Raw genomic sequence first — 144,179 nt, forward strand, 5'->3', positions numbered from 1 at the left:
CAAGATTTTAGCCAAACTTTTGGCCTCTCGTTTAGAGGGGGTTCTCCCTAGCATTATTTCAGAGGAGCAAACCGGGTTTATAAAAGTACGGCATTCCTTTTCTAATATTCGTACTCTACTTAGCATTTTGTATTCAAAACAAAACAGCGCCTCATCTGAAGTGGTCATCTCTTTGGATGCAGAAAAGGCATTTGATAGGATCGAATGGGAATATCTTTTTACGGTGATAAGGAGGTTCGGCTTTGGGGATGGACTGATATCATGGATCCGTTTATTATATGTGGAACCGCAGGCTTCCATATATACCAACGATGCTAAGTCTGACTATTTTACTCTGTCACGGGGTACGCGCCAGGGATGTCCTCTGTCTCCCTTACTTTTTGCCATAGCAATTGAGCCTCTCTCGATGGCGCTTAGAACTCTTCCTGTATTTCAGGGTATAATTCGCAAAGGAATTGAACATAAACTAGCCCTATATGCTGACGACTTACTACTTTAAGTTACAGATCCGATTGCATCTAGTCCTGAGATAATACGCATATTAAATGACTTTGGGAAATTTTCCGGGTATAAACTGAACCTACAGAAGAGTGAATGCTTACCCATAAACCAATCTGGCCAAAAAATAAAACAGACTGAAATACCTTTTCATTTGGAGGACTCTAAATTCAAATATCTCGGAGTTAATGTCACTCGTTCTTATTCTGCGTTAATGGCGGCGAATTTTACACCCTTAATTTCATACATGAAGTCGGCCTTCCAAAGATGGGCAGCTCTACCATTATCCCCTCTTGGTAGAATAAACACAGTGAAAATGAACATTCTTCCAAAATTCCTCTACCTTTTCCAGTCCATCCCTTTGTTTTTACCCAAATCTTTCTTCAAGAATATAGACCAATTAATCTCCTCTTTTGTATGGGCAGGGAAAACTCCCAGGGTTTCCAAATTTTCACTTCAGAGGAGTCGACTAAGTGGTGGCCTCTCCTTACCCAATTTCATATATTATTATTGGGCGGCTAATATTCAGAAACTGGTGCTCTGGGTGCAGGCCCCCTCTCTTCCATGGTGCCACTTAGAAGCAAAGTCTTGTACTTCAACCTCCCTCCCTGCTATGGTGTTCTCCTCCCTTCCTATAGCCCTTTCACAATACACGGATAATCCAATAGTATGTACCTCTCTAAAAATTTTCTATCAGTTTCACCGTCATTTTAAATCCATCTCGGCCTCAACCATGGCACTTATATGTAATAGCCACCTCTTTCCCCCTTCCTTTATGGATTCCACGTTCTCTTTGTGGGAAAAGAAGGGTCTGAAACGCTTTGAGGATCTTTTCATTAATAATGTGTTTGCAAACTTTTCTGAATTATCCTCGTCATTCAGCCTGCCTCCGTCTCACCTATTCCGCTTCTTTCAAGTTAGGCATTGTGTCTCCTCCCTATTCGCTGGTTTTCCCTCCTTACCTACAAAGTCTGCATGGGAAGAGATGTTCAAGCTGAATCCTAATAAGGGTGGCATTATTTCATGGATATATGCAACGATCTGAAAATCTAAAATATATCCCAATGTTCCTGACATGTGTGAAAAATGCAAACTTTCGCCCTGTAACCTCAGTCATATGTTTGCACTTTGTCCCAAATTGCAGAACTTTTGGAACTCTTTCTTCGAAACTATGTCCGACGTTCTTAAGATCAAATTAGATGTCTGTGCTTTAATTGTCATCTTTGGTGTTCCATCTCAGCGTCAACCTCTGAACCATAAACAAGCTAGTGTTGTGGCCTTTGCATCGTTACTTGCTCGGCGCAGAATACTGTTGCCTTGGACCTCTCCACAACCCCCCTCTATATCAGTCTGGCTTAAAGATTTAATCTTCTTTTTAAAACTTGAAAAAATCAAGTACAACATCAGAGGCAGGGGTGACTCATTTTTGGGAAAATGGGCACAATTTATTACCTACTTCAATGATGTACGCACCCTGGTGGTGGATTGAGGAGAGGTGGACTGTAATTCCTGATCATCTTACCCCTTTTTTTTGTTGTTGTTGTTTTGGGTTTTTATGTTTGTTTGGTTTTTTTTGTTTGTTTGTTTTTTTTGTGTTTTGTTTTTTCTTTGGTTGTTTGTTTATTGTTTTTTTGTTTCCCCCTTTCTTTTGGTTTTGGCTGTGGTTGTTTGTTGGGGTTGTTGGGTGGGGTGTTATGTAAAATGTAAATTTTCAATAAAAATTCTATGATCAAAAAAAAATGAGGCCTTGGCGGCATCCAAAACACCTCAAATGACAACACAAAAAAAAAAACAATTAAGTTAAAGAAAAGTCTTTCTGACAAACTAAATTCTATCTCCATTATGAATAATGATTCAACTTTAGGGCTGCACTAATGATTATTTTGGTAGTCGACTAATCTGTTGATTAAGTTAGATAAGTGGAAGATAAAGTTGCTATGAATGAAAGCATAGAATTTGTTTGAGTTGGTGCATAGACATTTACATTTATTCATTTAGCAGATGCTTTTATCCAATGTGTGACAAAGAATATAAAACAATCATGACAGCATGTTAGCTAGTCTGGGTGCAGTGTACGAGAGCTGCACCACTCAGCTGAACAAGTCCTCAATCAGGACTGAAATTTTATATTTAACTCTAACTTGAATCCACATCTAATCATTTTACCCCCCAAAAACATACCACTACTACTACTACTACTAATACTAGGGATGTCACGAAAACTGATACTTCAGTACCAACATTCATAAAATGTGACGGTAGGGCTGCACAATTATGGTCAAAATGATAATCCCAATTATTTTGATCAATATTGAGATCTCAATTATTTATCATGATTATTAATTGATTTTAGTGGCAACATATTTTTATTGCACTTTCACATTTATTAAGTTTTCTCCTGCCACAATATAACACACAATTAGGCATGAGAAAACTTGAGTTGGTCAATTATGACAGAATTTAGGAACATAGTGTGAGCCATGACAAATTAATTTACCGTCCGATAAACTAAATGCAATATTTTCAGTTAATTTACAGACTGTATGCAAAAAACAACCGTTAACCTGTTCCACCTTGTAAACAAATACAATAAACATCAATGTTCAGTGTTTGAAGTTTGCTCTTCTTAAATATATTTAAAGCTACACTATTAGACATTTTCCGCTGTCATGGTTCTGGGCTGGAGTCAGTTCTCGAACCGCTCTGTGTATATTGTGTATATATCTGAATAATCTCATATAGGATGTGATTGGGTGAGTTCATTTACCCGTCAGATGGAAAGCGCTTTAGTTTAATGGTGTTCATTAGGGATGCACCGATCAGGATTTTTACAGCCGATACCGATCCAGATACCAATCTTTTTTTGTTTAAACTTTAATCAGGAGGTCTGTCAAAAACAGTTAAATGTATGCTCTCTGCTCATGGTCACTGTTAATTGAGTTAAAATAATAGCAATGAGAAATACTGTTGGTTAATTGATAAATAAACAAGCATAAAATATTTATTTTAAAATATCTTAAAAACAATAAAGAGTCCTAATTAAAAGTAGACTAACACAAAAATGCTCCATATTAGGAAAAAGGCTAATAGCTTTCTAAGAAAATAGTGAACTAAGCTTAATGTCAAATTGATATTAAATGCAACCCATAGTAATTAAACATTATTTCATTTCTCATTTTATTTATATTTTATGAAGTTATTATCTTTTTTTATATTAAATGATTTCTTTATAACTAAGCACATTTTCTGTCTTTACATTTTAGTAGTTTTATTTTTGTTTGTTTATCAGTTTTAGATTGGTTCCCCCAGTACAGTGTTGCCATGTCTGCTGATAATATTGTGTTTTGGGGAGATTAAATCAAAACATGGAAACTGGAGTTGACTTTTCTAGTGATATCTGGAAACCGTGAGTTTAAATGAAGTGAATTAGAATTAGTGAAGGAGAGCTGCAGCATACTGTATGTTTACAGACTGAACAGGTGCTACTCTTGCTTATGATTGGTGAGGAATTTTTTAATAAAGAAGTTTGAATTAAACCCACCTTGTAGCGTTAGCATTATTATTAATTTACTCCGCACGAAGCCGCTGTGTCTACATGAGCAGGTCATTTTGCGGGATCAATAAAAGATGGCGGTTTGTGAGATCAGGAAGTTGAAGCAGATGATGTACAGAGTTACTTGTCATCATAATGGCTTCTTTGCAGTATTTCCACACTTGTTCGGTTGACTGAGGTGATGAAAAGCAGTGTGAAAGTAACTGTTGCTCAGTGTAGATGTATTTTGGACTTCCTGTAAAAATTTTTGGACTTCCCTTTTTATTCTGATTGTATTATACAACTCCGAACAGGTCACTCGCACCGGTGCAAATAAATATTTACTCACAGTCGCACAAAATACTTTTCAGTCAAAAATGCGAGTGAAATGGCCGCACTGTAGAGCCCTGACTTTATCTGCAAAGTTTTTTCCCGTTCAGCATGATGATGTTTAATGTCCCCGACAACCTCTGTAATGCTATTTAGCATCATGTTAATGTCATGATTTCCCCTCGCACAAAGCGCTGGAGCTCGAAGCGAAGCTGGCAGCTCAAGGGTTAAAATGCTAACTCCATTTAGTGGTTTTGGAACTACAAAATGACGTCATACCTGCACCACTCTATGGTGATTGGCTGTAAGTGTAGGAAGCGCTTGATTTGATCTGCAGCAGAGTTTTCTATTAGTGGAGGACGAACTTTAAACGTCAATATCGCAGTCGATCATGTTCATTTAATCTTAGGCAGTCAAAATCATAATCGCAATCGATATTCGAATAATTGTGCAGCCCTACGTGACGGTACTTGTTTTTTTGCAGTAGCGTAGATGCTGTTGGTAATAAAGGTACCGAGGTTGCAGTTCTTCCGGAACTGATGGGGGCAGCAAATATGCGTAAGTGTTTTAGTCGGTCCACAAGTGGTAAAGAAGAAGAAGAACGCCTACAAGCACACAGGAAAAACTACAGAAGATGGCGACAAGTTTAGCTCCGCTCCGACTCGTTGAGAGGAAAGGTGGTAAGAGTCAAATATGGAAATACTTTGCATTCGAGGCGGATGACAACAAACATATAATTGATGCTCTGAAGCCGGTGTACAATCGATGCTATCATTCATTTCAAACAAAGCGAGGAAACACCTGGAATTTGGCGAAACACCTGAAAGACGGTCCTAAATCATGTTTGTTTGAGGCAGCAGGCATTGTTGCCGTGAAACCAGCTTATGTTATGCTCCATGTAATGTTTGCGATAGCCAGTTATTTGTTAACGACGCTAACACATTGCAATGTTATAAACTACCTCCTAATGGGCCTCCATGCATCACCATTCAGCCCGTGTCCTGTCAGCAAAATGTAGCCTAATGTCACTAATAATTATTCAAATGTTAATGCTTTTAATAAATCTTTTTGGCCTGCCACATATCAGTGAATTTAAACTAATGCTTGCATTGAGAGTATAAGGGGTGTGTGTGTGCGTGTGTGTGTGTGTGTGTGTGTGTGTGTGTGTGTGCGCACACACATTCATGCGTTTAGGAGTGCACCTTGTTGCACTTGTTATTAACACTTAGCACTGTTTTATTAGTCATTGTCAGACAGTGTTTGATAACTAAAATACCCCCCCTCCTCTCTATTTGCCAGTTTTAGCCAGAGGAGGATGTCCTCCAGGAGTTTAAAATTTATTATTTTTTTAAATTATATATATAAAAAAATTTAAACCACACCGTGATATCGACTTGATATTGAGTATTATGTACTTTTGTTGGTATCGGTACCGACTACTAGATTTTTGGTATTGTGACATCCCTAGTGCATACACAATAACCCCTGGTGGGACAATCTTACGGGTAGGATGAAATGTCAGGACACCGGAACTATCTGTTGTATAAATTTTCCATTTTTAAAGTTGTAAAATATGCAATTTCCCTGAATAGTTCTTTAAGGGATAAAACATGTACAGATATGCTGTTATAAGTAAATTTTCAACAATTTGGTAGTGTGAACTCAAAGCAGACGTTCCTGTTAGCACCCTGCAGTTTATTTAAAACATCCTGAAGTGTTTTATTCCTCTTATACCACAGCATTTTCCCAACGATTACAACAATTACAATGATTAACTGTTTATAGTTACATTTCATGTTATGGTACATCCTTGAGATGTCATCAGCATTGAATGTATTTGTGATGTCAAACTCCACAGTAGTGGTTATATGAAAGTAGACACTCTGGGCTTCAAGAATTTGTAGGTTTTTTTTTAAATAATAATTAATTCTTTTTTAACCTAGCCTACTAGGTTTAAATGTTATCATTTAATTGTGGCAGTTGTATGCAGTGTTTTACTATCAAAAAAGGCTTTGGTTATGCTGTCCATTTTATTTCTGTACCAATGTTATTGTTTGCCCAGCAGTGGTCTCACACCCCTCCCCTTTCCCATCGCCCAGCTCACCAATAGCTAAACACAGAGTCACGATACTCTACACACAGAAACCCAACAGTGTCCTGACTCCTCTTATAACAGAACTGCAGCGATAAAATAATTAATTACTGATTGAAAATGTCTTATATGTCAAACTCCAGTGTACTGTGAGAAAGGATTCATATAAATCCATCATTTGAATTACAGCTGGAATTACTGTCGGAGGCACGCTGTTACAGGAAACTAATCAACACCTTCTGATCAATCAGCTTCAAGAATTTAACAACATTGTGGTATAACTTTCACTGCAGAATGTCAGTTTTGCAGAACACACAATCACACCAGTTATAAAGAAAATATACTGATCTGCATTCCCTGTTGTTCAGAGAAATACAGGTGCATCTCATGAATATCGGGGAACAGTTCATTTTTTCCCATAATTTAATTCACAAAGTGGAACTTTCGTATATTATAGATTCCTTACACATAAAGTGAAATATTTCAAGCCTTTTTTTGTTTTAATCTCAATGATTACGGCTTACAGCTCATGGAAATCAAAAATCCAGAATCCCAAAATGTTATAATAATGAATTTATATTACAGAAATGTCGACTGAGAAGAACTCTAATCAGCTAATTAACTCAAAACATCTGCAAAGGTTTCCTGAGCATTTAATCTCTCAGTCTGGTTCAGTACACTCAACCACAATCATGGGGAAGATGTAAGTTAATTTTGTATTTCATTTGGAAATCAAGGTCCCAGAGTCTGGAGGAAGAGTGGAGAGGCACAGAATCCAAGCTGCTTGAAGTCCCGTGTGAAGTTTCCACAGTCAGTGATGATTGGGGATGCCATGTCATCTGCTGGTGTTGGTCCACTGTGTTTTCTCAAGTCAAGAGTCAATGCAGCATCTACCAGGAGATTTTAGAGCATTTCATGATTCCATCTGCTGACAAGCATTATGGAGATGCTGATTTCCTTTTCCAGCAGGACCTGGCACCTGTCCACAGTGCCAAAACTACTAGTAACTGGGTTGCTGACCATGGTATTACTGTGTTTAATTGGCCAGCCAACTCACCTAACCTGAACCCCATAGAGAATCCATGAGAGACACCAGACCCAACAATACAGATGAGCTGAAGGCCGCTATCAAAGAAACCTGGGCTTCCAGAACACCTCAGCAGTGCCACAGGCTGATTGCCTGCATGCCACGCCGCATTGATGCAGTAATTCATACAAAAGGAACCCCAACCAAGTATTGTGTGCATAAATTAATATACTTTTCAGAAGGTCAACATTTCTGTCTTATAAATTCTTTATTCTAATATTTTGAGATATTGGATTTTTCATCAAGATAAAAAAATGCTTGAAATATTTCACTTTATGTGTAACGTATCTACAATATATGTAAGTTCCACTTTTTAAATTAAATTACAGGGGGAAAAAACACACTTTTCCACGATATTCTCATTTTTTGAGATGCGCCTGTATTATAAACAGTCATTTCTATGTTAAATGTTTGTCTAGATCAGGAGAACACTCCTGGAAATAAAGGCTAAAAGCAACTGTTGGTAAAGATTCCTTGTCAGTTGTCATATACAGTAATAAGAGTTCTCAGAATGTTTAGGAGACAAAGCTGACTTTGTGAACCAAAACACAACATTCCCACAATGTTATAGTTCCCAAACCATGACCAATAAGGGAATCCAATGCTGCTGGGACAATTTCATTCACCAGGGTCCAATCCACTCGACACAAATATCATTTCAGAATGCTGAACTTCATGAAGAAGCATATTCACCTGTATATTCACTTACTATAGGACTCTTTTCCCCATGAGTTGTTGCAGTATACACAACGATATCCAGATTTCACACCTTTAATCTCCACAATCGAGTGCATGCTCCAGGAAGCAATACTGTTATTATATCTTTATATATATATATATATATATATATATATATATATATATATATATATATATATTGTATCTTTTATATAGTGTATAGCCTTATTACAGACTACATATTATTTAGCTCGAACCTCACTTCTTCCGCATCCGGACATATTCAATATGAAACAGAGGAACTCTAGAGAAAGCTTCAGGATGCATGGAGTGATTTAACGTTTGTAAACAAAGCTTGACATTATGGTAAATACAGTTGATTGGACTTCATGCACATAAAATAGCTTCACTAAAGTGTATATAATATAGGCTCACTAAAACATCAGACTGAAAAAAAAAAGATCCCGACAATGTTGTGCCTATATTTCAGGCATCATGCGATAGCTTGAAAATGGTCATGTGACTAAACTGGCTGACGCGGCCCGTCTTATGTAGATATAGGAACATGAATCGGTTCAGCTCGCCAAGAAGAGTCGGCTCTTTGAACTCCCAAACGACTCAATGCCAGGTCTTTGATTCATTCCAGGATTTTTTTTTTTTTTTTTTTTGCTCTGCCTTCTTATTAAGAAAGCAACGTGATAACCAACGTAAAACCATGAGTTCCTTTTTCCATCCCATACCAAGAAAGGTTGGTATCCCGACGTAAATACGTCTGAAAGTCGTCGTGTATGTCAACAGAAAGGGTTAAATATTTTTTCTCTCCAGTAAACAAGTATAAACGAGCACATAAACAATGAGTGCAGCTGCAACCTTGCAGATGAAGCCTCTGATTGGGCAGAAGACCTTGGTTGAGTGAGTGAGTGAGTTTGAACAGAGAAGAAGATAAGAGAGAAAGGATTTTGAAGGGAAAAAAAGGAAAAAAAAAACAATTAAATGTTCATCAATGTTTCTTTTAACATCAGGCTTGTTTATTAAATAAATTACAATCTTTCTGCTGTATTCCCATATTTATATGAACATAGTCATAGAGTTGCAATATCAGGAATTCTCATGTTATGACTTTAGAATGTGAATGTGACAAAACTCACTCCTAGGTCAGGTTGAATGGTTTTTCCAAGTCAAAATGTATTTATTCCCATATAATGACATTGCAACAAAATGGCTGGACTTTTACTGTGTAAGTGCAGCCTACTTCTGCCCAATCTTCAGGAATGCAGGGGCTTTCTCTCCATCCTGGGGCTTCCCATCAATTGTCTTTGGGCTTCATATGACATTACATCTATAATACTGATTGCCCAGAATACTTCAGACTTCTTACACACAGTTATTACCTAAACATTGTTTTTGCTATTAAGCTGTCATCAGTATTCACCCTGCACCTCACTGTCTGTAGCTCCTTTCCAAACATGTTAGTGTTATAATTAAGTGTATAACGATTTACTATATTCTTATTTACAAATATAGGGTGTGTTTTAATCAGGTCTTGCCAAACTGGGGCTTTATTAGTAAGCATTTGGCCACTAGATATCGCTGTGGTACAATGTTTCAAAGAAACTAATTCTTAATGTACTGTATAAATATTATATATTATATATATAATATATTATATTCCTCACACAAGACACAAGAAGACTTGTGGATTATTGATTGATTGATTGACTGATTGATTATCTAACAATTAGACAATCTGTCTATATGCCTCTCTGTCCGATATAACCACATTAAAGCTACTTTAGTTTGTTGTGGTTATGCTGCAGGATGAGGGCTGGGAATCACTGTGCTTATGGTTTGTATTCTATTATTATTAAAGCCTTTATCTTGAATTTTTTTTTAAATAAACGCTAAAATTGATGTGTTCAAAATAAATTAGAAATTACGATTTAACATTTTAAATGAAAGTAATACAAACGGTTTTGTAAAAGATATTCCAGACCAAACAAAGTTATTAAAGATGAACTGGGTTATTAATAATTTATTTCAGTGAAGCATTATTAGTTTAAAATCTAATTAAATCATATATATGTATATATATATATATATATATATATATATATATATATATATATATATATATATATAGTATCTCACAAAAGTGAGTACACCCCTCACATTTTTGTAAATATTTGATTATATCTTTTAATGTGTCAACACTGAAGAAATGACACTTTGCTACAATGTAAAGTAGTGAGTGTACATCTTGTGTAACAGTATAAATTTGCTGTCCCCTCAAAATAACTCAACACACACCCATTAATGTCTAAACCGCTGGCAACAAAAGTGAGTACACCCCTAAGTGAAAATGTCCAAATTGGGCCCAATTAGCCATTTTCCCTCCCCGGTGTCATGTGACTTGTTAGTGTTACAAGGTCTCAGTTGTGAATGAGGTGTGTTAAATTTGGTGTCATCGCTCTCACACTCCCTCATACTGGTCACTGGAAGTTCAACATGGCACCTCATGGCAAAGAACTCTCTGAGGATCTGAAAAAAGAATTGTTGCTCTACATAATGATGGCCTAGGCTATAAGAAGATTGCCAAGACCCTGACTCTGAGCTGCAGCACGGTGGCCAAGACCATACAGCGGTTTAACAGGAGAGGTTCCACTCTGAACAGGCCTCGCCATGGTTGACCAAAGAAGTTGACTGCATGTGCTCAGCGTCATATCCAGAGGTTGTGTTTGGGAAATAGACGTATGAGTGCTGCCAGCATTGCTGCAGAGGTTGAAGGGGTGTGGGGTCAGCCTGTCAGTGCTCAGACCATACACCGCACACTGCATCAAATTGGTCTGCATGGCAGTCCTCCCAGAAGGAAGCCTCTTCTAAAGATGATGCACAAGAAAGTCCGCAAACAGTTTGCTGAAGACAAGCAGACTAAGGACATGGATTACTGGAACCATGTCATGTGGTCTGATGAGACCAAGAAAAACTTATTTGGTTCAGATGGTGTCAAGCGTGTGTGGTGGCAACCAGGTGAGGAGTACAAAGACAAGTGTGTCTTGCCTACAGTCAAGCATGATGGTGGGAGTGTCATGGTCTGGGGCTGCATGAGTGCTGCCGGCACTGGGGAGCTACAGTTCAGAGGGAACCATGAATGCCAACATGTACTGTGACATACTGAAGCAGAGCATGATCAGTATGCAATATTCCAGCATGATAACGACCCCAAACACACCTCCAAGACGACCACTGCCTTGCTAAAGAAGCTGAGGGTGAAGGTGATGGACTGGCCAAGCATGTCTCCAGACCTAAACCCTATTGAGCATCTGTGGGACATCCTCAAACGGAAGGTGGAGGAGCACAAGGTCTCTAACATCCACCAGCTCCGTGATGTCGTCATGGAGGAGTGGAAGAGGACTCCAGTGGCAACCTGTGAAGCTCTGGTGAACTCCATGCCCAAGAGGGTTAAGGCAGTGCTGGAAAATAATGGTGGCCACACAAAATATTGACACTTTGGGCCCAATTTGGACATTTTCACTTAGGGGTGTACTCACTTTTGTTGCCAGCGGTTTAGACATTAATGGCTGTGTGTAGAGTTATTTTGAGGGGACAGCACATTTACACTGTTACACAAACTGTACACTCACTACTTTACATTGTAGCAAAGTGTCATTTCTTCAGTGTTGTCACATTAAAAGATATAATCAAATATTTACAAAAATGTGAGGGGTGTACTCACTTTTGTGAGATACTGTATATATATATATATATATATATATATATATATATATATATATATATATATATATATATATATATGAATGTAATTGGCATAAATGTTGACTGTTTCTATATATGACCGCCAGGGGGCGCTGTAGGCTAGATGTGAGCTCGACGCCCCGCTGTTTCACTGCACTACAGCTGAGCTCATATCTCCTGACAGGCTTCAGTGTTGCCACAAACGCCGAATCCACGCAGAGTTCATGCACTGTACTGATAATTAGTTAGTGTTGAAATCCCAGCACCAACACACTGTCACCGTTGGGCCTTTGAGCAAGACCTGTAACCCTCTCTGTTCAGTTGCCTCAGTTGTCTCCTTCTGATTGGTCAGAACGTGTTGGTTAATTTTCTATAACAGTGCTTGCAGTCGTTTTGGCCATAATTCAAGTCATAGTTTTATATTAATGTTCCCTTTCTAAAGTGTTATTGCTTCTATATTTACAGATCATTCTTTACATAATCGAAGCCCAATATTAAACAGATTTTAACAACATGGCATTTAACAAAGATGTATAATCATTGATGTGATGAAGCGTCCTGTAAGGAAATGTTTATTTTACATGTACATGTAGGCTCTGGTGTCAGCACTTCGTAACACCAAGTTTTCTACTACGTGAGAGTCTTTCCGGTGGACTTTCTGGGGTTTTTTTGTATCTTGACAAGCTCCTGGGTTTTTCTTTCTTTCTTTCTTTCTTTGTTAACTTCAAGAAAGAGAATAAAAAAGAGAGGCTGGTGAGGGAACGACTGTTTATAGCCGTTACAATGTAAGGGATAATAGAAACTAAATTATTTCATGGTTATCTCACAACATTAGATATAATTACACTATAATAGCCAAAAGTTTGCAGACACCCGACACCCATATGTGCTCTTTGAACATCCCTTTCCAGATATATTCCCCCTTTACTGTTATAATAAGCCCCAATGTTCTGTGAAGGCTTTCCACTAGATTTTGGAACGTGGCTGTGAAGAGTTGTGTTCATTCAGCTACAAGAGCCTTAGTGAGGTCAGGCATTGATGTTGGGTGAGGGGGTCTGGGGTGCAGTCAGCGTTCCAGTTCATCCCAAAGTTCATCATGGGCTTCTTCCAAACTAATCTTGGCAAACCATGGAGCTCACTGTGTGCGCAGGGGCATTGTTATGCTGGAACACGTTTGGGCCTCTTAGTTCCAGTGAAGGAAGTTGTAACACTACGGCATACAAAGGCATTCTAGACAATTGTGTGCTTCCAACATTGTGGCAATGGTTTTCAGAAGGCCTACATATGGGTGTGATGGTCATGTGTCCAAAAACGTTTGGTCATGTAGTGTACAAATGTCATCGAAGTCATTAGTAAATTAAAATATTGAATCATTAACAAATTACTGTGGTATAAGAGTAATAAAACACTTCAGACGTCAGTAACAGTCACTCTGCTTTGTGTCGATTTACCCTGTTGCTGATTATTTTCCTATAACAGCATGCTCCACGAGTGTTTTATTCCTTATATACTTTACTTTGGTTTAAGAATGATTTGGGGAAACTGCATATTTGACTACTTTATTGAGTGTATTATAATATATTCTTATATTAACAGTCATGATACTGCAGGTTAAAAATAGTAGTGTTTGTCTTGAGGAGGTTTTGAGTCCTGTTTTTTTGTTGTTGTTGTTTTGTGGAGTTTTTGCCTCAGATCTGGCAACCCTCACTACCGCCCCATTCAGGCTTTCAGCTAACCAGCCAGCCCGACGCAACTTTTATCACAGCCGGTGTATTTATTTATTTATTTATTTATTTTATTATACTTTTTATTCTGCCTTTATTTTAGTATCGGTTTGGGACTCGTTGGAAATGGATCATATCGCGTGTTCTTTAGGTTTGTGGCGGTTTTGAGCGTTTTTGTTCCAGAAGACATTAGCACAGGACGTCCTGGGAATCAATCCCTCAGCGCCTCGCGCTTCATTCTCAGCCTGAGAAGAGATTTAGCATCGCTGCTAACGCCGTGCCTGCTTTCAACACTCCACTGAGGTGAGTTAGCTGCATGGCTAGCATTCTTTTATTCAGAAAGATAACACTTTATTATAGCCTGGCACTGAGAAGAAAGTGGAGTGTAACAATGGATAATGTTGAAAACAACAACAACAACAACGCCAGCCGTTGTTGCTGTATTGTATTTGTATTTACTGAGTGAAAGCCTGTTGTCTGGATAGAGGACTAGCTGCTTAGCAAGCATTCACTCGTTTAGATAATTACCAATGTGTGTCTAAGTTTGGAGACGGGATTTGTGCAGAGACGTGAAAACTGATGAATAAAAATGTTTGGAAGAAGCAGACGGTCAGTTACAGGGTCACTGAGGACGTGTTTTCACATGACATCGAAAATCCACAGCGATATAAAACACTTCATCTTTCTGAGCTTTCTCTTTCCTTTCTGTGATGACAGACGCGAGTTTCCATCCCACAAACATCCATCCATCCATCCCGCATTGTGGCTTTTATTATAGTCATGACAAATGAAGTTATGATGGAGATGGTGATGATGATGATGGTGATGGAGATGATGATGATGATCATCTGCCTGAACTGACTTTAAAGTCCACATGAAATTAAAACCGACTTTCTGTGGCTTTTAGTGTGAACATCAGCCTAAAGTCCTCTATTAACTACATTTAACTACATGTTCTCCAAAACACTGGCAAACTCACATTTAGATGATGTATGCATTCAAAATGTTCTCTCTCTTTCTCTCTTTCTCTCTCCCTCTCTCTCCCTCTCTCTCTTTCTCTCTCTTTCTTTCCCTCTCTTTCTTTCTCTCTCCCTTTCTCTTTCTTTCTCTCTCTTTCTTTCCCTCTCTTTCTTTCTCTCTCCCTTTCTCTTTCTTTCTCACTCTCTTTCTCTCGCTCTTTCTCTCTCTTTTTCTCTCGCTCGCTCTCTTTCTCTCTCTCTCTCTCTCTCTCGGTCTCACTCTCTCTTTCTCTCTCTCTTTCTTTCTCTGAATGATTTGTTCATCTATTGGTCAGGAATAATGAGTTGTCTCAGAGAGTGATACGCCCCCTAAACATTATGCAAATCACCTTGCCGAAGTTGCCGTTGTTGAGCGAGAGAAATCGTATTGGCAAGCACGGGTCGCGAAAGTGTCTTTGCCTGTTTGAACGCGTGTGTTTTATATTCCGTTTTCTAACTGTTAGTTGCTTAAGAACGAAATGACTTGAATTCGTTGATGTTATTGCTCGGGCTCGAGTCCGTGGTAAGCCACTTTTCCACCGCACGGTACGACTCGGCTCGCTTTATATTCTGAGCTTGCTTTTCCACTGCAGTTTAGTGCTGCCTTGACGCAGGCGCCATCTTCCACTCGCCTTCACGCAAGAATAATGTTGTATTATCGAAGCTCTGTACTGATACACGGTCAGGCCGTATCCCAAATGCCTTTCCTGTTCACTGAACACGGACCCTATAAAGCATGTAAAATAACGGCGGTTTAGACCGATAATCATAATCGATATGACTTCGGTTAGATTCAGCCGCGACAGGGGCGATTTCGATAAACTCCTGTTTGGAAATCAGTGACAAGCGAGATGTAAAATTCTAAGACAGAAACTTTTGTTGTAATTTTATCTGTAACCAGATAAATGATGCATAATTTTCAATGAATAGAATATTTCCATACACAAAGTCTGTATTAAATGACACGTTTATTCAGGCAGAATACACAACTACTCGTTAAGGAGAATTCTCTACTCCCACAGCCTGTGGCTCACATTTAGTATCAGCTCGGCTCGCTCAGAATCACGACCGAGGTGGCTCTAGAAAAAAAGTACCAGCTACCAGGTACTATCCACAGTGGAAAGCCCCCAAAAAGGGAGCAGAGCACAGTCGAGCCATACTGTGCAGTTGGAAAGTGCCAGTCAAGTATGGCTTAGCCGGGGGTGTGAGGAAAGTTAGATGCTATTGGCTATTTAAAAAGGGGGAGGAGCTACTCAATTTGTCCCACCCTGACTTCCTGCTTAAGTGGAAATTACGTCAACGCATCGAATAACGCTGCATGTTTCAGGGCACATTACGGGGACTTCAATGCTTCTGTAAAGTTAAAAGTCAAGTAATCCATTGGATCGGATCTCCCTGATCCAGATACACACCTTTCATGCTACTAGCTACGTAAAGAACAACAGGTTAGTGTTTTTCTTTGCAGAGACAGAAAACAGCACAATAAAACAATACAAACATCCCCTTCCTACAAACAAACAAATATACATTATTCACAAATAGTGATGCACCAAAACTCAGCATTTTCGGTTTTTGGCTGAAAATATGAGCAGAAAATACATCCCGCCACGCTCCGCCATTCAAAGCTCAGCCCTCAGATTTCACTCTCGATCTAGCCGACGGTTATCACAGTCCTACCCAGCAAAGGGCGATCGTGTCAGCAGTTTGGAAATACTTCAAAGTTTCTGATAAGGACATAAAATTTGCAATCTGCAGTGTTTGTTCAGCAGAAATTTCAAAAGGGGGTACGGTGCCGAAGCACTTCTTCACAACAGGTCTGATACACCACCTGAAAACACAACATCCACGATGTTCAATATGCAGAGTACAGCAAAACAACAACACTTAAAAAAAAAAAAAAAAAAAGGTCCCCTACTAGCACACAAACATCATCGGTTGCCACAGTCTTTGAAAAAGCAAAGAAATTAGCAAATGATTGCTAATGGCATTACAGAGAAAACAGTGGAATTTATTGCCTCAGATGATCAACCATTCTTTGTTGGGGAGGACTTTGGATTTCGTAGGCTCATAGACCATATTGAGCTGCGTTACACACCGCCAAGCAGACGCTATTTTGCAGGAACCTGTCTACCTGAAATGTTGCAGACACTTTCGTGAGCTCATGACCGCAGACATCCCATCTCAAAGTTTTACCACAGATAGCAGGAACTCAGACGTAAGTCCAACTAGCATGCTTAGCTTATCAGTGCAGTAGATAGATGCTGATTTTATTACATTCAGTAATAAAAAATCCTCCCTGAATTCCCCGTTCTGCTGGGGTCAGGATAATCCTGAGTTTTTTGGATCACAGGTATCCCAATACAGCTAAAAAGTTTTGAACAACACATCCTGAAGATTTGATCCAGATCAAAAGCAAGATTGGATTACATGATCTAATCTGATTTGTTTTCTTTTCAACAACCCATTTTTCAAGATTAGATCCAATCCGATAGCCAAAATCCAATCAGGTTACTTTAGAACAACTGGGCCCTAGAGTTACATGGTAGATTAGTGTGCTGTTCTGTCTTGTAACAGTGTGGGTTAAAAAAAAATTCTCTCAGTAGTGGAAATCACAACCTGACTTTATAAAAGTTTGACTGATTATTTGACTAATCACTTATCGACACCTCACACCACACTCCTCGCACCTCCGGGGTTGTGGATAGGCAGTTCAAATCCTGCTTCCACCGTGTGTGCCAGGGGTTTGTATGTTCTCCCCGTGCTTCGGGGGTTTCCTCCGGGTACTCCGGTTTCCTCGCCCAGTCCAAAAACATGCTCTCTAGGCTGATTGGCATCTCTAAATTGTCCGTAGTGTGTGAATGTGAGTGTGATTGTGCCCTGTGATGGGGTTGGCACCCCGTGCCTTGCGCCCGAGTTCTCTGGGGTAGGCTCCAGGCTCCCCCACGACCCCGTGTAGGATAAGTGGTATGGAAAATGGATCGATGAAAGGATAGATGGAAATTGATAGATGGACCCTAGTGTGTTTTTCAGTTGAAAGTTCAAAAGCAGGGGCAGCTTCTCCATAGGGGCAGCTGGTGCAGAGCGGTTCAACAATTGTTAATCTTCATAAAGACCTCATTTACAAACTCCATACTTTTTCAATTCCATTAAGTGGCCATTTTTAAACCATGGCATGGTACTCTCACTGCCCCCTTAGCTTCCGTGGAGTTATTTTACTCAGTGCTTGAAAATGAGAACTGCAGCAAGCACTAATATTGGTCTGTTGGGGCAGGAATCATGCTGCCCTATACTCATGAATTTTTGGATATCCTTTGAGGCATATAGGTTTCCGCTCATAAACTTCATGCTCTGTATGCTTCTACCTTTACTGCTGCCTTCTAGTGTTTAAGAAGAGCTAGAGCTCATGATGAATATTAAACAGAAAGCTCGCTAATGCAAGATAATCGTCTCAGTAGTGTTTTGTATCGTGATATTTGAGCTGGTGAAATTCTGATCAGATCTGAGTTGACATTATTGATACTGCTACTTGATATTGAGTTATTTTCCCTACAATAGAAAGGCTTAAGCTTAAGTGTTTATGCAGAGCACCTTAAGTCAAACGACCGTAAAAAGCCATTTGGACGACGTATCGGATTGACTGTAAAAACAACGGTGAGAGTATTCTGCGTGCTGAAAATAAATAAATAACCAGAGAGGTGACTCGATCTCAAACGGAAAGGAAAGCTGGCAACAGGAATGACCGGCCTATCAAAAATCAGTGTTGGGACGAACATTAGCGTGATTGTTGAGGGACAGATGCTCATCGCCAAGATAATCAAACAGCTGATTAGATATTTCTCTGTACCGTTACCTTGGGACGGTAGTTACAGCCATCGACTCTGATAAGCAAGTTGCAAGTCATTGATAAGGTAAAAGAATAAATGAAGTATAAACTTTTTTGTTCAGGAGTAATTCTTGTGGATGTTAACAATAGCTGAAGCAGATAGAGGAAAGATATAACTAATGCAGCCTGCTGTACTAAAGAAACGGCTAACATAGCTACGTTACATAAAGATACCTTGACCAAACTATCGTCAGTATCCAATAGTATAAATAGTATCTAGTCTTTTTCTGATGAAAACCGCAGTTGAGAGCATCCCAAAATTCAATTCAATTTCAATTCGATTTTATTTGTATAGCGCTTTTTACAACGGTCATTGTCTCAAAGCAGCTTTACAGAAATATATAAACACAGGATACAGATTTTAAGTGTGTGGATTTATCCCTATTGAGCAAGCCGGTGGCGAGGGAAAACTCCCTAAGATGATATGAGGAAGAAACTTTGAGAGGAACCAGACTCAGAAGGGAACCCATCCTCATCTGGGTAACAACAGATAGTGTGAAAGTAAAAGAAAGTTCATTATGGTTTTATACGAAGTCTGTTTGTTGAACTAGTCCACTGTTCAAAGGAGACCCGAGTGCAAAACTGCATGTGGTAATTTCAGTCCCAGGGCCAAGAAGCCCAGGGTGTGTTTGAATTACGGTCTACTCCATAGGATTATTATGTAAAACAGGTGCTTAAAAAAATCACTCCATATTTCATTCAAATGATTTCAAACCACCACAACTTCCCGGAGCCCAGAGAGCACCTAAGCCGTCGGAAAACCTAGCGAAAACCCTGGATTAAACACGTGCGTTTCACGTGACCGGTCAAACAGGTGCATGGGTATATTACCCTGAATTCGGACTCCACTTTGAGTCCCTCTGGCCTCATAGGATATTTCAGGACATTCACTAAGAGGACATTGAGTCTGTATTTTTCCTATACATGATCATTTAAAAAAAAAAAAAAAAAAAACTCCGTTGCATAACAGCGTTGGCAGATATGCAACAAATGAGACATCCTACTTTGCCATTTCTTATAAGCCTATTTGGTTTTTGAAGACTGAAACTCGTATATCGAGTTGCGTCCCGTGTGTTAAAGCGAGGTGCAGCTCTGCACTGCAGCCCCGAGGCAAACCTGGCATGATTAGATTTTGTCAGAGCACAGCTTTCAGCTTCTGCTTTACTTCAGCCGGTTCCTGCATATCGCTTAATCACTCATGCATATGGTTACAGCACAGTTTTGTTCAATAGGAAAGATGAGGCTTAATTAGTAAAACAGAATGTCAGCAATTAATTGAGTACACCGAATTTTGGAAAATGCGGTCGCACCGGTGAAAATGCAACAGGAAGCTGTTTTATACAAAAAGGTACGCAGTGAGCTTCTGGTGAAATAAATACATGTATGAACAAGAGTCAACTATCAGTCTCTCCAGGTTAATGCAGTCATAGAAATGGAATGGAATGGAATATCAAGGAGATGCAGAGGAGCTCGCCATTTTTCAGAATTACCGCAGATTTTTCCATAGATTTGGGCCAAGACACGTCATGTGACCTCATCAGTCAAAGCCCTCTTCAATTCACGTGCGTCGAACATGAGTACAGCTAAAACGTCTCCTTTACCAACAAACATCACTGTGAAAGACCGTGCAAAACAAATGACAAAAAAGTACAAGAATCACATTTTGGGGGGAAAAAAAATTCTATCCGCAACAATCACAAAAAAAACCCTCCACGAAATCCTGTACAGAGTGTACTATTGACTGAATGATGCTGAAGATGATTCATTTAAGCAGAGGTGTTACAAGTGAAAACCTGTATAAGAATCACACAGAAGTGCTGAATCCTGAGAGGCGTTCCATGAAACCCCATTAGGGATTTTTATTTATTCTTTTTTTTTTTTTCTTTCCAGTTTTGAACGTTCAAAATGTAATATTTTGGAAATTCATTTTAGAAATGTCTTAATTCTACATATCTCTAATGATTTATATTACAGTCTATATTAGTTTAGCTCAGTTAAATTCATTAAAGTTGTATGTCCTTGTACAAAATAGTGATCTGATAACACTCTGAGGTCGAGCTATGAATAATACGCCCTGAAGTGGCTCGTATAAAACTCGTGTAGTAAAGGCTCGTCAGGGCGATGGCTCATGCGCTGCTTATTCTCTCCATCAATTTTAACCTTTACGCTGTCATATAACAGGGTGCAGGTCCAGCTGAACGGCCGTTTCTGAAATGAGCTCCTGTTGCACTTGTGATGCAGGAGAGCTGCCCGAGACGAGTGAAGATAGTATCGGGAATCGCAGATAGATGGAGCGACTATCAAACTACAGTTTACATTTCATTTATAAGCCTTAGTTACTAATAACTCGGTAGGTTTATTTACACTCCAGCGTTCCTGACTTTGTTAATAAGTAAGCTGCGGTTGTCTTGTAATCATCTTCATTGTTTGTTTGTTTTGTGTAATGAGGTTAGCTCGGGGAACAGACACAGTCTCTATAGTATGTACTACAGGTGTTGAACTATTAATTGAACATTTCTTATGATTAATGTTCTTATTGTAGGAAGATGTACTTACCGTAGGCAGTCACTTGGTGTGTAGTGTCTTGGAGATGTTGTCTGACAGCAGTTCCGCTCCGAGGCTGCTGGGGTGCAGGCCATCAGGACGGAACAACCTAGGACGCTCCCAGAACAGATTCCAGTTATTAACAAACAGCAGATTCTGTTCATTACACCAAGAAACTAACCAGTCATTTAAAGCAAGAAGTCTACTGAACTTTTCAGCTCCACGTCTGTATGTGGGAAGAGGTCCAGAGACGATGATCTTCGCGCTGGATGATCTGCCTTGTACCGTCTCGATCAGGCTGCCGAATTCCCTCTTCAGAACCTCCGTCTGTCGCAGCCTGATGTCGTTTGCCCCCGCGTGCAGCACAACCGCTCCAAGGCGCTCGTCCTTCTTCAGGATCCCGGATACCTGCGCAGCAACATCAAGGACACCAGCACCAGAAAAACAATGTGTGTGCACCTTACCCTTTGTTGAAGCGACGCGGACATTTTGCACAATGGAGTCCCCGACGATCACAGCGTTTGGTCTGGTCTGACGGAGAGGGGCGAAGCGGTTCCTGGTTGGGATCTCGAACACCGGAGGTGGAGACCTCGGAGCGACGGAGACCTCGGCTGGAAAAGTCTTGGGTGCACGGTCCCTGCACAAAGAGAAACACACGGCGTAGAGGGGCTGGGAGTGGTAATACCATGCTGCGTGCTTACCTTGGATGTGTAGGCAGAAGCACAAGATGTTTCCAGTAATCTAATGACTTTTTATGATAACAGTAATGTAATGCATTACATTTTAAATGTATGTAATTTGATTAGTTACTGATGTCAATAAAATTGTTACTTGCATTACAAATTTATTGTTAAGAAAACAATATTAAGTGAAATGTATTTTTAAAATAAATCACTTTTATCCCTGAATAATTATCCACTTGGAGCGGTTTGTCGCTACGTAACTGAACGGTGTTGTAATATTATATCTTCAGTGAATGGAGGCGAGACCAATCAGAAAGGGTTTACAGGAAAATATGTGGAAATACTTGTGTCTTATTGGCTGACAGTTCTCAATTCTGCCAAACGCTAGCTCACAGTCAGTGTGGTCAGTGAAAAATTGATATACGCAAATTTTTTTAAACTAGTAAATGGGTTGAAACTGAAACAGTAACATCCTCTGATGCTGAGCATGAAAACAAGGTGTGTAAATGTCTACATGAGTTCCAGTTTACATGAACATGATATGGAAAGATAATGTACTTTGCATGGCACTGTAGCAGCTAAACCCAGACAATGATAGCTTAGCTGTGCCTCGCCTTGGCTAGTGACACCAAACCAGTCTAGTTAGAAAAGTTTTATATTTTATCAGTCTGGTAGTCCTACAAACAGTGACAACGCCCGAGACAACTTTTTCTGTGCATGTGCAATAAAATTAATGAAAGAACGATGAGTTTCATTTTGTAGTGTATTTTTTGTAAGTTTTTGGTTTTGAAAGTAATGTGAATGTAAAGTAATTGATAATCTGATTACTATTTACATGCAGTAATCAGTAACGTATTCAGATTACAATTTTAAAGTAGTAATTAGTAATCTGTAGTGTATTACATTTTTGAGTAATTTACCCAACATTGCGTGATACCGAGATACTACTTGGAATCGTGACACTTCAGCTGGTATAGTATCGTAAGACATGTTTATGGTATTGGGACAACCCTACTTGGTAGAGGAAATGGCAGTGCTACCAAAGTTTTCATAAAAATGATTCATCTGTTTACGTCTGATTAGGGCTGGGCAATATGGACCAAAAATCATATCTTGGTATATTTAGGCTGAATTGCGATTAAGCGATATATATATCTCGGTATTTTCTGTAAGCTGGGCGAAATGTTCAGTTGTAGGTTAAAGTCGCATGTGAGATGTCACGAGTGCTTTTATTAAAACTGACTGGGATCAAAGAAAAATGCAGAGTGTCCTTCCTTGTTTGAAAATACACAGCTGCGCAATATATCTGTGTATATGTAAATGCAAAAATTCTATAAAAGAAATAGCCTATATTAAATAGAAATAGGCCTATCTCTCTGTCTGAGAATGCTCCTTCAGTTGTTTACAACAATAAGTCCAGACTGATTAAAATAGACTATAATTTCAGATTTTCCTCTTCTGCAACAGGGAGCATATCTTTAGCGATGTGGGAGGCCACTGTCTTAGTTATATCATGCCACTTGGCACGTTTCTATTGATAACGCACAGCACAGGTAAATGAAGATTGCAACGTGGTTTGTTTGAGGGCAGAAGACTTCTCAGGCTGTGAAGGCTTCGTGTCCGGGGTTACAGCAGCAGCAGCAGCGCGGAGTTTAACACCCTCTTCGTACTGCAGTCTAAGCCCTAAATGCTTTAATAAGCCTCCCAGTGAAGCGTGTTAGTAGGAAGTTAATGTACTTCAGTAAACCAGGCGTGATGTGAACGCTGCTGCTGCAGGTTGCAGCGCTATGCTCCGCTGATCTGTGGAGGTTTTTAAACTAGCTGGATGAGGGAAGATCTAGCGCTAGAGCTGTGGTGAGGTTTTTGTGTTTCTGATCAGGCTGAAACTAGGACTTTTTGTAGCTTTTACTTATCATTATTAAATTGTAGTTAGTCATGTATCCTGTATATTTCTTATTTCTTGTAAAATGCTTATTTAACAACAGATTCTTAGTATTATTATTATTATTATTTATTTTTTTTTTAAACATTTTATATCGTATTACATATACGTAAGCCATGGATGGATGGAGTCATGTATGCTGTATATTTCTTATTTCTTGTAAAATGCTTTTTTAATAACAGATTCTTAGTATTATTTTTTTTATTTTATTTTTTTAAAAACATTTTATATCGTATTAGCAGGAGGCTCTAAAGCTTCATCTTAGATTTAGGACTTTTTATAGGTGATTGAACAGGCGCACGGTGGCTTAGTGGTTAGCACGTTCGCCTCACACCTCCGGGGTGTGAGCATTTGATATGAAATACCTTGAAGAAGATTGTAACCTGTAAACTTTACAAAGCGGAGCTTGTGTAGGACGGAAGCACGACAGTGATGCACGAGCACAAACTTCTGTTTATATCCAAAATGCTCCACTGTGTGCAAGGGGTTGAGGAGTTGCTTAAAAGCTACCGTAAGTTATATAATTTATTATAACATGAGTGAGATATTATTAACGAGGCCGTGTTGCTCCTCACTGACAGTATAGACGCGGTGATAAACAGTGGGAGCACAAGTAAAATCTGTAATGTCTAATAAAACCACTACGCTCAAAGTAAACATAAAGTAAAACAATAGGTGAGTAACAGAAACCATACGGTACAGTGAAAGTGAGATTTTATTATTAATTTAGGACTGTAGTTTAATTATCAGTGCTTCTTTTATGCATCCACAAAAAATAATGGTTAAATAGCTCATTTTCTATCTGATTAGTCAAAAAAGAATGATCTACATAATCGATTAAACGATTATGAACGTAATCTTTAGTTGTAGCCCTAATTATTATCGTTATTATTGTTATGACTATTATTATATCAAATGTATAAATTATGCAATTTGTTAATATACTATGTGATGAATAGTATAGTCTTATTTACTATCTGATTAGTTGAAACTAACCGAAGAAACTCCCAGACAAAAGCTAAATGAAACAGTTTGCTATAAAGGTGTTTACTGTGTATAAAGGTTTTTACTATGGCTGGTTCCTTATACCAGAGATAACGTTTGTTTTTTATGATCTAGGAACAAATCTAAAAGTCATTCTGTTTAGACTTATAAAAAGTAAAATATTTAAGATCATTAACTCCACTCTATAAGATACAGGAGACTTATCAAGTGGTGTAAGATTCAGTGTAACGTGATCACTCATTCTCGCAGCAGGCAGATTACTGAAGAGAACAAACTTCTTTAATTCCACGGTTTTCTTCCTTCTTTTTTTAAGGAACCGTAACAGATTTGAATCCGGAGGCAGCCGTCAACTTCATAAAGTTAACGTTACTGTAATAACAAAACGAATTTTATATAGAAAGTAACCGGAGCATGTTTGCACACTTTGTTCCAGATGATTCCTCCGTTTGGGAAGCAGAATACTTTTGCTTTTTATTTGTCTCAATGTTCAGATAAGAAGCAGACAAACGGCGAGCAACGTAATCAATATGAAAAGTAAAGTCCACGTAATGGGGATCAAAGAGCAGACCAGTTAACCAACCCCCGCCACACTCACACACTATCATCACCCATCAAACTGAAAGGAAAGAGCTGAAGCTAGAGCTTTAACCATGTAGAAATGTTTACGGTGAGTGCAGGGTTGTTGTCAGCCCCAATAGATACAGTTTTAAAAACAATCATAAAGAATTTGTTTCAGAAGTAATGAACTGGTTTCTTTGGCTTTCTGAAAAGAAACACCCACATTGGTTTTTACCAAAATGTATATCCAAGCTAAAGTATAAATGTTCACTTCTCTATTATTCACAGTGTTTACATAGGGATTTTCCCCTCTTTTTTTCAGTTAAAACATTTGCTTAATGAGCTCACGTTAAGCTTCCATGAATAAAAGCTACATACTTATTAAACACCATGATTCAGGGATTACTGTTACGCGTCGCTGTCTGATCGATCCGCTCTCGAGCTGTTAAGCTTAACGTGGACGTGGGACTAACAACAGAACTCAACATATTGCTTGTAAAGCTCAGTGAGGTCATGTTATTCTTCACGAGGTGATCTGTGTGGGTGTGAACTGTTTGAAGAAGCTCAGGAAGGGCGACATTTGAAAAGTATCACCGACGAGGAAGTGCAGAACACAGCTCCAAATGAAATAAGATTCCAACATCCTCAACACGCAAGAATGGATGGTTATCTAGTAGAGTAAATGCTTACTGTCGGCGTTGCTATCCAAGATCGCAGAGTCTGTTAGCTTTTGATACTCACCATATTCAGTTGCATGATTTATTCTTAAGTGTCGTGTCAGGCTAGCGGTGTTAAAATTCTTTGCATTGTATTTAGCATCTGCTTGGTCTGAGACAGATTGATAATTGCGTCATTGAGCGGTTTGCTGTATCAGCTAGGTAAAAACAACATTGCCGATCAGACCGAAAATCGACGGATCTCAATCTTTGACCGATTGATTCCTACACTAGTGGCCTTTTGTAAATCAGCTTGAATAAGCTAAAGCTGTTATTTATTGGTGTTTATTATATATAGTGGATGTGAGATAATGAGCAATGTCCCATCAGCACCACTGTTAGCATTGACTCATTGGTGAGTTTCACTGCTTATTTATGTTAAGCAATGAGTGATAGGATTGGGAAATGTTTACTTTTACCTGCTCTTGATTAACCTAAAAAAAAAAAAAAAATCACGATTAACCCTTTAATGAACCAGAAATGATGACAGCAAAATGAGCTTTTCCACCATTTCAGGTTTAAGGAGAGTAGGAAAGAGTGTAATATTATCACCAGCTATACAGTCGGGAACTGCTTGGTGGCAGCGGCAATCACGAGCGCTCAGCTGGACGATGGATTCGGCAGTAATCCACAGTAAACTGTTGAAAATGTCCATTTTCAAATCCTTTTATAAATCTACAGGTCTAATGTTCACATGGCCGACATTTACACGGGTTGAATTCGTGCCGACTGCTTAAAAATTAAACCACCATGTCTAATATTTTTCTCATTATCATCACCATTAATGTTATTTGTAAAGTGTAAGATTTGTCAATTCATTGTAGGTCTATTTAATCTTTTTTTTTTTTATGTAGTTATAATGTTAACTATGTCTAATGTATAATTCGAAAAGCTAATTCAAACATGAGGAACTTAAAACATTTTCCATTGGAATTTACCATTGAGGGGTAAAAAAACAAACAAACTAGTGGGCCCTGCGAGTCCAGCTCGAGAGTGTGTCAGATGGCGGGAAGGGGCGGGGCTTCCAGGTGGTGTCAGCTACTGTGCGTTCAAGTCCTCCTGGGTATTTGGGAAGTCCTAATTACAATGTCCAGTGCGTTCGAGTCACTTGGTCGGAGCAAGATGACGGTGCACCTTCTCTTAATTAACTACAGGACATACAGCAAGGTTTTTTAACTCTACTTCTAAAAAATGAAGAACAAAGTATGCGCATCAGGTGTGTTTAGCTTTTTTTAAATATTTTTAATCAAAATAGGAAGCCACTGTAAACTACATATTATATCATAATTGTACAATGCTATCATATTTTGTGCAGGAAATTAGCTTAATAATAATATTAAACGTGATTAACTGAAATCTGCTTCTGAGACGATTAAACATTCGATTTCAGCAAGTTTATCGACAACTATAGATGTCGTATCCGTCGATTCCACCATGTGTTCTTACTGTCACGCACCCAACTCGGAAACTCCGAGCTCAAAGGAAATCCAGAGTTTCCCACTTGTCGTTACGACTTTGTGGTGCCATTCATGTGCGTTCAACTCATAAATGCGATCTTATGCGACATGACTCGAACACACCAGTAATATCGGAGAGTTCAAACCACATGCACAGCCGTTAGTCCAGATTGATATGCCACTTAGCTTGTCGTATTTAACTGAGGAGACAAAGAATGTGCTCTTTCCGTTTGGTTCGTCAGCTGACTGGACTTCCCTAAGTTAGTGACTCCTATTTATTTTAGGTTCAGGATACGTCACTGTTTAGGATTTTCTACTGGAAGTCCCTTTTCAGCACTTCAATATGAATGAGGTCATGTGTGTTTCCTGAACGGTCTCGTTTTAGTTCAGATGGAGAGGAGACACCTGACATTCTGCTGTAAGAACTGCGATTCATTGTTCTCTCAATGTTTTAAAGTGTCCAAGGCCCTGAGGCGGCAAAGCAAGCTCCTACAACTATATTCTCGCTATAGTCTTCAGAGTAGGACAGGGTGTGGATGTTAGCCTGGCCTTTTTATTTTAACCATAAACAGCATGTACTGATACGTTTAACTTTTTCTTTTCAATTCACAAAGGTTGTGTAACATTGGTGCATCTGTTTGATTCAACCTTAGCAAACTTGTGACAGCAGGCAGTGCCTGTGTTGTTGTTGTTTTTGTGCTTTCTTTTTTTTTTCTTTTTTTGAAAGCGGTGATTTTCTCACTGTCAATATAAGTGCGATAATCCACGGTCAAGTGTGCGTTACACGATTTTAATGCACGGCATGGAGGCAAAGAACCACCCGACGTGAAGTCGCGTTAAAATCGTCTAACACGCACCTAGCCGTGGATTATCCCACTTTTTCCATGGTCACTTGCCAGCATTGATGAGTTAAAGCTGTCTTTGATGTTTGCAGTGCAAAATTTGACTGAAAGGATCAAAATAACAGTTAATTTTCATTACTTATTTTATATTTGGGTCATTAGATCTAGGATTCTGCCCGCTCTAAATCATACACTGACATAAAGTAGTGTGATTTATTTGAATGAATTATAATAAATAGTTATTAGACAGCGCGCGAGAGAGAGATTGCGCATGAGTGAATTACCTGTGTCTGTGCCGCGTCTCTACTAATAATGAAGCTGTGAGTTTAACTACAGTATGCAGCTGTAACTGTATGTTACGATGGTTACAGTTGTTTATAGGTAGTGCATTAATTTAGAATGGTGATTAAACTGACTGGAACGACCTGTGCATTGAACGGTTTGACCACACACCTTCCAGCCAATCAGAATTTGAGTATTCAGACAGACCCCGGTATAAATATTAATATACCCTGCAGATCCATTCTTCTATTTCAGCAGCTGATCGTCGTGTATGCCGTATAATCCCAGATAGATACGGCGCTCTGTCTTGGAGACGAGCAACATCATGATCACGTATTAAACTTTTTGCAGAATAACGCTTGCTCATTTTCGTGAGGGGTGCCAATAATTGTGGAGGACATTGGAACAGAGTGAATACTGAAACCTATACACAAATGTTTCGTTTTGCTTGTTAAATACTTTAGATACTTCACGATATGTTGGAAAACTCGACCTGAAACCTTATACACAACCTTTATACTGAAACTGTTCGGATATTGCCGTTTATTTACGGTATATCGCTAGAGTGAAGCCGGGTTCACACTGTGCGATTTTGGCCACGATTTGCTCGTCTGAGACAAATTTTCAGAATCCTAAAAGATCCCTATAATCCCAAAATCTGTAGTCTTTGATCACTAGTTTGACATGTTCCCCGACAGACAATTAATGGCCGTTGCAGTCAGATTTTTCCTCCAATTAAATTCTGGCACTGTCAGAAGATTTGAGGCACAGTCCTGTAGTGTAGCTTCTCTTACTCAGTACGCGTCTTCTTGCGTGCGTCCATTTTTTGCGTCTTGACTGTCGTACAACTGAGATCCTACAGTGTGACATTAATGACAACTGAGATCCTACAGTATAACATGGCTTACAGCGGGGATCATGTTCGTACAGTCCAACAAGCAGCAGTTGCAAAGGACTATTAAAAATCGCACAGTGTGCACCCGGCTTAAGTTAGTAAACTAACATGTTTGCCAGGCTGAACAAAATACACAGTTTAGACAATAAACATAGATCACGTAATAAAATACAAACACCCCAAGCGAACAGATGTGATCGTTTTGTTCTTTACATTATCAAATGTTCTTCCACTAGCTTCCTTGGCCAGAGATGGCAAAATCTCTCAAATTGTTATACGCAGTAGTGGCTTTAAGTCTTTGCTTAACTTGAGGCTTAAAGCTGTATCTGGACTGGATTAACTTTACACAAGGAGGTGGGGTAATACAGTTATCACTGGAGTAATTCTGGGATTTTAGTTACCTCCGAATCCGTCTCCTACTTATAGGATAGGTCATGTCTGTATAAACTAGGTTAAATAAATAATCTGAGGATTTGTCTGTGATAGATGTACGGATCTAGTTACATAAAAAGGTAAGCTTGGCGAGTAGATAGAAAGCTAGCCAAAAATGTATTCGTTTGTTAATGTGATGATGTTTAATAATATAAAGCTGTGTACAACACCTGTTGGAACAAATTATTTAATTCACGCATCAACCTGCCGGTCGATCTAGTTATGGTAACATTACCATTATCCTGGCAGATACACTAGGCTAGCTACACTTCACTGGCTAGTTTTAGCTCACAAGTAACGCCATTATAAACTTTTGTTTATGTTTATAAAGCTTGATAAAGTGATTCTGCTGTTGAATTATCTGACTGTACATGACCTAATGTTTTTTATCCTTTAATTGCCACTGCTTTGTTTTGCTCTCTGATGTAAATATCGGCGAATGTTGATTTCTTCTGTTTTTGTGTACATCTCGGACTAAATAGTTTCAGAAATTAAAACGAAGATAAAACAAGTATTAAAACCTGAGTAAACACAAAATATGGTTTTTGAAGGATAATGCTATTTATTGAAGCAAAAAAGTTATCCAATACTAACTGAGCCTGTGTGAAAATGTATTTGCCCTCATAGTTACTAATTACCCCAGTCTTTGAACCTGCATTCATAATGGGGTTCAGCTGGACTAGACGTAAACAGGCCTGATTCGAGGAACAATTTTGTTATTTAATATGCTGCCATTGCTTAAGTATATCCACTTCAAATTTACACACATAATGTTATCCACTTTGTGCTTATAAATATGAACAAAAACACTTGCTTTTAGCTTTTGGTCATAAGTTATGGTCAAACAGGTCGATAAAATGTCCCGTAGAGAGAGCCCCAGGGAATGCATATACTGTCCAGATTGACATACTTGTAAAGAGTCTATCGTGTTATGCGGGCAAAGAGGAATCAATCTTTTCTGTTGTCTCCTGTCGAAACCAAACCGAAACCCATATCTATTGTTTATAAAACAGAGAACAATAACATGTAGACCACATTTCATAAGATATTTTAGAGAAGTAATGTTTCCAGGGTTTTTGTTTTGTTTTGTTATTGAGTTGCTAGTACAGGTATAACCTGCATTCATATTATGGTCATGTGACCTGCTAATGATCCAGCACGACCTGTGCAGCCATAAACCCTCCTGCAACAAGCGGTAATAATAAAGGGCAAAACAATCAGATATGAGATGCAAGTATGATTTATCCAGAGATCACTTATCCTCTGAACAGAATTACTACAGACATCCTCCAGCAACAACACTCACACATGTCCGGAAAACGTTTCCCGTCTTAATGGTATGTCAGAGCTACTTGCAAATTCTCCAAAAGCATACTTGTGGGGGTTTTTTTCTTCTCTTTCTAAGCATTTTTAGGCCCATGCTAGTCTACTCTGAAGGTTGCTTGCAGTGAGCAGGCTTTATTGATCTGTTGATCAGAACTGGAGCAGAAGGTGGACAGCAGGTCATCAGTGGCACACTCCTGCTCTTGAAATGTCTAACCACTTCAAATTTACACGCATAATGTCATTTTTCTTTGCATGTATAAATATGAGCAGAAAAGTATATGAAAAAGAAATGTTACAGACAAACTCATTAGGGAAAAATGTATGCAGCCACCACAAATGATCAAGTTTAATACTTAGCTGTTGTGGACATGTACAGATTTGGGTCCGTACAGGATTTCACTGAGGTTTTATTTTTATTTATTTATTCGTTTTTTTTAAGATTGTTGCAGCCAAAAATGCTTCATGTAGCTGCAGCTTTCTAAAAAATTTCTGATTCAACTTTCTGAGGGTTTTTTTGGCCGAAAATCTACTTGAATTGGCGAAGTTTCAATTGCACAAAATTGTTTTGCAGGGTCTTTCTCTGTGATATTTGTTATATTTTGACTAAATGCTCGTTGTGATGACGTCACATGACACGTCTTCGCCCAAATTCACGGAAAATCTGCGGTAATTTTGAAAAATTGCAAGCTTCTGCGAAGATCGCCGCGTTTCCTTGATTTAGCGTTTATTTCTATGATTGCAAAATCACTAAATACTGGAGCGACTGTGTCTGCAGTAAGAAGTAATTAGTTTCTGCAGTGTTGTAGTTCAGTTTAGGCTCATTCCTCTTGCAGATCATCTTCAATGTCCCGAAATTGTGAGGATCTCTCTGATGGACTCAAATTCAAAACCATCCATAGTATTTAAATGGAATTCAAGTCAGGAGATTATTTAGGCCATGCAAGTCCTTCTTGAGTAATTTTGGATGTTTGTTTGGGGTCTTTTGTCTTGTTGAAGTGTTCATCTTCTCCCTAGATTCAGTTTCTTGACCCATGAGATTAAATTATCCTCTAATGTTTTCTAGTACATTGCTCCATTCATATTTCCTTCAATGACGTGTGATGCTCTAGTTTCAGTTATCATGATACTTCACTGTGGGTATGGTGTTTTAGGGATCATATATACAACTTTTCTTTCTTCAAACATTAAAAGCTGAATTCATGCCAGAGAGTTCTATTTTTCTACATTTTTTATCGGACCAGAGTATATTGTTCCCAGAGATGATTGTGGTGCAGTTTATTGATAATTGTTCACTGTGTAATTGTTGTTCCTGCTGCTTTCAAGTCGTCCTGCAACTCTTTTCCAGTGACTGCTGCTTTCTGTCTTCCCTTCCTTATCATTTAGTCTGAGCACACATTGTGAAATCTCGTGTGGCGTATCCGTCCGGGGCGATCAGTTGTGGTTCCTTGAACTTTCCACCTGCATGTAAATAAACCAGTTGTACTGATGGTGATGTTTAAGGTCTTTGCTACACTTTAGGGAGTGGTGTTGAAAATTCTACCAACATGATTGCTACTTGTTGCGTGAAATCTTCCCAACCAGTGTCTTTTATAATGACACCAGGTACAATTTGCATGGAAACATTTTCATCTAGAACTTGATTTATTTTTGATCTAATGATAGAGTCTTTATTGGTCACATATACATTACAGCACAGTGTGTTTCTTTTCTTCTCATACCCCAGCATGTTAGGAAGTTGGGGTCAGAGCGCAGGGTCAGCTATGATACAGCACCCCTGGAGCAGAGAGGGTTAAAAGTCTTGCTCAAAGGCCCAACAGTGGTAGCTTGGCAGTGCTGGGGCTTGAAACCCCGACCTTCAAATCAGTAACCCAGAGCCTTAACCACCAAGCCACCACTGCCCTTTACATATATACTTTCCCCATATCACGTTAGTTTTTCATGCTTATGAACACATTTTTATTTTTTCATAAGTACAAAGTCAAAAGATATTGTGTGTAAATTTGAAATGGATATGTTAACAGGAAGTATTTTAAATAACAAACCAAAAAGCGTCTGAATGCTTATTTCCCCTCACTGTGCAAGTGCACAGACGTCATTTATCAATTTGCATTAAGCAAGTTTAGCAAAAACAGTGAAATATGTGTGCAATAGATTTAAACTTGACACATTTTCAAATCCCCTTCTTCTCAGTTTCAACCGATTCCGATATAAAAACCTAAATTTTTGATATTTTCAGACATCACATTATCACACTGTAGCTGTTAACTAATAATATGGTTTGGAGACATGAAGAACAAAAATTAACTATGCAAAATTGTTTATTTATGGCAGTTGTGCTTAATTATTTAGTGTGAATAATTAGCTGTCAGCTGCTTGACTGGTGTCTAGGGCTGGCCGATATATCGATATAATCTTGATATCATGATAAATGATTACACGATACACTTTTCTCTGATATCATTGGTATGGCGATGTATTGTTTACGTTGTAATAATTGCAAATTAAATGGATGCAGTTGATTTCATATAATTTTTTTTCAAACTTAATTTTTGTCTTTCTTGGCATTAAAGAAAAGTTTGTTTAAAGTTGAATGTTTTTGTTTGTTTGTTTATTTTACTACTGTTTTCAGACAGTTTGTAAGCTAAATTATATATCATGATAAACATCATGTGTCGTAGAAATGTCCTGAAGTATCGTGATATGATATCTGTCATATCGCCCAGCCCTATGAAGTACATCACTTTATATTCTGCATGACAGACTCGCAGTACGAAAAAAAAAAAAAAAAATTAAATAGATGAAATACATTCTGTTTGAGTGCCTGTATTTGAATTATTGAAATTTTATTGATTTCATATGAAGTTTCTGAAAGTTTGCTGAAGTTTACAAAAGCCCTGTAAACCTGTTTCTGTCAGTTTACTTACTAACCACATGGAAAAAAGCTGACATTATTAGTTAACAGAAATTTTTTTTTGCTTCATAAAATCTTTATGGGTGCCATCATTTGTTACATTGTTCAGTATACTTTGTACATACTGTATCCTTCAACCAGTGTCAGCTCCATCCATTATTCATTATCTTCAAATAGCATTATATTAAAGCATCACTAATTCATGTGTACGCTGGTTCCTTGGAATTGGATCCAGTGAGTAACTTTATATCTTTCTAACAGCTCACCCTCTGGCCTACTGAAGACCAATAATGATATTTTAATCCTGTTTTTGTAGTATTTCTCAACAAGATTTACAAAAAATAATAATAATAAATGAAAATAAACATGTATTTCAATTACAGTGCCCTCCACTAATATTGGCACCCTTGGTAAATTTGAGCAAAGAAGGCTGTGAAAAATTGTCTTTATTGTTTAACCTTTTGATCTTTTGTTAACAAAAAGTACTCTGCTCTCATGAATATCAAACAATTGCAAACACAACACTGGTTTATTAAAAGTTTATCTTTGTTAAATATAGGTGTGCAACAGTTATTGGCACCCTTTTTTAGTCAATCTTTTGTGCTACCTCCCTTTGTCACGATAACAGCTCTGAGTCTTCTACTATAATGCCTGATGAGGTTGGAGAATACGTGGCAAGGGATCTGAGACCATTCCTCCATACAGAATCTCTCCAGATCCTTCACATTTCTTCTCTTCAGTTCATCCCACAGGATTTCTATGGGTTTCAAGTCAGGATTTCTAGGGGTTTCAACTCTGCTTTCTGGCAAAGGCAGTCAGGTTTTCATTTGCAATTGTTTGATAAAAAAGATTTTTGAGCCAAAGATCAAAAGGTTAAACAATAAATACAATTTCACACAGCCTTCTTTGCTCATATTTCCAAGGATGCCAATATTAGTGGAGGGCACTGTATTATCAAAAATGGGTCGCGCAAGTAAGTGGTGTAGTAAGGAGGTCGTTTCAGCGGGATGATATGAAATATACTAAATAAAAACAAAGGCACATGATCCGTACAGTAACATTGATAAGGGTGACACACTCGTGTGTTTTGGGTGGATGCCAGACAGTAGTACTGTGGGAATAGTGATGACACGAGTTTATTTAATCTTTTAAGGCAGGATCTACCATCAACCAATCTCACTATATTAATAACGTGACCATAAAACACCATTATGACAATTCCACTGAAAATTATTCAAATAAAATGCTAATAATTCAGGGGTTGGGGGTGTCTAGATTTTTTTTTTTTTTTTTAAATGCTTGATTCTGAGTGTTAATCCCAGCAGCTAGCTGCCTATAAAACATTTTTAAACAAGCTAACATTTGACCTTCAGGTTGGTTAAATATGGAATCATACTGATGACTCTGTTTATTGTTATCATTACACCGTAATTACTGTGCAGAACTTTCATTTTCCCTTATACCACCACCTGGTTAATTGCTCAAATCTGATTGGTTGAAAGATGTGCATTATTTTTTCTATAACATCACGGCTCAGACAGTAGTTCTGGCTGTAACGTGAACAATAGATTAATATTAATGCGCTCGTTCTAGTACGTTATTGTTTCTATAGTAACAGCTCATACACAGGGACTTGTACAGCGAGCACTCCACATAATCTGAATCATAATCACATAAGATGAATAATAAACAGATTTTTTTTTAACAAAGTAAAAGCAATAATCGTTGATATGGGCACGTTTTTAGGTGGTATTTTATTTAATGTTTATGGAAGGAGTCTCAGTTGTATGAGCTTTATAACAATCAAGGTTTCCCAGCACAGGAAATTCCTCAGGACAGAGGAGATTACGCTTTCTGGTTCCTCTGTAAAATGACGGGATGTGTTTTGTGTTGTTTTTGTTTTTTTACAGAGAGAGAGAGAGCGCGAGAAAGAGCGAGATCTGTCGTGTGTTATTCCTTACCTAACATTTTTGTGCAGTATCTGTGCTATAATGATGTTCATAATGGGTATAAACATAAACAGGATAATAAGCCCCCCCTCCCCCCCTTTCCAATTTCCACTTTATGGAAATCGTTGGCTTTTTTGACATATCTGGACAAGCAAACATTTGATCATCTTTGGAAAAAGTGCCTATACATGAAGAGCTGAGCTTTTACCCATAAAAGTCTAATTATACATCCCAACATTTTGTTTCTCTATATTTTAATTTTATGTATTTGTAATGGGTCTCCATGGCTGAGCAGCTGTACACAAGCTGTACCTAAGATCACTATGCTCAGAGCCAAGCATCGGCTGGAGTGGAGTAAAGTACGTCAACTCTGGAGCAGTGGAAACATGTTTTCTATCTCAGTCTGATGAATGAATCCGGGTTTGGCAGATGACAGGAGAACGCTACCTACTTTAATGTATAGTGCTAACAGTTAAATTGTTGGAGGGGGGATAATGGTCTGGGGCTGTCTTTCAGGGTTTGGGACCCTTAGTTCCAGTAAAGACTAATGCTAATGTTACAGCATACAAAGATATTTTAGTCAACTTTGTTTCTACAGTTTGTGGAAGGCCCTTTCCTGTTCCAGTATGATTGTGCCCCTGTGCACAAAGTGAAGTCCATGAAGAAATGTTTTGATGATTTTGGTGTGGATGAACTCGAGTGGCCTGCAAAGAGCCCTCACCTCAACCCCTCTGAACATCTTTGGGATGAATTGGAACATGGATTGTGAGCCAGGCCTTCTTGTCCAACATTACTGGACTTCAAAAATGATCTTTTGACAAAATGGGTGCAATAGACTCTCCAAAATCTTGTAGAAAGCTCAGTTGAGGCTGTTATAGCTACAAAGGCTGTGCAACTCGATATTAATGCGTTTGGTTTTTGAGGTGGATCTTCAACAATCTCATATATACGTGTGATGGTCAGGTGTCCACATACTTTTGGCCAACCTAACTGCATGTTTTTCAGAAGTGGAAGGAAAACTGAGAACTCGGAGGAAACCCACATAGACACAAGGGGAACATTTTATTATTATTTAATGTACTTGATGTAATGTTAGAGTTTCTGCAAGGTAGCGCTTATTAGTTCAATTATTGTTTGGATGTCTGTTTTTTTATTTATTTAATTTTAACATCACACTTTACACTCACCATCCATGCACATCTGGATAACTTATGTAGTTATCCAATCAGCCAATCATGTGGCAGCGTTGCAGTGCATAATATAATGCAGACACAGGTCAAGAGCTTAGATGGAACACCTTGTTGATGAGCGAGATCAGAGGAGAATGAGCAGACCAGTCTCAGCTGACTGGAAGGCTATAGTAAATCAAATAAGCACTCTTAACAAACATAGTGAGTTGAAAAGCATCTCAGAACACAAAACACATCAAACCTTGAGGTGGATGAGCTACAACAGCAGAAGACCACATCAGGTTCGTCTCCTTTCAGCCAAGAACAAAAATCAGAGGATATCATGGGAACGTTTTTCTTGTTCCTAATCTTCAACTGTCCATTTTTAATGAGCCTGTGACCATGAAATTCCCAGGAGATTTCTGAAATACTCAAACCAGGCCTTCCGGTACCGACTTCCATGCCACAGTTAAAGTCACTGAGATCACATTTCTTCTTCATTCTGATGTTTGATGTGAACATTAACTGAAGCTCTTGACCTTTATCTGAATGTTTGTTTGCTTGTTTGTTTGTTTATTTATTTGCAATGCAATAGTTCATTACACCGAAACCATTACCACACTTACTACAGGCTGTCAGTCTGCATGTCATGGTAGCATGCAACTCTCTATTCACCTGTGACTTCTTTGGGAACTATTTTCGTTGTTGGAGCTCTATATTAATTTCTTGTTTGTAGACCTGGTGTATAAAAGCAATATTACACATACACACATGATGTGCTATATATACCCATTCAGTACAACTGCGTGTGTGTTATTCGTAATGCACACCCTTCAAATGTTTATCAGAATTGATGTCTTGTATTGGTATGTTCTCTGTCACAACCAAACCAAAATACCCTGTTATGAGCTACAGGTTCCTGGGCCACTACCAAGAGCAGCACGAATGCGGGCGCAGTTGCTGCTACACAAAACATCATTTAAAAAAAAAAAAAAAAAAGACGTGTGTGCTTAAAGACATTCTTGGAGTGCACGAAGACTGATGATTCATACTAAGTGATGAACTCTTACCTACATTAGCACGAGGTACATACTGTAGGAGTCTGCTGCTCACAGAATGAGAACAGCTTTATTTTTCCTGTCACCGAATCATATTGTAACTGAGTGTTTACTCTTTAGATTATTCATACAGCTGCCCAAATTCCTGTTCTTAGGATTGTCAGTGATAAGATCTGCCTTATTAATTTATAAATGCGAATCCAGATGTATCAAACCCCTATTTGGATAAACGTGCAGGATAGAAAGTTTGTTGTTTCATGCATATACTGGTGGTGAGGGAAAGACGAACTGAACTGACTGACCTCCATTTGTCTATTGTTGAGCCTCCTTCTTGGCTGATGTCACACAGAGTGCTCAGTGTGTGTGTGAGTGAGAGAGAATAGTCTGAGCCTGTGAGGCTGTTCTTTACTGATCATACACATCTGCACATGTAAGAGAGAACAGTTCTCAGTTGCCAACTGCAGCCTTTGTTTTGTTTTTGTTGCCATTACGTAATCTCTGAGTCACACCTGAGACTCGCAGTGTCCCGACTCTGTGAAGGATGTTTGTTGGAATCTGTGAGTATGAGGGAGTGCTCCAGCAAGTGGCTGAGAGACTGAGACGTGCACGGAGAAATACTCATCCTCCCTTGGTGACTTGTAAGCTGTATTGAGTGGGTAGTCTGGTTAGGGTTTCTCTCATAACCCCCCACCACCACCCTTGGTTCTGCCCAGTTTCTGTTTTCTGATTATCTGTTTAGCTTAGCTGTTCTCTCGTTCCTCAGAATCGCTCGTGTTATCTCTAAACCTGTCTTTCCTGTCTTATGCATACCAAGGTGGTGCTATGTATTTTTCTGCTCTATTTATTTTGCCAATAGAGCTGTTTTTGTTTATATATATATATATATATATATATATATATATATATATATATATATATATATATTATGTATGTATGTATATATATGTATATGTATATGTATATATATATATATATATATATATATATATATATGTGTGTGTGTGTGTGTGTGTGTGTGTGTGTGTATATATATATATATATACATATATATATATATATATATATATATATATATATATATATATATATATGTGAAAAAATAAGTACACATATTTGGACAAGCAAACATTTGATCATCTTTGAAAACATGCCTATTAATGAAGGAAAAATAGCTTTTCCAATCATTTATTCAAAATAAATATCAATAGATAGGATATTCTTCTGTGGATAAAGTAAGTACACCCTTGGCCTCAGAAGATAATATTGCCCCCTTTAACAGGAATAACTTCTTGTAGGTGTTTTGTATGAATGTCCACCAGTTGCTGGATATTCTGACCACTCTTCCATGCAATATTCTTTCAGTTGCACGAAGTTTGAAGGTTTTCTTGCATGTAGTTCTTGTTTCAAATCAAATGTTTGCTTGTCCAAATATGTGTTAAAAAAAAAAAAAGCCAACAGGTTCCATGGGGTGTCCATCTTTATATATATGTATGTATGTATATGTAACTTTCTCTGTATATGTTATATACATTTGATATATTTTTTTATATTTATATTATATATTTTTTCTGTCTCTCTGCAGGTGGTGTGTGATCCAGAATGAAGCTGTGGTGAAGGTTCTACTTGTGCATGATGCTGGGGTTGTTCGTGCTGATGATGGCTGTGTTGGGGGAGAGTCTGGCCTGCTCAGGCTCGGGAAACTGCACACCGGGCAAAAATGACTCCAAGGAGTGGTGCTATAAGGCAAGGATTAGCAGCACCGTGCTGCAGGGACTTCCATTCGGAGGAGTTCCCACTGTCCTCGCCCTCGACTTCATGTTCTTCCTGGTATGTCATGGCTTTGACTTGCAATTGGTTAGAATGACTGAAAACACCTAGTATATCTACAGCTGAGGTTTACTTGTACTCTGCCGAAGTCTTAAAAATAAATCATTAAATAAGAGGGATCATAAAAATGGCATATCTGACCCCTTTCTAACAGTGGCTATATGATGCCACTGATCCATGTTTTCACCCTAAGGTCTACTTAACTTCAACTTAAATTCAAGAGCGAGAAGAGGGGAAGCTGAGGGAACTGGTGTTTATAACTGTAAACCAAAACTACAGTTAACAAAGAGACAATCATAGTACAGATAAAAACGGTAATAAATTATAGTCGTAACTCTAGACATACTGTCAACTTTCAGTAGAAACAGGCCACAACTCCTAGTGACACAAATGATTAAAAAACACTCTACGATACGGTTACATCCATTTACACACCTAGATCCTGATTGAATCGAAAAGGAAAACAGTTAAAGCAAATGAAATTGCAGTTGGAAATTGATGCACAAGACAAATGCACACTCCCCAGTGTGTGTGTGTGTAAGAGAGTAAATGAGAGAGAGAGAGACCCTGCAATGCACCACCAAGTCAAAAGTTAGCACACAAAAGCTTAGCAGGAAGTCTCGATTACAGAACCGTTATATGCTACACTGCTATAACATACACCTGCAAAACAAGTTCATTCCTTTATAACAGTTAGGGGTGTGTGTGTGTGTGTGTGTGTGTGTGTGTGTGTGTGTGTGTGTGTGTGTGTGTTCGTGTTCATCCAGGGGCTACTTTGTGTGTTCTCTTTCCTGAGGAAAGTAGCATGGGATTATGGGCGTCTGGCACTGGTCTCGGATGCAGACAGGTAAGAAAAATCAAGCTACAATGACCCATCTAATTCAGCATTAATTCTATTTCTCCAAGAAGGTCTGTCTGCTTCATATTGATGAGCAGCTGCCCTCTGCAGCTTCAGTTTTTTGTTTTTTTTACACACTCTGACAATCTGAGGTTACACACATATACCAACCCGCTTTATCACATTTATTGCAGTCTTTAACGTCAAAAGGTGCAGTTCCTATTTTGGTTCCAGCATGACCATACAACAAAACTTTCATCACCACCATATTTTTAGCTCATAGCTGCTTTTATTGAAAGATTTACACCGATCAGCCATAACATTAAACCACCTAGGTCCCCCATGTGCCTCCGAAACAGCTCTGAGCCACGGTCGTCCGTGACCCTGTCACCGGATCACTGGTTGTCCTTCATTGGACCACTTTTCCCACAGCACAGGGCCTGCCGTTTTGGAGACGCTCTGACCCAGTCATCACAGTTTGTCAAAGTCGCTCAGATCCTTACACTTGCCCATGTTTCCTACTTCCAACACATCAACTTTGAGAACTGAGTGTTCACTTGCTGCCAGTATATCCCGACCCTTGACAGGTGCCACTGTAACGAGATAATCGATGTTATTCACTTCACATGTCAGAGGTTTGAATGTTACGGCTGATCGGTGTATGTTTTATGTTGTTTACCTGCGTGGTTGTCATTGACATGTTCAGCACACGCTTCTCCAGTGAATTGCGCTGGACTTGAACAGTCAGTTTTAGTAGCAGGGTTCGTACAAGGTGCTTGAAGTGCTTTAATTTGGCTTTTTTAAAATGTAAGTACCGGAAACCCTTGAAAATAGTCATTTTTAAACCATTTTCTATATAGTTGTGCTTAAAAAGTGCTAAAATGATTAAAAAGTAAATAAATACAAAATCACTAAATAACTTTAAAGTGTTTATTTTCGATAGAACATGAATATAATCCTTTCACTCAAAATATAACACCCCGCTGGAGCCCCTCCCCCTCCTCCTCACGCTGTTCACTCACTCATTTTAACAGAAACAGCTTCGGGACACTTTTCAGACCCCTTTAGTGATTTTTTTTTCTCACTCAAAAAAGCAAAAATTTATCGACTTTTTGGGCAAACTAGAAGAGTTTCAGTAGAAGAGACTGTATAAGAAGAGTAGAGTAGAAGAGAATAGCCAGTACTGCCCCATGAGCGTGAGGTCCTGCTTTGTACCAGGTGCTGCAGGTACATCTCTCTCTCTCTCTCTCTCTCTCTCTCTCTCTCTCTACGTTTACATGGACAGCAGTAATCTAATTATTGACCTTACTCTGAATAAGACAATATTGTGATTAAGGTGTTTACATGAGTCGCTTTTAGAACACTCCTTTCATGTACCAGTTTTACATGTTATAAAACCTAGATCGATTAACGGCACACGTCATTACGTCACCGCGCCACGCCGTCCGACGCTCCCTCCAGAATTTCACGTATCAACATACAGTCTGTCTTCATTATGGTACCGTATACAGTTTTGGGTGTTTTTATTTAAAATTTTTACGTACGCTTCAAGTGCGGTTAATTATTTGTCATGCTGTATGTATAAATAGACGACTGATAATGCGACTAAAACAGGAATACTACACATGTCTGTTTACATGGTAGTTTCTTAATCAGAGTATTGTCTTAATCGGGTTAATGTTGGATTATTGTTGTCCATGTAAACGCACTGATTCTCTCTCTCTCTCTCTCTCTCTCTCTCTCACTCTCTATGTGTGTGGCTGCTCTATTCAGTGAGTGGCAGAGAGGAGCAGCACATTCATTCACTTCTACCTTTCTTTCTGAGTGATCGTTCCACATGTAAATATAGCCAAAATCACAGCTCAGCGGGTGTCTTAAACTTCTGTGTCTGCTGATTTTGTCAGACGACGTCACGGTTATAAATCAGGATTTTAGCAGTGCAGAGCAGCAGCTTGGAAGTGACTGCTGGTTAACATGTAGTCTCTTAATTGGTCCTCTTTTCAGTCACTATTTCATACTCGTTCCTTTGTCATCTGACATGACAATATCTTTTGTATAGTCCTTGAAACAAAACAAAAAATAGTGCTTGAAAGTCTTGGAATTTCATTATGAAGCATCTGTATGAACCCTGTAGTAACATTAATGATGATAAGAATCACCACTTTAAATGGCGGTGGTGTTGAACAAGTTTTCACTGACATGTGTTTCCTCAGTGGGTCTGTCATCACATGATCTCATCACAACCATTTCTTCTCTCTCTCTCTCTTTCTCTCTCTGTTTTTAACTTCAAGGCAGGATCAGCGATACCGGCGTCTGGACGAACTAGAATAGTATGTCATGGTTTTACGTTCATCACTTCCTAGGAGTTCCTGCTCTCTTTTTCCAAACATCGAATTAACCTTCTCTCTTTCCCTTTCTCGTTCCATGGTGTGAATACTTGGTGTGAAATGCGTGGTGTGGATTGCTTTAACATGGCTGTGGCAACACTTTTCTCTTACATAATTATATCATTTTCTAGTATTCCTGTACATTTTTCCCAGCGGTGGAGGGCTTTTTTTTTAAATCTACGGTAGTTATGGGCTAATCAGTGATGCATGTGTGTTTATTTGATGCTCAGCATGCATTTTGTGGATTTGGCTATTGCACCAATTGCCTCTCAGAAGCCGACTGCTTACAGGGAGAGGTAAAGCTTATTAGAGTTATTAGCTAAAAAAAAAAATTAAACTGTTTATAGGGTAGTTAGTTTATTATTTCTGTGACTGGTTTAGTTATTAGCAAGTGCAGAAAGCCATCCTAACTGAACTGTTGGGATTTGATTTCATATATTGGGTGCGTCTCAACCAGCTCCCTAGTTCAGTAGTGAGGGCACTGATCAAAGACTCGGCCATTTTAAGGGCTGTCTCAAAATCCTTCCCGTGGAGTGGTCACGCCCTAAAGCAAATCCCACAATGCAACGCAAAAAACCAAGGAGCATCGATGCTCACTATGTCTCCACTGGAAATGACGTCATATTTTCTGAAGCCTCTCAGCTCGAAAAATAAATAAAACCCGTATACAACTGTAAGTAGCTTGTTATCAGTGTTGTAGCTCACAAATTATTATTTACATTAGCAATTTTTAACTTTGTTTGACATTCTATATGTGTTTTTTTTTGTTGTTTGTTTTTAGTCTAACGACTTTTAAGTGTTTATGATTTTTAAAAAATACACTAGATCCTGCTTGAAGTACCGTGACATAAATGCATCTGATTAAGCTAACACATTATATGACATATAATGTCAGAAAGATATCGGTCCTGCCTGTTGTTGATAAATGCCAGTGGTGAGGTTTTACAACGAAGATACGCAGTCATGTCGCCGGAAATTGAGTCACCAGTGTCGCAGTGTGTAGTGAGCCAGAGTCCTTAGCAATGCCTGAACTCGTGTACACGATATACTGATTCACGACCTAGGGAGCTAGAGAGCTGCTTGAGATACACCTATTGTCCACCCAGTACCTCGTTCATATATGTGTGTGTGTATATGTGTGTGTGTGTGTGTGTGTGTGTTTATGCTGTTTAGCTCTGTCTCTCTCTTCCTCTCGTAGTAGCAGTGCACTCATGTCTTCAGGAACAGTGGTGATTTCTCTCCCTCTGTCTCTAACCATCACTAAATTGTCTTTCCTCTTTCATCTGCATGTCACCTTCTCTCTTGGCCTAGTGGAATCTTTGTCCTTTATCTTTGCCGCGTATCCTTAACTATGTGTACACTTAAGAAAAGTAAAATAATTCAAGTTTGAGTCTAGCATACTAGTTAAATGACATTTGACTGAAATAAAAATCTTCTCTTAAGACATAAAGTGGCCTTGTACAAATCTGGCCAGCCCGATTACTTACTTTTGTGTGAGCAGATTACAAATAGGTGCAACGTTAGCATGGGAAATAATAGTGCTGTGTGTTGTATAGACTACCGGTGTGAATTCCGCTGCCTCTTCATGCAGAGTACACTGAGTAAACCGGTTTGTGTTTGTTTGTGCACAGCGTGGCCTCCGCGTTGCAGACGCCAGTTGATTCCCGTTACGAGCGCTTGACTTCGGTTTCCAGTTCCATCGACTTCGACCAAAGAGACAGCGTAAGTGTTTTATTTAGAACAGCTTTGTCAAGTTTACCTAACGCTTTCCCAACACACACTGGCACACACCTCTCACCAAGTCACTCCCTGGGCAGGCCTTAAATACACATCCACATAAAAGTTTACTCGGCTCAGCCTGACAGCCGCTTGTTTGACTTTCCCTTTCCCGCTTTCCGCAGCGAGCAGGCCACAATGTGTAATCTGGTGTGTGCGCTAGCATACCATGACTAAGACAGAAACTCGTAAAGAATAATTTAATGACTCATATTCCTTATACACTAGGTTGGCAGGTTATCAGATACCCCCTCCTTGCACGTAGTCATTTACGTAGTCATCACAGCACTTCTATAATATATATATAATGCAGCACCACACACACACACACACACACACACACACACACTGCAAAGCTAATACTGTGTGAGTGTCACGTGTTTATGCTCGTGTGTACACATTGTATAAAAGTGTTGCGTGTCTTCCTTGCAGGGTTTCTGTTCCTGGCTAACAGCCATCTTCAGGATCAAGTGAGTCCTGTGTACTTTTATTAAGCCCTTGATTGAGTCATTGTGAGTGCCGGAAGGGTAAGATGAGTGGGCGAAAGCTTTTTGAAATATTGTTTGTGTGATAGTATATCTGTGCACTCGAAATATGGCTCTGCTTCTTTTTTTTTTTTTCTCTCACCTCCCTCAGAGATGATGAGATCAGGGAGAAATGTGGTGAGGACGCAGTGCACTACCTCTCATTCCAGCGCCACATCATCGGTCTGCTGGTGGTGGTAGGCGTGCTGTCCGTGGGCATTATCCTGCCAGTCAACTTCTCAGGAGACCTTCAGGGTGAGTCATCAGTGCACAGGACTATCCCAAAGAGATTCGCGTGGATAATTCTGATAATTGTCTTTTGTCCCACAAAAAAAAAAAAAAAACAACCACCAGTTTCTCCAGTTAGTCGGAGTCACATGTTGAATTGCAGTCATGTAGTTAAACAGATTTCTGTGCTCTGAAATAAGCATTCAGGAATTGCTCATTATTACTTTCCTTGTGCTTCACAGATCATAGTGCATATAGTTTTGGGAGAACAACAATAGCTAACTTGAACTCTGGGTAAAATCCTTTTTTTACATTTTTTTTGTATGAATATATGAATTATATATGTCTGTAATCATTGTCTTTAATTAAAATTGATGTACGAGTTCTGTCCCCTTTATATTAACCCAGGAATAACCTGCTATGGCTGCACACTATCTTTGCATTCCTTTACCTGCTACTGACCGTCTACAGCATGAGGCGACACACCTCCAAGATGCACTACAAGGAAGATGATTTGGTGAGTGGGGCTGCAGCACTACTGGAATATCGTGGTCTTTTCTACCAAGAGCACTCTCCAAATGAAGTACTTCATCATTCATAACTTATTTTGTTGTTCCTTTCACAGGTGAAACGCACTTTATTCGTTCATGGCATCAACAGATATGCAGAAGAGAGTCAGATAAAGCTGCACTTTGAGTAAGGCCATTAATGTTCATGACACTCAAACATGAACTGTTTCATCACGTACAATTGATATTATTTTAGCTGCACCTTAGTCGCTTTGATTCCTGCATATAGACACGATCACGGCCTTTTTTGTAATTGTCCGCAAAGGAACCAAGATTATCTGTTGCTCATTTGCCATCAAATGGTATCAAAGTTATAAATAGGTATATACAGTCACTACATATTAAATGAAGAGCAATTGGTATCTAGCATAACACTTTATAAAAGCATAGTACAAAATTTACGTTATAATTCAACAACACCACAGCCATCCGAAGTCAGGCGTTCTTGCTGTGGGAGGGATGATGTACTCTTGTTCCCCTGTCAATCACAGTGACACTAACCAATCACGGGTGTCTGTGAGCTCGGGAATGCGGAAGAAGGTAGATAGTGCTTTCCTCTGAGTGTGTTCAGCTGCCCTGTGATGCAGCACGAGCAGCATGGAGTAAGCTTAATGTGTCTCAGAGGAAGCACATGATATCCTTCACTGTCCCCAGTCCGTAGCTGTTGTATAATGCGGGGATCTGGCTGATGGATGGGAATTGGGAGATGAACAAATTAGGAAAATCCAAATACAGTATGATACACAATATATATATAAAGCTAGCTAGGCCTCCTAACTAGTTAGTTAGTTACTCAGGCATCATTACAAAATAATGTGTACTTCTGTAATAACAGATATAATAGATGACAAAAAACACCACATTCACAAAGACATTTGAAAGTAAATGAGGCCGCTCACAAGTAGGGATGTCACGATGCCACCAAAAGTACACAATACTCGATACCAAAGTCGATACCACAGTGTGGTATAAAAATAAAATAAATAAATAAAATTAAAAACTCTCCTGAAGGACGTCCTCCTCTGGCTGATACTGCCAAAAGGAGGGGCGGGGGGGTAGGAGGGGCGGGGGCGGGGGGGGGTAGGGGGTATTTTAGTTATCAAACACTGTCTGACAATGACTAATAAAACAGTGGAGGCTACAAGTGCTAAGGTGCACTCCTAAACACGCGCGCACACACACACACACCCTTATACTCTGAATGCAAGCATTAGTTTAAATACACTGATTTGGTGGCAGGCCTTTTAATTGATTATTAAAAGCATGAACATTTGAATAATTATTAGTGACATTAGGCTACATTTAGCTGACAGGACACGGGCTGAATGGTGATGCATGGTGGCCCATTAGGAGGTAGTTTAGAACACTGCAGTGTGATAGCGTCGTTAACAAATAACTGGCTATCTCGTGACATCCCTACTCACAAGCACTGTGGCAGTTCAGATGTCCATTTGCAGCAGATACTCATTAAAGACTTCATTATAGGTAGAAAGATTAACTGGTTATCTCAGATAGGTTTACATAATGCTGTTAGAAATGACTTAAGAACTCACGTTTTTGTTCGCTGTAATTATTTTTCTGAACTAGTTCACTTCTAAACAAGGTTCTTGTGTTGATTTTCCTGCAGGGATTCAGAAAATTAGTCACTAATCGAACTGTCTTTCCTTCTGTCTTCTTTTCTTTTGTCTTCTCTGTTCTCCTCGCCTCTTCTCTCTCCACACAGGCAAGCATATGAAAACTGCGTTGTGCTGGAAGCTCGCATTTGTTATGACGTGGCCAAACTCATGTCTCTGGACTCAGAAAGGTGAACTTTAATCGTGTGCAACTCATTACTTTTAAACAGCTAAAAGCATGCTTGTGTGCAAAAGTCTTAGCCACATGCAAAGAAATGATGTAGAGCAAAGATGCCTTCAAAAATAATGAAATTAAATGTTACTCAGTAGTAGTCAAGTAGGCTCAGGTACAATTACTGAAGTTATATAAGGAAGTGAGCTGTAGGTTTTATTGAGCATCTTGCAGAACCAGCCACGGTTCTTCTGAAGACTTTGACTGTCGCACTTGCTTCTTATTTTTGCAGCAAAATCCAGCAGCCTTCATTGTGTTTTGTGTCTGAAAAGTGTCTCTTACCACTTAATATGTTGCCTTCGTTAAATAACATACAAACATTTTTCTGTAACGTTTAATTTTGTGCTGGAAAACAAATCTTTTGTACTTGTTAATGTAGATAAAATCATAAAATAGATGTCTATAACAAAGTTTGTACTAAACTTACAAAAGACTGAGACTTTTGCACAGTACTGTATGACCAAGTGGTGATAAGGTCAATGCTGAGCTATTCTCCACAGGAGGAAGACGGAACGCAGCAAGAAGTTCTACACTGACCTGTACAACAAGGAACACGTGCATACTATGATCAACCCCAAACCATGTGGCCACCTGTGCTGCTGCGTCATAAAGGGCTGTGAGCAGGTGAGGCCTCTTTAGGGCCGCAGGTATTTATTGGATAAAATGCAGAACACAGAACCATGTTCTAACACAAGTTGTTTAGCAGAAATGGTTTACTTTTGGACTGCATACAGTATTCAACTGTATGTAATATACTGTTGTACATCATCCACTGTATGGGTCCTGTTACAAACCATGATCCGTAGGATTGCATCAGTTTTGTTTGCATGCTCTGTAAATGCACAGGCTGAGAAAACCAGTGAAAATGAGATGCTTCCTGTGCAGTGAGGGGAAATGAGTTTCAGGTTGTTTTTGTTATTTAACATGCTTCTCTATATATCCACTTCAGATGTACACACATTATACCTTTTGCCTTTGTACTTATAAATACTGTATGAAAAAAAGGTATGCATTGATAAGCAAAGATGTGTTGAAAAATAATTTGATAGGGAAAAAATTAATCAGACACTTAAAACTGTTTACATCAACATAAATAAAGTTCCAGATATAAACACTGCAAAATGTAACATTTTAGGCAAATTGCACCAGGTGTCAAAAAGCTGTTTCCGTTGGTCGGGAAGATTTATTTCATAGGTTGGAACGATGTACCAGGACACGTTAGAGCAGAATTGAGTTTTATCAGGCGATAAACTGAATCTGGGGAGAAAGTAGATCTAATTAACATCTAAGTAACTCGACTGGTTGACTAAAAAAGAAGATGGAAAAGAAGGCATGGCCTGCCTTTTTTAAAGGGGGGTGGGGTCAGTGGGTTTGGGGGGAGGGTTGGGGGGACTTGCTGGTTGATATTGTGAGTCCATCGGGGGATTCTCGTAACCTTAGGGAATTGAAGATGATTTGCCAAGAAGAACGGGCCAAAACTAAACCACAGTGCTGTAAATGGTGAATTACTACCCTAGACATCTCGAAGCTGTAATCGCCAACAAAGGCTTTGCCAAGCATTAATGTTAATTTGTATTGTTCAAATACTCCCCCCCCCCCCCATATCATTTAAACTTTCTTAATGTGTCTTTGTTGATGCTTGAGTACATACTTTTCTTTTCATATTTATAGGTACGAAGTCAAAAGACATTATAATATATGTTAATTTGATGTGGATATATGCACTGAAAGTATATTTAAGAAATGGCCTGAATATTTTTTTTCTCTTGATTGAAGCCTAATGAAAGTCTAATGAAAGCAAGCAATATATTAAAGACTTAACATGATATTGAAACTTAATTAACAGGCGGCAGCAGCAACATTGTTTGGTAAGAGTATATTGAAATAGAGTAATGCAGGAAAAACAGTCAAATCCTCTATACAAAATATTAACCCAGCTGTAATCATACAGATGTGCTGTGTGGCTGGTAAATAACTAAAGACGTGTGCCATTTTAGTCTTTGCATTATTTCTCACTTGCCTCATATTTTTCTGATTAGTTTTTGATTAGTCTGTTAAAAGCTGTTATTTCACTAGTGACCGTGTGTTTGGAATTATACCATGTGATGGCCTAGACACAATAGATTAGCTCATTAGCTAATCTGATTACTTGGGACTTCATTAGATCCTTACACCCCTCACTAACACTACACCACTTGGTCGTCTGTGGCATTCATATTTCATCATCTGTTACTGTTTGGAGTTTTTTTTCTGTGTGTACCATTTTCATAATAATTATTTCATAATAAACATATCGCATATAAACATATACACATTATGTAATAATGTGTACTTTCGAACGTATGTGACTGACGAATATACGCTGCTGTATTTGGGACAGGAATCTAGCTGATCATCTCCAAATGCTCGATCTGTAGGATTGTTTGCGCAGTCACTCCAGTGAACACCTACATATTTTCATATGTAACTTTGACCTTGTGTCAATGAAAGTGAAAACTGCTATGTCATGGTGTTGTGCAGGTGGAAGCAATGACCTACTACACTGATCTGGAGGCCAGGCTGAGAGAGGAATATAAGAAGGAGAGAGAGAAGGTCACCACTAAGCCTCTGGACATGGCTTTTGTCACCTTCCAGAGTGAAGCCATAACTGCAGTGTAGGTTTGAAAGGCTGTGTGTTTTGTATGTATTATAAATATGTGTTACTTGGAGTTCATCTGTAGCTTTTAGAATGTGTCTCGATAGTCAGTATTTCTTTATTTATTTAAACTCATCCAAATATAGTGATAACAATGCCCCTGTATTGTAGTTATACATTTTGTGTTTCAAGAATGTATCCAATAGACTGGAATTTCAATGTAATACCTAATGATTTTTTTGTTGCACGCTTTCTGACCATACATTGCCCTGAAGACGCGTGTTAATATCAGATATAAATGGTGCATTAGTATGGTGCTTTCTGCTGAACTGACTTTTTATGTCTCTTGTGGGAATGTTGACTGAAAACAAAACTTGTAGAATTCTCTTTACTCTTGTCACTTTTATAAAAAAAATTTCCATAGGCTATTAGACTTGATGTTTAACACATTTTTTAATTTCTCCTTCTTAGTATTCTTAAAGACTTTAACGCGTGCAAGTTTCATGGCTGTCACTGTCAGCGCGAGCCCAAATCCTCACCCTTCAGCAGCATCCTACATACACACAACTGGTCAGTCACCTACGCTCCTGACCCACAGAATGTCTACTGGTAAGAGACTCTGTTAGGACCAGTCCGACTCTCCCCCGTCGTAATCGCAGCACAGACAGTACAAACATATAGACAGCCCTTTTTTGGCAAATGAGGCAGTAGGTTAGGTTACAGGTTAGGTATTAATTTTGTCATTTCTCCTGCAGGGAGCACTTGTCAATAGGCGGCGCATCCTGGTGGCTCCGCTGCCTAGTTATCAACTGTTGCCTCTTCCTCCTGCTCTTCTTTCTCACCACTCCTGCCATCATCATATCTACCATGGACAAGTTTAACGTTACAAAACCTGTGGAGTACCTGAATGTAAGTAGGTGTTGCGCAGAGCATGAGTATGACTCTCCACATTCTTGCATGCTGTTTTACGCAGCTTCGACATGGCTGTTTGTGAAATAACCAGATTAAAACGAAATGCAGGACTAGTCATTGTTGGTGTTTTAGGACTCCTTTTAATGCAAAGTTAGATATTATATTATAAAGTAATAAACCGAATGCATTTTAATTTGTCACCCCTATCCCACATCCTTCCCCTTCACTGTGTTCTGCTTTGGTTTGGACTTCTTCCAGAATCCCATAATCACCCAGTTCTTCCCCACTCTGCTGTTGTGGAGCTTCTCGGCCCTGCTGCCCACCATCGTGTACTACTCTGCTTTTTTTGAGGCACACTGGACACGGTACACACTCGCATCCCTGCTTCATTTCTTTCACACACATTAGCTAGTTAAGAGCATGTAATGGAGGCACAGGAACGATTAAGAGTTCTGTGCATTTTGACACTCATAGTATAGAACAAGATTATTGTTCTGGCAGTTGTTTATTTTATATATTTTAGTTTATGTTAAAGCTGTAGTACTGAACTTTTGCCTCACTATCACCATCTCTGTTTGAAATATAAAACTGCAAGTTACTTGCGGAGTTATTTTTTCATGTGGGTTGTGCTTCGGCACTGCTCCTCTGCGTGGATGAATCTGATGGTTTGAAGTATACGTATGAGTTGCGTATTAGCTCCAGTAATTGACAACAGAGGTGGTGGCAGATAAGGTTTTTTTGGAGTAGAGGCGAGTTGATCTCTAAAAGCTAGCAGAAGATTAGTGCAATTTACCACACTGACCATAGCAAAAAAGAAAAAAACATGGGAAATTCGATACCCAGCTGAATCAAGCGAATAAGTGGACTAATGTTAGCTAGCTACCTATTGAGCCACTGAAATGTCTTAACTGTTCAGCAGAAAAAAACATCTCTGCGTCAGTCCTCAGTCCCTTCAGATTTCAGAGTTTTCTCAAAAGCCATGCCGATATTTATTCTCATTTTAGCACGGGCTTGTTCCTTTTTTAACTGCAGGCTCTCCACAGTTCGAGGTTTTGACAACAGCTGATTCCCCAGATGTCAACGATGATTGCGTTTAGAACGATCCAGATTAATCTAGATGACAAGTTTAAATTCTGAGCAACTGCTGTAAGAACAAGCTACAAACACGCCACCATCCCCAGCACCCACACACGCAATGTAGTAGCCGGCTCTTCTTTTTGTTTACGGACGTGACGTAACCACACAAGGACGAATGACGTCAAACTGACATTTCCCACAAAATCTGACCCTACAGCTGAAATTATAAATCATTATTATAAGCTTACCGCTGTAAATCAGGGTAAGGTAAAGAGACAGTTTTAAACACTGATTTATTTATTTATTATATTCATGTACTTGCTCAATAATTGATTTTTGTTTATTTTTAACCAAAAAAAATGTTCCGTACTGCAGCTATAATTTATATTTTATGTTCTTTTAAAAACAGAAAGCTGCTAATTATTAAGCAGAACAAGTGTCATTCCTACATGCATTGTTGGACACATGCTTAAAGCTATCTTCTTTCTCACTCTGGTGTTTTTGGACTTTTTCCTAACAGTTCTGGGGAGAACAGAACCACTATGCACAAGTGTTACACCTTCCTCATCTTTATGGTCCTGCTGCTGCCATCTCTGGGCCTCAGCAGGTTAGACTTGGAATACATTAGTTTCTTCAGTTGACTGGAGGAAAATGAAATGTGGAAACTTTTGCCTATCTTACACTTGTTTATATTACTGTATATAGATTAAATTCTCTATATTTTTCAATATTTTGAAGTGTTATTTGTATCAAAGATTTCTCTGGTCATATAAGTTCCTGTAAACCTTATGTGCAGATAAAGGCTGCACATTTTGAGTGAGTGCACTGTCACTTTAGTAATATTTTCATTATATGTTTTCATTCTTTTCCTAATGTAGTTTGGATGTGTTTTTTCGCTGGCTTTTTGACAAGATGTTCCTATCTAATGCTACAGTGAGATTCGAGTAAGTTGATGCATGAGCAGGCCATTCTGTACCTTAAGGGATTATTGGAATATTATACTATACAACTATCAGTTTAATTTTATTTTCCATTAGGCTTGGGCTACAGTGTTATATTAATGTCAGTAATGCCATTTGTCGTTTGAACACTGCTCATTAACAGCTCTAAATAGATATAATTTCTTGATGTGACTGTCCACAGATTTTTGCTGAAACATTTTTCTCTCCTTGCTTCAGATGTGTATTTCTTCCGGACAATGGGGCTTTTTTTGTTAACTATGTCATTGCCTCAGCCTTCATTGGTAATGCTATGGACCTATTGCGCATTCCGGGTCTGCTCATGTACATGATTCGTCTGTGCTTGGCTCGCTCTGCAGCCGAGAGACGCAATGTAAAGAAGGTATTGAATTTCCTCCATATTTGAATGCTCCATATTTCTATGCGGTTGCATTTTGGCAAATCATGTACATGTATAAATTATTAGGTGCCAATTAACAATAGAGAACCAGTTAATGCCATATTCACTTTTAACATTATATACACGATATAGCCAAAAGTATGTGGACACCTAATCATCACACCTACAGTTGCAATCAAAATTATTCAGTCCCCATTGCAAATCAGGTTTACTGTCAAAATGTACAGACTTTCAGCTGTTTGCAATGAACAAATCAAACAAAAGCGATTGAAATAGTTAACACAGCGAATGCTTCAAGTGGTTTCACCAAATTCAACTGAAAATGCAACTTATAATGACTTCTCCAGTCTCAAAATTATTCTTCTGCTTTAGCAGTGGTTTTCACCTGGCCACTCTTCCATGGATGCCATTTTTTGCTTTCTGATCGCGTAGTCATGAATAGTCACCTTTACTGATTGACCTTTGATATTGTCTTTGACTCTTTTGTGACTTCCTGGATGAGTAGTTGCTGCGCTCTTGGAGGAGTTTTTCAAGGTCTGCCATTTCTGGGAAGGTTCGCTACTGTGCCGAGTTTTTCCATTTGGAGATAATGACCCTAACTGTAGTCCTAGAGCCTTTGAAATAGCTTTGTAACCCTTCCCAGATTGATGTATTTTAATCCCCTTCTTCCTCATAATTTCTGGAATTTCTTTCAGTTTTGGCTGAACCCCATCATGAATGCAGTTTCATAGATTTGGGGAATTACTAACTAGGGGGCAAATACATTTTCACACAGGCCCAGTTGGTATTGGATAATGTTTTTGCTTCAATAAATAGCATTGTCCTTTAAAAACTGTATTTTGTGTTTACTCAGGTTGCCTTTGTTTTATCTTAGATTTAGTTTTAATTTCTGAAACAATTTAGTATGACATATACATAAAAACAGAAGAAATCCGTAAATAATTTTTCACAGCACTGTATAACACCATCCACTCTTCTGGGAATGCTGGCCACTTGAGCTCCTCCACACCAAACTCATCAAACCATGTTTATATGGACTTCACTTTGTGCACAGGGGCACAGTCATGCTGAAACTGGAAAGGGCCTTCCACAAAGTGCTGCCACACAAATGGAAGCCTACAGTTGACTAAAATATCTTTGTATGCTGTAACATTAGCATTACACTATTCTGGAACTAAGGGGCTCAAACCCTGAAAGACAGCCCCAGACCATTATCCCCCCTCCAACAATTTTACTGTTAGCACTATACCTTCCAGTAGGTAGCGTTCTCCTGGCATCTGCCAAACCCGGATTCATTCATCAGACTGCCAGACAGTGACGTGTGTTTAATCACTCCAGCGGACATGTTTCCATTGCTCCAGAGTCCAGTGGTGGTGTGCTCGTAGACACTTCCATTTCACAATAACATCACTTACAGCTGACTGGGGCAGATCTAGCAGGGCAGAAATTTCATGAACTGACTTGTGGCAAAGGTGGCATCCTATGAAAGTGCCACGTCACTAAGCTCTTCAGTACAAGATAACAAACATACATAGAGCACAAATTTAACTCAAAAATTAGGAGGGGTGTCCACATACTTTTGGCCATATAATGTACACTACTTCATAAACCCCTTCATGTGCGTACAGAAGGGAGCACAAACTTGATAAATGGAATGAACAGTGAATAAAATAGATTTTTGATTGCTATTTTTGAAAATATGCCTTTCTACATTGTTGGGTTTTTTTTGTTGTTCTTTTTTCGATTCTTCATACTTAAACATTTTAAATCAAAGCTCTTCCGTATGCATTCATTAGGATAATAAAAATGCAATGAATCACAAAGTTGAATTAATGTGAGATTTTCTACACAGCATCAAGCGTACGAGTTCCAGTTCGGGGCAGCGTATGCCTGGTTGATGAACGTCTTCACTGTAGTCATGACCTACAGCATCACCTGTCCGATCATTGTTCCTTTCGGTAAGCTTGTCAAACCCACCCCACCCTTAAAAATGGGAAGAAGAAAAAAAAAATGTACGACTTTACTGCGCACATGTCGTTAAAGACATGAAAATTTGCCTTTAAATATTATCAGCTTTAAAAATATATCTAAACATTATCTGTTGAGTTTTACTCCACAACACATCTTCAAGAAAAGCAGCAGCCTCTTTTGACTGTTGAAATTTCAACTAATGGAAGATCATTTTGTAATCCTACCCTGCACAGTCGAATGGCTGTAATGCCCACTACGTTCTCCGTCATAAAGCGTTCTTAATGACTTCTATTCTGAGGATGTACTTATCTGTTGGTATTGTCTTAGTGCCCTAAGCATTACAAAAGTGATATAGGGAGATAAGAAGAAAAAAAAAAGCTTTACATATCATAATGGTCAAAGCATTTCAGTCCATGTGTTGTCATGTGATATAGGGGAACGTAGCTATTGGTAGAAATAAATAAATAATATTTATTGTGAATGTAAAAAGTAGAGATGCGATGAGTGATGTCGGCCGATAACCGATACGATAGTATTGCCTTTTATACCTTCTTTTAAATGAATAATAATTAATTCTGCAATTCTGAAGCAAATGCAAATAAAAGCTTTATTCTCTCCATTTCAGCAAGTTGTTTCACAGTAACTGGTCTCATAAACAGAAAACACATTACTCTAATTAACATTAACACATGAACTAAATTCTGAAGATTAAAGTAAGATTTCTGAACATATTGAATGTTATTAATTCATATTAACATTGACTGAATTGTAAAAAAAAAAAAAACCTCCTGTTAGTCTCACATTCACTCACCACAAACACAAGCATTTCTACTTCATCACTGACATCAAACTGGTAATATATAATATCAACTTTTTTATATATTAACATTAACTGGATATGAAATACACTACCCTACAAATATATTTTTCTGTGCAATATATACACTTTTGTCAACTGATCTTCATTTAAATCTTTCATCAGTGTACTAGCGCTTTAATTCAGCGCGAGTAGCGCGGCAAAAAAATTAGACGCCGGATCTCCCGCTTCACTGCCGCAGCGCCGGTGTAAAATTTTAGCAGTGCAGAGCTTACAGCGCTTACAAACTGCAGTTTTGACATCATTCCACACAAGAGACATCATCTTTACACACAGCATGAAATCCATGTGTTTTCTCGCCCTTTTGATTGACAGGATATAATCGGCCCTGATCATCGGATGTTTTTAAACTGTCGGCCGATGGCCGCTAGCAGGGAAAAATAGCCTTTATCGGCCGATACCAATTATCGGCCGATACATCAGTGCATCTCTAGTAAAAAGCATTAGTAGTAGCCTAATGTTTAATATGAAAGTAGCTGTGAATTAGCACAACAGCCATGCCATCTCTGATGCCTTAAATTGTGGCTTGATGGCAGTTACACAGACATGATGCTTATGCCAGGAACTGATGTCATATGACGAACGAGTCCGAAAAAACGTGTAGCGAGTCTGATCTGACACCTCCAGCTTTGCATTGAGATAATATTTTACAGGGCAACTCACAGCAGGACAAGAAGATTAATGCTATGGTTAACAAAAGGGCACAACAGCAAAAACAATCACAAAGCAGACTTAATGAAAATTTAGCTGAACCTTTTAACCACTCCCTCTGTCCTCCATTTAGGCTTAATGTACATGTTGTTAAAGCACCTCGTGGACAGGTATAATATGTACTACGCCTACTTGCCGTCCAAACTGGATAAGAAGATCCACTCTGGAGCTGTGAACCAGGTGGTGGCTGCGCCCATCCTGTGCCTCTTCTGGTTGCTTTTCTTCTCCACTGTACGCATAGGTGAGCGGCCTTTTAGGAAACTGTCTTCGTCTTTTTACCTTCATTAAATGTTTTTGCTGCTACCATGCATAAATAATTACTGCACACAGCTAATGTAAAATTCCAATAGCTTAGGTATTGTGTATATTTTGCACTGCTTAGCACGCCCAGCCTTAAATGATAAAACCTTATCTGACATAGAGACTGTTCAGTGGATAAAATGTGTTGCCTATTATCTAGGTGCCATTTGTAAAAGATTCGCAATATTCAGTATTCATGTATTGGCTTAGAACGTTAATTCATTTGTTAATTTGAATAGAATTAATAAAGACATCCTTTATACACACACACACACACACACACACACACATATATATATATATATATATATATATATATAAATTAATGTATATATTAATGTGTTTGTGTTTTTCCTTAAACAAAATTTTCTGTTTTATCATCTGTTCTTTGTCGTCTTCGCTCTTTCTAGGGTTCCTCACTGCCACCTCAATGTTCACATTTGTGGTTCTGATAATCACCATCATAATTTGCGTCTCTCACGTTGTTTTCGGACATTTTAAGTACCTAAGCGCACACAATTACAAAGTAAGTCTGTGCCCATGAAAGCGGTTGTGTGTACTGTACTGTATTGTACGTCTCTGTGAACCTGTGCTTCATGTATTTTCTGTAGATTGACTCGCAGGAAGTGGATGGGGTAGAGAACGGACAGCCGCCTGGCACCTCCCCACCCACCAAATCTGCGGTGAGACTGAATGGCTACAAGTGTAGCGTGCTGTCTGTCATTCTCTCAACTCATCACACCATCACGTGCATTTACATAACTGCCATAAGTGCTATGCATTTTGGTATTCTCACATATAAAGAGTAAAGAAATGTGTGAAATAAATGACAGTGGAATTCTTACCATCCTTTTCAGTCTTTTTAAAAAAAATATTTTTTAGGGTTTTAATTAGGCTTGGGATTGATGCCTTTCATGTACCGATAATCTGGAAATTTTCAAACATAATTACCTGCTGCTGCAGTGTATGCTTAAACCCATAGCGTATAGGCCTACTTTTATCCTGCATCTGTGGTGCCTTGTGAGTGGTCATTTACAAGTTATGATAGTTCATATCCCACCAAGTGGGGAAAAAAACATGGACGCCTCCACAAACGCATGTCTTTTGTTTACTCTGTGAAAGCAGCTAAAACTCATAAACAGCTGCTTTAACCGCTCTTTTATTGTGTCTGTATATTAACTGATCAAAAGCCAATACTGCTGTAAACTCACTTAAAAGTACAGAAGGGGGACTTTACACTGTGCACAGTGTGAGCGTCCATGTTGATTTGAAGTCACTCAGTAAACCGGGAAGGGACTGTTGACCAGTTGAAATTGCAAGTTGAACGGGGTGTTTTAAGTGGCTTTTACCAGTTGTATTAAAAGCACACAAGCAGTGTCGTATCAGGAAGATCTAGTAGATGGAGCCAGATTACTTTTTCGTGAATGCATTAGCGAGATCAGGCCTATTTACAAGATCCGTTAGAACTCTTCCTTTTGGTCACCCAGAGCTACAAAATTACAAATGTCATTTTAAAATAAATAACAATCGATCATATATTGACGTTTTATGACCTGCACTTGTTTTGCCAGCAGTTGTTTTTCAATTTTTTATATTTATATATATATATATATATATATATATATATATATATATATATATATATATATCTCGTGTTACATATCATTGTATTATACAAAAGTATAGTGATGTCATATTGCCCAGCACTAACAGAGAGGCATACTCTAGTGATGGAGAAACACTAGAGCTTGTTTCTCAAGGTTGTCAAATCTGGATGTTGGGGATGTATTGGGATTATGTTGGTCCTTGCTCTAAAACACCAAAGAATAATAAATATATGCTAAAAAAAATATAGAACGCGTGTTTGCTAACCAACTCCAGTTGTTTTTACATCTGATTACATTTCCCCCTTTTCCTCCTGTCCCTCAACAGAGGTACATCGCACAGGTTCTACAGGAGCAGGGCCCAGAGGAGTCAGTCTCCGGGAGTGGTGAGGAATACGGCCAGGGTTCCCCGCAGGATGACGAGCTCATGGCACCGGGCTCAGTTGTCAATGAGGGGGATTTCCAGTCAGGAGAGGACAGTCTCATCGACAACGAGGTGCACCAGTGAGGCACACTACGTTCAGTAAATAGAGCTAGACAGACTATAATTAGATCAAAAGCAAACACACTGTACTGAGATCGGATAAAGCTGTGCTTCAGGACCCTTGTGTTGTCCGGACCAGGGGGATCACACTCTGGATACGTTTCTTCCTTTGGGCTTGGAGGGCAGCTAGCAAACACTAACAAGGCTCGACCATTTCCTTTCTTACTTGACATGGAAAAAAGCCACTTGTGCTACTACACACTAACTTAAATCTAATTGAGTTCACCGAGTCACTCATGCTGCTTCATGACTGCTTGTTCACATCATGTACGACTGGCTCTCTATCGCCTGCATCACCATTGGCTGGAGGAATCTGTTGTGATTGCAAATCCATTTTGCTTTGGGAGAAATCCTTTTGATCATGGTATTTGTGCATTATGCACCTATTTTGTGTTACTAGTCTGAAGTTTGTAATCAGTAGGTTCATGGGTTCAGAAACGTAAACTGTTCTCTGAAAGTGAGTATTTACCTGGACACACTCCAACTTGCTATCTATGGAAATGCAGGGTTATCGTTTTTCGTTCTCTGTTAAAAAAATAAATAAAACCTGTGTCAGTTTTGCAGTCTTGAGCCAAACTGTTAATGTTACGACTGTTCTTTGTGGCTTCAGCTGTGACTGAACACACTGGGGGGGGTACTTTGCTTCCATGCAGGGTTTTACAGCTGACCTAAACACAGCTGCTGTAATAGTCTCATTCATAATGGGATTTACTGACTACTTTATTAAACAGACTGGGGGGTTATAACTGTGATCTAGATGCCTTTACTACCTGATTGTAACGTGATCTCGTGAACTCTTGATTTTGGTGGATGTTCTCAAAGACAGACCGTATAGGGTCGTCACTTCCTTGCACGTTCTAGCATGAGTTGTGTATTCGACTTTTTTTTTTTTTCTCTTTCTTCTTTTTTTGGAGAGGATGGGATACTTTTGTTAAAAAGGATACTGAATGTATATGTAATTGTTTTGTTGCTACTGTAAGGACGCAGCATCATCAGATCCTATAATTCTGCCATAAATTCTAAACAACGTAGCAATCAACATAGTCGATCACTGAATGCATTTTTTATTTTTTTTTATGTCCCGCGACAAAAAATGGAACGAGCAAAACTTTAAATGCGGGGATAGTCTGTCGTTGACGTCTTTTTTTGTGGATTTCACCGTGTGTCCAACCTGCTTTCTTTATAGAAGCAGCTGAATGGGACATAAGAGCTGTTGTGGGACATAAGAGCGATAAAGAGAAAGTGAGTGCGAGTGTATCAGTGTAAAATCACATGCCATATCAACAGGCCCTGGTTGGTACTGAAAAAAATGACTACTGAATTAATCGTCCATGCATTTTAATTGTTTACATGAAATCACTGTCAAATGTTTGGCCTGCCATATTCTGTCATGAAACCATGGTGAGTAATTTGTGAGCCTATGACTACAGATTAGGAGGAGAAGCGATGCACATTTCTTTTTTGTTTTTCTGTACTTGAAAAATGATGTAAATCTTTTAATCTCACTAATTTATGAATGGCAGTGATGCTCCTACTCATGTTTCAATAGCAATGATGCTGCTCCTCGTGTTACTTTAAACATGAATCATGGTGATAAGAAAACGCTCATGATGATGCAGCATTTCCATTAATCCTTGACTTAAGGAAATCCTTGTGTGTATCTGATTAATTTGTAACTCTGGGGGTGTTTGATCCTGTAGATGATGATTTAAAATGATGAAATATGACCTGGAGGCTGCACTTTATGCACACAACTCTTGTCAATGTTTCTGCTTGTTTCTGAGATTTTATTTATTTCATTTGCTACAGTTTCTCATTGGAACAGGAGGATCTGACTAAAGTGGAGCTGTTGGAACGAGTGTGTGTGTGTGAGTGTGTGTGTGTGAGTGTGTGTGTGAGTGTGTGTGTGAGTGTGTGTGTGAGTGAGTGTGTGTGTGAGTGTGTGTGTGAGTGTGTGAGTGTGTGTGTGAGTGTGTGTGTGAGTGAGTGTGTGTGTGAGTGTGTGTGTGAGTGTGTGTGTGAGTGTGTGTGTGAGTGTGTATGTGAGTGTGTATGTGAGTGTGTATGTGAGTGTGTGTGTGAGTGTGTGTGTGAGTGTGTGTGTGAGTGTGTGTGTGAGTGTGTGTGTGAGTGTGTGTGTGTGTGTGTGTGTGTGGTTTGTCACTGCACTGCTCTCATGAACACTAAACTGTGGCATTTAAGAGCATGTATACAGCTCAAACATGTACTGTCAATCAAGACGTCGGTTTTTGGGTTGTTTTTTTTCCTCTCAAGAACACTAAGCATCCATTTTATTGTGACAGCTATGGAATGCAAACAGTCTCAAACTTTTCTATTGTAGCTTCCTCAGAAATCTTTTTTTATAATGTCCACCTCAGAGCCTTCCATGTCTTTAAACAATAAATTCAGCCTTTACTGCTAAAACTTGAGTCAACATTCCTTTAACAAATTTGTAAGCCTCCACTTGAATGGAGATACAGAAAGGTTTTTCGTTAAAGATGCACCGATACTAAATTTCTCAGCCGATACCAATGACCGATTATTCAGAGTGATATCGGCCGTTACCGATAGTTCTGCCTTTTATACCTTCTTTTAAATTAATGGTAATTCCACAATTCTGAAAAAAATGCAAATAAAAGCTTTATTCTCTCCATTTCAGCAAGTTGTTTCACAGTAACTGGTCTCATAAACAGAAAACACATTACTCTAATTAACATTAACACATGAACTAAATTCTGAAGATTAAAGTAAGATTTCTGAACATATTGAATGTTATTAATTCATATTAACATTGAATTGTAAAAAAAAAACTCCTGTTAGTCTCACATTCACTCACCACAAACACAAGCATTTCTACTTCATCACTGACATCAAACTGGTAATATATAATATCAACTTTTTTATATATTAACATTAACTGGATATGAAATACACTACCCTACAAATATATTTTTCTGTGCAATATATACACTTTTGTCAACTGATCTTCATTTAAATCTTTCATCAGTGTACTAGCGCTTTAATTCAGCGCGAGTAGCGCAGCAAAAAAATTTGACTCCGAAAAAACATAAATTAGGCGCTGAAACTCCCGCTTCACTGCTGCAGTGCCGGTGTAAAATTTTAGCAGTGCAGAGATTACAGAGATTACAAACTGCAGTTTTGACATCATTCCACACAAGAGACATCATCTTTACACAAAGAATGAAATCCATGGGTTTTCCCGCCCTCTTTTGATTGACAGGATATAATCGGCCCTGATCATCGGATGTTTTTAAACTATCTGCCAATGGCCACTAGCGGGAAAAATAGCCTTTATCGGCTGATACATTGGTGCATCTCTAGTTTTTGTTTTGTTTTATTTTAAGATTTTGAGATAATCGTGGCCTCATTAACAAATTATAACGTGAAAACCTGGGTGCAGTGAAGATGCTCGACTCCTGGACAGAACCTTGCCCCTGGAATCATACTACACATCCGATGATTATTTATTTGTAAAATATTCATCATTCACAAGACCGTCCATGGTTTTCATTCATTTGTCCCTCCTGAGGAATCATCTCCACTCTGCTGTGTGTGTTCCCATGCCTCTGGGAGACAGAAAACAACCCGACACCTCTAGAGCCAACTTGTCACTAGCATTAAAGCCGTGGACAGATTCCACTCTTTTATATCTTCTTCATTAATTCATTCACCTTTATCTCTGGGGTCGCAGTGAATCCAGAGCCAATCATGGTGGGAGAATTCACTTAGGATTGGGCACCATTCCAGCACGTGGCACACTTCACAAACACTTACACACTCCTTCGCACCCTAGTAGCAATGTGGAGGAAACCAAATGCGAACACCAGGGGGAACATGTGAAGGTACCTCAAGCTTAAGATTGAACCCAGAGTACAATGCTTGTGTTAATGTTTACAGTATATTATGTTGTCTTTATTGTTCTATTGTTTTGATTAGTTTTTGTTACACTATATAAGCAAAAGTTTTGGGACACCTGACCTCGTGCTACACCCATATAATACTTGTTAAAAATCCCATTCTAGATTTATTCCCTCTTTGCTGTAATACAGTAATAAAGTCCACTCTTCTGGGAAGGCTTTCCACTAGATTTCAGAGTGATGCTGTGGGGATGTCTGTGTTCAGCCAAATGAGCATCAGTCAGGTCAGGTACTGATGTTGGGCGAGGAGACCTGGCAAGCAGTCAGTGTTCCAGTTCATCCCAAAGGTCAGGGCTCTGTGCAGGACACTCCAGTTCTTCCACTCCAACGCTGTATCATGCTGGAGCAGGCTTGGGAAACTGTAATGCCTACGGCATTCAAAGACTGTACGATTGTGTGCTCCGAACTTTTGTGGCAACAGTTCATGGAAAGCCCATATATGGATATTATGGTCAGGTGTCCACAAACAATTGAAGATTGCGATTTTTATGCTTCTTTCTTTCTTTATGTATTGAACACACTTGTGGTTTTGAACGCAGTCTCGTGCTGCAGTCTTGTGATTTGCCTCCAGAAATCCTGCGTCATCGGTGTAGTTCCCGTACTTATCCACTAGAGGGTGTGTTTTCATTATTAATATACTGTATACAGTCGATTTGCCTTAGACTGCGACGTGGAAAGTTTGAAAGTGTTTGCTACGTGACAACATCACGAGGGCCTAATGTCCACATTATACATGCTACACGCTGTTCACTGGACCATGTGTGTGAAGAGTAAGACTTTTGAAGTGTATAATAAAGGTTAATGCACTGAAGTACAGGAGAAAGAAGAGGTGAACGCGATGGACGGAGCAGTGGCTGTTCTTTTAATCTCCCTCGCGATGTTTGTGGGATGTTTTCTCCTCGGACTCATTCCATTACTGGTCAACTTTTCCCAGGTAAGAACAAACATGTCAGTCAACATTTCTATCTAAAGCAGTAGTGTTTCTCAGAAGAAGGCGCTGCTGCCGCTGTGGTCTTGTCTATACTTTCATACTAATTTGACTTATTATTCAGTGTGCATTTCTGGACACGGTCTTAAGTTAAACTTCATCCTCACAAAATAGGACCAATTTTAATGCTTGGGTATTTCACAATAAGAGTGTACTCAAACTCTTGAGGTCTCTAGGCTCACAGGAATTAGGAATTTGGACTTTTGCCTTGGTTTTTTGTTGTTGTTGTTTTTAAATAAAGTTTGTGCATGATCTCTAATAATCTATGTAACGATTGGCGTATATCTCAGGAAAGAATACAAATTTATATGAATTGATTATAAATATAATGAACGTGCTTAACATTTAAAAAAATGTATCCACGCCCTAACAGGAGAAACAGCAGTTTATTACCGTGCTGGGGGCGGGGCTTTTGTGTGGCACCGCCCTCGCGATTATTATTCCGGAGGGGGTGGAGCTACTGGAGGGGTCATCCAGAGGTGAGGAAATTCTACTTGAACTCAACCGCTGATCCAGAATTAATCCAAACTTTTACACAGGTGCTACTTATTACTGAAAATCCACCTGTACTCGAAGAAAACTGAGAGAAGTCTATATTTTTGCTGCTGATAAATCAATGTTTTGATCAACATGTTAAAGTATCGCGTTGATTCATCAGTCATTTGTGCCTGTGTTTAAAACTATCTGATCCCACCTGCGAACTGCTACTCAGTATGGTCCTCTATGTGTTGTTCATTGTTATTTCTAGGGATGCATCTGAACTGATGCTGGTATTATTTGTATCAGTCCAATACTGTGCTAAATTACTCCTACTTTTAAAAAATGCCCCACTATCAACATCTGATACTACATGATACTGTGTGCATGAGCCTGGTTTACCTTGCAAACTCCATACTGTGGTCTACGATAGAGGTCGACCGATAGTGGGTTTTACCGATACCGAGAACTAAGTCGGGCGGTACCTGCCGAGAACCGATTAATCAACCGAAAGTTTTTCAAATTGATGCTGAATGATAACACTCAAAGTAAAATATTGCTGAATTTTATTGCAACTATAAAATTTGCACCATGGAAAGGTAATGTACATTTGTTTTTAAAAAATATATATACAAATATTAATATATATACATATACATACATACATACATACACACACACACACACACACACACACACATATATATATATATATATATATATATATATATATATATATATATATATATATATATATATATAAATTATTAATATATTAAAGTAAATAAAAGATATACACTCAAACTGAACCAAAAAGTAACACTCCAGATAACAAATAAAAATAGACACATCCAAAATGAATAAAAAACGCTTTGAATAACACAATAATATTCGTCAGTGATGGTTTTTATTTTGCCTCTAGAGGCCACTCTCGTACTGTATAATGACAGCGGATCTTCTCAGCCACAATGGACACCACTGGGAAAAACTATTGGTGTGGATTTTTGCCCATAACCGATAGTTACAGCAATCAGTTATCAGTGCAGATTAATCAGGAAAAACGATCAATCGGTTGACCTCTAATCTACAAAACTATAAAGAGGACCTACTCCAGCGTCTTCCTGCAATAGAAGAAACCTTATAAATCATCTTGTGGTGTTTAAACAGTATTTTGTAGAGAGCGTAAGGGAAACCGAGCACTCCGAGCTGTATGAGTGAGCGTGGTCATTTAAAAATGAACACAACATGACATGAATTGTGTGTACATAAAGTAGGGCTGCATAATTAATCGAATATCAATTGCGATTACAATTTTGACTGCCCACGACTAAATGAACATGATCGACTGCGATATTGACGTTTAAAGTTCGTCCTGTGCTAATAGAAAACTCTGCTGCAGATCAAATCAAGTGCTTCCTACACTTACAGCCAATTACCACAGAGCCGCGCAGGGATGACGTCATTTTGTAGTGCCAAAACCCCGAAATGGAGTCAGCATTTTAGCCCTTGAGCTGCCAGCTTCGCCTCGAGCTCCAGCACTTTGTGCGAGGGGAAATCATGACATTAACATGATGTTAAAATGGCACTACAGAGGTTGTCGGGGACATTAAACGTCATCACGCTGAACAGGAAAAAACTTTGCAGGTAAACTCAGGGCTCTACAGTGAGGCCATTTCACTCGCGTTTGCGACTGAAAAGTATTTTGTGCGACTGTGAATAAATATTTATTCGCACCAGTGCTAGTGACCTGTTCGGAGTTGTATAATACAATCGGAATAAAAACTACAGGAAGTCCAAAATGCATCTACACCGAGCAACAGTTACTTTCATACTGCTTTTCATCACCTCAGTCAACGAAACAAGTGTGGAAATACTACAAAGAAGCCATTATGATGACAAGTAACTCTGTACATCATCTGCTTCTCTCAACTTCCCGATCTCACAAACCGCCATCTTTTATTGAGCCTGCAAAATGACCTGAACTTGCACCTGCTCATGTAGACACAGCGGCTTCGCGCGGAGTAAATGAATAATAATGCTAATGCTACAAGGTGGGTTTAATTCAAACTCTTCATTAAAAAATTCCTCACCAATCATAAGCAAGAGTAGCAACTGTTCAGTCTGTAAACATACAGTATGCTGCAGCTCTCCTTCACTAATTCTAATTCACTTCATTTAAACTCACGGTTGCCAGATATCACTACAAAAGATTGGTATCTGGACCGGTATCGGCTGTAAAAATCCTGATCGGTGCGTCCCTAATGAACACCATTAAACTAAAGCGCTTTGCATCTGGCGGGTAAATGAACTCACCCAATCACATCCTATATGAGATTATTCAGATATATACACAATATACACAGAGCGGTTCGAGAACTGACTCCAGCCCAGAACCATGACAGTGGAAAATGTCTAATAGTGTAGCTTTAAATATATTTAAGAGGAGCAAACTTCAAACACTGAACATTGATGTTTATTGTATTTGTTTACAAGGTGGAACAGGTTAACGGTTGTTTTTTGCATACAGTCTATAAAATTAACTGAAAATATTAAATTTAGTTTATCAGAAGGTAAATTAATTTGTCATGGCTCACACTATGTTCCTAAATTCTGTCATAATTGACCAGCTCAAGTTTTCTCATGCCTACTTGTGTGTTATATTGTGGCAGGAGAAAACTTAATAAATGTGAAAGTGCAATAAAAATATGTTGTCACTAAAATCAATTAATAATCGTGATAAATAATTGAGATCTCAATATTGATCGAAATAATTGGGATTATCATTTTGACCATAATTGTGCAGCCCTAACACAAAGGTATTCACTAACATAGAGCAGTGAATTGAGCAGACAGAGAACCTGTTGCACGTGAGAGCATTTAACTTCTGCGAGCACTGAGCACCAAGACATGCGCTTCTTTCCCCATTCACTTTCCCATCATCTACTCTCAGGGTGCAGTTCATGGCATATTTCACACATTTGTGAAATGACCATGCTTGGATAAATCTCAGCATAAGTTCATTGCTAAATAAAATGTTCCATGATGCTTCTGATTGATTAATACTAAGCTATAATATGTCTGTACTGCATCTAGAGCCACCTGCTGCTCCAACTATGCATTATTAATAGTATATTCAATGTTTTTACGGTTTCACCCTCCAGATTCATTTTGCTCAGTTGTAACGGCTAAGCTGAATGCCTCCGATTTGAATTCTACTCTCAAGTCTTCCACAGAGAAAAGATTGCGTCCGCATGTCTTCATTGGAGCGTCACTGGTCCTGGGGTTCACGTTGATGTTTGTGGTTGATCAGATTGCTGACTACTACTCTACACACGGTAAACAGCATGAGTTACTACTAGTTTCCTACATGTCTGTCATTGAGATTTAATTTTTTTTTAAAGAAGCTTCTGCTACATATTTATCTTGCTATAATACAAGAGCGCTAAGTGATCATTAGGTCATTTTTAATAGGGATGCACCGAAATGAAAATTCTTGGCCGAAACCGAATATAATGAAAAACTTGGCCAAAGGCCAAACACGTTTTTTAGCGTTTTTTCCATTTATTTTACCATTTTTTTCACCATTGCATAAATTAAATATTCAGAATGTGCTTTTTACTATTTTGCCTTGCTTTTCAAAGAAAAAAAATCAATTACAAAAATTACAATTTCAAAATATTTATTTAACACTGAACATTTTTTTTCATTCCAGCAGCATAGGCTACCAACAAGGCGCAATATAACTTTAAATAAATAAATGAGTAAAATAAAAATATTTTGATGTGGTCATCTTTGAGCCCCCCTTGAATAGCCTATGTTAGGCCTATAACTGACTGCTGAAAGAATGTAACACTCTGTAGCCTACAACAAAAAAGTGCATTAAAAAGTGCATTGACAAGAGTGCAGAAAATGGTTCTATTCGGTTCTATACGGCTGATTATATTGGGGATATATACCGCTCGCGTCCCTGTACACCTCGCGGAGTATTATAGTAGATATAGGATTTGTCTGACTGCCCTTAAATAAATACGTCTTTACCTGCTTCCGTACTCTACTCCCTTACGTCTCGCGACGTGACAGAAACAAAACAAACGCACAGTAAACATCCGAAGAGCACATAGCTCGTGCATGCACGCGCCCCCTCATCGAAGTCGTGACATTTGTGCGTCTCACTCTGGTTGCTAGGCTATTTGGTCGCGTCATCAAACACGTCATTGTTCGGTCAAATTTATTCGGCCTTTTCACTTATTTTCGGCCGAATAATTTCGCTTGCCGAACATTCGGTGCATCCCTAATTTTTAAACTTGTAAGATCAAATGTATTTAAAATCCTCCTGAATTAGATTTGAGTGAAATGGTTGAACCATTACCTACAGCATCTAAAACATTGAGTCAATTTATTAACAGAACATTGTCAATATTTATGTTTTACTAAAAATCAGAGTTGGTTTCCTTAATGTCGTTTCAGTTTGTTTATTCTTGATCCAAATCGTTTGAGAAACCAACAGATAATACAGGCAGTACAAGTATAACAGTATTCCTTCTATGCCTCCCTTTCTAGTTGCCCGTGCAAGTGTATACAGTGGCAGTACCACAGCAACTCTGGGTCTCCTCATTCATGCAGCAGGTACTGTCAACAAATATTTCATTTTCTTTTAGACCTGACAAATAATAATAATGATAATAATAATAATAATAATAATAATAATAATACACTTCCTGATAATATAGCGATTTATATGGACGGTGGGTTGGGTTTCCAGCTTGCGTGTGTTTCTTTGTCCCAGACAGAAAGATCCAGGCCACAGGAGATAAGCAATCTTCAGAAATCTGACACTTTCTGGATACCAGGACTCGATCTGGCTGAAATATATTCCCTATTTTTGCTTTACATTTATTAACCATATTCTTATTGTGCTCTGATATATGAACCTAGGTTAGAGAGAAATACACCCCAAACAGTCTCGTACTTGTTAGAACATCATGGAAGAAATCCTCATCACTAAAAGTGATACTGATGGAAACGACTTTATTTTTTATATCTCCTTTGTCTTTAATCCGCTACGTACTGTAGAGGAGAAGAAAGCCCAATGAGCTCACCTCCTTTACCCACAGTATGCTACAAGCTATTAGTTACAGCATCTGCATAGGATATAGTTTGCCACAAACAATAAAAAAATTTTTTTAAAAAAAAGCAAAATTATGAACTCTTGATATATGTAAATCTTTGATATGTTTATATATTACTTTAATAGGAACACCTGTACACCTGCTCATTTGTGCAATGATCTGCCAATGTGCAGCAGCACAATGTATAAAATCATGCAGATACAGGTCAAGAGCTTCAGATGATCTTCACATCCGACATTAGAATGTGGAAAAACGTGACTTTGACCATGGCGTGAGTATTTCAGAAACCGATTTTCATGCACGACTGTCTCTAGACTTTATATTGAATGGTGAAAAAGGCGTCCAGTGAGCAGCGGTTCTGTGGACTTGTTGATGAGAGAGATCGGAGGACAATGGTCAGACTTGTTCGAGTTGACAGGAATTCTATGGTAACTCAAATAAGCACTCTTTACAACTGTAGTGAGCAGAAAAGCATCTCAAGAAGCACAACACGCTGAACCTTGAGGCAGATATGAAAACGACAGCAGAAGGTTCGACTCCTATCAGCGAAGAGTCACTGAAACTGGCCAGCTGAAGATTGGATAAGACCAAGCAACATTTTTCCAGTCTTCATATCAGATACTCAAACCATGCTACGGTTAAAGTCACTGAGATCACGTTTTTTTCCTTCATTCTGATGTTTGGTGTGAACATTACCTGAAGCTCTTGACTTGTATCTTGATGATTTTATGCATTGCACTGCATCAACATGATTGCCTGCAGGTGTTCCTATTAAAGTGGTCAGTGATTGTATATTTGTAATACGTTACGGACAGGCCAATTTCCAGTTTCAGTGGTTAATGAGGTGTATACCTGTCTGTCTGTCTCTCTGTAGCTGATGGTATATCTCTAGGTGCAGCTGTTGCATCGTCTCAAGTGTCAGTTCAGGTCATTGTCTTCTTTGCTGTGATTTTGCACAAGGTAAGACTACCTTAATCATTATGTTCTCCCAGGGGCAAAAAAAAAACTTACAATTTTAACTACACTTTTTCTTGCTTAATTTCTCTAAAGAACTCAAATACCTATTTTCTATAAACCATATTTACATTTATAAAATTATGCTTCGGTCATTTATGCAGAGACAAAAAGTAATTCATAAATATAGGATTTCCATAAATAAATGCTAGGAGATTATTTCTATAAAATGAGAGATGGTATGAGTCAGCGTGACCTGGAAATCAAGACATACTCATACTAGTCGCTAAGTAGTGAATAGAACACCAGAGTTTTGGTTTTGTCCATAGTCTAAGAATTTCACAAACCCATCTCTACCTTGCTAACAAAGCTTTTCTGTCTTATGAACCTATTCAGAGTTGAGCTAGTGCTCATAGTGAAACTTTAATACCGAAACTGTGCACATCACTATTCAGACTTCAGGTGTAACTTTAGAATTAAGTGCAATTCAGAGAGTTACGTACACTGCTTAGAGTTTCTGATGCGCTGGATCAGATCTGTCATACTGAAATTTGTTTTGGACTGTACATGCACTCAAAAACTGTGGAATGCCATTTGTGAGTCTATAGAAAATTAAACATTTCAACTTTGTACGACACTTATTCTTTCATTAATAGTGTTGTAAATCACACCGAGGAGACAGCATCTTATCTCAAGGATAAAGAAGTGAATTAACTTGAAATGTAGCAGATGAATGCTTGTTCAGGTTATCCTTCAAACCCTGGTCCCGTTTTCTTTACAGGAGAGTGTATCACATTAACCATTGACATGACTTTTACGTTTACATGCACGTCAATATTCCCATATTAATCGGAATATTAGCAGCATTCGAATTAGTATTGAGTCACGTAAATGCCGCAATCCGATTCAGATTAAGACAACATTAGGATTCCCACACCTGGGATATGTGTGTTTTAATCGGAAATTTTTTGCATGTGAACACCTTATTCAGAAAATCTACTGAAAGGAGATACAGTATCTCACAAAAGTGAGTACACCCCTCACATTTTTGTAAATATTTGATTATATCTTTTCATGTGACAACACTGAAGAAATGACACTTTGCTACAGTGTAGTGAGTGTACAGCTTGTGTAACAGTGTAAATTTGCCGTCCCCTCAAAATAACTCAATATATATGATATTATTGTATATGCGCACGCTCATTCCGCAAGGAATTGTGGGTGCTAACAGATGCTTAGCTGTAGGCTTGGTATTTAGGAATGGCAACGTAGGCATACTTATGACAACAGTGTATACAGGAATATTCCGATCCCCGTACGCATATAAACATCGTATTCGAAATGTGGCTGCAACTCGAATATAGACCTTAAACAGAATTTGATGTGCATGTAAATGTAGTCATTGACTCAAAATGGGAAATTAAAAGTGTGATTAAATATCCTGCGTGCACATTATACAATTTCACAACCTAAATTTGTATCTCACAGCTTCATTAAGTTGTGCACACAATTAACTGCCACCGCACATTATGCTTAAATAATAAGACGTGCTGGATCAAGTGCTATTTTAGAATCTACCCTGTCGTGACGGTGGACGTCGTAATTGTTAAACTAATCCAAATTTGCAGTGATTACTGTGAGAATGCAATGTTTATTTCAGTGCTTGCCAACTTCTTATTTATATATCATCTAATTAGTCACTATTAAACACTATTTCATCATCTCGTATTCGGTCCTCGTTTACTATCCCCGATAGAATGGTTTAAAGGCATGCGCTTTTGTTTAAATCTGGTCGTTTATGCACTAGTGAAAAACCCCATCTCAGACACCTCTACTCAAGAAAAATCTGGCAACCTCAGAAAGCGTGGATTACACGCAGTTTATTTGATGATCTGATTACCGCACCCAGAATGTTGACTTAAAGTGACTGCGTAACCTGGTGCTGAATACGAGTACCTTTCGGACTTGCACCAACTCGTTCTTCCCTCTCTCCAGGCTCCAGCTGCGTTCGGTCTCGTCTCGTTCCTCATGCACGCAGGTTTGGAGAGAAGCACAGTTCAGAAGCATTTGCTGGCGTTTTCATGTGCAGCTCCTCTGACTGCGATCAGCACTTACTTCATCCTGCTTGCGGTAAGACATCTAATGTGGCACTAATATGTTCTGGTGGGGTTTTTTCTACACTTGTGTAGTCTATGAAGGAGAGCTGGCTTCAGATAAGCAGGTCTTTTGTTATTAGACAGAAATTTAGTTTGTCTTCTTTTGCTATTTTGCGATATCTTTAGTCATGTTAGAAATAAATGTGTAATATAAGTAGTTTTTCCACATTTTTCCTTTATTCTTTTTATGTGTGGCTCTGCACATAACGCATCATTACCAGTCTAGCTCACGGTGGTGAATAATAATAATCTTTTTTTTTTTTAAACCTGTGTAAGTCGGGTGGATCGACAGAGCACCGTCTCAGTGCGACAGGAATCGGCATGCTGGTCTCTGCTGGGACTTTCCTTTACGTGGCTACGGTGCATGTGCTGCCTGAGATTAACAGCAGAGGACAGCAGCGGTCTAGTCACGCTCACCACCATGCAGGAACAGGAATTTACCATCACGCAGGACTCGGGTTAATGGAAAGCATCACTCTGGTCGCAGGAGCTGGACTTCCTGTGCTCTTAGCCCTCGGCCTACCTGATGAATGAAGAGTTGTTACGTTGCCAAATGTTATTTCTGGGATGGAATGTGTTTTAAATGCATTTTAGACTTGATAATGCTCAATGAGTATGAATATTTATGATTCTTGTCTTTGGGTTTTTTTCCCCACTTTGCCAATCCCTAAACCAGCATTACAGGAACATGGTACTGAGATTTTTTATTTATCAAGTGCACTAGACCTATTTATTTCCACTATCAAAATCATTTGCACTGTTGTCCAGGAATACAAAAACAATAAAACACATTATTCATATTTATTTGTATCCTGCATATTTTACAGGATTGGTCATCATTTACTGTGTAGTGATTCCTGAGTCTTCTTTTACTACTTTTTAAATTTCACATTAAATTTCCATAGCTGAACTCTGCTCCACAGTGCTATACAAAAGTACAATGAAAGTTTCCTGAAGAGTTAATGTACTGCATTTAATGAAATTAACCAAGAACGAAGAGGCACAGTATGCAGTAGAACACGTGAAAACATTTAGCTTGAACCCAAACAGTATAATTGTTTTGTAGATGTTGAACCTTGTTCTGTATAGTATTTCAGCAATATTCTGGACAATTTTGCACAGCTGGGACTGTGTTAATATAAATTATGTTTTAAAATCTAATGCAATGATACTACATTATGTTCTTTATGTTAAAAAAAAAAAAAAATTAATTCATCCATCCAACCATTTTCTGTACCACTTATCCTACAAAGGAACTCCTGGAGCTTATCCCAGGGCACTCAGGCCCCAAGGCAGGGGACACACTAGAGGGGGTGCCAACCCACTACAGGGCACAAGCACACATGTACTACTACAGACAATTTGGAAATGCCAGTCAGCCTACAACACGTCTTTAGACTGGGGAAGCACAGGGGAGAACATGCACACAGGCCAGACGTGGGATTTGAACCCCCAACCCCAGAGCTGTGAGTCAAACATGCGAACAATTCAGGCACCATACCCCTGTTTAATTCATTTGAATGCTTGAACATTCATTCATCTTCAGTAACTGCTTTTCCAGAACAAAATCTGGAAAAACTGGACATGAGGCAGGAGTACGTGCTGGATGGGAGATGTAGAAGAGGAAACCCACACGGGGGGAGAGGGCGTGGGGACACTGCTGTCTCTAATTCTTCCCCACGTGCAATTTTCATATCAGATAAGGGCTCTGTCCTGTCTGCTTTGATTTCGGACTAAACAGTTTGGCCACATAAATGGTTTTGATAGAAATAAGTCTAGATAACCAAAGCACCAGTTTGTATTAAATACATGACTCAAGTATATGGAATACAGAAGTGTTCAGAATACCGCACTCTTCAGTACACACCACGTAATACAAACAAATAGCTAACTTGGGACAACCCGAGATTTTCTTCCAATGCATTCCCATTCGTTGTTATTTTTTGTTGTTTTTTTTCCCCCCTAAGCTTCTCAAACACTGTTTACATTCTAGATAAGTGAGTAAATTTGTCCCACCCACTGGGAGAGCATACGAGATTTTCCTAAATTGTATGACCCAAATAGATGAAAGCTGTTTATTATTACAACTTGATTCATAAGTGTTTACGCTTGCACAGTTCCTCTCTGACATCAAGGCTTTCCTCTTCCATGCTTCCTGATTTAGATGCTGCTGGGGCCAAGAGATCAACAACGCATTTGGTGCTTGAATAGTTTCGTGAAACGCTTTCTATTTCCAGCCTGAACATGCACGCCTGTATAACAACTGCACTACAACCAGCTTTAATATTCACACGATTCATGCACCATGTGAGATTACATCAATAGCTTCAACAGAAAAATGACTGGACAAAAGGTGAGAAGGTTAGGACATTAATGCAAGGTCAGTTTCTTCAACTATATTCATAGTTACTGTACAAGCATAAAGATTTTAGCGCCCTTAAGCCAGGCAAAGTTGTTTTAGGTAATGGGTCATATTACACTTTATCCATCGTCAAGTAGGCTGCAACAAGGAGATTTTATGGATTGAACATACAGTCAGGTCTAAAAATATGTGTACACTGACAAAGGTAATGTTAAATTTAGCTGTCCACCACAGTATATTGGACTGAATGATCAAAACAAACCCATCAGAGAGATGAACACACTCGAGGCGGTAGATGCATCTGTGTCAAAGTCAACAATCAACAGAAGGCTTCACTGGAGGAAATGCAGAGGGTTTACCTCAAGCTGTAATCCACTGGTAAGCATCAAAATCAGAAAGAAAAAAAAAAGACTTGTACAACTTGTACCAGAATGACTGGAAGAGAAGAGTATGGACAAGGGGAGGTTCATGATCTGAAGCATAACGTTATGCATGAGCATGTATGTCTGTCAGTGGAACTGGTTCCCTTGTATTTATTGATGAGCCCAAGACTTATTTAAGGCAAATAAATTTAAGTGGAATGTTCTGCAGTGGCAAAGTCAGTCAACCTGACCTGAATACAACTGACCTGCATTTCAATTGCTGAAGGCAAAATGAGGCCAAGAACGAACCGGAACTGAAGACAGCTGCAGTAAAGACCTGGCAGCGCATCACCAAGGAAGTAACCCAGCATCTGGTGAGGTCTGTGGGTTCCAGACAGGGTTCAGGCAGTTATTGACTGCAAAGGATTTGCTACCAAGTATTAAAAATGGCGATTTAATACATCATTATGTTAGTCTGTTCAATTAGTTTTGCTACCTTAAAAAATGGGGAACACATACACACACCTATACATACATACATACATACATTTTTTATATATATATATATATATATATATATATATATATATATATATATATATATATATAGAGAGAGAGAGAGAGAGAGAGAGAGAGAGAGAGAGATACACAGTATCTCACAAAAGTGAGTACACCCCTCACATTTTTGTAAATATTTGATTATAACTTTTCATGTGACAACACTGAAGAAATGACACTTTGCTACAATGTAAAGTAGTGAGTGTACAACTTGTATAACAGTGTAAATTTGTTGTCCCCTCAAAATAACTCAACACACAGCCATTAACGTCTAAACCGCTGGCAACAAAAGTGCCAGCGGTTATATATAATATATATATAAAATAAAATGACCTCCCTCAGACAGAAAACCAAAGACCCTTTTAGGCTTCCTAATTGCCTGTGTACAATAAACATATCTTCATAATTAACACCTTGTAACTTTTATAGTAATACAAAGCTACATTCAGTTATATACAGATCATATCCACATGCCCGCGTGTGATTACATGGACAGTAAATGGATATTGAAAGCAGCCATCTGTCTCATCGTACCTTAAGCACGGAGTTTGTCTGCACTTTACTACTTCTCCCATTCTATCAAACCCCAGTCACAGCATGACCCCCCAGCTGTAAATCTCCAGATGTGGAAAGTTGCTCTGGAAAGGTTTTAATACATCAGCTCTGCTCTTGAAATCTGTTTAACTGCTTAGTTTGAAGGGTTCGAAAAAGATCATAGCTTTCATAACTACACACATCGACATTAATTTAGCAGACAATTCAGCTCAGTTTTTATTGAAGACACTCAGGCCAAGCGCCACCAAAGCAGCATGGCCATCCAGTGTGCTGAATCACTGGCAAGATTAAAATAAAAGTCATTATGACAAAAAAAAAGTGGAAGTTATTATATGATCATGCTGACCTTTTCACCCTAATCCTCACCCATCACCTCTATAGCGCATGTGTGCACACCACACACAGGAATAATAGAGAAGATCAGAAACTTTACTCATAATGGCACTTGTTAAACCACTTGTCTCATACATAACTGGAATTCAAACAGCAATCTTGGCACGCTAACAATAAAGGTCTGGCAGACATGAGACAGAAGGTCTTACCAAAATAATTTCAGGGAACAAAGTCATTCTGGTTGCTTGCATGCACTTTCCCAAAACTGAGACACTTTCATTTTAACTGTGGTATGCTGACGATGTTGGTAATGCAGAACCAAAAGTCCCAGCTCTTAAAATTTTATTTACTAATTACATAAATGTATTTACCCCAAACATTATGATGTAATTGGGGGGAAAAAAGAAAAAAGTTCCAGTACTCCATTAAAGCTTTATGCTCTTCATTACTAAACCAAACAAAAACACCTATACTAAACCAATATGTTATACACATAAAAAAAAAAAAATTTTAAAAAATACAATTTTAAATCCATTAAAAATAAATCTGTGGTTTCAACTGACCACATGTAGTTACAGGACAAATATACATGGTGCCTGTTTCTTCATCAGCACAAGCACGACTCCTGTTAAAGTAGTGTAAGAAACTACTGCTTTGCTTGTATTTCCTCATTTGTAAGTCGCTTTGGATAAAAGCGTCCGCTAAATGAATAAATATAAATGTACTGCCCTTGTTGTTGTTTTTTTTTTTTTTTTAAGCGAGGTTCTATATTAATACCATCACTTCTTAAAAATAACAATGTTAAATATAAAAGACTAAAATACAACGGAACACATTCTATAAACAAATGATTCCGTGATCCTTCTATTACTATTTCAAACTGAAGAAAAGTACTAAAACCAAAATCAATAACCAACCCCAGGAAGAACGAGTGGAAAAATACAAGCTAATAAATTGCTTTTTTGGCTTACACGATGGCTTTTTGATTGAACACTCTGTGGTGAATAGTTCTCTTTCCATCACCATGTCTGTCCCAGGTTTCCATGAACACATGGACGCCAAGAACATCTTCTTCTGAATAAGTGATATTTTTCTGCATAGGCAGAGCGGTAGTTCTGTTGAACTCCGAAGCTTGGTTAAAATCGAAATCTGCGCGTTTCCAAATGGCAGTTCAGCAGTCTGGTAATGTTTCTGTCCTTCCCCACAGAAAGTGCTATACCGAGTAAAAGGTTCTAGATCATTGCCCTGAAGCCAAAGGACAGCGCAGCTCCCAGCGCCAGACCCAAAGACAGGAAGAAGGCCATGATGGCTCCGGCTGTCTCTGCTTCATGCTGGGCCACTTTCCTGTGGGACAAATTCAAAACAGCAAAATAATTACTACACATTCCACTTCCTGTGTGTGTGTGTGTGTGTGTGTATGTATGTATCTCTGTGGTGGAAATGGTGTTCCAGGCAGGATGTATTCCCATGGCCTCACGCCTGGTGTTCCTAGGATGCACGTCTGTCTAGTGTGTAAAACGGCCATTCTGAATTTGAATTAGATGACAGTGTGTGATCTATAATTCTAGTATAGTAAAATAAGTAAAGGTGGTCTTTCTTATTGGCCTAACACTTTCTACCAGTACGTTCTTTCTGTCTTGCTGCAGTAACAGCGCCTTCTCTCGGCTGACTGTTCAGACGGCTGTTAAACCTACTTGCCACTATTATATATAAAAGTAATTCAATTATAATTCTAATATTCAGTAGCTGTGACGTGAAAACCAGAGCTTTACTGCATATAACAGTGACGGCAGAAAACAATTACATCCTCAGAATCTTTTACAGCAGTACAGGTCATTACTGCTTCCACAAACGGTTACGTGCAAAAGTCTGCACACCTTTAGGCTACAATAAAACCAAAAACTGTTAGGTTTCACAGGTATTTCATCATTATCCCAAGTAACAAACTAGCATCTTCTAGCATATCACTTTTCTCTTTCTGAATGCGTTCTCCAATAGAGTGTACACCTATTCTTTGCTTTTATAATTGTGTCTATATTTTATGTCCATTGAGCATTTTTTGGATCCTCTCAGAATGCGGCAAATCACTCCTGCAAACCGAGATGGTCAAAGCAAACCTTTTCATCCCGTCATCGTCGTCGTCATCGTTGTTGTGTTGCAGGATGCACTAGCACTTAATGTTAAAACTTTTTGGAATTTATTTCCCCGAAGATAAATTTGAGGATTTCCTTTTGGTAACGAACCACCATAGGTCTTTCAGGTGTTGCACACAGCTGAACTACCCTGTGCATAGTAAGTGCCTTGAGATGATGCCTTGAACACTCCTTGAATGTGTACAGACTTGCCTCTCAAGTATCGGTGCTCATGTGACTCGTTTTTATAAAACGAAAACAATATTTTTGTATAAATAATATAAATATAAATAATTGACTAATAATAGGCACAGTATACAAATTTGCCAACATGCAATGTAGCATATATTAACAGTAAATTAACAGTAAGTAAGTATGTTAACAGTAAGCTTTGGTTGCTAAGCAACATAACAGGAAAAGATTAGGGTAATATTATGGATAGATCGCTGACTATAGTGTAACCGGTTTTAAAGCCTGGAGCATTAATATAGTATTACCTTATTGTGATGCAGTCACAGGTGTGTGCATCTTGAAGATTTTACAACTGCTTTAAAAACGCAGTTCATCTGATCAGATTTTTGAAACGAAACTATCCGTTTTTGTAAAATAACATTTCTGACCATGAGAGTTCCCCGCAGTCTATAATTTGCTGTTTATGGGTTTTTTTTTTGTAAGACGCTGCACTGGATCATGTATACGAGATGGTGTGAACTCTGCATACTCACTTAGGTCCGAAGCACATGCACAGGCTGGCCAGATAGCCGTTGCTGAACGAGAAGAGGATCATGAAAACGATGTACCACGCGTCATGGGCGAACACAACGGGCAGGTTGTTCCTGGGTTGCACGTTACACAGAACGAAGAAGGGGACGAATACGACACGGAGGATCACCAGCACAGGCAGCAATTTGCTGTCTTTACCAGGCTGAGGAAACAGAGCACACAACCAATATTAAGACCACAGAGACACGGTGCTCTACAAAGTCATGCAAAGTCATCATTGATGCATACAGAATCTCTCGGCATAGAAGAAAATATGCTCAAATGTTTAACAGACTGGATGAAAGTTATGTTTAAAAAAAAATTATATATATAATTTATTTATTTATTTACAAATCTAGAATAGTACAGAATTATCAAACAATTTTTGGGAAACACAATTACCACCCATTCCGTTAAATATCTGAACATATAGTTTTCTCTGCAGTATTATTACAATCTCAACTAGCTTCCAATATTTAACTGAATGTATTCGTCTAACTGAACAAGATTCTACCACTCGAATTTCTTGGATTAAATTACTTTAAATGTCTGTGCAAACTCTACGGTCTGCTCCCCATACTATCCGTAACAGTTGCTTCTTGCCTGGCATTGGAGCCCTTGTTGTCCACAGCCCTTCGAGCCTTGACGCAGATACATGGCATTGTTTGGTGTGGAGAATAGGGTTTCCCTTTATGCAGAAGTGAGAGCGGAGTAAAAGCTTTCCTCTCAACACTGCATCCTTAGTCTGCTCAGCCAAGTATTCTCTTCAGTCCTGCTCCTGGAGGTTTTACGGACTTGGGAATCAATATTACTCGCACATTACTTTATGCCCATTTTGCCCTGTTAATGACCGAAATGATTACCGTTTCAGAGGCAGAATAGTCTTTAGTAAATAGAGCTGACCATTAAAAGTGAATATTCTTAAGTGTATCGCCATGTGTTGTCTTAAGTGTTAGTCGCATATGCAAAAGTAATACGTTTACCACCTTAACACACTCGGCTCCACTTTTATGCTTTGGAACAGACCTGGAATTTGCAGCCTTACATTTTTTTGTGAGACTGTGACGCTCTCTGTAACATTGTCTTGTAAATTCAAACTCCTTCACACTAATTTGCTTCAGTATTTTCAAACGTGTCGCTGTGTACAATTCTCATTTGCTTCATTTCTTATTCTTCCTTCTGATTCATCTTGTTTGTTTCCTAAAATTACCCTTTAACTTAAAACGGGTTATATTGGAAATCTAATATCAGGTTTTTTTTTTTGTTGTTGCCCTCCCACCAAAAGATTAAATTCCTCCCCCTCCTCCCGGACTCACCTCAACACAGTGCAAATGAAAATACTTGATAAAACTTGACTGTCCGATGCCAAATAGCAGATCTTATTCACAAGCTGGAAAGATTCTAGTTAATTACAGTGTGTGTGCTTGTGCCTTGTTTGCTATATTATTTGGGCCGCCTGATTGTCCTTCCACCTGCAAGTTCAGGAACAGCATGCTATTTTGCTCTCCTTTTGGCAAGGTGAAGCTTTTTATTGGTTGGATGTCTGCCACCACCCCACTTCATTCTTTCTCCTGAAAGGCTTGGCATGTTTTGTAAATTAAATGAGCTCATAGAGCCAATGCCAAACTAGCAAATCATTTTTCGAAATATTAGTCCTATTGTCCTCGTTGCAGTGCAAAACCAGTGGATCTTTTTCACAAGCTGGAAAGGTTCGATATTTTTAGCTTTTAATTGCAATGTGCACGCTTGTGCTATTATTAGGAACCACCAGCTAGTCATTCTACCTGCATGTCCGAGAAACAGGATGATATTTTTGAGCTCTGCTTTGGGCAAGGTGAGGGATCTTTATTGGTTGGACGCCTGCCACCACTCCATCTCATTTCCTCTGAAAAGCTTGGCATTTATTTCTGAATGAGAACATGTTATTTAGTTAGCGAGGGTCTGCTGACCTTTTTTTATATTAGTTACTAGCAGTCCTTTATTCATTTGTTTTTAAAAAAAATCTTCCAAGAAAATCTTTCAAAAAGATTGCACTTCCAAAAAACAGTTTGTGACCAAGACTGACCCCTGCTTCAGTGGATAATAACGTAACATGATTTGTAGGTTTGAACTCAAGAACTACTGCTGTAATCAAACACAGGACTCTTATTCACAATGTTTTTATACTAAGCATAATGTCAACGCATTTACACTATAAAATCAGTACTACAGTGTGGCAACGGGGGTGTGGTCGAGAGAGAGAGAGAACTGGCTACACACACCGTGAAGCGTGAACTTGAACTCTGAACACAAGTCAGTGACGGCCTCTTCTGTTGATTTGTGCTTTTTTTGTTGAGTTTTTTTAAGGTGTACTGAAAAGCACGGACTGAATAAACACGAGCCCAGAGGCCTGTTTCACAAAGCCAGTTTCGGTGGCTAGCCAGGTACGTTTGCGTTTAGTTTAAAGTCTCAGCATGCTGGATTGCTTTTTTGCTTCATCGCCATGGTAGCTTTCACATCACATAAGTCTGACGCATCAAAGTTACTCCTGTAGTGCCTGAAGTGGTGGCTTCACCGTTTGTGGAGAATCCTGTGGAGCGCAAAGGGCGGCATTTCGAAGGGAAAGAAGTTTAGGGACAGACACTTTTCCCGATGACCATCTGTACGAAAGATAGCAATTTTATGCACATGGTACAGTTCATCTCGGTTGGTTTCTTCAGCCGGACATTAAAAATCTGACACGCCAAAGCCACACTTTGTGTTGCTTTGTGGTTCGCATTTGCGTGCAGTGGCACGATATTTATTTTAGTAATATTTAATTAAAATTATTTACATTTATATTAAATGAAATTACTTGAACGATGTTGGGGTTCTAAGTTTTCAATAAAACTGCAGTTGAACTGAAATTTCAGAATTGACGGTCAAGTAGGAGTTGTTATTTTCTCTCGCTGTCCTTTCTTTATTATAGTGTGAGTAAAAAGGTGGACTTTTTCCTCCAGGGAACCCCATAATAAAGAAAGGACAGCGAGAGAAAGAAAATAAAAATAAAAACGGCCGACAGTCCTGAAATTTCAGTTCAACTGCAGTTTTATTTAGAGGGATTATAAATCATTACTCTTCTACAAAAGTATGTAGAGCCCCGGTGTGTGAGGGTGCAGAAGAGGGGCAGGTAGAAGTTTACCAGATGTGCGCTTTTTACTTACCCATGTGCACTTTGCAGTTAAGCTTCGTCCAGCCCAGTCCATTAAGTTAAAAAGCAAGAAGCAGAACACGGGAATGAAGTATTTCTCTAGGAATACCAGTGAAACAGGAAGACGATGACATGAGAGCACAATGAGCAGTGGAATTTTTAAGAGGCACACTTTCAGAAAATCACTCTTACCCCAAGCACCTCCTTTAGCCGCAGAGGACCTGACCTCCACAGTCACAGCAGGGAATATTCCAATAGTGATGGTAAAAACAAAACACACTGAAAGGGCCATCACCCAAATCTATAGGAGCAGGGGTACAAAAATCAATAGCATGAGTCATTTAGGACATCAGGAACGTCTAGTAAGAGGTTGTCTAGGTGATTGGACTTATCATTCATATTTAATCATTTAGACAGTTTGCCACTGTTGAAGTCCATTAAATAAGTAGCAAAACATTTAACATTATACAAGACCAGTCTGCATGACTTACTTTTACTACTACAACAGTGATCCTTATAGTATGGCTATCAAATACCTCAAAATGTCGAATACTATACTAGCGGGCTGTGCAGCAGAGCAGAATCCTCAAACAGGAGACACTTGGGAAACTTTTCCCAAAGGTACCTTTTTAAAGATGGCAAACACAGACACGGTATGTGTGGTCTCCTCTTCAGTCAGACTCCCAACTGTCTTCTCCCCAGGGATTTCTGTAACAGCAGCATCTACAACATCAATAACATCATGGCTTTGTTGCTTTCCAGCACAGCTCAATATGAAACATAACTTACAAGTGCAAATCAGGACAAAATGGAAAGAAACATGGAGAATACACAATGCAGGGTCTCAAGAGGCTCTGGCTCTAAACTAAAACCACTCAAACGCAGCACCAAGAAGAAAGCAGAACAGATATGCCAGATGGTTTGGAGTTTAGAGCAGGATTTAAGAAAGATTTCCTGGAAATTTCTGGGTTGGATTTGAAGCCCTCTGCTTTGAGAACTTTTCTTTTTAGTGGAGTTTTCAAAAGTAGCATGCGTCTGGTTACTAATTACTCTACCTTTGTTCAACAGGTCCATCTTGTTTTCCTCATCACTGGAAGGCTTGGGGCTACTGGTGTCTGCATAATACTTGAAGAATTCCTACAAAGCCATGAAACAAATGGGAAGAAAGGCCAAGTGGGTGTGTGATATTAGGCTGGACATCACTGGATGCATGTTGGCACAACTTCATTGAAGACAGTCTTAATTGTGCTCATCTCAGGGCTACACCAAGTTGAGAAATTCTAAGCAGTAAGGCATGAATCCTTGGTTAAGGAGTGAATATCAATAACAGAAAAACACTTTTTTAATTTACTGCATCAGACCTGGCAACCTTGACATGTTTTGTATAGGAGTGCCGCATTTTGACAACAAAGTACGCTGGAACATACTCCACGTACATTTTAATCAAGAAAGAATAAATAGGTCTACATGTAATACTTTACAAATAATGTTAATTGGGGGGGGGGGGGTGATGATAAAAGAGAGATTATAAACACTGTACACATTAATAACATGGGCTTTGGCATTCTTCTTCTTCAGGATTGTCAGTTCTGCTGTATTATGTGCTAGATCAGTGCTCTTCAACAGTGCTTGAAGTTTGGGGAAAAAAAAGTGCCAGTACTCCCCCCCCCCCATTTTAGAATAATAATATAATAATAAAGTTATCAAAACTCTGCAGTAACACAAATGGAACTATGGGAATTATGCTGTGATTAAAAAAAATCTAAAATAATTCTAAATAATTTAATATTTTAGTATCTTAAAAGTAGACACTCCATTTGCCTAGAATTTACAGAAATGTATTCTTGGCATTTTTCTCAACCGATTTCTTGAGGAATCACCCTGAGCTGCTTTTTAAACAGTAATAAAGGAGTTCCCACCTACGAGCACTGCTCTTCAATTTTATCCACAAAGAGCCGGTGTAAATGCAGGCTCATTCCAGCCAAATAGGAGGCATACTTGGTAGTTGATTCAAGATGAACTGATTAAACAAGCGGAATCAGGTGCGACTCCTGCTTGGTTAGAATCAAAGCCTGCAGCCACACTGAAACTTTCTAAAGCTATTTTATTCGATTTTATTTTATTATATAATCCAGTTAAAAAATAGGCAGTAAAAGCCCTGGGAAAATTAAGCAGCTAAACTGACAAGCTTGTTTTTGTTGAGTGGGAAGGGGGAACTGAGAAGTAGGCCTCAAGGGGAAAAACCATTGTATCTGTCTGGTCTAATACAAAAAGCATGTGATTCTACTGCTTCACACTGCAACTGCAATATATTAAAACAAACTGGGGCACCTATAGTCCCCTCTGAAAGTATTGGAACAGCAAGGCCAATTCTATAAAAAAATAAAATAAAAATTAAAAAAATCACCTAAACATCGGGTGGTGTGCCACCAAAATGTGCCATATTTTATGTTGTTGAACATATTTAGATGTAAAAATTAGGAAATGAAAGCTGAAATTCTGTTCCATCATTCATCTTTTTATCTCAAACCCAAATGTCTTCAACGTAAAGGAAAAACAATAGACTTGGCCTTGCTGTGCCAATATTTTTGGTGGGGGATGTATAATTAAAGAACTGGCCACCTGACTTTTGTACACAGTGATTATAATGGGACCTAGCCCCAGGAAATTAAAAACCATAATGCTTATGAACTTGGGTCATACCATTTTGGGCAGGGCAATGTAAGAAGCGATGGCCAGAAGAATTACAACACAGGCAGTGATGAAGTAGCCAAAAGCACTGTCCTTCAGTGATGAGCCACCTGGGAAAATAATAATCAGAACAACAAAAGGGTCATGACATGTAAAATCCATAGAATGTGCTGAAAAAAATAAGTCTCAAACAACTGCAGAAACAGAATAATGCGAACCAGCATGAACAGTCAGAGAATCAAGAATCTGCAAGCTAAATCAAATAGAAGAAATACACACTGGCGATTGCACAGATCATGGAAGTGGCTGCAAATGATCCAGCGAACCCCTGGCCACTCATGATAGGAGTGGTATAGGAAGCTGGGAGCAGTCCTGCCAGCCCAAAGAGACTCCCCTGCAAAATGGCACCAAAAGCTAGAGAAAGCAAAATAGCAGAGTGGTGAGAAAGGAAGATAAAAACTTCACACATGGTACAATGCATCCCCATGGGAATTTCAAAGATTAGTTCCCACAACATATTCTCTTTCTGTTGTCTTTTCCACAGCTAGACTTCCCAAACCAGTGTGTAATAATAACAACATCAAAGAAGGCTAGTCTGTCATGTTGACCCTAACTCTTTAATGAAAAAAAGTCACATCACTGCATGGTGGTGGATGGAACAACTTCTCTAAGAGGCGAACCAGAGATATCCAGCAGAGCTACTTACAGTTGATGCAGCAGATTTTGATCATGGTGACGGTGAAAAAGGGCACAGGTGCCATGTCCACCTTGACCAACGCTGCAGTGATCAGAAACACCACCAGGATCACAGAGAGGCTGCCGGAGATCCTCCATTTCTGAGGAATCCTGCGGTGGAGGAAGGATAGACAGAGAGAAATAGGGGACAAAGATCAACATTCCTTATACAGTCCTGAGATAATGTTTAGGTGATGAGATCCCAACAAAATTCTCTTGATAATTAAAACTAACATACCCTCTGGATACCTAAACATTAATAAAAAACCCAGACTATATGTTCATCTCACACAAACTCTGCACTTGGGCCATGTCTAAAACCATGCACATTTTACTAGATACATTTTGGCAGGCAACCATCTAGCTATTTCAACTGACCAAAATATAAACAAATAGCTGAGTGAGTGGAATTGGTCAGGATTCCTTCAGGAGCTGGTGGGGTTCAGAGAAAAAAAATAATCTATCGATGCAGAGCAACAGGAATACAGTGTTGTGAAATAGTATTTCTTCTTGATTTCTTCTGTTTTTGTGTATCTCTCATACTAAATTGTTTCAGAAATTAAAACAAAATCTAAGATAAAACAAAGGCAACCTGAGTAAAACACAAAATACAGTTTTTAAATGATGTTATTTTTGAAGCAAAAAAGTTATCCAATACCAAATGGGTCTGTGTGAAAATTTATTTGCCCCCGTAGTTACCAAGTCCTGCTACCTTCCAAAATTCCTCCAAAAGCATGCTTTGCTGCTTCAAAGCCTGGGGAACTTTCAGTAATTAAGGGAAACATGAATTTTGCTCTCTATCAGAAAATCCTAAAGGAGTATAAAGGCCCCCCCCCAGCCTCCCCTATCATGTGGCATCCCCCCCCCCAATATTCAAGGCGACCAGGTATAATGATTATCTATTGTATATAAAATCTCTCTATATATAACCTAGTCTATAATCTGTTTTAATAGATAGATAGGGAGGTAGATAGACAGATAGATAGATACAGATGGTCTTCAGTCCGCAAGCTGAAACGCCAACGCAACTGGATTAAGCAACAAGACAATGATCCAAAGCATAGGAGTAAATCCACCTCTGAATGGCTCAAAAAAAGCAAAATTAAAGTTTTGTAGTGGCCTAGTCAAAGTCCTGAATTGAACTCAATCGAGATGCTGTGGCAGGACCTTAAACGGGCAGATCGTGCTCGAAAACCCTACAGTGTGGCTGAACCAAAGCAGTTCTTCAAAGAAGAGTGGGCCAAAATTCGACCACAGCACTGTGAAAGACTGATCTTTTTAGTTTTTCACATGCGTGAAATGCTGCATAACTTTTTTTTCCTTCAATAAAAAAAATAAATACTGTATTGTGTGTTTACTCAGGTTGCCTTTGATTTATGTTGTATTTCATTTGAAGATCTAAAACTATTTAGTATGAGATATACATAAAAACAGAACAAATCAGGATACGGATTAATTATTATTATATGAAAGATGAAAATTGTTTTTCACAGCACTGTAGTTCAATCATACAGTATTGTAAAGCCTTTTAAGTAAATAACGAGTGATAGTGTTCATTGTTTCTGTGCAGTTTGGGCATGTTGGAAGTTGTTCTGAAGGAACAAAAAGACCAGGAAGAAGCCAACACACTGGAATTTGGAGGCCGAGTGAAAACCTTGAACGCTTTGTCATGTTCCTCCAACCATTCCTTAACATTTTTTGCAGTGTGACAGGGCGCATTATCCTGATTAAAAAGGCCACTGCCATTAGGAAATACCATTACCATGAAAGGGTGTACTTGGTCTGCAAATTCCCTAGATCTCAATCTGATCGAGCATCTGTGGATTGTGCTAGACAAACAAGTCGGATCCATGGAGGCCCCACCTCGCAACTTAGAGGACTTAAAGGATCTGCTGCTAAAGTCTTGGTGCCAGATACCACAGCACACCTTCAGAGGTGTTGCGGAGTCCATGCCTCGAGGGGTCACACAATATTTTTTTTCAATTTTATTTTATTTGTATAGCGCTTTTTACAATAGACATTGTCTCAAAGCAGCTTTACAGAAATATCAACATGGTATACAGATATTAAAGGTGCGAATTTATCCCACACAATAATACACAATTCACAATAATAATAATAATTCACAATAATTGAATTTATCAATACACAATATTAGTCGGGTGGTTTTAATGTTATGGCTAATCAGAGTATATGACTAAATGTATGGACTTTTTCGTCCCACACTGAATTTTGTGAAAGCCTCTTAACTGTAGACACCCTCCAACAAGGGTATAGTTTGATATTTGAAACCTGTGGGCCAAAGGACACTTAGCTTCGCCAACAGGACAAAATGCCTTACAGCGTGTTCAGACAACAGCTCGTCATGATAAATTATCTAGAGTACTTGATTTGAGAACACATGGAAGTAGTGATATGTACCAGAGGTGATAGCATTACTGTGTCTATTTTATTCATCACTCTTGCTGAAATTCAGCATTTTAGTTCATTTTATTGAAGCAAATATCCCATTGCAATATTGCACCTGTTTTCAGTGGATAGCGCAGCCTGCATGAAAATCTCCTTCGAAGCCCCAACTAGAATCCAGTGACACTGTGTCTCTGATGAATGGGAGTGAGCAGGTGTGACTTGCATAGAAAAAAATGTCTCTCAATGTTCATTGGACTGTGCATTCTTGTTCCAGATGATGCTGAGGAGATCTCTCAAAGGGGTCAAATCTTATGTCCAACCGCCAATCACTGAATTGCTAATGAACATAAGTGAAATCTAAAACTTCAGCACCAGTCAAACAGTGCTCGGATCTGCAGTAGTTGGTCAATAACCAAACTTTTACTTATTTGGGGGGGGGGGGGGGGGGGGGTAGTTATTACAGCCGAGTTCTCTTGTTCAAAGTAGTTATAGTGTTCAGAAACATTTTTCATCATTCATGTTCCATACCTGTCCGTTATATAGTTATATAAAAGTTATTTTTAAAAAATCATAAAAGTTATGAAAAGTAATAATAAAAAAAAAGTACAAAAGCAAAAAAAAAATCTGTCTATCTATTAAAACAGATTATAGACTAGGTTATATATAGATAGATTTTATATAGAATAGATAATCATACCTGGTCTCCTTGAATATTGTGGGGGGGATGCCACATGATAGGGGAAGCTTGGGGGTGGGGGAGGGGGGGGGGGCTTTAGTTAAAAAAGGTTGAGAACCTCTGCTGTAAATAAATTGTAAGTATAATTTTTTATTATTTGTGCTCGTTTTTGTTTGTTTATAGGTCTAGATATCCATCTTCTTCCACGAAATTGAGCTTGATGGTTAGCAGCTTAGTGGGCAGACACGACTGTTTGTCGACCTGCATTTGGAAGTAAGTCGGCACATGCTTTTAGTTATGAGAAGAGGTTTCAGAAATGATCATGAGAATTGAAACAGGAGGCCAGAACAGATGAAACATAGGACACAGCTATATACTTTAATATTAGAATTATAATAATAAACACCTGTGCTTCCCCCATTTTAAAAACCACCAGCCGCCACTGACACATACACAATTTATATAGGTTAACTGACCTAATGTATGTGATAGTGGCAAGCACTCTGCGACATGTGTGCATCATATTCACTTAATTTAACTTTGTTCATAGTAAACACTGCATATTTAAAACACTGACATTGCAAGATATAGTACATACTGAAAGAGACAGACACAGAGAGAGAGAGAGAGAGAGAGAGAGAGAGAGAGAGAGAGAGAGAGAGAGAAGGTTTAACAATATTGCTTGTGAAGATAAAATGAAATAACTAAAAGGATACAAGCTGCTGGGAAACTGTAATCCCATGAGCACATGACAAAGGTTATTTTTGAGACAGAAAATGAATCTAATGCTGAATAATTAGCAACAAATGTGGCATACCAAACTGCCTGCCTGATTTCTTATTGTTGTCACTACAAATAGAATGTTAAGGAATCTCGACTTTTTAAGAGGCAGTGAGGATGATGGTATGTCAGATGAGAAACTTCCTGAGTTTAGAGAACTGCAAAGTTCACCTCACCTCTGATGGATGAAGGAATTAAGGCAGGTGAAGAGGAGCAGCGGCACCATGGCACACAGGGTCATCATGTTGTTGAACTTCGATTCCAGGACGCTACGTGTGTCAACTTCTATCAATGTGCCATTGTGGGTATTGTTCAGGGCATCTGCATCTGGAGCAGGATCTCTGAGACGGCTGGTGAAGTACTGTGAAGAAATAATACGACAATCTTCTGACTTCTGAATATCTGCAGCACGGTTACAATTTACCATTTTAAGAAGAAAACTACAAATAGACTATGAGTCATACAGTATGTGATTTGTGCAATAGTTCTTAATCAAGGTTAGGGGGAAAAAAAAAGATTTATATTTGTACTGAACCACAGCACACACTCCTGCAAAAAAAAGTGCATTGTTACCATGGTGGCAGTCATGAAGAAGTTCCATGGCAGAAGCGTTCCCAGCCCCAGGATGAAAAAGATAATCCACACAGCATTATACCTGTCAAGACAAACACAACTGGACACACCTGCAAATTCTCAGCTTCAAGTATGAAGTTATAAAGAGATGTTACGCACTTGTCCGGTGGTGAATTAATGGCAGTCATTATTTCTTACTGGTGGAAAGTTTACAACTCAGGTGTAAAAGCCGGAAGACTGGAAGAGAATAGAACAATTAAATGCGTCATGTTCAAATGCACGTCGAAACTATTTGTGACAACTGGTCTGTTTAATTGCACGTTCATTAATACAAGCAAACTGCTTTAAAAAAAAAAAAAAAAAAACCTATTCAAAAGCGGTCAAAAATAACATTCACAGTGTTTTAAAAGGCAGACGTAGCAGGTGAATTAGTATTCCAATTGAACTTCGGTTGAAACCAGTGTAGTAACAATTTCATATTTATGAAGTTAGAAAAAACAACTGTCACAAAATCTTAACCTAATTTTTACCCCAAAAGAGATCAGCAGTGCTCAGTGGTATTACCAAAAAAACTCCACAGTAAGCCTTCACCTTGAAACCTCATAAGGCATTTATTAAAAAGTAGTAATACCCCCTTTGTTTTGATAGGCAGTGAAAAAGGAAGAAAGAAAATCATCACTAGATTCCTGAGTTTGTAAGCTTTTCATCAAACAATAATGCCACTAATTTCCCATCAGGGGGTTCTGGGATTTGGGACAGAAAAAGGCTACAAACTCAGGAATCTAGTGATTTTCTTTCTTTTTTTTTTTTAAATAAATAAATAAATAAATAAACAGTAAAAATTCCAACCATCAGAGCTAAATTTCAAAACTAACAAAAGAGTTGGCCATTCTAAACAGACAAAAGCTACAGCACCAACAAAACACTGAAAATTATTTATTTAACAATTGCTTTAAGCTTCAGAAGCTGTTTCTTAGTATGTTTGAATAATCTAATGATTCAAAACATATTAAATATCACAGTAAAATACATGAAGGATTTCTCCTTGCCCATCATCTGATCATCATTGGTAAATATACCGAGTTTGCAATATCAAGACCTAGCAGAAATCAGTCAGAAGACAAATGCTACAAGAGCAATGGTCAATCAATACCATCAACTATTTGAATGCAATGCAGAACATGCTGATGCCTTACTGTATTACACTGACCTAAACAACTGCAAACAAAGAGCAACAAATAACTTCCAATATGCAAAGAAAGACTGAATGTTTAAAAAAAAAAAAAAAAAAGATTTTAAGTCTTACAATGAGTCTCCTTCTGCGCTCCACCAACAGTGCGAACTACAGCGTCAGCTGCCGAACAGAGCTCATCTAATACGTTGAACGCAACAACACAGTGGAGTTCTCGGAAAGCAGTTCTCTGACGCCTCACAAATTCACTCCTCCCAAACACTAGAACTCTGGAATTCATTACATAGTTTAGAAAGCATGACTATATGCATTAGGCCTATACATTACTCTATATTTAATATAACTCTATATTTAATATAATGGCTATCTATCCGTCCATTTGTCAATCTCTCTCAAGTAATACTAGATAGATAGATAGATAGACACCAATGAGGAGACCGAGTTTTCGTGAGAACCCAAAGTGGCCCCACAAAGACAACAAACGAACAGATAAGGCACTCCAATATCATCCAAACAAAGTGGGACATTCCCAGGCTCAATAAAACAAGCAAAACACATTCGATGCATATACACAGAACACAAACACAAGCTACAGAGGTCCAAACAGCTGTCAGAAATCTAAGCAACTCCTCCATTAAAGAGATTTACTCGTGGCACTCAATAATTCAACTGTTTGAGAAAGAATAATGAAGGAAGCATAGTTCTCTAGTTCCTTCTCCTAGGGGCAGGTAACTGAATGACTACCAATGCATGAGCAGAATCAGGTGCTTGTGACTCAAATCAGACTTGTCAACATGGACTGCTACAATGCAATAATACAAATGTCGATATCCGATATAAAGCTCATTTACGTAAATATGTTCCGATATCAACATCCAATACGATGTGATATGATGGGGGCGTCTCAACCGGTTCCCTAGTTCAGTAGTCAGCAATTTTAAGGACTGTCTCAATCGCAAAATCCTTCCAGTGCACTGGAACGTTCGCTCCCTAAAAACATCCCACAATGCGCCTCAAAAACCAGGGAGCATCGATGCTCACTATGTTCCCTTCCTGGAAATGATGACATGTTTTCTGAAGCCTCTCAGCTCAAAAAAAAAAAATAAATAACGAACAAATAACGTGGACGAACTCTTAGCCAACTTTGTCTACAAGTGTAAGTAGCTTGTTAGTGCTGTTGTAACTCTCAAATGATTACTTATGTTAGCAATTTTAAAATTTATTTAACGTTCTATATACGGTTTGTCTGAGTCTAATGACTTTTGAGTGTTTATTAATTTTTTTTTTTTCTTTTTAATCCACTAGCTTTCCCATTATCCTGCTTGACATATTACGGCAGAAATGTGTGTGATTAAGCTAACAAATTTTTATGACATTTAAAATTTAAATATTTCAAAAATTTTCAGTGAAGTTTTACAACACGAGTACGTAGCCATGTCGTCGGAAATTGAGTTATCAGTGTGTCCCAATGTATAGTGATCCAGGGTCCTTATCAATACCCAAACTCGTATTCACTACCTACTGAACTACCGATTCACTACCTACTGAACAAGGGAGCTGGCTGAGACACACCCTATATGACAAGTGTCTAGTGTACGCAGTCACACTAATGAACAGAGGACAAAAAATGACAGTGATTTTACCATTAATGATGGCAATCCATACAGTTCAGCAACCTACATGAACAGACCTAAATCGGAAATGTTCCATAACGCAATTGTTTGAGTAAAATTAAGTAGGTTATTCACAGTATTGACCGGTACCAAAAAAACCATGTACTCGTACTTAGTCTGGAATTTTTATTTTTTTATTTATTTTTTTTTTAAAGTCATGGAAGAATCTCTAAGGTAGACTACTGAATGTCAGCACTCTCCGCATTAGTACAGGCAAAACTGAACACTGGCTCCCTTTGGAAACCATCTGCACATTTAATATGATCTGAGAGTAAATGAGCTCTAACTGAATTCACATGCCAACACTGGGAAGAGGAATCGTGGTCTAAACAGGCAGAGTTCTCCATGGAGCAAGGTTCACTCAGCAACGGGAAAATTACTAAATGACCTTTGAATCTATTTTACAGAGAAGTATTAAGATAATAGTTCAGGGCTAAGGGTCTTTTTCATCTGCATCATCAACAGTTGCAGTCTATAGGTATAGTGCTGGAATATGAACGCTCAAACGTCTAATCTGCAGCACAATCCTAACTGCTGAGCTAGCTCTGTCCATATCAAACTTGTTGAAGTTAGATGTAGCCACAATACATGAACAAAACTTGCAGCGATTAGCTCATTAGCAGACGTGTGTGAAGCTCTACTCTCAATCTCAATATGATCCATTAGCACTCTATTACACTTGCATTTAACCTAACCTTTACGCATTCAAATGATCTGCACAATCATGACTAAATTCATACTTTGGGAGCCTTTAAAAAAAATTTTTTTAAAACGTGCAAAGGAAAGTACCATCTTGGTCTTAGGCCAGGATGGAAGGATTTGTTTGGAAATCGGTTGTCCGTAAGTTGAAACTCAAGTGCAACTGGATTATGCAGCAAGACAATGATCCAAAGCCTAGGAGTAAGTCCTAGTACTTGAAGCAAGTGAAAGACTGATCTCCAGTTATCAGAAACGTTTGGTTTCAGTGAAGGGGCAATTGGTGATAGGTCTTGGACAACTTTTTTTGCTTCAATATAAAAAATAAATAAAAACTGTATTGTGTGTTTTCTCAGGTTGCATTTGTTTATGTTGTGCTTCACGTGTAGATCTAAAACTATTTAGTACGAGATATACATAAAAGAAAACACAAGAAATCAGGCAAATACTTTTTCACAGCACTGCATTTTCAGAGTACGTGCAAAGTATCCTCCTTTCTGATTCCATTTGGCTCTTTTGTCACTTGAAATATACCACTACTTTAATTTGCATTTGCAACTTTACAGATGGTTTGTGTTTTTCCTGCATGTCTATCAAATATGTTTACTCAGGTGTATGTACATTTCATTTAAAGTGCCTTCAGTTCTCCAACTTGCAGCCAATTTTACTGAGGACCAAAATGATTCGCAGACCTGGAATAACATTCATGACAAAATATATGAAGAAATGGTGATCAATGAAGAAACTCATCAAACCATGTTTTCATGGATTTTGTTTATAACTTTATGAACTTCATGCAGATTGGCACAGTCATGCTGAAACGGGAAAGGGGCTTCCTCAAACTGTTACCACACAAATGGAAGCCTACAGTTGACTAAAATGTCTTTGTATGCTGTAACATTAGCATTACACTTTACGTTCTCCTGGCATCTGCCAAACCCAGATTCATTCATCAGACTGCCAGACAGTGACGTGTGAGACAGAACATGTTTCCACTGCTCCAGAGTGCAGAGACGACATGCTTTACTCCACTCCAGCCAATGCTTGGCAGTGCATCATGATCTTAGGTACAGCTTGTGTATAGCTTCTCAGCCATGGAGAACCATTTCATGAAGTTCTAAACACACATTTCTAGTGCTGATGCTGCTTCCAGAGGCAGTTCAAAACTCTGTAGAGAGTGATGCAAAAGAGGATAGGCGATTATGTGCTACATGCTTCAGCACTCTGTGGGCCTGCTCTGTGAGTTTATGTGGTTTAATAACTTTGTGGCTGAGCTGATGTTGTTCCTAGACACTCCCATTTCATAATAATAGCTTTTGCATTTGACAGGGGCAGATCTAGCAGGGCAACAATTTCAGGAATGGGCTTGGGGCAAAGGCAGCATCCTATGACAGTAACATGTTTAAAGTCATTGAGCTTCAGTACAACCCATTCTACCATGTTTATTAATGGAGACTGCCTGGCTATGCAGTTGATTTTATGCCTCTGTTAGCAGTGGGTGTTGCTGAAACACCTGAATTAAGAAGGATGTCCACATATTTGTAGCCATATAGTGTAGCATTTCAAAGCATATATACCGTCAGATGTGTGCCATTTAAAAATGATTTATGTTTCAAATATCTATGACATTATATGCTGCAGAATTTATTTATTTTAATTTTTTTTTTTTTACACCAATGCTGCTGAATTAATTAATTATTTATTTTATTTTTTAACACTTTTGCCATAATTAGGAAGCACTAATGAGAAAATCTTGCATTTTGGGTGAGAAATCTGTCCTTCATGGCTGCATAGATAACTTCTGTATGAAAGTAATGAAACAGGGACAAAGAATTAACTAAGTGTGGAAAGTTAAAATTCAGATTTAACTGGCAATTTAAAATGTAATGTTCCCTTTGTTGACACTTATTTCTCCTGAATTTTGCATGGAATCCCTCTTTTGTTTATATAAAATAAAAATCGTGAAATAGTTTTCTTTCTCAGAAAATAGATACAAAAATCCACATGTCCAATGACCGTAGCCTATTTTCTTCCTGAAGCTCTATACAGCCTAATTCTGTTATGACCAATAGAATTACTTTGGGTCAGCCATCACATGTTAGGAGTGTTTGATTGGAGTCATCAAGGTCTTAATCAATCTGCTTTGGTTAGTATTTTACTATTTCCCACTCAAAAAGGTTATACCTAAAGCAATGTGCATGTTCATATTACACACTGATTTTTTAGGACTGGGGACATCAAACCCAGCTAAAGACATGCTGCATTAAGAAAAAGACCATTGCTTTTTAAAGGCTTGGTAAAGGAGTGTTGAAGAGAAAAGCCGTGTACAGAGGTTCTCCGAATTCCATGTATTGCATGATTATCATTTGTTTAAAACCCACATATGACTCAAATTAAGACATTTTTTAGGAGCAACTGTCAGATAAATGATAATATCACACCTTAAGCAACATATAATCTCTCCTGGGAGATGGCAGGTTGGAACAGTTGTTTGGGGAAAAATCTGTGCTGGCATATCTCCAGAATTCACTTGTGTGTGAAAGTTATCTTAATCTTGAACCCTAACCAAAACAGAGTTGGAGAGATGAGGGTCTGCCTAAGAGGGATGTTCCCATGCCAGTATATATAGTCTCCTCAAAACATATTGGAAAGGCAAGGCCATTTCTTTTGTTTGTTTTTTTGTTATTCATTGAGCCCAAACTTTGAAATCAAAAAATGAATGAGATGGATCAGAATTTCAGCTTTCATACCCTGATATTTACATTTAGATTTGTTAAACAGCTTAAAACATGGCAGAAATTTTTGTGGCGTCAAATTAGGATCTCAATTCACTGCCTTAAGACATCCAGGCCGACACTTTGGGATGAACAAAATATACAAGAGAAGCATTTCCGATTCAGATTACTACCAAAAATCCTCAAATTCTATCCCTACTGTAATGGACAGGAAATGGCCAGCCTCCAATATTCTCCATCACCAACACTTCCTGTGCTCAGGTATCATGGTACAACCCCAATTCCGAAAAAGTTGGGACAGTATGGAAAATGCAACCAAAAAAAAAAAAGGCATTTGAAAAGTCAATTCACCCTGTACTATATTGACAACATATTAACATTTGATTTCTAACTTTGTGAACTTTTTTTTCTTTTAAAATATACACTCATTTAAAATCTGATGACTGAAACATACTCCAAAAATAGTTGGGACAGTCGACTGTTTACCACTGTGTACCATCACCTTTTCTTTTAATAACACTCATTAAGCGTTCGGGTGTGGAAGACACCGGTTGGTTAAGTTTAGCAAGTGGAATTTTTCCTCCACCCACCCATTACGCATTTCTTCAGCTGCACAAATTTACGGGGCCTTCGTTGCCTTCGTTTTATGCTTCTAATGCACCACATATTCTCAACTGGAGACAGGTCAGGACTGCAGGCAGGCCATGATAGCACCTGCACTCACTGCTCATGCAAACATGCACTTGTAATCCGGGCAGAATGTGGTTTGGCGTTGTCCTACTCTGGATGGCAGCATATGTTGCTCCAAAATGTGTACATATCTTTCTGCATTAATGATGCCCTCACAAATGTGCAAGTTATCCATGCCATGGGCACTGACACACCCCCATACCATGACAGACGCTGGCTTTTGGACCTGACGCTGATAACAGCTTGGATGATCCTTTTCCTCTTTGGCCCGAAGAACACAACGACTGTTTTATCCAAAAACTACGTGAAATGTTGACTCCTCGGACAACAAAACACGATTCCACTGTGCTACTGTTCATCTCAGATGAGACCGAGTCCAGAGAAGTCGGCAGCACTTCTGGACAGTGTTGACGTATGGCTTCTGCTTTGCACAGTAAAGCTGTAACTTGCATCTGTGGATGCAGCGGCGAATAATATTGACTGAAAAGGTTTATCAAAGTATTCCCGAGCCCATGTCAGGATATCCATTACAGACTCATGACGGTTTTTAAGACAGTGAGGTCTGAGGGATTGGAGATTATGTGCATTCAGAAGTGGTTTTCAGTAGGGCTGGGTAAAAAATATCGATTCTCTGATTTTAATTGACCTTCAATTTAAAAAAACGATGATTTGGGAAATCCCCAAATCGATTCTTAATGTGCGTGATTTACTTGAGAGGATATGAATGTTCTCTGTACTTTGCCTCTCGTCCTGAAGATGTCACCATCTTTCGAGTTGCTCCACTTAAAACAAAACAAAACAAAAAAAAACAGAGGATCATGGCGGAAGTCATGGTAGGCATTTGAAGCCAGCGCCGGTGAAATTAAAGTCTGATGTGTGGAAGTATTTCATGTTCAAAGGCAGTGACGTTAAGATGAGGTCAACAAAGTTGTTAATGAATTTCACTGTTGCATATTTACAATGTTTTTATTTAATTTTTTACAGTAATGTGCATTGTGCAGTTTGTGCTTACCTTGTGTGCATTGTATGCACGTATTTATGATTTCTAGTTAACAATGTTTGTTACTCAAAGTAAAAGGAAAAAGTAATTAAACGTAATTGTGTGGTCCTGATTGTTAATGTAAATGTGTATTTCCGTAATATAGCCAAGTAGGAGGGTTTCAGTTAAAAGCATTTATATTAAAATATGGATTCCATGTCTGCAAAACTACCATTTTAAATGAAATATTGATAACTAATCTATACTGAATCGAACAGAAATCGAATTGAATCCATATAAATAAGGATCAAATCGCCAAATTGGTTGAAATACCCAGCATTAGTTTTCAGCCTTGCCCTTTACACACAGAGACTTAAAGATTCAAGGAATTCGGTCAATTATATTGTGCAGAGTAGAAGGTGGACTGCCCCAAATCCTACTGATTTATCTTTGGGGAATGTTGTTCTCAAAGTGTTGGGTTATTCGCTGCCGCATCTGTTGGCAGATTGGCGAGCCTCGACCCATCCTTGCTCTTGAAAGACTGGGCCTTTTCTGAAGGCTCCTTATATACCATGAGTAGACGATTGCCTTCTTACTTCAACTCGTCACATCACTATTAGTCCTAAATTGCCCCTGTCCCAACTTTTTTGGAACATGGTTACATGCATTAACTTCAAAATAAACAAATCTTTAAATAAACTATGCAGCTGATTAGGTAAAACATCTAATACCTTGTCTTTAAGGGTTTTTTTGTTGTTTAATTACAAGTACATTTACAAATCCCTCCTCTTCGTTTTTAGTAACATTTTCCATACTGTCCCAACTTTTTCGGAATTGGGGTTGTATTTTAGTGACAGGGGCTCCAGAAATAACCTACTTGGTGGTTTGCTGAGTCTCAAATGAGCAGCAAGTAACCTGAGAAGGTCTATGATGAAGTAAAGGCAGCAGGGCTCGACAATAAGCAGCCTGTGTGTGTGGATGTGAAACATTATTTAGGGACACCACTTCAAGTGGCTTGACACCTTATTAAAACTCGTCTATGAAACCTTTAGCGTAAAAAAAAAACCTCATGTGATGTGTGTATATAACCCATTATCACTATGACTAGTTGCTTTTGCTTCATAAGAGACCTCCTCAGGTTACATGTCTATTGGTGGTTATGACCAGGCTGGCTATTCCTGGAGCCCCCCGCACTAAAATATTAGGCAAGACTGACTGGAGGCATGTGTGTGTGCGCGTCACTGGATTTTTCAGTATTTCAAACTCCCTCCAAGAAAGCAAAAGGTGTTGTTCTTTCACTTGGTAATCAATAACGGTGACTACATTGACACAGATATCAGGTATCGGTCCAATAATGTGCTCATAAAGAATACCAACCTATACTAATATCCGATACCACGTGATATGAAGTTTTGTGCGAGCTGAGATGCTTTTCATCTCACCACGATTGTAAAGAGTGCTTATGTGAATTACTATATCCTTCCTGGCAGCTCAAACCAATCTGGCCATTTCGCTCTGATCTCTATCAGCAAGGCTTTTCCACCCACCGAACTGTCACTCACTCAATGTTGTCCCCCCCCCCCCAATTATGTGTAAACTCTAAAGACCACTGTGTGTGAAAATCCCAGGAGGTCAGCAGATTCTGAACTGCTGAAACCAGCCCATTTCTTACCAATACCCATGATCAAAGTCACAGAGATCAGACTTTCTCTTCACCCTGCTTGATGTGACTGAAGCGTTTGACCTGAATCTGCATGATTTTTTGCACAAATCATAATAATAGGGTGATTAGATAACCGCATGAATGTGCAGGGGTTCCTAATAAACTGGATAGTGAACATATGTTCATAGTTCCAAATACTTGGGCCATGTCGCAAATGGCATAGTACCGTACTTAACTGCTTGCCAGTATTGCTTAGGCATACTGCTTTGTGCATCATGCAGTGAGTAATGGAGCGTGGACTTCTCTAAATATTGACTGAGAGCCATGATATTTAGAGATTCCGACACATAGGTGATATGATAGCACCCCAACCAGGTAAATGAGGACAGCTCAAGCAAATTTGTCTCATCTGTGACAGAAAAAGCAGCATATTTATATAACATTATTATATATACATACACACACACATATCTCACACCATACAGTGTACACACCCCTTGTTTCCAATTTACCAATGGCATTAACAAAGCTCATGGGGAGAGGGAGCAAGAACGAGCTAGGATCGGACGAGCAGTAAATAAAAGCAATCTCATTCACTCTCTAGAGCTCAAAACATGGGGAAAAAAGTGCCACTAGTGTGTTTGATTTACATGATTTTACTTGAGGCAGTATTGATTAAGCAATCTGGAGTCATATATCTTGGAAATGTATGAAAACTAGGTTTAATGAATTATTATTAAGCTGGGAACACGGAATCAAATATTTGTTTTAAGAACAAAAGCTAAAACTTCACATATTTGGTAGACATTTCATTTATAGTATCTGGCAGACGGCCTTATCCAGAGCGACTTACAGACGTGCTTTTAAGTCTAATAGTACCATCAGTCTAAAAACTCTGTTGAGGACGTAATATAGTAAGAAACACACATACAACATTTTTTTTAAATAAAGTGCTAATTTTAGTACTTCAGGAAGAGGTAGGTCTTTAGACATCATTTGAAGACTGCCAGTGACTCAGCTGTTTGGACATCTAGGGAAAGTTCATTCCATCACCTAGGTGCCAGAACAGATAAGAGTCTGGATGCATCCTCCCTATAGGATCGGAGGGAGCTAGGTGCAGTGGGGGCTGTGATAAGAGCTTTGAGTTAAGTGGGTGTTGGTACATTTTTTGCCTTTACAGGCAAGCATCAGTGTTTTAAAATCACACCCATATGAGGGCCTTCCATGAACTGTTGCCTCAAAAGTTGGAGGCATACAATTGTCAAGAATGTCTCTGTATGCTGTAGCTTTAATCAGCCCCTCCAGGATTTTTTTGCAATTTTATGATCGTAGGAAGTAACAAAATCAAGCAGACTCCGCAATATTCACAGCTTACAATTTTTTTAAATTACCTCAGATTTTCCACAGATTTGGGCCAAGATGCCTCTTTGATTCACATGTGCTGTACAGCTAAAAGGTCTCAGTTACCGACAAAACAGACAGTGCAAAACAATTACGTTAAAAAAAAAAGCTGCAGCAAAATCAAGCATTTTTGGCTGCAACAATCAGGAAAAAAAATCCTGTACAGACCAATTACGATTTCCTTTAACTGGAACTAATGGGCCCAAACCCATTTCATCATGGCAATGTCCCTGTGCACAATGGGAAGTCCATGAAGATGCATGGCTTTGGAATGGGCACATATGGGCATAATGGTCAGGTGCCCACATACTTCTGTCCATATAGTGTAAATTTAGAAAGAGTAACCCCAATGTAAATATTCTAATTAATTATTTGCCTTTCATCTCATTTAGACACAGGATGCTTATTAACTTCCTTTTTACTTAATTCTGACGAGACAGAAATACTTCTACTAGGACCAGAGACAGCTAGAAGTAAGCTTTCTGATTACATAGTTACTCTGGATGGCCTTTCTGTTTCATCATGTGTAGCAGTCAAAGACCTTGGTGTGATTATTGACTCTAGTCTTTCATTTGATGCTCATGTAGATAATATTACTAGGATAGCCTTCTTTCATCTCAGAAATATTGCTAAGATTAGAAATATAATGTCATTACATGATGCAGAAATATTAGTTCACGCATTTGTCACCACTAGGCTAGATTACTGTAATGCCTTACTGTCTGGATGTTCCAGTAGGAGTATAAACAAACTCCAGTTAGTCCAGAATGCAGCTGCTAGAGTCCTTACTAGAACCAGAAGATACGACCCCATCACCCCGATCTTATCAACACTGCACTGGCTCCCGTGAAATCTCACATTGATTATGAAATACTACTATTGACCGATAAAGCACTGAATGGTCTCGCACCACAGTACCCGAGTGAACTTTTGCTTTTTAACGATCCGCCACACCTACATCGATCAAAAGGTGCAGGCTATTTGTCGGTACCTCAAATAGCGAAGGTTACAGTAGGGGGAAGAGCTTTATGGAACAGCATTCCAATTAGTGTTCGGGACTCTGAGTGTTTAAGTCCAGGCTGAAAATATATTTGTTTAGTCAAGCTATTTGCGAATAGTTTTTCTTTATTTAAAAGATCAGATCTAGACAGTTCACAGGGATATAGTGTTGTGGTGAACTGGGTGTTTGGATGCTGTCACACACACATTCACCCATGTTTGTTGATGGTGGAGTGGCTGGCTGCCAAATGTCCCAGGGCACTTTCATGTTTGTGTTCCCTTCTGGCTCTCCCTTTAGTTATGCTGTCATAGCTAGTCTTGCCAGAGTCCTGCATGCACTCACGCAAAGTACACTGTCCTTAAACATTACGGGACAATAAGCATACCTAATTATCTCTCTCTCTCTCTCTCATTCCCACTCACTTTCTGTCGAGCTACACATGATTATTCTGAGATGCCAGTGATCCTGACCTGCCTGATCCTTCTTGATGCCCTACTTCTGGTTGGAGTTCTCATCAATTGGAAGTTACATGCTGCTGCTGAGGATGGCCCCACATGGCGCATCCTAAAGCTCACTGAGATTACTGAGGATGTCACCACTTAAAACCATAAAGATGGCTTTGGACCTCAACTCATATGAAGAGTTATGCTATGATGGCCAGGACTACAATTGCTATGATAGCTTTAGCACTGCAATTACCACAAACAGATTTGCACTCATCTCAATCAGTGAACAGTGGATAAGTACAACAAAACAGACTTCATGTATAAACTTTAATGAATTTTCCTGGTTACACAACTGCATTATTTGACCATGTAATATTAGCATATTTACAGAAGGGACTTTTTTATAATTATACTATCCGTTGTCATCCAGATTAGTATGGGTTCCCTTTTGAGTCTGCTTCCTCTCAAGGTTTCTTCCTCATATCGTCTCAGGTAGATTTTCCCTTGCTAGAGTCGCCTCTAGTTTGCTCATTAGGGACAAATTCATGGATTTGAATTTTTAAAAAATTACTGAATTTATACATTTCTGTAAAGCTGCTTTGGGACAATGTCCATTGTTAAAAGCGCTATACAAATAAAAGTGAATTGAATTTGCACCCACCAATGCAAAAGAAACAAAACTTCATAGTAGATGATCAACACGAACATATTGGGTAAGAGCTGTTACTTTCACTCACCTAGGTTTGTATGTAAACATATATATTTTCTCGTATGGTGACCTGCTTTACATGACATCAAGGCTATCTATTCCTCCAAGGTGGTTCTTCGAGGTCCTGCAAACCATGGTGGGGAACAGATAGTCCCTTATCTCTTCCCTCAACTTGGTGACCGCCTAAACCTGCTAAATCCGAAGAAGTACCTTTAGTCTTTCACAGTTTAACGAAAACATGGTGATCATGGTATGCTGATGAAGCATATGTAGCACTAATATGCAATAAACTGCATAAACAGCTGATCAAATTTCATCCCACTATTATAAAGGTCTCTCCTGACATAAATAGAATAGGGTTAGTGCTGTCTACCAAGTACATTCAGCTGCTTTATGAAGGTACGTGTTGTTCCTAACCCTCCCAGATTGGTATGTCTTGTAGTAAGTTGGGCAAATTAATGGGGTTGGATCTGATAAGAACTAAAGTAAAAAAATAAATAAATAATTTAAAAAATTAAATAATAAAAAATAAAAAATTAAGCAACATCATCGTACATATGGTACATCTTGTACTTCTGGACTGTTTACTGTGATTCTTAATTCAGATCTCTCATGCCCCACACAGGTATCTTTCATTTTAAAGACCTCTACACTGGATACAAAAAGTCTACACGCCCGTTAAAATGGCGGGTTTTTGTGATGGGGGAAAAAATTAAACCAAGATAAACCATGTGAGAACATTCCACCCTCTATGTGAAATTAAAAATGTATAACAATTGTGAAAAACAATCAAACAAATACTTTGTTGAAGCACCTTTCGATTTTATTACACCACTCTTTTTGGCTAAAAGTCTATCAGCATGGCACAACTTCACTTGGCAAAAAAAAAAAACTTTCTTGCAAAAACACTCTAGATCCATCAGATTGTAAGGGCATTTCCTGTGCACAACCCACATCAGGTCACTCCACAGATTTTTTTTGTTGGATTCAGGTCTGGGTTCTGGCTAGGTCATTCAAAATCTTCCATTCCTTTGTTGATGTGGATTGGGTCATTGTCAAATTCCTTTTCATCTTCAGCTTACTAGCAGACATCTGAAGGTTTTGCACTAAAATCAACTGGTATTTGTAGCTATTCATGATTCCCTCCACCTTGATAAAATCCCAGTTCTGACTGAAGAAAAGCACCCCTAAGGCACAATGCTTCCACCACCATGCTTCACCATGGGTATGGTGTTCTTCTGATGATGTGCTTTTTTTTGCACCAAACATACCTTTTGGAATTAATATACCTTTTGTAATTGGTCTTATTAGACTATAACCCATTTTGCCACATGGTTGGGGTGATTTAGTTGAGTTTGGATGTTTTGTTGTTTTTTTTGTGTGTGAGAAATGGCTTCGATCTAGCCACCCTACCCCATAGCCTAGACGTGAAGAATATGAGAGATTGTCACATGCAAAGAGTAATCAGTACTTGTCAGATATTTCTGCAGCTCCCGTTGTTTTATCAATTTTTGAGGGACGTCCTGTTCTTGGTGATGTCACTGTGGTGCTCCATTTCCTCCACTTGTTGCTGATTGCCTTCAGTGTTCCATGGTACATCTTATCTTTTGGATATTTGTTGTACATCTCTCCTGCTCGATAGCTTTCGACATTGAGACCCTGTACAAGCTCTTTGCAGACCATGGCTTCAGCAGTCAGATGAAACCAAGACGATGTGAAGAAAATCCTACAGAAACAGTTGGTCTTTATTTGGGGTTAATCGGAATCATTTAATTCATGACAGCTGTATGATAATTACTTTTTAACATGATATTGAATGTGATCGGTTCTGAACACAAACACATCCCCAATTATAAAAGGGTCTGCACACTTATGCAACCAGGTTATTGTTACGTTTTTTTTTTCCCCCTAAAATGTTTGTTTTTCAAATATGTTTTTTATACGCTGTAATTTCACATCGAGGGTGGAAAAGTTCTCACATGATTTATCTTGGATTCACTTTTTCACATCACAAAAACCTGTCATTTTAACTGGGGTGTGTAGACTTTTTAAGCCACTGTAAAATCTTAATTTAGTTTGGGGTTTTTTCCAAAAAAAAATCTACTTTGAATGTACTCCCAGTTTATTTTTCATTTGAGTTCACAAGAGCTCCTAAAAAACGTAAGCCTGAAGCCCTAACATAGAGCTCCAGAACATAGCAGGGTTAAACTTGGAGTGTTCTCTAATGTTAACTTTCCTGAAGCAGAACAGTGTGGAATGAAGAAACAACTTTGCTTGAACTACTTCTAAGAGCCAAGGACATGCTGGTTGCTATGATGCAAACAGTCACCTCATATGTACTTGGACAACATGTTTGGAGTATGAAATGCAGAACACTCTCACTTCAGAAAAGACTTTAGTAAAGGAACCGCAGGCCATGGTTACGATTAAAGCATTCCCAAATGCAATGAGGCAAAACTCTGGAGTGATGCCCATGTTTTCTATTGCTGTTACTCAAAACTGCAAATACTTAGCCTTGAGTCATCTTGCTGTTTGCTGAAATGAAACTGCTTATGGAACAAACTAAATCAGAAATGATGTCACTTTCATGCTTAATAAAAGCCTTAGTCAAAAATGCAACATTTGGGATTCCAGTCAAACTACACAAAATGCTCAGCCATTTTACCACATCACCAACTTGCATAAGGCTACGAGAATGTTTTTGCACTCTTCCCTGTTCTTCATGCTTCACTCCTAATAATTTCAAACAGGCTCAGGCTCTGTTTTTGGACCAGTCATTTGAGGACAAGCTGTTCCGGCCTGTTAGTTCAACCTTTAGGACAAGAAGCACTGATCAGTTTTTAGTTGTGGACAAAGGCATTCAAAGAATGAAAAACTGTAAGATCATACAAGTTAAACAGATGTGATATCACCATACTTTCTCTAAAACGAATTATTTTGGAAACCTCTAACAGCAGACAGCTAACAGTATGACGTTATACTGCAGTAATGAAATATCCTATAATATGCAATCAGCCACAGGCCACATCTGGCCCTTGACTTCATTTTCACTAGCATTTTGGTTTTGAACAGCTGATTGTGGCGATGTACTAGTCAATTTTTTCCCCCATTTCATGTGTGTATAAACATATTGAACATGATTAAAAAAATAATTGTTTAAGCCATGGCCTCAGCTCTAGTGTATTATATGGCTGAGAACATCCATTTGGAAAACTGTGTTACAATCTAGAGCACTTTATTATGTTTATAGGCCTCCTTTCAGTCATCTTATAGCCATTCCACGATGCCTCTTCACTCTACCCACATCCAAGTCTAAAATCAATAAGTACTCAGCACAGCCAGATTATTCGGTGAGAGAAGAAAAAAAAAAAAACAAGTTCATGACAAGAAACAGTAAAATTTGAATTTGAGTGGCAGTGATTTTCCATGACAGAGTCATTTATTACTAATGAAGCTGGATGGAGCATTAGTGACATTGCTCCTGGACAGGAGTGTACTGTACACGCGTAATTCACCTTTAAATGGGCAAAGGGGACTTTGCATGCATTAATCTCAACCACAAGAAATTTTCATACATGTACCAGAGATGAGTGACCCCAGATTCAGAGTTTAAAAGAATGTCAGTACATTCTCTTGGAAATCACATTTACATTATGTGAACATTTGGATGTGGTACATCCATGATTTGCTTTTCCCTTCTTGTTGGATACGACAAATCCGAGCTACCATTCAAGTCAACTAGCTAAATGGTCTTGATACCAGTGAATGATATCAGGCTGCAGTTAATCATTTCGAGAGCGTGGCAGACTAGTAATGGTATTAAAGACTACCACATGAAACGGTGTTTATCCAAACAAACAACCCCTCAAATACTATCTTGATGCAATCTGACTAAAGTAAAACATCAAACTTTGGCGCTCGTGTTAACAGGTAGGAGCAGTCAGACTGAGACTACTTCTTCACTGAGAACATTGTGTACTAAGATATTTTTTATTGATGTACACCCCAAACTATTTAGACAGGATAAAAACAATATAAAGTGTCTTATTAAGGTGTTAACCTTCCATGAGACAGCATCAACGTGCCTTGGCACAGATTCTACAAATCTCAGGAACTGTACAGGAGGAATAATACACCATTCTTCCAAGATATTCTCTCTACTAGTGTTTTGATGATGGGAGCGGAGACTGCTGTCAAACTCGTTGCTCTTCCACAACTGGGTTGAGATTTGGTTACTGTGAAGGGCCATCGTATTTGATTTACATAATAGGTCATACTCATTAAACCATTCAGTGAGATGATGACACAGTCATCCTGGAAGAGACCACTCCCATCAGGATAGAAATGTTTCATCATAGGATAAAGGTGATCAGTCAGAATAACTGTATTGAGTTCAAGAGTATTGATTTGTATTGACTTTTCTCTTCTAAGGAAAAGTGGACCCAAACCATGCCCACATCATAACAGAACCACCATATAAGCAAAATATTGCAGTGTTTACTGTATAGACCCACTGCCATGCAGCCACAACACGTCACTCTGAGGAATGAGTTTTTCAAAAACATGTAAGAAAGAGGTACAGAAATTTGTGCGTATGCATGTAAGACTTGTTGACTGTGCAGTTCATGTGTATAGGGTTGGTTCTGATCATGAGCTTCACACAATAGCAGTAAGTAAGAAACCCTCCAGTGTTTTCACTTCTCTATCTGTAGTGCGTGTGCAAGGATATGCCGCTCCTGCTGAGTTAGTGAACATTAATAAACAGAATGTTATACCTATTGAAGCCCATTTCCACCAGATAAAAATTAAAGAAGTAGTAGTATGCTGATATTTCCTCAAACTTTGACTTCTCAAACTGTAATTCATCATATAAAAAGTCTCACTTATTATCAACAACCTGGACTTTATATGTAAAGATTCTGACTTCTCAAACAGACTTATCACACCCAAACCCCATCATGATGGGTATGATGAGTCAAAGTTTGAAATGAGTCAAAACGTAGGGTTAGGGTTAAGTGCGATAAATCTCTCTAGCCAATGACAGTAAATCCAGAACTGCCGAATGGCGAATGGAAACTTGCAGAGCATAAACAAAAAGTTTGAAATTGTAAATGGAAAAAACTGGCAACATGGCATAAACCATGATTAGCGAAAACGAAGCTTAGAAAACTGTTAAAGAATGCTGTTTATTTGAAGACCATGTTTTTCTTCTCTCATTGTATATTTTTGTTCGTTGCTTGAAAAGTTACGTTCAATACTTTTGGAACAAATTTAATTCCATACTCTTCTGCCTGGTTGAAAAGAACACATATACTGATACCACTTATTCACATATGGGGTTTTTTTGGTTGGTTTGTATTAGGATGTCAATTTATACAAATTCCCATGATCGATCGTCATTTAAATGAATGATCAATGAATCGATTAATCATTATCCGTAATACTGTAAAATGCATCTACTGCAGTGGCAGGGTGTGAAAGCATTACTATAGCATACAGCTCCCGGTAATGTTAGACATTCCCATCCCATTCCAAGGTAACGATAACCTAGCATTACAGCTATTCACCATAATACAAAGAGTGCGTTAATGTTAACTGCATTTTTGCAAGTGTTTTGGACAAGGCAAGCTGTAGTAATTAGCATTAGGAGGATAGGTCAGGGCCGTGTTTATTCATGTATAGCGGGTAGGACTGCACGATTATGGCCAAAATGATAATCCCGATTATTTTGATCAATATTGAGATCTCGATTATTTATCACGATTATTCATTGATTTTAGGGACAACATATTTTTATTGTACTTTCACATTTAAATAAACACACCGCTGCTATCACCTCCATGTTTTGCTACATTCCTGCTAATGTACAAATCTTTGCATCAAATTAGACTGATCCTTAGAGATTACAAAAATTTAGGAGCACAGTTGAAGTGTTTTTTTTAAGAGATGGTAGCGTTAATGTGCCACAATATAACACACAAGTAGGCATGAGAAAACTTGAGCTTGTCAATTATGACAGAATTTAGGAACATAGTGCGTGATCAATAAAAGATGGCGGTTGTGAGATCGGGAAGTTGAGAGAAGCAGATGATGTTCAGTGTTACTCGTCATCATAATGGCTTCCCTGCAGTATTTACACACTTGTTCGGTTGACTGAGGAGATGAAAAGCAGTGTGAAAGTAACTGTTGCGCGGTGTAGATGCATTTTGGACTTCCTGTAGTTTTTATTCCGATTGTATTATACAACTCCGAACAGGTCGCACGAGGTATTTCAGTTGCAAATGCGAGTGAAATGGTTGCACTGTAGAGCCCCGAGTTTATCTGCAAAGTTTTTTCCTGTTCGGCGTGATGAGGTTTAAGGTCCCGGACAACCTCTGTAGTGTCATTTAGCATCGTGCTAGTGTCGTGATTTCCCCTCACACAAGTGTTGGAGCTCGCAGAGAAACTGGCAGCTTGAGCGCTAAAATGCTAAACCCGTTTCCGGGTTTTGTTATTACAAAATGACATCAGCCCCGCGCCGCTCTACGTGATTGACTAAGTGTAGGAAGCGCTTGATTTGAGTGGAGAAAACAGTGGAGTTTTCTATGAGCGGAGGACGAACTTTAAATGTCAATATCGCAGTCTATCATGTTCATTTAATCATGTTAAATGAATGGCAGTCAAAATCGTAATCGCGATCGATATCCGATTAATTGTGCAGCCCTAATAGAGGGTATGCATTGATGTCACTTTCCCACCGGAACACGCCCCCCTCTGTCGGACTGAGTGGCAAAACATCCAGCAAAATGGCTGTTTTTTTAGGGGAAGCTGCGAAAACACTAGTATAACTAACAATCATCAGCTTAAATTGAAGGCAGTTGGACTCGATAGTGACCCTTACAACTTGCCCAAGAACCTGTGGTCCATGGACATTGGCATGTGGCCAGAAATCTGTTTTCCTGACATTTATATGTACCTGAAGCCTGAACGCATACAAAGCCTTGACGCTTGGTCCTACTTGGATTCGCTTGGATTTGTTGGAGAAATTAAAAGTGACAAGAACACCAATAAACATTCTGGTTGCATGCGGACAGGTACAGTATGTACAAACATTTTTATTTTATTATATCATTTCATCTGGTAAACCGTAAGCTAGCTAGTCCTAGTTTGTTTGTAGCCAACAGTGCTTCCACTTACTAACGTTATATATTTGTGAAGGTAAAACACAGTCAGAGAATGAATGAGCCCCCATTATTCATCACTGGAAATAGGCAGCATTTAAAAAGAAATATGTAGCAAATTATTCATCATTGTACAACATGAATACCATGTGCCAAAACAACTTACACTTACACTGCTTGACTTAGTAAAAAAGAAGTGAATGGTGTTTTTGGCACTCTGTAAAAAGACCGCTCTGAATTCTCGTTGAATCTGTTAGCACAATCGATCGCACAGCTTTTTCCCATTTTAGACGCCTTTTTTCTGTGTTTTTGCAGAATTCACGCTGTACACTAATGCTGCCTCTCAGTCTTTTTGCCACTCAGTGGGTGTGACCACGGTGGGTGGACTCGCCGTGGTCACACCCACTGAGTGGCAAAAAGACGTCATGTGCGTACCCTCTATTCTGCGAAAGTTAATGCAGGTAACAGGGGCAGACAGTCAGTGGCTAACAGAACTTAGCTAGCTCAGTAATGTCGAGGCCAAAAGTTCTTCACAAGGTTAACATGACCATAATAGAGGATGGGGTTTAGGTTGTAATGCTTTCCATTATCCCTGTTAATTAAGTTGTGCAAAAAAACTGGTGGCGAGGTGCTAAATGCAAGAAAATAAATATTCACAAGTTTTCCTGGTGAGTCTACAGCGCCATTTTGCTCACTGGGAGAGTGGCGGTCATGTTTCCAAAATTGCACAGTTTGGGATTCTGTAACGCAATTTCTCAGTTAAAGCCCAGAGGCAAATTTCTGTATTTTGTAGCTAACAACTAACACTCTTTTACAGCTTTTCAAATGGAAAGCAGTGGGACTCTTGTCTTCCCAGATGGCAGGGAGATTTGTAAGAAGATGCATCAACTCCATTTCTTACATCTGTCAAATGTTTTTGATTTTAATAAACATCACATGAATTTCATGCAATTGTTTGTTTATTTTGTGAGCATTTTAGTATACAAACAAATTGCCTTTTAAGCACTATTCAGACGGGACTAACATCTCCGTGTTTATTACAGAGGTGGGCGTGTCTGTTCTGTACATCTGGGCGTTGCATTAGATCACGTGCTCTGGATGCCTGCAAAAGTACTTTTAAATTTAGCAATTTAGTAGTTAGCACATTCGCCTCACACCTCCAGGGTCGGGGGTTCGATTCCTACTGTGGCCCTGTGTGTGCAAAGTTTGCATGTTCTCCCTGTGTTGGGGTGTTTCCTCCGATTTCCTCCCCAGTCCAAAGACATGCATGGTAGGCTGATTGGCATGTCTAAAGTGTCCGTAGTGTATGAATGGGTGTGTGAATGTGTAAGTGATTGTGCCCTGCGATGGATTGGTACCCTGTCCAGGGTGTACCCCGCCTTGTGCCCGACGCTCCCTGGTATAGGCTCCAGGTTTCCCTGTGACCCTGAAAAGGATTAAGCGGTATAGAAGATGGATGGATGTACTGATATTACAGTGGCCAGGCTTAACAATTTACGCGATTTGGCTGTTCTTGTTGATTCTATTTTTTTTTCTTATTCGCCGGCTAGCAAAAACATCTACATCCACACTGAACTGCACGCAGCAAGCAGAAAACGCACGCGAGAGCTTCTACGGTAGGTCACGTTGGCCAAAACACACAAGGAAAAGCGTTGTGGAAAAATAAAAATTTTCTCTGCAATCACAGACATTCGCAGTCGGATGAGATTAGATTTCTCAAAAGGATCACCAAGTTAGCCAAAAAAAAAAAAAAAAAAAAAAAAAAAAAAAAAAACAGTAGGTGATTTTTTTTTTTTTTTTTTAACACAGGTTGTGTGAAAAACACGGACTGGATTAAAATTGTCTGTGAAACACGAATTTCTCCAACATCCCCCTGGAAAACCAGTCCTGTCCGAATAGTGCCAAACACAGAGGTGTTTAAAAACAACATACGGCACATGTTAAATATACCCCCACACACTGTGCTGAAGGCAGCACAAAATGGGTCATCCTTAACTAGACACGTGGTGTGTTAATGTTTAACAAGTCAGTTTTAAGAATGTATTAGGGAAAAATCAGAGAATACGAAATAAAAAAAGAATGTTTTTACTCATGAATATCCAGGCCTACTCCAGCCTAGTTATGACTTCAGCACTCCTGCTTGAAGTTGCGACTTCCATACCTCAGATGGATACCTTTTCATTATGTATACATTACATGCTCAGAAGCTAAACCTACCCGTTAGATGATCTGAAATTGATCAACTCTCGAAAGCCATTGCCTATCGGTGTCATCAAAGGCCACGCATCATCTGCAGCATGTCATTTGCGATCATTTCACCCAGTCGTTCAGTTATTCCTAATGCATTTCAAGCTAAAACAGGAGGTTGCATATGTAGTTTTATATCCTGTCATCCTGTGTGCTGCTGGATGCACCCTTTATAAATGGTATATCATGCTGCTCGTTGCTGGATTGTATTTTAAAACACAAATCACAATGTTTGCAATTAACACTGCAATCGCCATTTCAACTAAAAGGTTCCCAAATGTGCACACTTTGTTTTCCCTCGTGTCTGCTGCACGTGTTTTGCACACGAGCTGGCACGCGCCTCAAACCTACACACTCTACTGTAATGATGCCCTTGCTTTGAATCGAACCAATTATTAGAATCATTAGCATCACTTCTTTGGTTTATATTAAGGCTACATATTCGTTCCTGTTTAAGAACTTTGGACCTGCTGAGAGTGGCCGTTGTGAGCCCGTTTATGTGCAGTTTATATATTTATCACCACTGCAGTTGAGATATGAACCATGACAACAAATGTTATTAACCTCAACATGATTAGATGGACTCGAGATAACATTAAGCCCAAGCCAATCTGAAGGTCCACACTCTCAAACGTTACAAAATGTGATGGTGATAAGACAGAGTTCGCTCAAAGTCTGACTGGACAGGCTTCCTGTTACAGAACATGTAGACTCAATAAATATAGAGGCTCGCAATCACATCTTTGATTTTCTACTGACGTGACCATGCGCACGAGCTTCGCTTACACACACTCACTCTCTCTCTCTCTCTCTCTCTCACACACACACACATTCTCGCGTGCACACACATCCTGCCCGTTCCCTAGTAGAAACCACGTGTATTTGTAATTTTTCACCCTCAAACATTGCTGCCGAATGGAGAGACCCATTCATAATACCATAATACCGCTGCACACTAACAGTTATTCGTTTTCCACCGTGTGTGAGAATTTGGGTGTCGAGTTTGTTTATATTAAACATAACTACTTAGTTAGACTGATACACAACTGATGAGCAGCAGTGAGTCTGGTATCCAATTATAGTCTCAGTCATAGTTTATTATATATATATATATATATATATACACACACACACACACACATATATATATATATATATATATATATATATATATATAGCTCATTTTATAGCTATTTATTAGCTGTGTGAAGCTAAATAAACACATTAAAGTTTACACAGAGAGAGAGAGAGAGTGAGAGAGAGAGAGAGGAGAGAGAGACGCGTGTTAGTCAAACTCTCCCTGAGAGGAACAAAACACATCCCTATACAAAAATAACCGAGTTTGTTTTCTGTCTAGATGTGTTTCAAATTACCTTTTCGAGGAGTGAAGACGATCTTGTCTTTGTTCTTGTGACTCTGGGGTCTCTTGTTAAAGTGGTCCGCGCGCAAAACTGCACGTCTATCACTGCAGCATGTAATGAGACAACGCATGCGCAGAGAGTTTGCGTGAACATGACCTAAAACATCGTAGACAAAGAGAACTGTAGTTCTTGAAGCCACGCGCTGCATCCGAAACCGCGTACTTACATACTACAGTATATAGTAGGTGAAATACATACATTTCGACTACTATATAGTAGGTACGTACGCGGTTTCGGACGTAGCCCGTGGCTTCAAGCAGTCGTCTATTTGCACGTATAGCATGAGAAATAATTAGCTGCACTTGAAGCTTTCCTAAAATAAAGAAACACTAAAACATATACACTGGCCATCTCCAGATTTGAACCCTATTGAAAACCTGTGCTCTGAATTGAAGAATATAAAAAAGCTGAAGAATATAATAGAAGAATATTAGGAATGTTCTGCCAGGAGAAATGGACAAAGATCCCTCTACAAATGTACTCAACATTAACAAACATTACAGGAGGAGATTCAGTGTTGTGTAATGAGAGGGCTGGGCTTGTGCCAGTGTGGCTTATTGAAATCAGGCAACAAATGATGAAAAACACATTTCCATTCAGATGTTAACATCCACCCAAGATCAGTACTTTGATTTGATGCACACAAGGGCATTGAACTCTGCTGCACGAATATAAGTGCTAGCAAACAGTACCAACAGTAGGATTTGTTGGTTTAGTTGGGGTCAAGAGGTGCATTTCATGTAATATTTGCATGGGTGTAAAGACAACCATGAATGTACCCTGGGCATATCTGATCCACGTGGACCATTCATTTCTGTGTTCTTGCAGCGGCATAACAAATATTATTGGCACATGTCTGCACTAACCATTGATTATGAACATAAGTATCTCTATATACAGTGTGTAGCAACTAGTAATTTTGCTTAGTAATACAGAATGCTTAGCAACTGTTGTTATTGTATGTTTTCACATATGTGATCACAAAATCTAGAGCAGCCTAAGCAAACCCTACACCAATAAGCCTGGAGGAAAGGCTCCCAGAACAAAAGAGTATTAAATGCTGTCCAAGAATTCCCATCTTATACTGAACACATTTTTTACAAGAAGACTGGTCCAATACAGTTTCTATGTGTCCAAGCAGCTCTCTGATCTAGTCATAATAGTTTGCGGTGTGAAAGTACTGTAGTTCTGTGTTATTTTCATATTTTTATCCATCCAATTAATCCATCACAGACAATAACTACAGTGTGCATTAAATGATGTGCAACTGAGGGGGACATCTGAGGCTATAGTATTATATTATCATACAAAGGTGGAGCATGCCTGTTATATCTGGTTTCCTGACTCTACAATAGAAGGTTGAGTCATGGAAAACGCTAATATCATGCTCTTTTCTGCAGTTGGAAATGTGCTCTTCTGGCAGGTGAACATATCTGCCATAAAGCCATGTGCAGTTGTGGATGTTTTTCAAGTACCTTCATCTGTGGAATCTTTGATTGTGGTTATGTCACTTCTTGTTGTGTGAAAGTCTTCACTGAAAATTGTCATGCCAATTTAAAGTTTTGCTTAATCCCCCGAAGAGATAAGTGATGACCAAGGCATGAACTTATCTGTCAATTCCCTTTACCAAGGTGATGTCAGCAGATGTCTCACTGATAGGTTGAAGAGTTACATAACAGTCATACGCAATGGGATACATTTCTTATGCATTTCCAGACTGTGGCAATGTGACACATTTGTTATTCATTGTGAACTGTGGCAAGGGCTGTTGTCTGTGCCAAGAACCACATCTGACATTTCTGAAGCTAAGTACACAGGATGTGGCAAAACATTTGTACTGCAGCCTGCTGGCTTACACTCTAAAAACAAATGTTTAGGCTCCACAAAAAAAAAAAAATTAATGCAACAGTTTGCATCAATCATTTTGAGTTATGACAACTTTTAATGAAATTAATTTCAGCCAACGAACTACATTGAGTTAGAGAAATTACCTTTTCCTCTACAATCAAATGTATTTTCAATTAACACTTAATTAATAATTTGTACAATAAACACAAGTTTTCAGGTTGATTACTCATAAAAATTAAGTTGTTCCAACTAGATTTGTTCACATTATTTAAAATAATTTAAGTGTTATGCACTTAATTACCATATTTATGAACACAAATTTTTTAAGTTGACAATCATTTTAAACATTACATTTAAACCAGGACAAACTACTTTTAAACCAGGAAAAATTACTAACTTTAATTTGTATAACAATAGTAATTAAAATCCAGTGTAATTTACAATACAAATATCATACCAAACATCTCTGCAGGTTTTATACACCTAAAAGCACTGAATGAAATGAGCAATATAGACAAAAAAGAAGCACTCTGCGTCTACTACTTTTATCTCTCTCATAGAACTATCCATAGTCCAAAGGCTGCTAATTCTGCTCAAAGAGTAAACTGACTACAATGGAGCTAGAAGGCTATATGTGTGAAGGACAAAAGTTTTTTATAAAATGTGTCAATACATGAAATTAGATTACACAATGTAGTTGAATTTTACACAAATAAACAGAAATTTAATCATGCTTTTCCTTCGTATAGCACAAATGAAAAGCCCTCTCTAGATGAGCAGATTTGTCAAATGAAACTTTATCATTCTTATCCACTGCTACGGTAAACTAAAGAGTAGATATTCCAATTACACTGCTAAATATGACTAGCATTAGCTACGTGTAGTAGTACAAAATAGTCCATCAACTGTAATAGCAGGTGTAGCCTAACCTATACACGAGTCCACTATTGGTCATATCACAATTGAGAATATACCCAAATTCATTGCTTTAGTAGAATTTATTTGTAAATGAAATGATACTCACATTGAAATGTCCTTTGTATAGTATTTGTTCAGTCTACAGGTTCTCTAACACAGTCTTAAATGTCTGAATTTATCCAGGCATGTTAAATGGGTAGGGGAGGAGACTTGAAATTAGTGACTGGAAGTTATCACGCCAATCTCATTAAGTTACTACAATTTAAATTTTGTTTTAAATCAATTAATGCAGAAATTTCTGTTTAAATTACACACAATATTAAGTTGATGTGATTATCCATCCATCCATCCATCCATCCATCCATCCTCAACCGCTTATCCGTAATCGGGTCACAGGGTGATGTGATTATCAACATTATAATGTCAACACAACTCATCAAAATAATGTTTACAACTTTAAATATTTAATTAAATCAACGAATTAGAATTTTTATCTTGCAACCACACATTTAATGAAGTCGTGGTAATAGGTCCCCTGAATTACTTTTTAGAGTGTACATGGTGGCTTACAGGCATGAATAAAGGTGTCCTTAACAAAATAAGAGGTACCCTGATGTCCCATGATGTGTTATACCCCCTTCCTTTCCTTCAAGGAGCAGCAGTTATCTGCATAACCATTTTTGTAATTATAAATAATGTTTATTTGGAAGAAGAATGTTTAGTTATGCCATTTATGTACAGTTGTGTCTATAATAGTAAACAGAACAACTATACACCAGTGATAGAACAGATAAGAAGATACAAGCTCTCTACTACTTTATACTCCAAATTCCAATCCACAAAAACAGTCATGTTTGTCTGTTCTAGCAGTACCTGGGACCAAATCTACACTACGGAGACATGGTATAAGACAAAAAATTATTTGCCCAGTGCACTTTTGGCCTGTCAACACAAACTTGTATAAATAAACATAGCATTTGTTTAAACAGCTTTTGAGCACTAGTGGCCTCTGTCACAATGTGAGAGCTCTTGGTTAAAGCTCAAATGGTTGTCAGAAACCCCAGTATGTGCTAGATGTTACAAAACAATTGCCACATGCCTCATTTTTTGACTAAAGCATCTGGATTATTTTTGCATGCCATGCAGACATTTACTACTCCCCCCCCATTTCTAAAAAGGATGAGAACACTCTGAACAATAATGTGTGATTCAGTATATTATTTGGAATTGGTAAGAAAGCTAGAAATCCACCCGACACCAGTCCACTAGTTCCTGCCTTAAAACACATAATTCCTGGGCTGGTGTTTAGCTCTACCCCTCAATACTTTGCCCCTGTTTATTCCAAACTGGCTGAAGTTTTATTTTTCTTATGGTTTTGGCTATAAACCAGTAGCTACACAGAGTGTGAAGGCGCTGTTTGCATTTACAGCCAGACCTCTGCGTCTCCACCTCCACCCTGTCTAGTTTAAAATAAGCCTACTGTGGTTAGTGGAAAACACTCTGTAGGCTCCCCATGAAAATAACACACAGACACGGAGATGGAAAGACGACGGTTGGAAAAAGTGAAGGACAGTGTGAGAAAGACATCTCCCAGTGAGAAAAAAATATCTAAAATATTCAGTTTGATTATAGTATAAAAAGTAGTCAATATTAATTTGTTTTTGTACTATGAAATAAAGAAACTGTCCAAGTATATATATTTATTTCCACAAATTTACAGTGCAAATTCTTAATAGGCCCAGAAAGTTTTTTTTCTACTGAGTTCTTTTTCTACTGAGTTCTACAATTTATTATTTATAGATGAGGCCAAAAGTTTACATACACGTAGGCTTAAGATATTCAAACACAGTTTCTCAACTCCACACATTTCATGTTACCACTCATTTCCTGTGTTAAGTCAATTAGGGAGTCTACTTTAGTTCCATAAGAGGTTTTTTCAATATAATAGCTAAGAGACAGTTTTATTTCAGTTTATTTACTATATCAGATTTTCAGTGGGTCAAATGTTTATACATTAGTATTTAGTGGCAATGCCTTTTAAATTGCTTAACTTGAATCAAGAGCTTGGGATAGCCTTGCACAAGCTTATCATAATACTTTGCTGGAATTTTTGCTCATTCCTCCAGACAGAACTGGTGTAACTCAGTCAGTTTGTGGGCCACTCCAATATTTTCACTTTGTTGTCTTTGTGAGGGAAATTATTAATTTTTACTTATTCATAGTTTTGTTCTTGTTCTTTTCAAGTTCATCAGAGGATAACGACTAAGAAGGCCATGTGATGTCACTTAGATCAATACAGAATCTTTATCTGCTTACAGAGACACAAACATGTTCTTCTGCACACCTTCTAAGACCCTGAAACAAAGCCGGTTTGAACTGCATCAAACTGCTTCTTATCGGTCTACAGAAGTGTGTAATGCTCTACGTTTCATATATATATATATATATAATAGTGGTTCAGCACAAGCGCTTTAGAGCGCTCTCATTATTCTATCCTGCTTTATTCTATCCTGTATTAACCATCTTTCTGTAATAAACTTTTTTTTACCTTCAGAGGACGAGTCTGCGAGTGTTGTCTAATTTCCACAACAATTTGGTGTCTCCTGGCTGGGCTGCGCGAGTCTTTTCAGCTTTTCTGGACAACAAGCAAACAGGAGGATGCTCATAGAAAAGTTTCACTCTGAGGTCCGTGTTAACATGCAGGCGGTTTGTCCTTTATTGTGCAGAGCGAAAGACTGATGCAACCTTACTGACTGGTAGGTTTCCTGATGAATTTAGAATTAGAATTTTATGAAGTCATTGTGTATTGCTGTCTGTATTAGGGCTGCACAATTATGGCCAAAATGATAATCCCGATTATTTTGATCAATATTGATATCTCGATTATTTATCATGATTATTAATTGATTTTAGTGACAACATATTTTTATTGCACTTTCACATTTATTTAGTTTTTTCATGTCACAATATAAAACACAATTAGGCATGAGAAAACTTGAGCTGGTCAATTATGACAGAATTTAGGAACATAGTATGAGCCATGACAAATTAATTTACCTTCTAATAAACTAAATTTAATATTTTCAGTTAATTTTACAGACTGTATGCAAAAAAAAACCCAACCGTTAACCTGTTCCACCTTGTAAACAAATACAATAAACATCAATGTTCAGTCTTTGAAGTCTGCTCCTCTTAAATATATTTAAAGCTACACTATTAGACATTTTCCGCTGTCATGGTTCTGGGCTGGACTCAGTTCTCGAACCGCTCTGTGTATATTGTGTATATATCTGAATAATGTCATATAGGATGTGATTGGGTGAGTTCATTTACCCGTCAGATGCAAAGCGCTTTAGTTTAATGGTGTTCATTAGGGATGCACCGATCAGGATTTTTACAGCCGACACCGATCCAGATACCAATCTTTTTTTGTTTAAACTTTAACCAGGAAGTCTATAATAAACAGTTAAATGTAAGCTCTCTGCTCATGGTCATTGTTAATTGAGTTAAAATAATAGCAATGAGATACTGTTGGTTAATTGATAAATAAACAAGCATAAAATATTTATTTTTAAATATCTTAAAAACAATAAAAAGTCCTAATTAAAAGTAGACTAAAACAAAAATGCTCCATATTAGGAAAAAGGCTAATAGCTTTCTAAGGAAATAGCGAACCAAGCTTAATGTCAAATTGATATTAAATGCAACCCAAAGTGATTAAACATTATTTCATTTCTCATTTTATTTATATTTAATGAAGTTATTATTATATCTATTTTTTTATATTAAATTATTTATTTATAACTAAGCACATTTTCTGTCTTTACATTATCAGTTTGAGATTGGTTCCCCCAGTACAGTGTTGCCATGTCTGCTGATAATATTGTATTTTGGGGAGATTAAATAATAACATGGAAACTGGAGTTGACTTTTCTAGTGATATCTGGTAACCGTGAGTTTAAATCAAGTGAATTAGAGTTAGTGAAGGAGAGCGGCAGCATATTGTATGTTTACAAACTGAACAGTTGCTACTCTTGCTTATGATTGGTGAGGAATTTTTTAATAAAGAAGTTTCAATTAAACCCACTTTGTAGCGTTAGTATTATTATTCATTTACTCCGCCTGAAGCTGCTGTGTCTACACGAGCAGGTGCAAGTTCAGGTCATTTTGCGGGATCAATAAAAGATGGCGGTTTGTGAGATCGGGAAGTTGAGAGAAGCAGATGATGTACAGAGTTACTTGTCATAATAATGGCTTCTTTGCAGCATTTCCATACTTGTTCGGTTGACTGAGGTGATGAAAAGCAGTGTGAAAGTAACTGTTGCACGGTGTAGATGCTTTTTGGAATGGATTTTTTATCCCGATTGTATTATACAACTCCGAACAGGTCACTTGCACCGATGCGAATAAATATTTATTCACAGTCACACAAAATACTTTTCAGAAAAAAATGCGAGTTAAATGGTCGCACTGTAGAGTCCTCAGTTTATCTGCAAAGTATTTTCCTGTTCGGCGTGATGACGTTTAATGCTCACAGGTAAACTCTTTTACATTCTTAAGGTTTGCTCTATTGATCCTATAGGTTATATGATTAATTGAATGTCTAGAGATCTGGCACACACTAGAACCTTTTCTTTCTGTGCACGAGAATGCATATTCACTTGATTTTCATAGCAGGTTAAATTGATTAAAACTGTGAAAGTTATAGAAGTTGTAAATAAATAAATAAATAAATATGGGAAAACCATGCAGCAAAGCACATCCTGAGACACATGCTATGGTATGTACAGGGTGCTCATATGTTGATCCTAATAACACATTTATGTGTGTGAATTATGGTGAAGGATGTTTGAACCAATATGATGTATGGGTTAAAGAATGTGCTTTCCCAGAAAAAGGTAGTTTTAGTCTCAGACAGTTAGAACAACAGAAACTTAATTTGGAGACAAAGGAGATAGAGACCCCTAAAACAAAGAGCGAAGTGCAGTTTTTGGCTGACTGGAAGGCATTTGCTTAATGGCAGAGCAAAGCACATAAAAGAGAGAAAAAATGTCAGGCAGGGTCCTCACCTGTTTCTCAGTGTGCTAAATTGCAGAAAGCCGATCCCGAACTGGACTCCGCCCCACCGCAACGCCCACAGCCAGTAAGTAGGGAGGAACCTGCAGTTTCAGAGGCACCTCCTCACGATGAAGCGGCCCAGCCTACGCCACTCTATCCGAAACTGTCAGAACTGAGCCACCAACCCTCACCGAACTATGCGCCAGCCGTCCTACCTTCACTGGTGGCGTTACACACGAGATCCCAAGTGAAGGGACCAACAACATTGCTACCTGAGGGCTTCAGACCAACAAAATCGGACAGAGAAGGGACAGTGCACGCCGTGGTAAATGCCCCAATGCTAGAAGTGGCCGGAGAAGGAGGCCCTATGCTAGTTCACAGACCCTGGACATTGGAAGACATCAGGAGCAGCGTGACGCATCTGCCGGCACTCTGCGAAGTAGGAGGACGAAAGTTTGGGGATGAACTTCAGATATTCTGCAGAGAATTCAGACCCACCACTCATAAACTACGACGACTGCTCACGGCGAAACTTGGCACGGACTGGGTCAAGGTTTCACGTGAATTGCCAGAGAACAATGTGCACCTGATCAACCCACGGTGGGATGATGGAGTCAACGCAAGGTACAGAGCACAAATCACAGTGCTCCAGCAGAGGCTGACGAACACCTTTCCTGTGCGACTGGACATGACAAAAATAGCAAAGTGTAAACAACAAGACTCAGAGACTGTATCACAGTCAACATTAGTCCAACATTAGTCAGACTGACAATTCACAAATGTCTGAACCAGTCATGATTCTTAACCTATTAAAGTATAATGCCTCTCCTTTTACGAGAAAGCGATGAGCTGTACCTATCTTGGTGTGACAAATTTTGTGCATGTTCAGTCAAATTGAGTGACACTCAGTTGCATGCACTTTTTGTCCCAGAATCAGCGCCTCACGTGTCATTAGCCTAAATAAAGAACAAACAGTAGAAAGACGTGGGACTGTGGGTCAGATTATGTGAGAGTGGGAAAATTACAAATTGGGAACAGAAACCCACCTCCAACATGTGGTACAGCCCGACGCTGGGAGTTTATAAAAAATTCTTTCAGGAAATGTGCAAGATTAACCTGGATGTAATATGTCATGACAAGGGAATGTTTCTGAACCTTGGGACAAACCCCACACCCCTAGAGATACAACCAAAATTGAAGAAAGTGCCTCTCGGGCTGTGGGCCCAAGGGAAACATGACGTAGGCCTGATTAGAAGTGCACCAGTAGTCGTGACCATGCCAAAATCTGACCAGACAATCTCAATACCCTCTTAAATCAGAAGCTATTGAGGGCATTAGACCAGTTTTCAATTCATTATTGAAGGCCGGGGTTATTGTCCTTGTCCAGATTCACCTGTGCGCACTCCAATATTTCCAGTGAGAGAAGCAAAAAAAATAAAAAATAATATAACCTGATGAGCCATTTTGTTGCAACTTTGGAGGTATATTTAGGATAATTGTCCTGCTGGATGTCCTGGGTTGTAACCGGGTTTTAACTTTCTTTCTCATGTCTTGAAGTGTTCATTCACTTTTTTATAGATAATCCTGCTTCCTCATGATACCATTTACTTTCAGAAGTGCACCAGTCCCTTTTTGAGAAAAACACCCTCACAACACGATGATGCCACTCCCATGCTTCACAGTTGGGATGGTGTTCTTCAGATTAAAAGCCTCACCCTTTTTCCTACACACAGCTCGATGATCATTATGACCAAGCAAAGTTAGCAAGTTATTTATTTTTTTCATTCCATGACAGCCTTTCTGGCCATGGTGATATAGGACTGTCTTAAAAGTGGATGTACGTATTTGGTACATGATGCCTCCAACTCCTTCAACAGTTTCTTTGTTCTTGTCTTGGGGTTCCATTGAATCTTTCAGACAAGTTCATTTATCCTGGGGAGTTAATTTGTGCCTCTTTCCTGAATAATGCAGTGTCTGTGTGGTCCTATGATTTTAATATAAGCATACAATTTTTTGTATAGACGCAAACAAAACAGAAAAAAAGTAAAAGATACAGTACATGCATACATCGTTTCATTAAGTGTGTATCCTTTCTATACACTTGGAAAGACTGTATATTTTATGAGTGTATACTTTATATAATTCAGTTTCTCAGTTTTGCAGAATCTTTGTGTAAGCCTTTTACATTGTCTATACAGGCAATACAGCTCTTCTCTCTCTCAAAAAAGTAGATCTATTGGTTAGCTGACAAAACATTTGACTGAAGAGTTTTTGGCATAAATGTTTATTGACCATTGTTCCAACAACTGCCAGTAGACCTCTATTGTAAGCAAGTTTTGGGTAAACAGGTTTTACCTTCATTCAAATTACAGGAAAATTCCTGTCTGATATAATCCCACGTACGCTGTAGATGTGATATACTCTACTGTATAGAGATTAGGTTGAGAAAATGCTGTTATATTCCTACATATTCCATAATATTCAGCAGTAAAATGGCATTTAATGTAAAGGTTACATAACGGTGCTTCTATTCTTTTGGTTCAGCGTGAACACAAATGCCCTAATAAATACTGAAAATATATCATACACATAATAAACAGAGATGGGTAGGTTTATGATTTGATTGCGACTGAATTAAGTTTTTCTTTAAATTACTAAAATATGTAAGGCTTGACATTCCCTGTGCCATATTCACAGTTGATTTATTAAGCAGGTAACTTCAGCTTCAACGACTAGTCAATAAACATGATAATAATTTTGCTACATTTCTTTATTCATCATCTACTTTTTTTCTTTCTTTCTTTTTTTTTTTTTTACTGCAGCAAAGCACTATAACACTATAATTTCTGGCAATAGTCCAAAATTTTCTCAGTGACATGCATCTCTGGTTTAACAAACAAGTTAAGTTTGATCCGCAAATTGCAAACTGTGACTTTCATGGGACTTTCACTTCCCTTTCATTCCACCTGGCTCACCCGAATTTGATAGAACTTAAAGAGACGTGAATGTTCCTTTTCACAATAGAAACAAAGCTTCGATTACCTCAAATATGTTGAACATACTGGTATTTGTTCCTTTTAACTGAAATAATATGAGAAAATAATAGATTTTTAAGATCTCAAACTAATATGTAGGGAAAGCTCTCTCATATAAGTCTTATCAGAAGATTTGCATCTGGACAAACCTGGCTTGCTTGGTGATGCTTACCTTGGTAATGTTGTTCTGACAAATATCTGGGACAGTTATCTCTTGTGCCTCAGAAAGCTTACTTTAAAAAGGAAGCTTAAAATGTGATGGCTGGTTATTTGTGGAGATTATGTATAAAAATAAAATATTTTAAAAAAGGTGTCCGTTTCCTTTTTTGTGATCCCATAGCAATCAGTCTGTTTTTGATGCTATTAAGTCTGTTGCATAATGCACCTGGTTCCTTTGTTCCAGATGCAATGTTCATGCAATAGATCACCTTGCATTTTTGCAAACCGTCCAGCATTTCTGAACCAGTTACTTTTGTTATTTATTTATTTATTTATTTATTTATTTATTTATTTGCAGATCATAATCTGCTGGTATTTTACAGTGCATGCTCATAATTGAATTTGGATATGGGTCAAGCAGTCGGCATTGTGCAGAATCTTAAATATTCTGAACAAATGGGTTAGAAAGGATATTGCAATGTGGCTGCTATCGTCTGAAAGTCTGAACTCTTGTCTTCTGTTTTAGGTTCAGCCAGTTGGCATGTGACTGGTTCCCACTTTCCGATTCTGTTTTTCTCATTCTTATTAGATGAGGTAAGTATTGGATGCTTGTGAAATTGTGGATCCTTTGGACTGTTGTGAATAAGCTCTACTCTGTTATTTGCTGTTTGGATTATCATTATTTCATGACACATTAAGGAGATAAAAGGTCTGGAATTGATTCCAAGTGTTGAATTTGCATTTGCTAGCTGAACTCTCAATATGCAAGAGGTGTCGATGCAAGTGAAGGAGGCTATCATTAGGCTGAAAAATCAAAACAGACCTTTAGGAGAGGCCAAATCAACAATTTGGTACATTCTTAAAAAGAAAGAATACACTGGCGAGCTCAGCAACACCAAAATGCCTTCAAGACCACAGAAGACAACCAAAGTGGATGAATGCAGAATTCTTTCCAGGGTGAAGAAAAACCCCTTCACAACATCATGCAAGTCAAGAACACTCTTCAGCAGGTAGGTGTATCATTGGTTAAGTCAAGAACAGAAAGGCCAGATTAGACTTTGCTAGAAAAGATCTTAAAAAGCCTGCCAAGTTCTGGAACAAGATTCTATGGATAGATTAAACCATGATTAACATGTACCAGAATGACAGGAAGAGAAGAGTATGCAGAAGGAATGGAAAGACTCATGATCCTCCGAAACATACCACATCCTCTGTCAAACATGGTGGAGGGAGTGTTATGGCATGCGCATGTATGGCTGCCAATGGAACTGGGCCACTGGTGTTTATTGATGATGTGACTGCTGATAGAAGTAGAAGGAGGAATTCTGTAGCATATAGAGCTGTATTTTCTGCAGATAAACTGATAGGAAGGTGCTTCACAGTACACATGATAATGACATATGGAATGGTCTGAAATAGCAGAGTCAGTCATCTCACTTCAACCCAGTTGAGCATGCTTTTCAATTACTGAAACAAAACTGAAGGCAGAAAGTCCCACAAACCAGCAGAAACTGAAGACAGCTGCAGTCAAGGCCTAGCAAAGCATCTCAAGGGAGGAAACTCAGCATTTAATGATGTCCATGGGTTCCAGATTTCATGCAGTCAGTGACTACAAAGGATCTGCATCCAAGAATTAAAAATGCTTTTTTTTATCCTTATATTTATAATTATTTTAGTTTGTCCGATTACTTTTGAGGCTGTGAAAATGGAGGGACTATGTTAAAAAGCTGTAATTCCTAGACAGTTAATGCAATAACCCCTTGAATTAAAGCTGAAAGTCTACACTTTAATCACATCTTGATTGTTTTATTTCAAATCCATTGTGGTGGTGTACAGAGGCAAAATTCCAAAAAATGTTCACAGTTCAAGTACTTATAGACCAGACTGTGTGTGTGTTCACTTTGGTAAATTCTGGATATCAGAATCTTGATAACACCTACATATAGAGTGCTCTAGGGTTGACATATTTTTGTAGGCCAACCCGGAAGTTATCACCCTGGTTCACTCTACAAAAATCCAATAGGATTTTTCCATTGGCTTTTGGATCAGAAAATAAGCTCTGTGAATAACAAAAGATTATGATTCTTACACATTTTGTTCATCAAGATAATCTTTACAGAGGAACACAAATGTTATGAATTTTGAAGCCTAAATACAATTGTCAAAAGTAAAAAGCTAAACAAACTACACCAGTCACATGACTTCAACGTCACCACCACTAAGCTTCCGACAAGTCTTTCAATCTTTATTTAAAAAACACTACAATTAGAAAATACTATAAATTGATAAATCTACAAGTTGGAACGTTTGAGTCAGAATAGTTTGCAAGATCACTAGTATAAACACAACATGGCTGTAGTAAATGAGTTTTCCTGTTTGGCCTGATGAAGTTTAATGTCCCCGACAACCTCTGTAGTCCCATTTAGCCACTTGTTAGCAACCGCCTTTTTCAAGACACATAAAAGCTTAACAAAATCACAAGTGGGGTATTACTGATGTATTTTATGTCGTAGAATAAAACGTGAGAATATCCTGAGCTTGTGATAACCACAGACCTTATTTCAAGCATTTAACCAAAAGCCCATTCGAAAAACCACATTGACTTTGGGATGATGGAACTGGAACTCATTTCTGGGTTTTAGGACTCACTGCTGCACCACTCTATAGCTACATTTTAACATAGAGGGAAAATAGGAAGTCAACATGACTTCTGTTAAAACATTTCTCTTGTTTAGATAGGGAGTTAAGAAAGCTATTATGTTTCGGTTTCCTTTTGTCTTTCAGAGGCTTGGTGGTACACTCACGTTCGCAGAGAGTTTTAGATTTTGTTTGTTATTTTGGCCTGGTCAGTCTCTGAAGCCAATCTCCTCTACTTGGAAAATAAAACAAACATTCTATTCCAACCCAAATGTGTCACCTATTACTATTTTTGTATATTATGGACCAAGACCAGGTCAAAACACACATTGCAGAGACAATACTTTTATTAGACAGTCTGCCAAATATGTGTTTCATTGGAAATACACTAATTCATTCATTCAACATCTGTAATCACTTTATCTTAGTGAATGTTGTACTGGATATAATTCTCTGTAAAGTGTAATTGAAAAGCCTTCTATATCTATGACCATGAGTGAATGCTTTTACTGAGGAGATAATAGGTTCACATAATAATTAAGGCAATGTATGGATAAAGCTTTGCTTCACAGTTTTCTCTCTAAGCAAGCGACTTGGGAGTTTGTTCAGACCTTCATCACCCTGAAGCTTTACTAATGCAACTGTCTGCATTATATTTAAAACCCTGATACTTGCCTATAGTGCCAAATATAAAATTGTGGAATGAACTCGCACTGGTTGTCCGAACAGTTGAACTGCCTTCAAACGCAGATTGAAAAACTTACAGTGCCTTGCGAAAGTATTCAATCCTCCTGGAATTTTTCCTGTTTTGTTGCCTCACAACCTGGAATTAAGATGGATTTTTGGGAGGTTTTTATCATTTGATTTACACAACATGTGAAACAAATAAGAAATAAGACAAAAAAAAAAAAAAACAGAAAGCTTGAGTGTGCATAACTATTAACCTCCCCCCCCCTCCCCCCACAAAAAAAAAGTCAATACTTTGTAGAGCCATCTTTTGCAGCAATTACTGCTGCAAGTCTCTTGGGGTACATCTATATAAGCTTGGCACATCTAGCCACTGGGATTTTTGCCCATTCTTCAAGGCAAAACTGCTCCAGCTCCTTCAAGTTGGATGGGTTCCACTGCTGTACAGCAATCTTTAAGTCATACTACAGATTCTCAATTGGATTGTGGTCTGGGCTTTGACTAGGCTATTCCAAGACATTTAAATGTTTCCTCTTAAACCACTTGAGTGTTGCTTTAGCAGTATGCTTAGGGTCATTGTCCTGCTGGAAGGTGAACCTTCATCCTAGTCTCAAACCTCTGGAAGACTGAAACAGGTTTCCCTCAAGAATTTCTCCGTATTTAGCGCCAACCATCATTCCTTAAACTCTGACCAGTTTCCCAGTCGCTGCCAATGAAAAACAGCCCAACAGCATGATGCTGCCACCACCATGCTTCACTGTGAAAATGGTGTTCTCGGGGTGATGAGTGGTGTTGGGTTTGCACCAGACATAGCGTTTTCCTTGATTGCAAAAAGCTCAATTTTAGTCCCTTCTGACCAGAATACAGAGTGAATTTTAAGTACAGAGTAAAGTGGTCCTATGGAAAACATTTCCGACTATATTTAATTTGTCAGAGTAAAGTGGTCCAATGGAAAACATTTCCGACTATATTTAATTTGTCAACTGGGATACAGTGACAGTCTACTGCAGGGATCGGGAACTTATAGCAAAGTGATTGCTTATGGCTTAACGCAAGGAAGAAAATTGGAATCAATAAATAGGAATTGTATTGATTTTCCATTTGATGAAATTGTCGTAAGTGATTAAATGACATCTTAAGTGCCTGTACAGGACTATTAGGTGAAGTGCAGGCTGTTAGGTCAAGAACATGCAAACTGTCCAATGTCCTTTATTACACTGACACTTCTTTATATTTATGTAATAATAGTAAAGATAATAACTATAATAATAAGATGACATGTATAAAAATATATTTTTTAAAAAATATTTTAAATTTTCTCTGGCACTTTAAAGAAAAAATCATAACTTTTTCTTGGCTTTTATGGCTCTGCCAGATGAAAAGGTTCCCGACCTCTGGTCTACTGAATAAGACTATGCTGGGAAAAGGCGCTTTTTTAAAGTTTCTTTTGGTATAACAGACTGTGATATCACTTTGCATGAAGTGAACAAGACAAGACTTATTAGTTTAGAGTCATATAAGTATTGCATGGCACCTCAAAGAGGCCAATCCAGACTAGTTTTCAAACACTACTGCAGCTGGAGTTGACCATGACATTAAAATCTCCCAGATGCTACTGCAGGCATCATTTCCTCCATCCATCATTAAAATATGAAGAGTTTCTCCTCTCGATTTCAGCTGAGCCACCAGCTGATTCACGAAAATGCATTCTAAGAACCTGTACATCCTTAAATAGTATAACAGGATGCATAGATTTATTATTTTGTACATTTATTGCACATTTATTTGCTTTCATCATTAACAGTGTAGCCTAAAATGTCGTTTGTAGCCTGTGTGTGGCATGCAGTTTAAAATGGCCAAAATAGTTCAACTTTGAAAAACTTTTTAAAAGCCTAGTCTCTGTTTATAAAGTTATAAAGTTCCCTGCATTCTTGACTCCAGCACAAATAGATTGTGCAAGGAGGAGAGTGGTGGAGAACTTTTTATCAGGACATAAAATCTAATCTATCAAAACAAGAGTCAGCACTGGGTTGCTCTGATTACATCACACATACTGCATCCAATATCCATATTCGCTGCATTTGGAAAGCACCAAGACTGTTATCAGAATATGATTTAGAGAATTTTTGGAATTGCTTTTCCAAAATGATCAGTCAGCTCTAATAAGTTTCTATGCTAAGTATGTGCCATGTACTTTCAGAGACATATGATGATATCATAATGTGAAAACTGGATCTCCTATTTGAAATCACTTCATGGCAAACACTGAATGCTATGCACAGGTCTTTTTTTTTTTTTTAACCACTGTTCTTGTGATTATAAGATTAAAAAAAAAGTAATTATGCATCATTGGTCTGTTGACCCTTTAGAATATTTCATAATTTCAGTTGCTTATCTGTGGACATGAAAGCTGGTCATCCTGCTGAACCTTCTCCAGAAGGATTTTCCTGTCAAACAGACACACACACACACACACACACACACACACACACAACGCCGCTACTGTTCACATTCCAAGTCGCACCACCTAAATACAACAAGAGTAAAATACAGCATTTCCTTTTACGTTATGTGATTTATAATCATCAGGCTTTCAGTTCACTGCCAAGAGCTGTTTTTATTTCACAGATAATGAAAATCCAACTATATTTACAGATTATATTTATGTGTATATTTCTCCAACAACATTTTATTTCTTAAAGAAGATTTGTCAGAAGCTAGAAGCCATAATGCATGGACTGCCATGACATGTCCACCCATGTCATGGGTTATCAAGAGATAACAAACATTACTATTCGTTGGACAGAGCAGCTGGAACCCTAGCTTAACTAGTGGCAATAGCTGATACTTAACAACCCAAAATCAATTAAACTTTACAGTTCTGAAACTGTACTGTAAGGTCATAAATATGCTCATGTGATCCCATCTTGGTCATACTTTTCCTGGCAAATGTTCTTTTTCAAGACATTCCAAACTTTTATATTGGTTATGCCCAATGCTTGTGCAATGCCTCTGATAGATTTCCCCTCTTTTCTCAGCTTTAAAATGGCTTGTTTTTCTCCCAGAGACAGCTCTCTGGGCTTCATGTTGGTTTATCTTTTTTAACAACAAATGCAGCCTTCACAGGCGAAACCTATAGGGCTCAAACCGAGAGTATACATGCATAGCTATTAATTCTTTAAACAATTTAACAGGGCACACCTGGGCAGCAAGAAAAACCTATCAGTCACGTGTTCCAATATTTTTGATCACTTGAAAAAATGGGTGGGTTCAAACAAAACTGCCATCCTAAGTTGTTTAACACATCTAGACCTAAATATGAGGAAATGGAATTCTGATCTGTCGTTTCATATTCGGCTTTTGATCTCATACCCAAATATCTTCAACGTATCGCGAAAAAATAGAATTGGCCTTTCTGTTCCAATTCAAAAAATTTACTCCCTGACCTAATCAACTAGTATGATAAGTTGCTGTAAGTTCCTCTGGATAAGGATTCCTGCTAAATTCTGTACACATAATAACAATAAGCAATTTAAATTCAACAGTATATTCCATAAAATCCAGTACATGTAATCCATGCACACTGTATGATTAACTTCTAATCAAGCCGAGGTTTACATTAATTAATCTTCCTATGCATTAAATTTACACACACTCAGGAGCACGAGTAGGATACGAAGGTTTGTATGAATTTACGAGATTTTCATGAATACCAAATTTCTTGTGTAAAAAAAGCGTTTACAAATTAAATCCATTATAAATAAATTACGAATAAATCCATTCATATACAGCTTGATCAATGAGGCCCATTACGCTTACATGAAAGGATGCTGTAAACGTTTCTCAATCACATGACTATATTTTGCTATAAAAACTCATTGCGTTTCAGTTTTCAAAGTTGTTTTCTCACTGAACGCCAGTCTATGGGAACACACATTCACGTAAAATAGCAACTCAAATTGTAATCTTCAAGAGACAGAAGCTTGTGGGCAGTAACTTGTAAGGTAAAAGGTAGCAGAGGCCTTGTGAGTCATGAGCAAGGGCATGTGCGCAAGTTTCCTGCTCTGTCACTGTATTGCTTCGGGACTAATTTCCAGATATTATATTACGCCCTTAAATTATTTATATGCTGCTGCAACCACATATGCTGTTTTCCATGCATGTGAAAACAAAACATTTTTTGTCAACACCTCATATGAACTGTTTAAACAGTACAGTTTTAAAATGTCTTCAAAACGCAAAGTCTGTCATTGTCAAATTAAGAAAGTTCTTTCATCAAAATGTGTCCATGGCAGTACACAGAAGAATACACAGAACTGAATCTGACCTTGTCACAGCTGGCTATATACTGTATGTACATTATATTATAATATATATATATATATATATATATATATATATATATATATATATATATATATATATATATATACACACACACACACACACATACTCGTCACAGGTATGCTTTAATGTCAAGCTGTTTCACAGGATCATCACCAGTTTTGCCCGGTCTGCTTCCTCACAAGGCTGTTTTTACTTTTACTATTTTTTCCTCTTTTTAAAAGCACAGATACTATTACATATGTTATCTGAACTTGTTTTACGCCTGTTATCAGAGAAAGTGCACTTCTATTAGCAAGATGGCTGGCTACTGCAGGAGAATACACACATAAACACACCTACACCTATGCGAACAAACACAAAAACACATACACACTCATGTTTGTCTTACTATCCTTGTGAGACCATCCATTGATATAATAATGAATACTAATGCATACTATGAATTCACACCTAAATATAACTCTAACCTTAGCTTCAGTAACCAAACCCATTTTGCTCTTTTACCTTATTAAGCTACAGTGATTGTGAAAAACAGTTTTCCTTGTGTGGTCAAAACTCTCATTTGGACATTTGATCACCACCAAGATAGAACAACAAGCTACTCAACAACCCAACCCTCCCCAACAAACGTACACAATGACAACGTCACACTACTGTTAAGACTACTTACATTATAAATAGGGATGCACCGAATGTTCAGCAACCAAAATTATTCGGCCGGAAATAGCAAAAAAAGCCCTTTCGGTGTTCGGCCGAATAAGTGAAAAGGCCGAATAAATTTGACCGAACAATGACGTGTTTGATAATGCGACCAAATAGCCTAGCAAACAGAGTGAGATGCACAAATGTCACGACGTCGATAAGGGGGCGCGCATGCACAAGCTACGTGCACGAGCTACGTGCTCTTCGGATGTTTACTGTGCGTTTGTTTTGTTTCTGTCACATCGCAAGACATAAGGGAGTAGAGTACGGAAGCAGGTAAAGACGTATTTATTTAAGGGCAGTCAGAGAAATCCTATATCTACTATAATACTCCGCGATGTGAACAGGGACGCGAGCGGTATATATCCCCAATATAATCAGCCGTATAGAACCGAATAGAACCATTTTCTGCACTCTTGTCAATGCACTTTTTAATGCACTTTTTTGTTGTAGGCTACAGAGTGTTACATTCTTTCAGCAGTCAGTTATAGGCCTAACATTGGCTATTCAAGGGGGGCTCAAAGATGACCACATCAAAATATTTTTATTTTACTCATTTATTTATTTAAAGTTATATTGCGCCTTGTTGGTAGCCTATGCTGCTGGAATGAAAAAAAATGTTCAGTGTTAAATAAATATTTTGAAATTGTAGTTTTTGTAATTGATTTTTTTCTTTGAAAAGCAAGGCAAAATAGTAAAAAGCACATTTTGACAATTTAATTTATGCAATGGTGAAAAAAATGGCAAAATAAATGGAAAAAACGCGAAAAAAACGTGTTCGGTTTCGGCCTTCGGCTTTCGGCCAAGTTTTTCGTTATATTCGGTTTCGGCTTCGGCCAAGAATTTTCATTTCGGTGCATCCCTAATTATAAAGCGTTTGATTCGACTTTTTCTTTGTTTTCTGCAGTCATCGTTTCTCCTCTCCCACTGGTGTCCATATTGGTCCCAAAAACATGGCGGTTCACTCATTCACATGCAAAGCTGCTACACATTGAAAAGTTGCCAGCTCCACATTAAACATTAAAGTGATAGTGGAGGCAGCTAAATTTCTCTGAATTAGTTTTCCCACTGGCTATGCCATTGAATATGTGAATGACACAGTTATGAGGAATTCATTTATTAATGTCAAAGGCATCTTAAAATGTATTAAATGAAAAGGCATTGCTCTGTAATCTGTGGAAATTGCTTGAACTTTTGATCAAGGTCAGTAAAAGGTCTACATCAGATGTGAATTTGACATTTTCTGCTTGGTTGCTTGACCTTGATTAGTGTGCCTCTAGGCAGCAGTCAGCATACATAAATAGTCAACAAGCAGCTTTGTGCTGTGTTCAGTGAAACAGAAGTGACAGCACAAAGGGACTTGAGAAAGCATTTGAAAATTTACTGAAGCATTGTGTGTATCTTGACTTCTTTGCTTAAATTTCCCATGTTAATTTCCCACAGCACAGAACTCTGGCACTGGCCCACAGTCACACAGACAGTGAGCTCCAGTGTCACATAATGCTCCTGCTCTTATAAATAGAACTGTAATCAGCCAGGCACATACAAAAAATTTATTTAATAATAATTTTATGCTGGAAAACAAATGTTTGGAAATCTAAAATGTTTTTGTACTAACACGATAATGTAGATTATCGAATAGTCTATGTAGCTATCTAAACTGTTGTTTTTGTGTATATCGCATACTAAATTGTTTCAGAAATTAAAACAAAATCTAAGATAAAACAAAGGCAACCTGAGTAAAAAAAAAATACAGTTTTAAAATGATATTTATTTATTGAAGCAAAAATGTTATCCAATACGCCAAAGGACCACATTATCTCCAAATGGGAAAAACGGCACAGTAGTGAACCTTGCCAGAAGTGGCTGACCTTCCAAAATTCCTCCAAGAGCGCAGCAACTTCTCATCCAGGAAGTCACAAAAGAGCCAAGGACAACATCAAAGGAACAACAAGCCTCTCTTGCATCAATAAAGGTCACTGTTCATGACTCCACTATCATAAAGACACTGGGTAAAATGGCATCCATGGAAGAGTGGTGAGGTGAAAACCACTGCTAATCCAGAAGAACATTAAGGCTTGTCTGAATTTTGCCAAAGCACACCTTGATGATTGTAACACTCTGTTACCTCAGCGGAAATGACAGGTTTGGGACAACAAAAGCGTGTTTATTTTCTCTTTCCCTTTATTTTATCTTTCCCAGGTTATTTTAATCACACGCATGCACACACACACACACACACACAAACACACACACATGGCTTCATGCTGGTTGCTCTCTCTCACTGAAAGAGGAAATCTGCCAGTGCCATCTACACACCCAGCCTTTGGATCACCTCAAACTTAAATGGCTGAAGTGCCAGGTACCAAACGTGTGATCTGCACATTGGCATCTTACAAGCGGTGGCACCCTAACCCTAACCCTAACCCGCCTGCCCCCAGATATACCAGCAAGTGATCCTCTGCCAACTGGACCACCTCGTCGAGCAACGCCAGATGGTGGCAGCAAATGGGCGGGCGAGTTTACGGAACGTCAGCAAATGAAAGCGCTGATGGTGCTGTTCTGGAGTGTGGCTGACCCATTGTCAGCCTCGTGCCAGCCTCACGCTGCTGGAGCACCTTGATCCGCTGTTCCTGGTCACAACGCAACAAGAGGAGGGCCTGATCTGGGTGTGGTGGAGGTTGGCGAGAGACATGATGAGGTCGGCCAGTGGTAAGGTTTCCATGTCGGCGTCTTCCTCAGATCCCCGGTTTTGGCACCAATCTTTGTTACCTTGGAGGAAATGAAGAAGCCAGAGGCAGGCTTGGGACAACTCAAAAAGGCACTTTAATTTCTCCTTCCCTTTATTTGATTTAATTTCATAGGCTATTTTAAATCACATAAGTAAGAACTCTCCACGGGTGTGCATTCCTGACACCTCACCTTCTCCAGCTGCACCCTCCATTCACAAACCAGCACTTGAGCACACCCCCACTTCCACAACAATCCTCATACCTTTTGGGAGAATGTTCTGTGGATTGAGGAGTCGAAAGGGTAACTGTTTGGAAGTCAGGGGTCCCATTACATGACAGAATTCCACAAAAAGAAAGTCACACCTACGGTCAAGCATGGTGGTGAAGCGTGATAGTGTGGGGATGCTTTGCTGCTTCAGGGCCTGGGCAACTTGAAATAATTGAGGGAAACATGAATTCTGAATTCTGCTCTCTACCAGAAAATCTTAAAGGAGATTGTCCGGTCTTACTTCCGTAAGTTGAAACGCAAGTGCAACTGGATTATGCTGCAAGACAATGATCCAAAGCATAGGAATAAATCCTAGTCCAAGAAGTAAGTGAAAGACTGATTTCCAGTCATCGGAAGAGTTTGGTTGCAATTATTGCTACTAAAGGTGGCACAACCAGATTTTAAGTTTAAGGGACAATTGGTTTTTCACATTGGTGAAAAAAATTGGTGAAGGTTTTGGATAACTTTCTTTGCTTCAATAAAAAATTTATATATAAAAACTGTATTGTGTGTTTACTCAGGCTGCCTTTGTTTTATGGTGTATTTTGTTTGAAGATCTAAAACTATTTAGCATGATATACACAAAAACAAACGAATTTACCCATTCACACACTAAGGACAATTTGGAAATGCCAACCTGCCTACAATGATCGTCTTAGGCCTGGGGTTGGAGGCCAGGGTACCCGGAGGAAGCCACCGAAGCATAGGGAGAAAATGCAAAGGAATTGCACACACAGTGCGCCACTGTGCCCCACCCATGTACTGGTATTCCATTTGCTATTGAAATGATAATCAGCCTTCACATAAAAAGTTGTGGTAGTTTAGTGGTTAAGACTACTTAACTACTGATCCTTGGTCTACTGATTGTAAGGTCGTGAGTTCAAATCCCAGCACCACTATGCTGTTATTGCTGGGCCTTTGAGCAAGGCCCTTAACCCTCAACTGCTCAGACGTATAAATGTAAGCCACATAAGGGCGTCTGCCAAATGCCATAAATGCCTTTGAGTCTGATGATCAAATGTTTGCTTGTCCAAATATGTCAAAAAAGCCAACATTTTTTTTCATATGACTATACATACGTGTGTGCATGTGTATGATATACCAAGGCACAAGGCAGAAAGCAGGAGACTACAGAATGGCAGAGCTTGATGAATAATATATAATAAATTACAGGAAGTAACATCCATAATGACCCTATAAACTTGAAATGACAACAAACTATTGTGCTTAATTGTGTGATGCAGGACAGCCGTTAAGCACATGTACATTCTAACAGACCTCCATTATACTTTTAAAAAAGGTCTGTTCTTCACAGCCATGATAAAATTACTTATTTCAGTTTTTCTGTGCCAAAATATTTGGGGGTGGCACTAAGTGCTCAATAACCAAAATCTTTATTCACATCTCATTACAACTGAGCCTGTATTTAATAGATGTGTGGTTTACAAATAGAGGAAATACCCATAATCAGTTGTTGAATAGTTCACATGAGACCATGCAGAGGATTAACCCAGTTTCTCTGAAGCCCTTTTTTCTTTCTGTGTAAAGAAAACTTCTAATGAATTCCTGAGTCCACTTTTTTCTGCATTTTTTATGTGTAGTGCTGCTCCTACTGTATGTGATTGGCTGACTGGATGATTCCATGAATGAGCAGGTGTACAGCTGTTTCTTATAAAGTGGCCAGTGAGATACACACACACACACAATAATATTAGGTTCCATCCTGAACTCTGGTTACTGTCTGCTCTCTCCACATTCGTGTGAGTTTCCTCAGGTTTCTCTGGTTTCCTCACAACTTGGTTTAATTATATTAGGCTGCATTGCGATAGGTCTGATGTTTCTGTGGAATTGCCTCAAGAATTTTAATTGCAGTTTGACTGGCAGAGTTAGAACAGGACGAATGTCAAGAAGAACAGGCTATTAAAAGTGAGAGGCTCCAAAAGCTCAGAGAATTTTCATGAGTATTAGAATTTTATGCACACAAAGACGGATATCTGGCTGCTAATGAATAAGGCAGGTAAAACTATAAACCAGGGGTGTCCAAACTTTTTTCACTGAGGGCCACATACAGAAAAATATATGAAGGGCTGGGCCACTCCCTAGAGGTGACGTACATCGCCTCACCTCTAGTGTATTAAAGTTATTAATATCAATCAAATGTAGGTAAATTATGCTTGCTAATTGAATATGCTTAAAGAAAAGAAAAAACAGCCTTATATAGTTTTTAGTTTTAGTTTTTCAGCCTTATTTAGTATAAACCATTGTACAGTATGCAATAGAGCACACAATTAAGTGAGAAGTACTGCTGCCATCAACTGGTTAAAATGAGAACCATAGTTAGTTTGACAGACATCAAAGTCAAGTAGAGACATTACTAAACACTTCACTGGTTAAAAAGGTATGATGGAATGGTATGAGGTGCAACATTCAACAGTGCTTACATTACTGAAGAAAGAGCTAATCATTTCTTGGCAAATGAGAAAACAAGCCTATTATATTCCTACACTGATGCATGTTTAGCATACTGCTAACTAAAGGTATATCGTACCAAAATACATTATTTCTTTTTTCTCTATCACAGAAGCAGCAGCCAAAATTCATGACCAATGACACCAATACTGATGTGCTTGTTGAACATCCCATTATATATTTAGTTCTCATTTGCTGTTATAAAATTCCAGTCTTTTGAAGCGTGCCTGTGAGGATTTGTGCTCATCATGTGACAAGAGCATTAGTGAGGTCGGGCATTGATGTTGAGTGAAGAAGGGTCTGGGAGTGGGGTTAAGGTCAGGGCTCTGTGCAGAGCACTTTAGTTCTTCCACTCCAAACTTAGGGAATCATATCTTCATTGATTTTACTTTGCACAGGGGCATTGTCATGCTTCAACAGGAAATCTTATTGTTATAGCATACAAAGACATTCTAGACAATTGTGTGCTTCAATCTTTGTGGCAACAGTTTGGGGAAGACCCATATATGGGCGTGATGGTCAGGTGTCCGCAAACGTTTCACCATATAATGTATTGTGAAAATAATACACCGAAGATATAATTAATATTAGCAGGTGACACATGAGATCCCTATTTCATAATATAGTCTATTTTCTAAATTAGTGTGTGTACCAGTATATTAGATAATATACCTGTTGCTTCAACCTAACCCTTAGACAAATATTTGTGCATTTGGAAACAAACAGTAAAAGACAGAATAGCCAGAACGGTGTTGTATCAAAATTTGCCTATTACCCAAAGACAATTAATATTTAACATATAAACAGATACTGACATACATTTACCAGTTGAAGGACGAAAGTAAGACACCGGGCCCGTGAGTGAGGAGAGGCAAGGGTCCAAATTTATTGTTGCATGAGATCACACAGTTTATTTATTTATTTATTTATTTATTTATTTTTTTTTATTTGTATAGCGCTTTTTACAATAGACATTGTCTCAAAGCAGCTTTACAGAAATATCAACATGGTATACAGATATTAAAGGTGCGAATTTATCCCAACTGAGCAAGCCACTGAGTGGCGACGGTGGCAAGGAAAAACTCCCTAAGATGTTTTAAGAGGAAGAAACCTTGAGAGGAACCCGACTCAGAAGGGAACCCATCCTCATCTGGGTAACAACAGATAGTGTGAAAAAGTTCATTATGGATTTATATGAAGTCTGTATGGCCTTAGGAGCAGCCGTAGTCCCAGCAGTCTGGAATTAGAGAAGATTTGAGCTCCATCCAGAGGCAGAAAGGATCTGGATCTCTAGTATCTCCATAAATTCATGTGGGGCTCGGCGAAAGGAGAGAGGGAGAAAAAAGATTATTATGACTGCGAAGTAGTAGAACAGAATCTAGTCAGGGTAGGCTTGAGTAAACAAATACGTTTTAAGCCTAGACTTAAACACTGAGACTGTGTCTGAGTCCCGAACACTAATAGGAAGACTGTTCCATAACTGTGGGGCTCTATAAGAGAAAGCTCTTCCCCCTGCTGTAGCCTTCACTATTCGAGGTACCGTCAAATAGCCTGCATCTTTTGATCTAAGTAGGCGTGGCGGATTATATAAAACCAAAAGGTCGCTTAGATATTGTGGCGCGAGACCATTTAGTGCTTTATAGGTTAATAAAAGTATTTTATAGTTAATGCGAGATTTTACTGGGAGCCAATGCAGTATTGATAATATCGGTGTGATATGGTCGTACCTTCTAGTTCTAGTTAGGACTCTAGCAGCTGCATTCTGGACTAACTGGAGCTTATTTATATTCCTACTGGAACATCCAGACAGTAAGGCATTACAGTAATCTAATCTAGAGGTGACGAATGCATGAACTAGTATTTCCGCATCATGTAGTGACAATATGTTTCTTATTTTAGAAATATTTCTGAGATGAAAGAAGGCTATCCTAGTAATATTATCTACATGAGCATCAAATGATAGGCTGGAGTCAATAATCACTCCAAGGTCTTTAACTGCTGCACATGATGAAACAGAAAGACCATCCAGAGTAACCATGTGATCAGAAAGATTACTTCTAGCTACACGTGGGCCTAATAAAAGTATTTCTGTTTTATCAGAATTAAGTAGAAGGAAGTTAGTTAACATCCAATGTCTAATGTCCTTTACACAATCCTCAGCTTTACTAAGCTTCTGTCTGTCCTCTGGCTTCGCTGAAACATACAACTGTGTATCATCAGCATAACAGTGGAAGCTAATTCCATGTTTACGAATAATTTGACCTAGGGGTAGCATATATAAAGTAAAGAGCAGTGGGCCTAAAACAGAACCCTGTGGAACTCCAAAAGTAACCTCAGTACGCATGGAGAATTCACCATTTACATCTACGAACTGATAACGATCGGTCAGATAAGACCTGAGCCAGGAGAGGACTGTTCCCTTAATACCAACAACATTTTCTAATCTATCAAGGAGAATAGTGTGATCTATAGTATCAAAAGCTGCACTAAGGTCGAGTAACACAAGCAGAGAGACACAACCCTGATCGTAGGCACAGTTGAGACGTCCCAAGGATGATCCAAAAAAACAGAGCCGAAGCTCTTCTATTTATACAGTTTTCTTAGGGTCAGTATGACCCAGACTCCAATATGTTTAGAGTTAGCTGTCCCGGAACACCATTACGTACATCAGTTGGTACTGTTGAGTGACCCTTTTCATGCATGTGCAGTTCCGGCAGTATTTATTTCATGTATGTTTTGTATACAACAACAGCTCCTGACGCTCTACTCCTGCTCTGCTCTGTCTGCTTCATCAATGTTCTACATTGCTGTTGTTGATAACATCACCTGGATACCCTAAAGACTTCCTAAAAAACAGTTGCTCAAGATTCACCACTACTAAAAAAACCCCCATAAGGTTGGCATAATCAAACCTGGACATGTCCATGCACTCATGGTCCACCATAGGCCCACAACTGACCAGACAGTACTGTGAAATACATAAATTATTCTCAGCACCACAGTGACACTAACATAGTGTGTGTGTGTGTGTGTGTGTGTGTGTGTGTGTGTGTGTGGTGCTGGTACACGTGTATCCGGTACAGCAATGTCATTGAATGTCACTGCTGGTTTGAGCCAACCAACCAAAAGACAACAGAGCAGTCAGAAAATGACTGCTAATAATCAGATTGTGGACATTTAAGCCATAATATGCCAGGGACACAGTGAGCTACATTCTCTTACAGAACAACAGAGGTCACC

At 38.5% G+C, this 144,179-nt stretch overlaps 3 protein-coding genes across 14 annotated transcripts; 2 read left to right on the forward strand and 1 right to left on the reverse strand.

Annotated features, from left to right (window-relative positions):
• The first annotated feature begins 13,422 nt into the window (after positions 1 to 13,422).
• Positions 13,423 to 63,018, forward strand: tmem63ba (transmembrane protein 63Ba). Of its 2 annotated transcripts, XM_053620598.1 has the most exons (24): positions 13,423 to 13,997; positions 39,927 to 40,171; positions 40,939 to 41,018; positions 43,301 to 43,339; positions 45,028 to 45,118; positions 45,605 to 45,642; positions 45,809 to 45,951; positions 46,167 to 46,218; positions 46,333 to 46,441; positions 46,550 to 46,620; positions 48,217 to 48,297; positions 48,839 to 48,962; positions 50,859 to 50,992; positions 51,445 to 51,582; positions 51,729 to 51,882; positions 52,144 to 52,250; positions 53,483 to 53,569; positions 53,841 to 53,906; positions 54,141 to 54,303; positions 56,174 to 56,279; positions 57,954 to 58,121; positions 58,591 to 58,706; positions 58,792 to 58,863; positions 60,113 to 63,018. In XM_053620598.1, the coding sequence occupies exons 2-24, from the start codon at positions 39,974 to 39,976 to the stop codon at positions 60,290 to 60,292; spliced, it is 2,517 nt and encodes an 838-aa protein (XP_053476573.1). In that variant the 5' UTR covers positions 13,423 to 13,997; positions 39,927 to 39,973; the 3' UTR covers positions 60,293 to 63,018. The 2 variants fall into 2 exon arrangements, with proteins under 2 accessions (XP_053476573.1, XP_053476574.1); XM_053620599.1 differs by lacking the exons at positions 13,423 to 13,997; positions 39,927 to 40,171; positions 40,939 to 41,018; ... (11 more) ...; positions 51,729 to 51,882; positions 52,144 to 52,250 and adding an exon at positions 52,943 to 53,031 and having other exon boundaries at positions 60,113 to 63,016.
• A 1,844-nt stretch (positions 63,019 to 64,862) lies between these two features.
• Positions 64,863 to 75,285, forward strand: LOC128605316 (zinc transporter ZIP9). Its single transcript, XM_053620613.1, has 7 exons — positions 64,863 to 65,200; positions 65,628 to 65,733; positions 68,893 to 69,066; positions 70,292 to 70,357; positions 71,735 to 71,820; positions 73,810 to 73,944; positions 74,247 to 75,285. The coding sequence occupies exons 1-7, from the start codon at positions 65,105 to 65,107 to the stop codon at positions 74,502 to 74,504; spliced, it is 921 nt and encodes a 306-aa protein (XP_053476588.1). The 5' UTR covers positions 64,863 to 65,104; the 3' UTR covers positions 74,505 to 75,285.
• Positions 75,286 to 78,465: 3,180 nt separating this feature from the next.
• On the reverse strand, positions 78,466 to 121,614 carry slc29a1a (solute carrier family 29 member 1a). 11 transcript variants are annotated; one of them, XM_053620604.1, is made up of 15 exons: positions 121,394 to 121,614; positions 116,032 to 116,123; positions 105,280 to 106,977; positions 92,227 to 92,304; positions 92,068 to 92,149; positions 91,671 to 91,855; positions 87,601 to 87,740; positions 87,174 to 87,308; positions 86,907 to 87,004; positions 85,259 to 85,340; positions 84,829 to 84,926; positions 84,396 to 84,504; positions 84,217 to 84,302; positions 80,998 to 81,197; positions 78,466 to 79,484 (listed from the first exon to the last, which is right to left on the reverse strand). In XM_053620604.1, the coding sequence occupies exons 4-15, from the start codon at positions 92,253 to 92,255 to the stop codon at positions 79,373 to 79,375; spliced, it is 1,356 nt and encodes a 451-aa protein (XP_053476579.1). In that variant the 5' UTR covers positions 92,256 to 92,304; positions 105,280 to 106,977; positions 116,032 to 116,123; positions 121,394 to 121,614; the 3' UTR covers positions 78,466 to 79,372. The 11 variants fall into 11 exon arrangements, with proteins under 11 accessions (XP_053476579.1, XP_053476577.1, XP_053476578.1 ...); XM_053620602.1 differs by having other exon boundaries at positions 116,032 to 116,175; XM_053620603.1 differs by having other exon boundaries at positions 105,280 to 106,994; positions 116,032 to 116,175.
• Positions 121,615 to 144,179: the final 22,565 nt, after the last annotated feature.

Source organism: Ictalurus furcatus, chromosome 3 (assembly GCF_023375685.1).
Source record: "Ictalurus furcatus strain D&B chromosome 3, Billie_1.0, whole genome shotgun sequence".
Lineage (NCBI taxonomy): Eukaryota > Metazoa > Chordata > Actinopteri > Siluriformes > Ictaluridae > Ictalurus > Ictalurus furcatus.

Excerpts from the sequence above, each read along its gene's own strand:
- LOC128605316 (XM_053620613.1), top strand. The coding sequence starts at position 65,105 with ATGGACGGAGCAGTGGCTGTTCTTTTAATCTCCCTCGCGATGTTTGTG. Across the intron at positions 65,201-65,627 it reads TACTGGTCAACTTTTCCCAG|GAGAAACAGCAGTTTATTAC; the intron begins GTAAGAACAAAC and ends ACGCCCTAACAG. Across the intron at positions 65,734-68,892 it reads ACTGGAGGGGTCATCCAGAG|ATTCATTTTGCTCAGTTGTA; the intron begins GTGAGGAAATTC and ends TTCACCCTCCAG.
- slc29a1a (XM_053620607.1), bottom strand. The coding sequence starts at position 92,255 with ATGACTGCCATTAATTCACCACCGGACAA. Across the intron at positions 84,505-84,828 it reads TGTTTGCCATCTTTAAAAAG|ATTTGGGTGATGGCCCTTTC; the intron begins GTACCTTTGGGA and ends CTGCTCCTATAG. Across the intron at positions 84,303-84,395 it reads GGCTAAAGGAGGTGCTTGGG|AGAAATACTTCATTCCCGTG; the intron begins GTAAGAGTGATT and ends TGGTATTCCTAG.
- tmem63ba (XM_053620598.1), top strand. The coding sequence starts at position 39,974 with ATGATGCTGGGGTTGTTCGTGCTGATGATGGCTGTGTTGGGGGAGAGT. Across the intron at positions 41,019-43,300 it reads CTGGTCTCGGATGCAGACAG|GCAGGATCAGCGATACCGGC; the intron begins GTAAGAAAAATC and ends TTTAACTTCAAG. Across the intron at positions 46,219-46,332 it reads ATAGCTAACTTGAACTCTGG|GAATAACCTGCTATGGCTGC; the intron begins GTAAAATCCTTT and ends ATATTAACCCAG.